Source organism: Glycine max, chromosome 12, assembly GCF_000004515.6.
Source record: "Glycine max cultivar Williams 82 chromosome 12, Glycine_max_v4.0, whole genome shotgun sequence".
NCBI lineage: Eukaryota > Viridiplantae > Streptophyta > Magnoliopsida > Fabales > Fabaceae > Glycine > Glycine max.
Genome location: NC_038248.2, coordinates 12,822,556 through 12,966,734, shown reverse-complemented (window position 1 = coordinate 12,966,734; position 144,179 = coordinate 12,822,556). Strand labels below are relative to the sequence as shown.

General features: G+C 32.7%; 7 protein-coding genes and 2 non-coding genes across 13 annotated transcripts; 5 read left to right on the top strand and 4 right to left on the bottom strand.

Moving 5' to 3' along the window:
• The first annotated feature begins 25,058 nt into the window (after positions 1-25,058).
• LOC112998643 (small nucleolar RNA R71) lies at positions 25,059-25,165 on the top strand. Its single transcript, XR_003263737.1, has one exon. It is a non-coding gene; the product is annotated as a small nucleolar RNA R71 (small nucleolar RNA).
• Positions 25,166-38,586: 13,421 nt separating this feature from the next.
• On the bottom strand, positions 38,587-40,224 carry LOC100810241 (PLASMODESMATA CALLOSE-BINDING PROTEIN 5). The gene is made up of 3 exons (XM_003540906.4): positions 39,613-40,224; positions 39,463-39,490; positions 38,587-38,917 (listed from the first exon to the last, which is right to left on the bottom strand). Exons 1-3 carry the CDS (start codon positions 39,935-39,937, stop codon positions 38,749-38,751), a joined length of 522 nt encoding a protein of 173 aa, XP_003540954.2. The 5' UTR covers positions 39,938-40,224; the 3' UTR covers positions 38,587-38,748.
• Positions 40,225-87,272: 47,048 nt separating this feature from the next.
• BZIP48 (bZIP transcription factor 48) lies at positions 87,273-91,083 on the bottom strand. 2 transcript variants are annotated; one of them, XM_041007045.1, is made up of 5 exons: positions 89,997-91,083; positions 89,600-89,690; positions 89,356-89,482; positions 88,333-88,502; positions 87,273-87,723 (listed from the first exon to the last, which is right to left on the bottom strand). In XM_041007045.1, the coding sequence occupies exons 1-5, from the start codon at positions 90,593-90,595 to the stop codon at positions 87,457-87,459; spliced, it is 1,254 nt and encodes a 417-aa protein (XP_040862979.1). In that variant the 5' UTR covers positions 90,596-91,083; the 3' UTR covers positions 87,273-87,456. The 2 variants fall into 2 exon arrangements, with proteins under 2 accessions (XP_040862979.1, NP_001345648.1); NM_001358719.1 differs by lacking the exon at positions 87,273-87,723 and having other exon boundaries at positions 88,092-88,502; positions 89,997-90,880.
• Positions 91,084-97,013: 5,930 nt separating this feature from the next.
• On the top strand, positions 97,014-98,613 carry LOC121173133 (ervatamin-B). Its single transcript, XM_041007185.1, is given in 6 exon segments — positions 97,014-97,284; positions 97,287-97,365; positions 97,367-97,563; positions 97,897-98,060; positions 98,062-98,228; positions 98,230-98,613. Coding segments are annotated over 6 exon segments (1,032 nt in total). The 5' UTR covers positions 97,014-97,124; the 3' UTR covers positions 98,495-98,613.
• An 802-nt stretch (positions 98,614-99,415) lies between these two features.
• Positions 99,416-103,695, bottom strand: LOC100783506 (glucosidase 2 subunit beta). Of its 4 annotated transcripts, none has more exons than XM_041007184.1 (6): positions 103,503-103,695; positions 103,225-103,338; positions 102,634-102,729; positions 101,913-102,059; positions 101,692-101,835; positions 99,416-99,962 (listed from the first exon to the last, which is right to left on the bottom strand). In XM_041007184.1, exons 1-5 carry the CDS (start codon positions 103,606-103,608, stop codon positions 101,732-101,734), a joined length of 567 nt encoding a protein of 188 aa, XP_040863118.1. In that variant the 5' UTR covers positions 103,609-103,695; the 3' UTR covers positions 99,416-99,962; positions 101,692-101,731. The 4 variants fall into 4 exon arrangements, with proteins under 4 accessions (XP_040863118.1, XP_003539955.1, XP_040863116.1 ...); XM_003539907.5 differs by having other exon boundaries at positions 99,416-100,313; positions 103,503-103,690; XM_041007182.1 differs by having other exon boundaries at positions 99,416-100,313; positions 101,695-101,835; positions 103,503-103,684.
• Positions 103,696-109,098: 5,403 nt separating this feature from the next.
• LOC100809173 (LOB domain-containing protein 2) lies at positions 109,099-109,671 on the bottom strand. The gene has a single exon (XM_026124776.2). It carries the CDS (start codon positions 109,669-109,671, stop codon positions 109,099-109,101), a length of 573 nt encoding a protein of 190 aa, XP_025980561.2.
• A 4,925-nt stretch (positions 109,672-114,596) lies between these two features.
• LOC100782967 (rac-like GTP-binding protein RAC2) lies at positions 114,597-116,852 on the top strand. Its single transcript, XM_003539906.5, has 7 exons — positions 114,597-115,164; positions 115,269-115,356; positions 115,548-115,657; positions 115,756-115,819; positions 115,918-115,982; positions 116,082-116,147; positions 116,511-116,852. Exons 1-7 carry the CDS (start codon positions 115,066-115,068, stop codon positions 116,610-116,612), a joined length of 594 nt encoding a protein of 197 aa, XP_003539954.1. The 5' UTR covers positions 114,597-115,065; the 3' UTR covers positions 116,613-116,852.
• A 1,391-nt stretch (positions 116,853-118,243) lies between these two features.
• Positions 118,244-118,316, top strand: TRNAR-CCU (transfer RNA arginine (anticodon CCU)). The gene has a single exon. It is a non-coding gene; the product is annotated as a tRNA-Arg (tRNA).
• Positions 118,317-130,376: 12,060 nt separating this feature from the next.
• Positions 130,377-140,359, top strand: LOC100782425 (50S ribosomal subunit assembly factor BipA). Its single transcript, XM_003539905.5, has 19 exons — positions 130,377-130,829; positions 130,931-131,005; positions 131,477-131,627; positions 132,140-132,208; positions 132,311-132,483; positions 132,895-133,032; positions 134,474-134,599; positions 134,888-134,986; positions 135,207-135,327; positions 135,446-135,509; positions 136,372-136,426; positions 136,501-136,625; positions 137,181-137,254; positions 137,521-137,570; positions 137,733-137,819; positions 138,491-138,541; positions 138,617-138,700; positions 139,622-139,672; positions 140,065-140,359. The coding sequence occupies exons 1-19, from the start codon at positions 130,494-130,496 to the stop codon at positions 140,146-140,148; spliced, it is 2,013 nt and encodes a 670-aa protein (XP_003539953.1). The 5' UTR covers positions 130,377-130,493; the 3' UTR covers positions 140,149-140,359.
• Positions 140,360-144,179: the final 3,820 nt, after the last annotated feature.

Sequence of the window (144,179 nt, the reverse complement as noted above, 5' to 3'; positions counted from 1 at the left end):
GGGCACACCGGAGACCGGCTTACAAATCCCAGGTTTATATATATATATATATATATATATATATGCAACACAAGAACATTGAATCAAAGAGTTAAAGTGTTTTTTTTTCTGCATTGGTTGTTTAAGAAGAAAAGTAAAGCAATATATAGGGTGGGAAATGCATGAATATGCATGACATAACAAAGGGTGGGAAATGCATCGAAACTGCATTGGTTGTTTAAGAACATTGAAGCAGAAGAGTTAAGTACAAACAAATGGGTTATACAAGTAAAATCAAAAGTCCAAAACATTTCAAGAATGCCTATTTTTAAATGCTTAATTGACTAATATAGAAGAAACTTCATATCTTTCCATAACTTGGTCGCCTAGCAATCATCAAAGGTCATTGAAATTTAGAATCAAATGTTGGGAAATGCATGAATATGCATAACATAGCAAAGTACCAAAAGCACTATCAATGTGGAATCCACTAAACAAAAAGTAAAAAAGAGAAGGTTTAAAATTCCATTTAGTTATAGGAAGAGAGATAAGTTGTTAGGAGTTGGTAATTTTCAGTTAGTGGCCTGCTCTACTTTTCCAACTAGACAGTGTCTTAGTGCTTAACTCACATTCTTTAAATATTGGCAACTAGGAAAAGAAAGTGTTGTAGTTTTGTGGTTTAGTTCATATTACTACACAACCATATTGATTGGCTTCTAAGATCCTTTTTATTTCTGTCAAGGACATTATGTAACATATTTGTCTAATAATAGGAGAAAAAAAAGATTGAATCACTTGTCTCTGCAAACATTGTTAACATGTTTGTCCCTTTGTCTTTATATCATGGTAATGCTACATTTTTATGTAAAAACATGAATTCTCAGTTTTGAAGCATCAAGGATATTCTTTGGTTTTGGCTAGAAAAGTAACATATGCATGATAAGAATACGAATATGCAGGAGAATAAACTTGAGATATCCTTGCTCAATGGCTAGAAATTGCTATATATAACTCTCAGCTTTATTATGCAACACAAGAAGACTAAACTGATAATGCCTAGAAGGTTATCTTGGTCTGAAGTATTACACAACGAGTTTAGAAGTTCACAGAAGCTTCTTGGTACAATTGTATCTATTATGTATAATTTTGTAGAAGTAGAAGTAGATAATGCAATTAGATGTAAATTTTACCATTTTGGTATAGACACTTATACATATAATGGAATTCTCAAATTTAGTATTTAAATCAACCAAATGTGCCAATAACAACATTCAAAGGATACAAAAAATTAATAACCTCCAAAACAACCACAGAAATTGAAAGCATCTCAAGCATGCAGTTTGGTCAGTTATTAAAGTACTAAATTTGCAGGGAATAATATGGAAAGAAGTAAATGAAAGCCAAATGTAATAACATTGGAATATATAACATGTTTGTTATAAAAAAGATGTTCTGATAGTTAATAACTTTACAAAATTATAGCAGTGTAATCTATAGCATTATGTGTGCTAACATAAACCACAAAGAGTTATAAACAATAGTAATAAAGATTGGTAGAGTGTAATAAAAAAAAATTTAAATACTAATCTAGAATAGAGAAAAGTTTTCTTCTGGATTCAAGAACTCAAAAATAACTTCTTGGCCAGCTTCCAAATTTTTTTCAGCTGCAAAATACCTCCATCTAGAGCTAATTTTTGCAGTCTTCCACCAATGATTGTAGACAATCTTGCATTTTCTAGTCCCTTCCAAATTGACAAGGGTGAAATTTGTATTTTTCATGAATGAGTACATAGAACTTGGCATATCTTGAAATTAAGATTGAGTTCATGTGAGATATATTAAATATATATAGTCTTGAAGGCAAGATTGTTTAAAAATTTCAAAATTTCAAGCATTATTATATACAGTCACATTACTTAAAAAGTTCACAACCACAACTACTTATTGTATACAGTCTTGAATTACTTATCAAACTACTGCAAGTTACTTTGTACTGATTCAATAGGACTATGAAGGTGACTAAGTTAGGATTTTTCTTATACAAGGAATGCCACTTTGGATAAGCTCGTGGTTGAGAGTTGCTTTTGTAGACAGTTAGCAGGAAAACTGATGATTCATAATGGTTATGGTTAGTTGATGATTGTCCGTCAATCCATAAAAATCTCTAAGCTATGTCCAGTCAGCCATTATAGTTAGGCTCTGAAGATCTTGGTTGTATTTAATACAATGTACGTTGTCATTTTTGTCTACCAGATGCCAAGTATCATCTAATACATCTTTCCATCTGACAGCAAAACTCCTACTAACCTCACCATAGGACTACATATAAAACAAACTAATATAAGCAATACTAATAAGTTATATAAGTCATGAATATTTGAGAATTGTGTTTAAATTGTAATCGAATCTTTAATGTGAATTGTGTTGAACATGCTCGTTTCTTTTTTGTTAATCTTCATCATTACTTTAGCCATATCTTTCCAACTCTTATGATCCTCATCCATCATTCCTAAATTCCAGCATAAATAAAGGATATACACACAAAATGACCAAGCATAAATAAAGATGAAAATGGTCAAGCAATGCATAATATAAAGTGTCAATCTGTTATACACACAAAATATGTTGATGTATCTGACAGCAATGCATAATATAAAGTAATACTTTTTTTGTTTTATAAAAACTAAAAGAAGATGTTATGTTTGTTATTACACCATTTTCTTCACATTGCTTTTAGATACACACACTACATCCACCTATTGTTCTTAGAGACAAAATTAAAATTTGTAGGTTGAAAGTTTCAGCTTTTTGTTTTACATTCACTAAATTCCTGAACTAATGTATTGATGTTGGTATTTTTTTTAACGATGTAATGAACACAAAAATCTAGCCTTGATTGAATAATCTCTTAAATACGAAAAATTTGCCAATATCGTTTGCATGTAGTGATCCTGTAGTAAAGTTTGAATTTTTTATGGTATAATAATACACACTCTGCTTATACCCATTTTTTTTATCGAAAAATGATATTTCTAGGTTGAAACTATCAGTTTTGCATTTCAAGTTAAAAGCCTTAACATAATATTGGCTCTGTGACATTATAAAAGGCACAAAGTAATTTTTAAATAGTGCTCACCACATTCCACATGTTTGATTACCTACATTTAGCTTTTGTCATAGTGGATAAAAAAATTTAACCTACTGTAAAGTAGTATGAAGATGCTTACCGGGTGAAATAGAGTGTGGTGGAGCGCTATTGGGGTTGGGCGTCAAATGGCTTGAGCATGCTCTATCAATGTGCTTTCTTTGAATGTCAGGTAGAGTCTATTCCTCTACGAGCATTGCCTCTGTTTTCATATTTTCACAAAGCAATGCGAGTGAACCAAGTGAAACGATGTGACTACTGGTGACGATTGATCACCTGAATTGAATGAGTTATAATGGTGCACAGACTGAATACATGCGAGTACTGGTTAATGGTGTAGGCAATTGAATGACCAGTTATAATGGTCGACCGAATGAACGAACTAAAATTCCACAATGAGTAAGGCTCATGTGTTAAATATTAACACACCTATTAACATGAGTAAGGCCCATGTGTTACATGCCTCAACTGATTTAGCATGTTTTCTTCTTGCACTACACCCAAATTTTTCTTTCTGCACTACAACTAATTTTTTTCATTTACTAATAAACTCATTTAGGATTGCATAATGTCTCAATTTTAAATGAATTATTCTTTCTTCAATGGTGTAGGAAGAAAATGTCCGGTTTAAGATACATCATTACTAGACCATTTTATAGAATTAGAGAAAAATGATAGTGCCACAATCGAAAAATATTAAATTAACAAATATTAATTTTATTTACCACATTTTGTGCAAGTTTAAATAAATGAGTTAAAATTGATGATATGTTGATCTAAAGTGTAATTGAATGATAATTGTATAGTAGCATTTTTTTTACCTAGTCTAATTTTTTATCCTCAAAACTTTAAAATATTAACTTAACAAACATTAAATCTTGTATACCACGTATAGGGTGTATTCAAATAAATGAGTTAAAATAGATGATATGTTGTATTAACATGTAATTGAATGAAAATTGTATAGTAAATTAAGTTATTTTTAACATGCCTTGGTTATAGACTGAAAACCATAATAGTTGATATATGGCACACACTTGCAGTACATGAAATAAATGGTGTTGCCTCTCATCTATAATCTTTCTATATAACTAACTCTCCCTTGCAACCTTAGGTTTCCAAGAATAAAAATATTTGGTACTGATCACACCATACCAGAGGCAGTGTTTTAATCTACAGAAATGGGCCATTCATAGTTTCTATTTGCATCCAAAAAGTGTTTTAATCTTCAGCTTTATCAATAAAATTTGGTTAGAATTAGCATACTTCAAAATTTACCATTTACCATCAATGGTTTGTCATTAAGGAAAACAGTTATAACAATGTTGTTAGATTTTCAAGTAACAGTAATAACAATTCATACTTCAATAACATGATTAGTCATTCTAGACCAATTAGCCTTGTATCGTTGCATAGCCCTTCTGCTTGATCCAAATTTTGAATCAACATAATAGGTGTGCCTGCTTTCAGCCTAATTTTATGATTAGGTAATCTAGATGTTTTTAATGAATGTAGAAACTCTGGTGTAATAGCCTAGCAACCTTTACTTACTGCAGAATCTGTCATGCCAATGGAATCACAACTCAAATATTATTTTTTTCTCACCTGACATAATATTTAACACATACTCATTAATTTGGTCTACAATATCAATGTTTCAAGCTAGTATAGCTCTAGACTTCATAAATTTTTCATTGTTATAATTGTGCTGGATATTTGGATAGGTATGAGTGACAATGGATTCAATAGGATCGGTGAAATTTCTAATTAGAAAATCAGATGGAATTTCTATCTCAAAAAATCCATCATTACCTTCTCCTAGTTTTCCATCACCAACATCTATGAGCCACTAAGAAAAATTCTTTATTTCTTGTGCATTTGACATTGTTGAGTTGTGATGCAAGCGCATATTTTTTGTCAGCTTTAAAATTGTGTAGTAATCCCACACATTTATAGTAGCATTACACTATGTCTGATATATTGCCTCTAGGAATCACAGGTAAGATTTGCCAAGAGTCACCTCCAAATACAACCACTTTTCTACCGATGGAACACTATCCACATGAGACATACACATAATGTCCTTCAGTGTTTTATCCAATGCTTCAAAATAGTACTTATGTGTCATAGGACCCTCATCCCATATAATCTACTTTGTTGCTTTTAACAGCTCAGTTAGTTTAGTACTTTGGTGGATATTACATGTGGAATTCTCTAATGTAGGCACAAGAATAACAAATTTGGAATGTGCAGTTTTGTCATTTGGTAATAACAATGAGGATATACCACTGGAAGCAATAGTCAAAACAATATCACCTTTTGAACACAATGCACAGGCTAATGTCTTCCATATAAAAGTCTTCTCAGTACCTCCATAGCCATACAGGAAAAAAATTCCACCAACTTGTCTATTCACAACATTCATGGTTGAATTGAAGATTTTCGTTTGCTCTTTTGTATTGGCAGTGCAACAACATTCCTATCTGAATCTTAATAGTTTCTATTGTATTAATATTACATATTTATTACTAACTTGTTAGAGAAGCAAAGTATGTTTGGAAATTACGTTTTAGTTGAACCTTGTCAAAATTCTTTTCAACATACATGTATCTATTACCGTAATGTGATGGCATTCCATCTCTTAGAAAAGGCATGCTTTGATAATCCTTTAATTATTTTTTGTTGGACTATAATATCTCCTCAATTCGAATCAGTGCCAAATTCTATAATTCTTTAATTGGCAGCTCTAAATCTATGAACGAAAATGCTAAATTTAATTTTTTAGTTCTTAACAGAAGTTGGAACTCATACAAGAAGTGTAGAAATTCACATCGAATATCTATGTTAGGAAATTCAGATGAAATTAATATCGAATATATATACATTACTTGGTATGTTTGTAATCCTTCTCTAATCATGTAGAATACCCTCAATTAGACACTCTCATGTTTTAGAGCACACATGCTTTGGTCTCTCAACGTTATTAGATATGAGTTTATAGCAAAGCTTGCTCAATGGTATGTTTGCTTAATGTTATTAGATATAATTAGACACTCCCATGTTACAAACAATCTTCTTAGAAATTGGCCAGAACCCCAATGGTATGCTTCTCTTAGAGCCTGAATGTATTCCTTATCATCAAGCAAGAAGCCTATAGCAAAGCAAGCTTCTCTAAATGTAGGATATAATTGACCATTGACTGTAAGGATTTCTTCATAATCGTTTGGTCCTTTAACAAAAACCAACATCATACTAAGATAATACAACTCTCCGATACTTAGGGGCACCCAGATAAGCCTTCCAAATGTATAGCCTCTTTTACGTGGCTTCCAATGTCTATCCTTTGCTACGTATGTAAATTTTTTTATGAATTGCACATATGTTAGATGCTTTCCTTCATTGAAAAGGCTATTAGCTTGTAGTCATGATGTAAACATCGAATCCTTAACAATTGGCTTTGAGAGTAAAGCCTCAATATCATCATCATCTTCAAATATTATTGAATTTTCACTAGGTAAATAAAAGTACAATCTTTTAACAGTAGGTGATCTCTCGTGTATCTGGAATGAAAATATTCTCCAACAAGCTTCACAAGAAGAAATATACCTCTCATCAACATAGTGCTTAACATCATCAAAACACTGTCCTGTTGTTCCATCATTATTTTGAACTGGTACAAGAGTCGCAATGATGCGATCATATCCTTTATTGATGTATTGAAATAAATATTTGATAAATGTTGATTGATTGCACCATTCTATGTTAAGGTGAGCCTGATATCTCAACAATAGGTTTGGATTGTATGGCACTACATATCTATTTTTCTCAATATATTTTCCATCATTACGCCTTCTATAAATAGGATATCCATCTTGATCAACTACAGTTTCACATTTCCATTTTTTTGGAAAAAATCTAGAACATTTCCCATCTTCCATGCAAGGTGACTTTCTGTTTGCATGACCACATGGACCATGCATCATATGATTCTTGGCACGCTCATAGAGTTATGGTTGTTCAATAGCGTATGGTATCCCAACTGATATGATTGTGTCAATGCCTAGAAGAGATGGATACTTGTTGGTAGGATGCAAAAAAAGCAAGATATAAGCATGTGGCAATCCTCTGTTTTGGAATTCAATTGTGTAAATATATGCAATTGCCAAATGGTAAGTTAAGCACTAGCATAAATACAATAATTATTTAACTACTACATGCATTAACAGTGGATCACTTACATCCAAGTACATTCCCTAAAAGTTTTTAATCTACTAAGTCAAACATTAGTTGTTCTAGCTTGAGTTTAAAAATTCTTGTCACAATATCTAGCCGATCTTGTGCAGTTAAATTAAGAGCTAAAATTGACCTTTGAATCCCAGGACAATATGGATAACAAGTGAAACTCAAGAACAAATTTAGAAAATCAATACTGCTACATATGGTCATTCCACCAAAGTACAACTGATCCATATACCTGCGGCTACCAACAAAAGATGAAGGTAGAATAATACGCTTTCCACAATTCACATGTTGACTTTCATCTGCTTGTTGTGAGTTTTTTAAAGTGTTGTATTTATCATAATGCAACTTCTTTTTATGATTTCTTATAAACATTAGTTGTTCTGCTTCAATCATTGTGTAACCATCAACAATAAATTATTGAAACAAATTTCTAGATAAAGTTTGACCTTCACCCACTCTAGATTGAAGCCTAAAACATAAGAACTCTCTGATTGTTAGTTTGTTTCTCTTTCTTTGATCTGAATCATCCATGTCTCTATGTTTGATGTCATTGTGGTACCCATCTTCACCATAAGGAAATAGGAGAGGATATTGCAATCCAAGATAACTTGCATCAAGCTCATTTATTCTTTGTAATCGTCCACTATGTTTTTCAAGTATTATGTCTCAATTTATAGGTTGACCTGCATCACCAAAAATAACTACAGCCACCTCTAAAATTGTGGGCAGATTATAAATTCTTCCATCTTTTGTCCTGTATGCTATCAATTGTAAGTTAAGATTCTTTGTGTGGAAGTTATCATATCTTTCTTTGGCCATCCTAAAGGACTTAGCAAACACATTGTACTCATCAAACATTTCTTTTAACTTCAACACAAGCTGTGGAGGAAGAATATTTTTCCATCCATAAATTACAAGAAAATGTCATCAATCATATGGAATGAATAATTCTATACATCAGTTAACAGTATTAAGGGCGTGTGAAAAACATATTATACATTATGTAGTTCAAAAATGCTAAATATCAAACCAAGGTCTTAGATGAACCTTTCAGACTATGCACTCAGATTATGAACATCTAAACATATAATTGAAATAAACAATTCATATCAAAATATTCCATTGAAAAAGCTATTCAACATTCCATGATAAATCATATAGTTATTATTTTAAGTTTAACTCTTAAGTTTCTAACACTACACACTTAAAGAGAACAATAATCTGAAGTCAGTAATAAGTTTAGCATTCAAATTCACATTACAGGTGTTGTCATACAAGCAACAATCAACCAATACCACAATTAACAGTTGTACACTGATACAAAAATATAATAACATAAAAAGCTTTAAATCTCAAACTCTGACAAAAACTCTAAAAACACATTTTACCTTGTTCCACCAATTCTATTTTCAATTTCATTTTTTGTGTTGTAGATATACAGCTGAGCAAATTTTGGAGGTTTCCCCGCCATTGGTAATAGGCTTCCAAGCGAGCTGAAAGCAAACATCACATTATAAGCTCTGATATTTTATTGGTAATTTCTGCTTCGGCATGATTCTCGATCACATAGTAGTTGTTGCAACAATATTGGAGGATTCTTAAGACGACGAAGTTGTATCCTTCCAATGTTGCAACAAAGATTATATTTGGCATTAACATCATTTCTATTTTTTCTCGTCCTTTCCTGATACCATATAGTAGCTTGGCAATATGGACACGTTTTAATAAGGTCTCCTAGATCAACATATCCTAATAAAACAAAGCTTATTAGTTTCACATTAGTAAAATTATGCATAAACTAAAACTTTGTCGATAGACACTAAAACCTGTGCTAATGTGGTGAGCAGAATCATCAATCCCATCTTATAGCTCATCATCATCATCTAGTAAATTATGATTGGTTTCTGCATAAAACCCAACATTAATAATGCAATATTATTTTTTATATAGTCTGATTATTATTGTTACCTGCATTTCGAGTAGTTTCATTTGGATAGCCTTCATATGTCTGATCAAGAGGATCATTTGTGTGTTCAGGTACAATGCTATGATCATGGCTTTCATTATCTGTGTGTGTAGCACACGATGAAGATGTAGCAACAAATTCATTCAGTAAATTATTTCAAATTCTACAGATATTATTAATAGTTTTGCTTCGTCTGTTTAGGAGGTCATTGCTCTTTGGCTGAGTATTTGTGATATCTACTAATGGATTTTGAAAAGTTTGATGGTTGCCTTTAAAATTCACAACACAAGCTTAGTGGTTCAGTTATAACAACAATACACCTTATATAAATACACCAAATACAATGTAAGGATATTAGCGTCCTGTTACCACTGTTATGTTTAGTTCTTGGTAAAGATTTTCCTTGCAATATGAGTTTTCGTTTTAATCTTGTGGCTTTAGCATCAAATATTATGTTACAAATTTTTTCTTCCATGTTTCATTACCTGCAAAATAAAAGTGGATTAATAATAATTATAACATAGTTAAAGCATTATTGTAGAAGATTCATAGTTGTTGTTTTAACAATCTGGAACAAATATATCTTAGTACAAATATAGTTGAGTTCAAGAATTATTGGAGAACAGTTGATCCACTTTTTAGTTTGATATATTGTTTTTTGGATGTTATATCACTGCAACATCAAGTCTAAGTGACCTACCATGAAACGTCACTTAGTGGGCCAAGCAGTAAAAGAATAGCTTTAGTCCAATTTTTTTGCTAGCTTTTGTTAGTCAAACCAACTTGTTGACAACTTTTAGTCTATGTTAGACTTAGTACACTTTTAGCAATCTTTTAGTCTCCATCTTAGTAGACTTAGTAGATCTTAGAAGATTTTGTAGATATTTTTTTGTTGCTACTATATACTCTATTAAGTCACCATCTTTCATTTTTGTAATTTTATTCAATGCAGTGTAAGTCGATTAAGGTGAAACTGATGTGGCGTAGAAAACTTTGTTACTCCATAAACTAAGTTTGGAAAGGTAAGCTACTACAAATAGGTTAACCTCATACAAAGCTTAATATGTTGTCACTTGGAAATATATTCTTGTATTAGTTTAAAAACAATTACTGACTTACATTACTTTAAATTAAGATGATTTGAAAAAAGTAGATACAAGAATTGGAAAAAATCTATTAATTACAATACAAAAAAAACACCTTTGTTGGCTATGAAAATACTATTAGTGTGATCACATTTGGTCATAATAGGTTATCATGATTTCAAATTTCATTGTTCATATTTGATAGGAACACTAAATTAGTCTTGATGTCAACAACAAACATCATTAACATGCCAAAATGCACAAAAAAGATCATTCAATTTGATTACACTAATTGGTTACAATGTCAAAGCAATTTTCAATCCTTAACTACATGTTGATTCATGAGAATCAGCAACAGCACCCTGGTCTGCATGATTTCTGCTTCCACCAAAACCTTGAGATCTCGGGTCCTCCTGTTACTTTTTAATCCATTCAATTATCATTGCCTATGGTGCAGGTTGTGTAATAATCATCTTAGCATTTTCAATTACTGATAATTTTGAAACAGTCTTTCCACACCTAACTGATAATATCAAAGGCTTTAACTATTAGTAATAAGTGTAAGGTTTCAAACAAACATAGAATTATAACAAATAATACTTAACAGAACTCTTATGCGGCAGTTAAGTACTATTTGGTATGAAACATTCTGAGCACTTGCTTATCATGATAGATTTGATGTACCACATATCCATCATGATAGTTACTAACATTTTCAAGTTGTCTTCCTTCACCACCAGCTCTTTCAATTAAAAAAAGTAGTTGTTTGCCAGTGAGCGCCATTACCTCTGTCGGATAAACTTTTGTATCATAATTTTGAAGTCAGAAGATCAATGTTATCCAAATTTGCTCATACTTTGAAAACCATGTGACCTAGATCACAAATTTGTAAGTACCCATGTGAACAAAATGAGATTCTGGCATTCCACATCGAGCAACTTCTCAACATCAGCTATTGGTAATTTTAACCATGTAGTCCCAGATTCATCATATACTTAAACTATTAATGAATAGTTGTAATTTAACGGTGTGTTAGTATTGGCAGGTTCATTATGCAACCAAAAAAACCCAAATCAATGTATTTTATTTGATTTACATACTTGGGAATGATTGGAACACTCATTTCACTTACATAGTGGCTAGTATCATTATACTCTACCAATCATTTGGCATCTTCTAATTTCCACCAAGGTTTATTATCCATGAATCCAATGATTTTGGCCCAAAGTACACACAAACCATCCTTCGAAATAAAAGCAACATATGTGTCATTGGTAAAGTACACATTAACCATATTTAATAATCCAAATATTAATAACTAAATTAAGATACAATAAAAAAACTAACACGTCCAATTAAATGCAAATATGCAATTCTTTTGTGAGGATGAATGATTAGAAATTTGAAATAGATGTCTTTTGCCATTGGTCCAATGTGAATGTCATAGACATTATCATGCCTCACTCTGATAAAACAAATATAATGTTAGGGTTCAACCAATACATACACTGCTCAAAGGCAACATACATTTTCCTAAAGTCATATATAAGGTATTTACACTGATAACGAATCTATACCTCATTCTAGAGTTAAGCATGGTTGGTAGGTTTGGATCCAATATAATCTTGCTCACATTAGACAAAGTTTCAATATATATTTCACTTGTTTTATTGTCATGTATTTTGTAAATTGCCAAGAAGATTTTAATGTTGTGTAATTCCATCTAAATCCACTTCAAACCTTAATATTAAATCATACCATGAGTGATGGCACCACATGGTCTGAGTTTGCTATATTGAACTGCCAAAAAAGGAGGTGCAACATTACAATCGCTTATTAAATCTATGATAGCTTCAACATAGTCACCATAGAAAATGCAGTCAATAGCATTCATGTATAAAAAATACATAAGATGTTCTATCATTCACTAGACAATATATAATAATGTAAATTTAAGTTAAACAAATCATATTGTCCATCACTGGGTTGAGTAAAAATTCTTTGAATGTTGTTGCCATCTTTGACATTGTTCAACTGAGGATATTGCTGAAATCCACCCAACAATGTCTTCAACAGATAACATATAAAACAAATAGATTAAAAAATTTGATGATAACATATGGACTAAAGTCTACAATACAACTATGATACCTATGTTGTGACACCCTCTACCCCTCACATATATACTAATAAAGGAATAAAAATTTAAATATTAATTAAAAGTATTTGTAAAACATTTTTAAATACAAGCCTTTCAAAGGGGTAAAAGGCTCACATTCACTTTCTTCTACATCATATTCAAACTTGTCCAAATAAATAATAAAGTCATCTCAGCTCAAACAATGTTGTCTAAGCTTCATACAATTAACATAGAACCTATATCCTAATGTCACATCCTATCAGAGCGTTGTGTTCCCATGTCCTCTAGCATGAGGTTCTTCATAGTCATCCACCTATTCATCTGCTTCCCCGAACACAAAGTTCAAGATCATCACAGGATCCAAACACAAACAGCAAACCGGGAGTGAGTTATCACATTCCTAACTACTAGAGAGAAACAAGACAACATATAGTAGCCAAATACAATTTACTTAGCATATCTCACATTATTTCATCACTTTGTCATTCAAAATTCACTTTTCAATCATCAATCACAATACACAAGAATCACACACTCCGATCAAGACATAATAACACATCAATTTCATAATAAAAAATTAGCAAACGTATGCAACAGTTATGCTAAGACTCAAGCCTATATGCAATGTGGTACCATGTCAGTGAAAAACCTCGCCGGGCGCCTAGGAGTACATGACAAGACAAACCACACATTAGCAAGTCAAGTCACTCTCACTAGGTAATATCATAGGGAGACCAGTCAGGGTCATAGTGTTTTGTGAGAATGCTCCAACCATATGGGATCAACATAGGCTTAAAGGAGCACTCAAACCGTGTGACCCCCAAGGCCTACACTCCGAAGAGTCCGTCAGGGCCTCTCCCTCCTGATTCAGGCCCAACCTAGAAAATATTTCAGCACATAGACTCTATCTATGAACTGTACAAAACACACGACTCCTCAATTGTTCTCAAAATAGTTTTAACTCGTCGCCCTAAAAGGGACTTAACATTAACTCGTCGCCCTTAAAGGGACTTAACATTAACTCGTCGCCCAAAAAAGGGACTTAACATTAACTCGTCGCCCAAAAAGGGACTTAACATTAACTCGTCGCCCTTAAAGGGACTTAGCATTAACTTGTCACCCTTAAAGGGACTTATAGTCGTGTAATTGTAGAATTCATAGTTAATACTCAATGCACACAACATCTCAATCACATACATACACAATTTATCACATACACTCGATCTCAATCACAATGGTATAATCTCAAAATAGCATGTTATCACTTCTCATGAATCATATTCACTTTACCTATGAACTATGCAATATACACAACTACTCAATTGTTTTCAAAATCATTTTAACTCGTCGGGTTCCCACAATGGATCCCATCACAATACTCGTCGCCCTTAAAGGGTGTTACAATTGTGTGATTGCACAGTTCATAGTTCACAACTCAATACACACATCTCATCTCAATACACATGTATTTCATCATCTGTCACATGTTCAATTTATCACATAATCACAGTTTGAATCATCATTTCATAACCACAACATAACAATTTATACAAAAGATTTCATCACAACATGGGGTGTAAAATCCCTGAAATAGTTTCTCACAATTATATCAAAAATTAATTAATCAAATTCATGGGTTAAACACAAAGACATCAAGAGCACTCAAGTTTATCAATCAATTCTCATCAGGACATCAATTGGTACATAGAACACAATAATATTGTATTTATAATCATAAAGAGAAAATTATAATTCAATAAACATCCCAAAATAAACCCAAATTTAGTTCTCTAAGGATCCCTACACATGTTCATTCTAACCCCCAATTGCGATAAACTCATCCCTTACCTCTGAGGAGCGAACTCACGTGTCTTTCGACAGTGATAGCGGCATCTCTAGCGGTTCCCTGAGATTCCTCCAGTTATTCCTCCGACTGCTCTGATAGAATTCCCAAACATCAGAGAGACAAAGAAGAGATTGAAGCCTCCACTTGTACTGTCTTCATGCGATTCCTTTTTCTCCCTCCACAAATATTATCTTACAAATCCCAAGAATGAAAGTGTGCGCAATTTAATTTAGAACAACATATCCAAATTTCATGAAAATCCAACGGTTAACAAAACTGGGATCGTAGTTTTACTGAGACCGTTTGGGTTTCTGCGGGAAAAGAGAAAGCTACGGTTAGAAGGGCATTTCTCTTAGCTCTAACATGTTTTTGCAATTCCCAACGGTGAGCATGCTCTAAATTTTGTTGCGAACGTGGTACTCAAATTTCACGATGATCCAACAGTGAATGAGTCTGAGATCATCGCTTTTTTGAGACAGGTTTTGTGGGCTACGGGAAAAAAGAAAGGGTTTTGGAGAGAAGAGAGAAAACGGAAATGAGGGAAAGGAAAGACATCGTCAGTCTAAAAATGACCTAACATCGCTATTTATACCTAGGGTACACACAACCTATTATTACTCTATTTATTTATTTTTAATATTTTATAAAAAAAAGAAACTCTATTTTATTCCCTATCAAATGAATAAATCAAATATTTTTTTTTCTTCAAATCATTATTTCTCATTATTTATTTCTTTATTAAAACATGATCATTTTTTAAAACTCTATTTATTTATAAATAACAATTCTTTTTAAATTAGTTTATGAAAAATGGGATGTTACATATGCAGTATGCAGGAATTTCAATAGAATCAGTAAAGGCTTCAAATGGAACTAATTTTAGGTAAGATAGTTAACTCAATGATTCAGATAGCATTGAGGTAACCACAAAGAATCTTGTTAGTTCAGGCTTATATTCATGATTTGCTAATCGTAATTCAATACCATTCTTCATAATGCTAACATTTTGCAAAATATACAACTTTCCTTCTTCCATATTTAAACAAAGCATATTCCAAATATCTTGTCCAACACATGTTTGTATTTGATCACCCTTATTCCAAATAAATATAAAGGTTCCAGTTAGACACAAAATAAATATCAACTTCTCAACTTAAATAGATTACATATAAACATAATAATTTCCTACCTCATTGTCAAGCAAAATCATTTCAAACTTGCCAATTGCCCTTCCATTAACGTGGTCAACAGTTTTCCATAGCTTACTGACTTGAGCCTTTACAGCCCAACAGGTTATAGAAGGACTTATAGATTTGACTAGGATTAATATGAATTCTAAAAGTGTCATTTTGCATACAAATATGAAATGAGATGCTGAAATACAACAATGAGGATGGCAAACACTCATATAAATCCATGGACATTGTATTGGATGGGTCAAAGCAGAACAAGTTTATACATGTTTACTGTTCCAATTACCACTGTTATTACTCGAATTTTATCAGCACTTGCTCGAACGTGTGCTTGCTAGATTTCAATTTCCTTCAGCATATTAACCTTTGGTAAGAATGATAGTGTGGATTGTCATTTCCTAACACGTGCTCGAGAGTGTGGCCTATCATTTCCTAATGACAAAAGTTAGTAGGCTCTATTAAATGACATTGTTTGAATATATAGGCATCCAAAACATAAGATTTTAAGAATGACATGTGTACTTTGTCAATCAATAGTTGTTACTGCCAAATATCAACACCATTGAGCCATGTGAAATTGACAATCACGATATGTCATTCATTACCCAATGTTATTACCACCGAAATAAATAAAGTATTGGTTCATTATGCTACTTACTTTTCATTATTGTATCTAAATAGGTTAGCAATGGAAATTGTAACAGGCTTCACGTCACATTTGTTGAACCATATCTTTATTATATTTGATTCTAAATAAGATATCAATGGAAATTGTTAGTACCTCACTTTAAATTGCTAAGTTATTCACTTTAAAAATTGTATCTAAATAAAGTTTGTGAACAACATTTATTATATGTTTGAATCTAACTTGAACAGTCTATTAACATTATATTGTTATCTAGATAGTTTACCTTTTACCTAAATGACAGACAATAGTTAGTTTTTCAAATTTTGATCTAATTGTTGATTAACTAATGATTTTTAAAAGAAAATAATGAAATTAAGTACATAGTATTTAACATAGCACATCATTTAACACAAATTTAGATTGAGTTTAAATTAACAACACATGTACTTAACTCATTAATATTAAACATTGCATGAAGTTATCAACACAATCCACAAATGTTTTGTTTGTCATTTTATTAGATTATCACAAGACATGTGTGATAAAATGTTCAGATTAACCAAAGTACTTAATACATTCATCCAAATACTAGTTTGCCACATAACAAACAAAAAAAGCTCTTCAACAGTGCTTCATCATCATCACTCAGTCTTGATATGTTTGATCACCCTGGTTGAGGATAGTTGTATCGATGATAAATCTTCAAATGGTATATCATCCCATTGAGTAACAGATAGGATGAAATTGGGCTTAGCTCGTGTAATGGATCCTGGTAAAAGTGGATCAGACTTAGCAATGACAGAGAAGCATTGTTGCATCAAAATATGAATTGGAATCAATTAATCATACACCATTCCTGGTTGATTAAATAACAATCAACCCAAATGAGTAACAAAAAATAACTTACACTGTCAAAAACATTATTATTCTCATGCACCGACGACATAGATGACTCATCTTCATCTTTAGAAATATATTAATCAACCCAATTAGTAACTAGTGCACTAAATCTTAAATAGCCAATAACTCATTGAACCTTACCTGAAGGACAAAGGTAGGAAGCTTAGCAACAATAGAACTGATTAATGCCTCGTCTTAAGATAATTGAGAAACAGAATGGCGTGTATTGCCAGGGACTACCTTGAACCTGAAGGCCAACCTTTTTCCCAATACATGATCAAGAGCTTCCGGTATATCTCTTGGATCAAAAACCCCTTCCTATGTAATTATAAATATGACACCATTAACGTAGCTCTACAATATTATGTGTACAAAAGGAATATTCACACATCATGGTAGATATAATATGCTTCACCTCATCAATAATTCTCTACTTAATATCAGCTATAGTCTCATTTATCAAAGCATAACATTCCCAATCCTAGAGTGTAAAAATGACAGATTCACAAGGCTAAGCCACTCTAACATCTACATGAAACTATGGCAAAACTTGATGAATTAAAAACTATACACAATGATAATAACACTGATTCTATGAAATTTACTATTTAGACATCCTACATGTTCAACTTACTTTGGTATCGTACTTGCACTTTCATTTCCACAACCAACACATAAAATAGGCAAAGCCTCTCCATCAACCTTCTCATTACATTTGGGACAAACATCATAAATTCAACCATGGCTACCAACAATTTTGGTATAGTAGTCACAGTCACACACACACACTCCTACAACATAGTAATGACATGAAATCGTAAGTGAATACAACATTTGTGTTAACATTCAATTGTTGATATGATGCTAAGTCGAAACCAAATAATGTATCAAAATTAATTCAAAACTTTTTTACTTAGCTAACTCCATCAAAATATATCATTTTTGCATTATGCAGAAAGTGATCTCCAACAAAATACAGTGAATAACCCAAAATTTGGCTTCCTCTTTGAGTACAACGAATCATTGTTAGTTGACTTGGATCCATACTAAAATAAAGAAACAAATGTAATTATAAGTAAACTGTAAGTATGCATAACTACATCATAACATATTCATTCGCATGAAGTAGATAACCGATCCTTGAAGTCCACAATCTCCTTGATGTCACTATTCACAAAAATCTGGGAACCATACATTGAACACAATCTCCTTGATGTTGCTATTCACAAATATCTAGGAACCATAAATTGAATTATGTATTGATATAGGATAAGTGTCTGTATTAAATGAAACAATCATTACATTAATCATTGGCTAATCAAACATTTAAATTGAATGTTCAAAACGAATAACCTCTAGGTTCTTTGATTTTAGCCATATACAGCAACAACACCACAAGCCTAGTAACATGGTTATCCAAACATTCCTTAAGCTTCATAGCAAATGCCTCCCATAAAGTACAACTGATAATACTTCCACTATGTCACATTAAATACATATAACATTGAAAAACTTCTGAAACTAATAAATGTTACTAACAACTTATTATTCTTATAATAATAAACTAATGAATGTTACTGTCAGTTACAAATGCAGGTAACATTAACAAATCAAATTTTTGGTTCTTAGCATAAAACTAATGAATATCATTCATTTTTCATTGTGAAAACCACTTTCTTTGGCTTGCCATGCAGATTTCATTGACCAATTTCAACAACTTCACCAATAACATCTTCAAGAAAAACCCAAAATTAAAAACATAACATTAACATGTTAATCAAATCAATTCTTCAATTTTAAAAAAATTGTACCACTACTACAAAGTTGGTATTCTACGACAGTCAAAAACAACATACAACGACGGTGCATGACCGTCTTTGAAAGTTAAACACTTTCGACGACGGTTCTGGAAACACCGTCTTAGAAAAACCATACCTTCTAAGGTGGTGCTTACGTAAGCACCATCTTCGAAAGGTTGCTTTCAAGGACGGTACTTGATCGAGGCCGTACCCGAATCAAATAAACATTAAAAATGTAGTATCTAGGAAATGATCCTAGGTCGTCTCCCAACGAGCAATGGTCAACCAAACGTTCATAACAGATAGTAGGAAAATAGTAACGAATTCCGGGGGGGGGGGGGGGGGGGGGTTGTTTGCTTTTGTAAATTAAACAGCGAATAGATGTGAATTAAAAAATATCAGAATTAAAACATGTTGCTTCCCCTTGATTCACAAGCAAGTCTCTCATCCTAGGTTACAAGAGTTTATCCTTTATCAGTTCAACCACTTAATCCAACCCTAAATTAAATTACTAAGCGAAATTTAACATAAGGCATTCATTATGTGATTAAGCAACACATACACCAATTAATCATAAATGATCATTAAGCATGAACGTGAATTAAGCGCAAAGACAATTAATCAAGCACTAAGCATGCATGAATTAATAGCAACAAAATCAGAGTAATTAGTGAAGAGGAAAAACTGAACAGAATTTAACAGTAATAATAGAACCTCAAAGAGAACTGTGCTTGATCCTCAAGAGAAAACAACGTTGGGGACTTAGCCTTCCATTAATCAATAGAGAATGAAATTTTATTGAAGAACAAAATTTTATTGCTAAAACTAAAAGTCAAAATTGGAATTGCAAAAACGAAAAATAAAGCAGAAAGAGAAGAGAAGGGCCTAAACTAGAACCTTGGTGCTGTTATATAGTTTTCCAGCCCCAAAGCTTACAAATCTATTTTAAATCCAAGCTCATAAATAAAATAAAATCAAATCTAGATAAGATAAGATAAGATCTAGATGAAATAATATCTAGATGAGATCAAATCTAAATAATATCTAGATAAGATAAAGTCTAGATAAGATAAAATTTTGTAGAATAAAATAGTCTGTCCTCTTCAAGTCCAAGCCCAATTCTGGATTCAAGCCCAATACTTCATTAATTCCTGAAATTAGATTAAAAACATCAAATTAGCTTAATGGGCCCAAATAATAAAACTGCCTAATTAATTTGACAATTAAGATTAATCAGTACTAAAAATGGTGCAAAAAGGGTTAAGAAATAGGAGAAAATAATGGCACATCAAAAAACCCCCATACTTAGCCTTTTGCACTCCTGGGCAAAATGAAAGAAAGAACAAAATCCAAGGATATCAAAGAGAGACAAACAAAAACATTTACATATTTCTCAATGAACATCAAGGAATGAAAGGAATAGGTAACATCTAACATGAAGAGATCCAAAGAGTCAAGACATTCATGAAAATCATCCAAGCAACCCAATCATGGCAAAATAGTTAATCAGCTCAAGAATGAAAAGTGATAGAGCCTCACAAGATATACACTCTAGCTCTCAAGTGTCTAGGCTACTGTTTACTCTCGAAGCACCCATGAAAACAAACACCACATAGACTTGGCAAAATTCTAAAATTGACAAACAACTTGACAAACACATGCACATGAGGATCAAAAGGTCTTTAAAGGTTGTAATGGGACCAAGGACAGGGTAGGGGAAAAAATATGGAATAAGTAGCTAAATCCCAAAGGAATAGAGGAGTAATGGGGAATAAGTGGAAATTAAGCACAAGTAGTAAACTCAAACCCTCTAATATCAACAAAATCAACCAAGGCTCCCAAATCAAGTCCTCATAACAAGACCTCATTTATTCAACTTCACTTCTTTTCTTCTTCTCTTTTTTTTTTTTTTTTTGAACAGTACGAATTTGCAGAATTTGCAGCAATTGAATTTTTTTTTTCATTTTTTTTAAACAGTATGAATTTGAAGATTAAAGCAAGAACTAGGCAATATATATATATACATCAAGCATGGCCAAAATAAAACATTAAGCATGGCCAAAAATCATATCTTCCAATGAAACATACCCCCCCCCCCCCCCCCCACACACACACACTTATTCCCAAAACAATTCCAAAGCTCCAAAATTCCTTAAGGGTAAGGTGATATCATGGTTTTTCACTTAAGGCTTGTAATGAGCTTCAAAACAAAGAAAGGGGAACATAGGCTCAAAGGGGCTATCAAAGGAATTAATTCAAGGTAAGTCTATTTGGCTAGAAGCTTATAAGAACAAAATTGCCTAAATCATTTCCAAATATGCATGTGAATTAGGAAGCATCAACAAGAATCAAGCCAAGGCTATTGTGCAAGAAATCAATGGGGCAAAACACACCAAAAGATTATGATGATGGATGGCTCAAATTCTCACAAAGGTAAACTTATCACTTTCAAATTGAGCTTTCAAAAATATCATGACATGTAGAGGAAAAACAAGGATTTCAAATCACAAAATGTCAAGAGACTTTTATTTTCAGAACAATTACCCATTTCTTGAACATATCCTATAATTCAAAGAAAAATATGCAAAGTTGTACATGCAAACAAAATTGACCTAAAATATTCAACTAGAAACCCAACAAAACTAACAAATTTAACACAAACTAACTAAAAAAATTACTAAACCAAAACCAAAGAACACTCCCCCCCCCATACTTAAACAACACATTGTCCTCAATGTAGCACAATTAAAAGATTAAAAGCAATTAAACCATCAAATAGAATCGGACAAATGTAATAAAAGTAAAGGAGGAGATAGGAAAAGAAAAACTCCCTAAGTCATGGTGGAAAAGAAGTAAGCTGAAGTAAGGAGATCTTTTGAGCAAGGACAACCCCAATGTGTAATTGGATGCATCGCACATTAGCTCAAATGGGGTTGTCCAATCAGGTGCCTGAATGATAGGGGTGGTAGTCAGTGCTCTTTTGAGGCAATGAAAGACCTTTTTGCATGTATCATTAAAGTCAAACTCCACCTCCTTTTGCAAAGAGTTGGATAGTGGAAGGGCTACTTTGCTAAAATCTCTTATAAAGCGCCTGTAGAATCCTGCATGACCAAGAAAAGATCGCACCTCTCGCACGCAAGAGGGGTAAGGCAATTGTGAAATAACAGAAATTTTTGCAGGATCTACTTCAATGCCCTTTTTGGAAATAATGTGGCCTAAAACTATACCTTGCTCAATCATAAAATGACATTTTTCAAAATTTAGAACAAGGTTAGTTTTAGTGCATCTATTCAAAACCTTTTCCAGACTATCCAAACAAATATCAAAAGAGGATCCATATACAGTGAAATCATCCATAAACACCTCTACGCAATTTTCTAAAAAATCACTAAAAATACTAATCATGCACCGCTGGAATGTACCAGGGGCATTGCACAGGCTGAAAGGCATCCTCCTATAGGCAAAAGTGTCGAAGGGGTAGGTGAATGTGGTCTTTTCCTGATCCTCAAGAGCAATAGTGATTTGCATATAACCAGAAAAACCATCAAGGAAATAGTAGTGAGATTTACCTGCCAGGCGTTCAAGCATCTGGTCAATGAATGGCAGGGGAAAATGGTCCTTTTTGGTAACCTGGTTCAGCCTCCTATAGTCAATGCAGACTCTCCAACTGTTCTGCACCCGAGTAGGAATCAACTCTTCTCATTTTTTATCACGATGAGGCCGGTTTTCTTCGGAACTACCTGGACGAGACTCACTCATTGACTTTGGGAGATAGGATAAATGATTCCAGCTTGCAAAAGCTTGGTTACCTCCTTCTTCACTACATCAAGAATTACCGGGTTGAGTCTTCTCTATGGTTGTCTTACTGGTTTAGCCCCATCCTCTAAATTTATTCGATGCATACATGTGGATGGGCTAATACCAGGAATGTCCGCCAAGGTCCAGCCTATAGCCTTCTTATGCTTCTTGAGAACTGATAATAGCTTCTCCTCTTGCTCATCAGCAAGGGAGGCAGATATAATTACTGGAAACCTTTTGCTATCATCCAAGTAAGCATATTTTAAATTTGATGGTAGAGGCTTCAATTATGGTATGACCGGCTGGATAGTGGTAGAAAGAAATGGTTTCTCAGCCTGTACCTCATAAAGAAAGTCATAAGTATGTGTACTTCCTGAAACATGGTTATTTCAATCTGATCTTATAAAATCAATCTCAAGAGGTAAAACATCAGACATGTAATCAATATCAAATTCAGATTCACTCTCAGCATCAAATTCAGACATATGATCAAGTACAAATTCATATTCAATGCATGAAGAGTGACAGGCATGCAGATTAGAACGAAGATCAGTCATGTATTCATCAACAATATGGTCAATTATTTCAACACAAAATACAGAAAGATCTTCAGATGGGTGTTTCATAGCATCAAGAATGTTAAAATGAATAGTTATATCACCAAACTCCATAGATAATGTTCCTGCATATACATCTCTCTTAGTTCTAGTAGTTTTCATAAAAGGTCTGCCTAGAATGATGGGAACTGATCCTTTAGAATATCCCTCCTCCATATTCAAAATATAAAAATCAACAGGGAAAATCAGTTCACCAACTCTAACTAGGACATCCTCTATGAAACCAGCAGGATAGGCAACACTTCTATTAGCTAAATGAATTACCACATCAGTTGACTGCAAGGGACCAAGAGATAGAGAATTAAAAATAGACAGAGGCATCACACCAACAGAAGCTCCTAAATCTAGCATGGCATTGTCAAACTTACTATTCCCTATAATACAAGGTATGTTGAATGTACTTGGATCTTTACATTTTTCAGGGATTTGGGGAACAGATTTACCAATCAATGCGGAGACATTTCTGCCCATACTAATTCTTTCACTTCCTTTAAGCTTCCGCTTATTAGTGCACAGCTCCTTCAAGAATTTAGCATATCTTGGAATTTGCTATATTGCATCCAGCAAAGGTATGTTTACCTCTACTTTTCTAAATGTTTCCGAGATCTCCTTCTCTGCCTCTTCCATTTTTTTGTTGAAAATTGCTCTTGGAGGGAATGGAAGAGGGATATGCTGCTTCTGTAAATAAGAATTATCAGTGGAAGATTCACCTGCATAGAAATTGTTAGGTAACTTACTCTTTAAATTTTTGTCATCATCTTTTTCTGGAGTAGAGTGAAGTTGGGCAGGTTCATTTGCGGATGAGGAAGATGCTACAGGTTGAGGTCCTTGACACTGCTTTCCCGACCTCAATGCAATGACACTCACATTTTTTGGATTTTGGACAGATTGAGAAGGTAATCGGTCAGAATTCTGGGACTGTTGTTGATTTAACTGTGTAGCCAATTGTCCCATCTGCTTAGTTAAGCTCTGAAGGGAGGCTCTGGTCTCTTGTTGAAACTGCACGTTTTGCATAGTCATTTGCCTCACAAGTTCTTCAAGTGAAGGTTGCGGAGGGGCCTCAACTGTTTGTTGTTTCTGGGGCTGTTGCTGTTGTTGCTGCTGGATTGGTGGAGGAACGTATGGTCTGCTTGGGCCAGCAACATTTTGAAAATAAGGTTGTTGTTGTTGTTCTTGTTGTTGTGAAGGATTCGACCATCTAAGGTTGGGATGATTCCTTCACCCGGGATTGTACCTGTTGCTGGAGAGGTCATAATTGTTCTGTTGTGGCTGATTTTGCTGCTAAGGTTGAGGAGGTCTGTTGTAGATGTTTGCAGCATAAGCTTCAGGCTATTCAATTGCTTCAAATTGTTGCACATAAGGGCAAAGGTCTATGTGGTGGTCGGCAGAGGAGCATAAACCACAGAGTCTGGCGACAGGTACAGATTTTTTATTCATGGCCAGTTGGGTTACTAGGTTAACCAAGGCATCTAGTTTACCTTCAAGCTTCTTAGTCTCACCTGATGAAGATAAATTCGTGGCTACTTCATGCACTCCTCTAATGACAATAGCATCATTTCTGGCACTAAATTGTTGGGAGTTGGAAGCCATCTTCTCAATTAAATTTCTGGCTTCAGTAGGGGTCATGTCTCCAAGGGCTCCACCACTGGCAGCATCTATCATACTTCTCTCCATGTTACTGAGTCCTTCATAAAAATATTGGAGAAGAAGCTGCTCTGAAATCTGGTGGTGAGGGCAACTGGCACATAATTTTTTAAATCTCTCCCAGTATTCATATAGGCTCTCTCCACTGAGTTGTCTAATACCTTAAATATCCTTTCTGATGGTCGTGGTCCTGGAAGCAGGGAAAAATTTTTCTAAGAATACTCCCTTGAGGTCATCCAACCTCGTGATGGACCTTGGAGCAAAGTAATATAGCCAGTCCTTTGCCACTCCCTCTAAAGAATGAGGAAAGGCCTTCAGAAATATGTGATCCTCCTGGACATCTGGTGGTTTCATGGTGGAGCAGACAATATGGAATTCTTTCAGATGCTTGTGTGGGTCTTCACCTGCAAGGCCATGAAACTTTGGAAGCAAATGGAGCAGTCTAGTTTTAAGAACATATGGGACATCCTCATCAGGGTATTAGATGCACAAGCTTTCGTAGGTGAAATCAGGTGTAGCCATTTCCCTTAGAGTCCTCTCACGGGGTGGAGGTTGTGCCATGTTCTCAGAATGTTCAAAATCAGAATGTTCAAAACTATAATGCTCAAAATCACCAATAACAGAATGCTCAGGATGCTCAAAAGGTACTAAATGATGTCGAACTAATCTATGAAATGTCCTATCTATCTCAGGATCAAAGGGTTGTAAGTCAGATGGATTGCCTCTAGTCATACACTATATTCAACATGCACAACTAGTTGTCTTCTTATGCAAGTAACAGTATATGTTTGAACTACAGCTACCCTCAAATGATATCCAAATGACTTGAAATTTTGTGAGCAACCTTATAAAATGATGAGAAGATAGCACAAAAAATTTCAAACAGAAATTCAAAGTCTAACTATAGAAGCTAAAAATGACAAGTTAAGAAAAATAAGAGAATAATACTTAGAAAATAAAAAACTTTTGACAGAATCGCAATTTTTTGGAAAAAGGAGAACTCAGCCGGCCTATGCCAGCCATAGGTCGGCTGCCACAGCTTGGGAAATTTTTTTTCTACCCCAAATACATATATAATAATTGCGATTTTGATAACCGGAGCAAAAGTTATGGCCGTTTGAAGTTTTGACAAAAATCAAATTTGCTACTTTTTTGGAACTTTAAAATCTTACCAAACTAAGGGCTCCAGCTATTTTTCCCACAAAATATGGATCAAAAGAAGTGACCACAAAAAAATTCAACCAAAAATAACAACTATAGCTACCAAAACAAAAAATCCCAATTAATTCAGCAAGGGTGGTCTCTAAAATCCGTCGCTAAGGGATTTCCACTACTACCCTGTTTTCCAGCAAGTGATCTATTCAGCAAAAGTGGTCGCTAAATCCGTCGCAAAACACTATTCACAGCAAAACACCAAAACTGAAACAGGGGAAGCGCTGAACAGAAAAACTAAAACAGAACACACAATAAACAAAATAACAAAGTACTAAACAATACTAACATAATACTAACACAACACTAACACAACACACGAAAGCATAAAACAACTAAACATAAAACACGAATTACTAGCTATTATGAACCTTTGGACACTGCTCCCCGGCAACAATGCCAAATTTGATCGAGGCCGTACTCGAATCAAATAAACATTAAAAATGCAGTATCTAGGAAGTGATCATAGGTCATCTCCCAACGAGCAATGGTCAACCAAACGTTCATAACAGATAGTAGGAAAATAGTAACGAATTGAGGGGGAGGGTTGTTTGCTTTTGTAAATTAAATAGCAAATAGATGTGAATTAGAAAATATCAGAATTAAAACATGTTGTTTCCCCTTGATTCACAAGCAAGTCTCTTATCCTAGGTTACAAGAGTTTATCCTTTATCAGTTCAACCACTTAATCAAACCCTAAATTAAATTACTAAGCGAAATTTAACATAAGGCATTCATTATGTGATTAAGCAACACATACACCAATTAATCATAAACGATCATTAAGCATGAACGTGAATTAAGTGCAAAGACAATTAATCAAGCACTAAGCATGCCTGAATTAATAGCAACAAAATAAGAGTAATTAGTGAAGAGGAAAAACTGAACAAAATTTAACAGTAATAATAGAACCTCACAGAGAACTGTGCTTGATCCTCAAGAGAAAACAACGCTGAGGACTTAGCCTTCCATTAATCAATAGAGAATGAAATTTTATGGAAGAACAAAATTTTATTGCTAAAACTAAAAGTCAAAACTGGAATTGCAAAAACGAAAAATAAAGCAGAAAGAGAAGAGAAGGGCCTAAACTAGAACCTTGGTGCTATTATATAGTTTTCCAGCTCCAAAGCTTACAAATCTGTTTTAAATCTCAGCCCATAAATAAAATAAAATCAAATCTAGATAAGATAAGATCTAGATGAAATAATATCTAGATGAGATCAAATCTAAATAATATCTAGATAAGATAAAGTCTAGATAAGATAAAATTTTGTAGAATAAAATAGTCTGCCCTCTTCAAGTCCAAGCTCAATTCTGGATTCAAGCCCAATGCTTCATTAATTCCTGAAATTAGATTAAAAACATCAAATTAGCTTAATGGGCCCAAATAATAAAACTGCCTAATTAATTTGACAATTAAGATTAATCAGTACTTAAAATGGTGCAAAAAGGGTTAAGAAATAGGAGAAAATAATGGCACATCAGTACTTACGTTATATCTAGTTTTAATATTTTGAGGGTTATCATGGCATGGATGGCAATTTTGAGGGTTTAAGCTATGATGAACCTGAAGAGGATGCAGATGCAGAACTAATGAGAAGATCAAATGAGGCTGAGGAGAGGGTTATTCTTCTCTCAAAGAAACTGGAACGAGATAGCTTTTTTCTTGATGGTGGTTATGATGTGATGAGGACATGGCAAGGACTAAGGGAAGGAACCTTTAAAAGGACTTGGAGGACTTATGACAAGGGCTAGAACAAAAAAGGCCAAGGAAGCTCTTCAACAAGTGTTAACCATGCTATTTGAATTTAGGCCCAAGTTACAAGTGGAAAAGCTTCGGATTGTCAATTGCACCATGTTCCAAGAAGAGTAAAGGGTGTCACCTTTGTTAAGTGGTTTTATTAGCATTTTGTTAGTTGAAATAAAGGCCCAAACTTGTGTTAAAGTGGTTGTCAATTCTCTTTGGATTTGCACCACCTATGAGCTTGTTTTAATTTAACGAAATTAAGGTTTAATAAGGTGGAAACTCTAGGCTTGTGGCTGCCTCTTGGCTGACCAGGAGTTGTGCATTTTTCCACATGTTTTGTATCTTAAGTCTAGTTTTAATTAGGTATAATGACACCATCAATTGTTGTTATTGGTGCTCATTTCATCTTCTCACTTTTGTAACCAACTTGATGTCATTCCTATTTATGGGCTGCGCATTTTCTAATAAAAAAAAACTTACCTTGAATTGAGTTTTAATCACCTTCTGAAGTGTGAGAGTGAATTTCCTTAGTTACTTGAGTGATTCAAGAAATTGGTTTATCAAGGAACACCACCTTGTGTGTGACACCAATTTTGGAGGAGTGATTCTTCCAACCTCCTTCTTCATTCTCCTTCTTCATCCTTCTAAACCTTCATTCGACCTAAAAAAACCCAGAAATTGTTTTTCCCCAACCAACCACCATAATTTTACCTCAAACTCAAATTTACGGTTTCTTTTTTTTTTTCTAAAAAAATTGTCAAACTTAAACCAACCTTTAATCCCACTTGAACACCACCGTTATCATCATAAATCTCCATCCAAATACATTCAGACTTTGAACCAAATCCCTTCCATTCAGCCCTCCATAAACTCGCCACTTTCTCTCTCCTTATCCATTCCATTTTCTGAATTTCATAGAAGTTTTTTTTTAAAAAAAAAAAAAAAACCTTTGAAGATTCATCCTCAACCCTTGTGCAAATGTGTTTACATCATTTTGGTATTAGAGCTCTGGTTCAAGGGTTTTTCAAGACTGCTTGGGCTGAAATTTCTTGGTAACATCCTTCTAATTTCTTCTTTGCCATTTTATATTACCTTGTTCATGCTATTTTTTTATTGAGGATGAACCATTGCAAAAATTAGGCCTTTAATTTCTTGTTAAAAAAAAAGGCAGAAACTTGTTTTAAAAAAAAATTGGGCTGAATGGTTCATGCTATAATAGCTTTCAAAAATTCTTGAAGGTAATATAATTGGTTGTTAGAAGGTTTGAATTACCAAATTCTGAAGTTTAATTCCTTCAAAAAAAAAATCCCATTGTGTAGTTGCTGGAACTTTTGTCCTTGTTCTAAGCCTTGGTTAGCCTAACCCTAAGCCTCTTCCTTGTCACAAATTGGTGGTTGAACTTTGTGTAAACTTTCTCTTGAATTGCTTTAGAACTCAAGGAGAATTCTAGAATGGAAAAAGGCAAAAATGCACAAAATTGAAAAAAAAAGGCATATTTGAGAGATACACTTGAGTGTGATGAGGTTATATTTTCTTTATAACTATTATTATTTTTATTTTGAATATGTCAGGTGGTGGAGAACATCAATTGGATGGGGCACAAAGATTCTTGTTGGATGCTCTCAATGCTCAAATGCAAAGACTATTGAGAGAGAACAACGAGGAGTTGTATGAAAGAATTGAGCGATTAGAGAATCGTGAATGTCATGAGGAAGAAAGGAGAGGAGGAAATGGTGGTGGTCCAAGGCCAAACCGAATTGAAGGAGTCAAGCTCAACATTCCTCCATTTAAAGGAAAAAGTGATCCGGAAGCATAATTGGAGTGGGAGCTCAAGATAGAGCATATCTTCTCATGTAACACCTATGAGGAGGCCCAAAAATTGAAGCTAGCAGCCGCGGAATTCTCGGATTATGCTCTTGTGTGGTGGAACAAATTACAAAGGGAGAGAGCTACAAATAAGGAGCCTTTGGTGGAAACTTGGGTTGAGATGAAAAAGGATCATGAGGAAGCGGTATGTGCCGGCAAGCTATACTAGGGACTTAAAATTCAAACTTCAAAAGTTGTCCCAAGGTAGCAAAGGCGTTGAGGAATACTATAAAGAAAGGGAGGTGCTAATGATTCAAGCCAAGATAGAAGAGGATGAAGAGGTAACTATGGCTAGATTTCTTAGTGGTTTAAATAGTGATATCTGTGATGTTGTTGAGTTGCAGGAATTTGTTGAAATGGAGGATTTGCTTCACAAAACAATCCGAGTAGAGCAACAGTTGAAGAGGAAAGATGTGGCCAAAAGGAGTTCCACTAATTATGGTTCTTCTAGTTGGAAGGACAAGAGTAAAAGGGCTACCACCTCTAATGCAGCACCTATACAATCAAAAACTCCTTCAAAATTCCAAGAACAATCCTAAAAAAAGAGCCGAGATGTGAAGTGTTTTTGGTGCCAAGGCTTGGGACATTATGCATATGAGTGCCCTAACAAGAAAATCATGATTCTTAGAGATGGAGAATACATTAGTGAGTCTGAAGTTGAAGAGGGAGAAGAGAGTGAGGATGATGAGGAGGAAGTGGAGAAAACACCGGAGGGAGAATTATTGATAATTAGGCGGTTACTTGGCCATCAATTGAAGTCTATGGAGGAAAGTCAAAGAGAAAACATTTTCCACAGTATATGTTTGATCAATGGAAAAGTTTGCATGATGATCATTGATGGAGGGAGTTGTACCAATGTGGCAAGTGCAAGACTTGTGTCTAAATTGAATTTAGTCACAAAACCACATCATAGGCCGTATAAGCTTCAATGGCTTAGTGAGGATGGAGAGGTGCAAGTAAGGAAGCAAGTGGAGTTTGATATTTCCATTGGAAAGTACAATGATAAGGTGCTTTGTGATGTTGCTCCTATGGATGTCAGCCACTTACTCTTGGGGAGACCATGGCAATTTGATAAGAGGGCTAATCATGATGGTTTCACCAACAAGATCTCTTTCACGCATCAAGGCAAAAAGATAGTGCTCAAACCATTGAGTCCACAAGAAGTGTGTGAGGATCAAAGAAAAATGAGAGAGAAAATTCTTCAAGGAAAGAGAGAAAAAGAAAAAGAGAACCAAACACTTGAGAGTTCAAAAAGTGAGGACAAAAAGAGGGAAACACAATAGAGGAAAAAGATGAGTGAAACACTTGAAGTGAGGGAGAATTTTCTAGCTACAAAAGAAGAGGTCAAAGGGTTGTTTCATTCAAAACAACCCCTATACTTGTTGATTTGCAAAAAATATGTTTTGACCACTAACACTTTTGACAACTTTGAATTGCCTTCTAGTATGAAAACTCTTTTGCAGGAATTTGAGGATGTGTTCCCATCAAGTGTTCCAAGTAGGTTGCCACCATTGAGGGGAATTGAGCATCAAATTGATCTCATGTCGGGAGTTTCTTTGCCTAATAGGCCAGCTTATAGGAGCAACCCTCAAGAGACCAAGGAGATCTAAAGACAAGTGGAAGAACTCATTGGTAAGGGATGGGTAAGAGATAGCATGAGTCCATGTGCTGTTCCAGTAATTTTGGTTCCAAAAAAGATGGTTCTTGGAGGATGTGCTCCGATTGTATAGCTTTAAACAATATTACCATTAAATATAGGTATCCAATACCTAGACTTAATTATTTGCTTGATGAATTACATGGTGCTTGTTTCTTTTCCAAAATTGATTTGAAAAGTGGTTACAATCAAATAAGGATTAAAGAAAGAGATGAATGGAAAACTGCTTTCAAAACTAAATATGGATTATATGAATGGTTAGTTATGCCTTTCAGTTTGACTAATGCACCAAGTACTTTTATGAGATTAATGAACCATGTTTTGATAGAATTCATTGGTAAATTTGTGGTGGTGTACTTTGATGATATCCTTATTTATAGCACAACCCTTGATTTGCATGTTGCACACTTAAAATCGGTGTTATGTGTGCTTAGGAAGGAACAATTGTATGCTAACCTTGAAAAATTCATTTTTTGCAAAGACCATATTGTGTTTCTTGGTTTTGTAGTGAGTTCCAAAAGGATTCAAGTTGATGAAGAAAAGGTCAAGGCTATCCAAGAGTGGCCTACACCTAAAAGTGTGACCGAGGTGAGAAGTTTTCATGGCCTAGCAAGTTTTTATAGGCGATTTGTGAAGGATTTTAGTACCTTGGCAGCACCTTTGAATGAGGTAATTAAAAAAATTTTGTTTTCAAATGGGGGGAGAAATAAGAAAAAGCTTTCAATGCTCTTAAGCAAAAGTTAACCAATGCCCCCACACTTGCTTTGCCAAATTTTTCAAAATCTTTTGAAATTGAATGTGATTCTTCAAATGTTGGGATTGGGGCTGTATTGTTACAAGAAGGTCATCCAATTGCTTATTTCAGTGAAAAATTAAGTGGTCCTACCCTTAACTATTCTACTTATGATAAAGAGTTGTATGCCTTAGTGAGAGCGTTGAAAACATGGCAACACTATCTTTATCCCAAGGATTTTGTGATCCATAGTGACCATGAGTCCCTAAAATACTTAAAGGGACAAGGCAAGCTAAACAAAAAGCATGCCAAATGGGTGGAATTTCTTGAGCAATTCCCTTATGTTATTAAACATAAAAAGGGAAAAGGAAATATTGTTGCGGATGCCTTGTCAAGGAGGCACTATTTGCTTTCTATGCTTGAAACAAAAATGATTGGATTTGATTGCTTGAAAGAAATGTATGAAGGAGATGACACCTTTGGTGAAATCTTCAAAAATTGTGAAAAGTTTTCTAAAGATGGTTTTTATAGATATGAGGGCTACCTTTTCAAAGAAAATAAATTATGTGTGCCCAAGTGTTCTACTAGAAACTTGCTTGTGTGTGAAGCCCATGAAGGTGGGTTGATGGGGCATTTTGGGGTCCAAAAGACCTTAGATACATTGAAAAAGCATTTTTATTGGCCTAACATGAAGAAAGATGTGCAGAAATTTTGTGAGCATTGTATTGTTTGCAAAAAGGCCAAGTCAAAGGTAATGCCTCATGGTTTGTATACCCCTTTACCAATTCTAGATTCTCCATGGATTGATTTATCAATGGACTTTGTTTTAAGGCTGCCTTGAACAAGTAATGGTAAGGATTCCATATTTATTGATGTTGATAGGTTTTCTAAAATGGCTCATTTTATTCCTTGTAGGAAATTTGATGATACTAATCATGTGGCGGATTTTTTCTTCAAAGAAATGGTGAAACTCCATGGATTACAAAGAAGCATTGGTAGTGATAGGGACTCCAAGTTCCTAAGCCATTTTTGGAGGACCTTATGCGGAAAGTTGGGTACTAAGTTACTATTTTCTACTACTTGTCACCGTCAAACGGATGGACAAATGGAGGTCGTGAATAGGACTTTGGGTACCTTGCTAAGGACCGTTTTGAAAAAGAATCTTAAAAATTGGGAAGTTTGCTTACCTCACATTGAATTTGCTTATAATAGGGTTGTGCATAGCACCACTAGTTGTTCTCCTTTTGAGGTTGTTTATGGTTTCAATCCACTAACTCCTCTTGATTTATTGTCAATGCCTAATATTTCAGTTTTTAAGCATAAGGAAGGATAAGCCAAAGCAGACTATATGAAAAAGCTCCATGAAAGAGTCAAGGCCCAAATTGAAAAGAGGAACGAGAGCTATGCTAGACAAGCAAACAAGTGGCGCAAAAAGGTTGTTTTCCAACCCGGAGATTGGGTTTGGGTTCACATGAGAAACGAGAGGTTTCCCGAGAAAAGGAAATCCAAGCTTCAACCAAGAGGGGATGGTCCATTTCAAGTACTTGAAAGGATAAATGACAATGCATACAAGATTGAATTGCTCGGTGAGTATAATGTGAGTACTACATTTAATGTGTCTGACTTAACTTTTTTTGATGCAGATGGAGAAGCCGATTTGAGGACAAATCCTTTTGAAGAGGCAGAGAGTGATGAGGACATGGCAAGGACTAAGGGCAAGGAACCTTTAGAAGGACTTGGAGGACCTATGACAAGGGCTAGAACAAAGAAGGCCAAGGAAGCTCTTCAACAAGTATTAACCATGCTATTTAAATTTAGGCCCAAGTTACAAGTGGAGAAGCTTCGGATTGTCAATTGCACCATATTACAAGAAGAGTACAGGGTACCACCTTTGTTGAGTGGTTTTATTAGCATTTTGTTAGTTGAAATAAAGACCCAAACTTGTGTTAAAGTGACTGTCAATTCTCTTTGGATTTGCACCACCTATGGGCTTGTTTCAATCTGAAGAAATTAAGGTTTAATAAGGTGAAAACTCTAGGCTTGTGGTTGCCTCTTGGCTGACCAGGAGTTGCACATTTTTCCACATGTTTGGTGTCTTAATTCTAGTTTTAATTAGGTATAATGACACCATCAATTGTTGTTATTGGTGATCATTTCATCTTCTCGCTTCTGTAACCAACTAGATGTCATTCCTATTTATGGGTTGTGCATTTTCTAATAAAAAATAGACCTTGAATTGAGTTTTAATCACCTTCTAAAGTGTGAGAGTGAATCTCCTTAGTTACTTGAGTGATTCAAGAAATTGGTTTATCAAGGAACACCACCTTGTGTGTGACACCAATTCCGGAGGAGTGATTCTTCTAACCACCTTCTTCATTCTCCTTCTTCATCCTTATAAACCTTCATTCAACCTAAACAAACCCAGAAATTATTTTTCCCCAACCAGCCACCATAATTTTAGCTTAAACTCAAATTTACGGTTTCTTTTTTTTCCTAAAAAAATTGCCAAACTTAAACCAGCCTTTAATCCCAATTGAACACCATCGTTATCATCATCAATCTCCATCCAAATACATTCAGACTTTGAACCAAATCCCTTCCATTCAGCCCTCCATAAACTCACCACTTTCTCTCTCCTTATCTATTCCATTTTCTGAATTTCATACAAGTTTTTTTTTAAAAAAAACCTTTGAAGATCTATCCTCAATCCTTGTGCAAATGGGTTTACATCATGATGTGTCAGCATTGATTCAAACAATCATACATCTACTAGAGGAGAAATAAGCTTGGCTCTGGAACAATCTCTGCCAGGGAAGAACTTAGACGTGTAAAGATAGAATTGGAGTTTCGTACTCATAGACTAGAAAAAGAAAAGAATGAGATGCAATCAGCATTGGAGAAGGAATTGGACAAGAGGTCAAGTGACTGGTCATTTAAGCTTGAGAAGTACCAATTAGAAGAGCAAAGGCTTTGTGAACGAGTTAGAGAGCTTGTAGAGCATAATGTATCACTTCAAAGGGAAGTCTCTTCTTTTAGTAAGAGGGAAATAGAAAGCAAAAGTGTGATGGCATTTATTGACCAACAACTCAAGGGATTGACCGATAAGACAGAGACAATGAAAAATGAGATTATTGATTTCCAGCAAAATCTCTTGGAACTACAAGAGAAATAAAAGATAGCAGAAGCAAATAGGGACTATATCCTTAGAAATATTGAAGAGAAGGAGAAGGAATGCAAGGAGTTACACAAGTCCCTAACCAGATTATTAAGAACTTGCAGTACTACAAACTTATAAATATAGAGAAATATATTAAATAATAAATTGACATAATCATAAAAAAAAAAAGTAAACAAACATATAAATTAACATAGAAAACATGCATGTCTTACAAAATAAATGATGCTCCCCCGGATGATGACCGTAGGTTACACAAACAATCAAGCAAATAGTTGATAATTGGGTGTACACCTTTGAATCCTTGTCATAATAACGCCCAAACAATGCTCCTATGAAATTAAGCAAAGATTCACAAATCACAACCATTGTCATTTCAGATAAATACACTTGCCTAAGATATCTCAAGTATAAATCAATATAAATTGCACATTTTCAAGTTTAATTAGTTATCAGCAACTTAAATTCACAAGTCTATAACACAAATAGGAATTTATTTTATTGTTTCTACCATACTCCTATTCTTCTACTTTCTATATACCTAATTTGAAATAAAAATAAATAAATAAAGGCAAACTGGTAAATGCATCAGCCAAGAGTAAAATAAAGACTCCACTAAGAAATTAGGTGCACATCATGCCATCACATGGTTTAGCAGAAATTCATGACCAAAATAAATCGAGCCCCTAAAATAAGCAAATCTAAACATGTAATAGTCAAATCCAAACAAAGGCCAGACATATGAATTGAATAACCAGAACTCCATCATGGGAATAAAAAATAGCAATAATCAAAGAAAAAGCATATAGAAATTAATGGACAATTGAACATATCAAAATGGCATGGCTAACATGTTCTCCAGATTCAGTAAAAAAAGTTAAATGGACTATCATGGATATAAAAAATTATTTAGAAAAAACACTTTACTACATAAGACAGTGTAAATGAAGCATTCAAATGACAACAAACCACTTCCTACACAATTTAAATTCAAGCATTCAAATTCCTGTTAGATGTTTAAGAGATCATCAGTGCTACTATCAAACTAACTGATATACAATCACAAGCTCTAACACAAGGTATTATATTGAGCTCGACCCTCTATGTACGTCTTTGAAAAACCTTTTGAATCAGAAAAAATTAAACATGGACGAAACCAGCAACAAAGGTTATGGTATGTTACTGGAAAATGAAACACAAATGGACCCATGCCCGACACTAATCGAAAATGACCTTTCACAATGACTGTGAAGGACTACGACGACCTGACCTGTATAATCGTCGACAAGAACCACGACAGTGGTGGAAAGCCTTCACGAAGAGAACCAGCTTAGAGAGACAAAGGGCGCAAAATGAGTATAGTACGACTACACGAGGGAAAAAGATGAAAATTAATCCAGTTCAAAGACGGTGTTTATAAAACCTGTCTTTGAATAATCCAGTTCAACGACGGTGTCTACTAAACCCATCTATGTAATGCGAATTCGACGTTGTTTTCAACAAAAACGTCGTTGAAATATATCTGGTATTTACTAAAGTGCCATCGCTTCTAAAACGACGTCGGTTTTTGGAAGCACCGTCGTTGAAAGCGCATCGTAGAATACCAACTTTGTAGTAGTGTACCTATTAAATAATCAGGTCTGGCAGAGCCATTTACAATGGCATCAAACATTGTGAAATTGTACATAGTCTCGAGTATTTCAGGTATTTCTTGGGTCGTAATTTTGGTTGTTTTCACAAAGTTAATTTTAAAAGCATGTTGTGTAGTCTTATGCTAACCACTATTGTTCTTTACTTCAAAGTTCTGAATCACATAAGTTTTTCCAACTTCAAAATTTACATTCACCATTTGAACATCAACATTCTTCATTTGAGCTAGAACTTTATCACCTTGGACGATGAATATTTGACAGTGATTCATTTGAGCTAGTTTTTGTAAACATGTCGTTTGGAAAAAAACTTACAACAACCAATGGATACACCATACTGAGTGATTCATTTAAGCTAGTTTTTGTAAACATGTCGTTTGAAAAAAAAAAACTTACAACAACCAATGGATACACCATACTGAATAAATCAGGTAACCTAACCTCCTTGTCAATAAAAATTAGCTCGATATTAAACCTAGGTAATCTTGGTATAGTCCACATGTTTATCAGTCAAACAACAACCTTCCAAGTTTCCTTGTCATCATTTATTTCCGCTATGGAATTCAATCTACGAAATAGTGCCAAACAAACACAAAAACTATAGTTATATCAAAATTTCAAAATGATTTCTATTATCAGTAAACTCAAAGGAATACTGCTATTAGATCATTAAATCCTTACCAGCAACCATTAAACTTTGCTCCACAACTGCATAGTAATATGTTTTAAAAAAAAACTTCAAGAGTTTTAAATACTTAACAAACACCATTTAAACTTACTTGAAATGAAAAAGTATGAGAAAGGAGAAAAATGCTTGAACTTTAAAGCAGAGTATGACAAAAATCCTTGTGTCTTTTTATAGATTCATTGAAGCATAGGCTGATAAAAGATGAAAATGATGAAAGCATGAGTCATGCATGAAACGATACACAAAAAAATAGCTTGACTCACCCACAAATCTCTCCGACAATGAGCTTGTGAGCTTGCTGAAGATGCACAGCGGAGCTTTCCTAGAGGAGAAGATGAATACACAAGATGGAAACAGAGAAATGAGTAGCTTTTGAGTATGCGTTGGTTTATTCATTTGTTGCTGAACATCAAAAGGTCAAGAAGCTTCCTAACTCAGCGACGTGACCTCATATCCTTGGTAGCTCAGCCGTGTAGAGCTATTGTAGGTAGGTAGCACGGGAAGAAGGAGAAAGCGTGAATTCATGATTTTGAAAAATTTGTTCAACAGAAATGGATGGAAGCGCGAACTGAAGAAACAAAAGGAAGTAAACCAAAATGCAGCGTAAGAAAAAACATTCGGAACGAACTAAATGCGATTTCAACGAGAGAGAAAAATTAAACCGGCCGAAAATCGTGGAGCTGACACGTATGCGCTTTGGCAGTTCTTTTAGTATAAGGTAGTAGACTAACAAATCATATCATATAAAGGTCATAATTACCAATCTCAATTTCCCCCTTTTATTTATTTATCAACACTTTAAATACCGTAGTTTGAACAACCATGACTCATAAAATCTTGAAGCATTGACCAAAATTCAAATGAGGCACAAAAGTCCTTCAGAACAGATCATTCACCATTTCAGATCTAGGTTGCCAACAACACAAAATTTGATATATTCCTACACTGTATAACCTGTGCAACGTGAACAAGGAAAACTTATCTCTTGCAATTCAATTCCCTCATCAAATCAAGTGCTACTTTTCAGTTTCACTTCCTATCATCCAAAAACAGAAACCATAAACATCAAATGCCCAATAAAACTCAAAGGCCAAAACCACCACCACCCCCAAGAAACTCTCGTGCACCCACTGAAATCTTCACTGGGTCCCAATCCAACAGATGAAGTGGGTGTTGATCCAGAAAAACTCCCGTTGCTCCCCGTCTTGCTGCATCAACAAAAACATGTCTCAACTCAAGATCCTCTCCATTAAAGTGAAAAACCCACTTTAAAAGTAAAGTAACAGTGTGAAATTTCATTGATTGAAAAGAAATTTAGCAGTGGTCAATACTTCACGCACGTGTATAACAAGTCATGAATGTGTTGCAATATCAATGAGACTCTCAGCATTCAGGAACTTCCTATATTCACACATTCATCTAATGAGATCCATTAGATGAAGATCGCCCGGCTTATATTTTATATCTAAATAAATCCAACTTAAAAATCCTTTTTTATAAGAAACAAGTTTTAGTTATAAAAAAAAGGGCACGAGCCAGTATATTCAAAATGTGACCTATACGATTTTCATCCAACTATTCCGATTTATGAATTAAATGCACAAGTTACATCACCAATATCAACTAATTGATTTTCTCATCAACAACTGAGATTACTTACTTTTTCCTCACATTCAAACCTTCATAATCAACAAAAATTCATAATTGACAAATTCCAAAAAAAAAAAAAGAGTAAAATCCAAGCTCAATTTACCCGGAGGGGAACTTGCAATTATCATGACCTGAAAACAGAAGCCCCAAAACAAAAAAGAATGAGGCATTAGCTTCATGAAACAAATTAACATCTTAAGACATGATTTTTTTTATCCACATTGAGAAAGTGGGGTTTGAGTGTTTGACTGACTAGGGTTCAAGGAAGTGACGGCAGCGTTGTTGTTGAAGTTGCAGCTATCGTCGGTCATGCCATGTTTCAGAAAATAGTCGTTGAAGGAAAACGACGCCGTATTCTGCACGCTGGTGGGGTCGTAGCAGGGCCCACCGCGCTGGATTGGGCCGCAGTCGGCGCCGCCAGCCCCGCAGGCCCAGTCCAGCGCAGCCTGCAGCGCCGCGTCCTCCGCGTTGTTCTTCGCCACGCACCACAGCTCCTGCGGCGGAGCGGCGCCGGCGCAGAGCGGGGAGAGGCCCAGAAGGAGGAGGAGCGAAAGAACGAGGCTTTTTCGGGTGGTCATTGTGGGAGAGTTATCGGTGAGTGAAGGAAGGGAAGAAAGAGAAATGGGTGACGTTGGGTTGGGATTTGTGCTGTGGGATTTAAATGTGTTTGTGAAGATGAAGATGAAGATGGTTGAGTTATTGGAGGTGTTGGAAATGTGACCGTTACTGGTGTTTAAGGAGAAAAATCGAAGAGACGGAGAGAGAATGTGTGTGAGGTGAGTGTGCGTGTTGGAAGAAGAGAGTGAATGAAATTGAAAGCTAGTGTTTTCGTAATCGTAACAGTGACTGGTACATCTGAAACTTTGTCTGCTTGCATTCTTTTTTTATGCTACTTTTCTTGGATTTTTTTTTTTTTAATCAGTAACACATTCGTTCACATGTTTTTTTAATGATTTTATTTCTGAAAAAAGGCTAAATTATATGTAATGATCTTTTATATCTTTTAGTTTTTGTTTAGAATGATATTTTATATTTCAGAAACTCCAATTATTTTTTAATTGAGTTAAAATGATTATTTAAAAAAAATTAATATCTAATTTGATTACTTAGTTTATTAAAAACATTCAATTAAGTTACTTAGTTTTTCTATTAGCGTTTGAATCTCTTTAATTTTTTAATGCAATCAGTCATTTTCCTCACCTACATATAGTAGTGGTTTTGAGCCACCACTATATTTATTATTATTTAGAGGGAAAAAAAATTCCCATCAAACAAAATTTTTGAACCGTCAACACGAATTGGATCTTGAAGCCAAATCCACCCGAGCCTCCTCGGATTCCTTATATCCTAACCATGAAAAACACTTAAGAAGAAGTGTTTTAAGGAACCAAATCATGGAAGAAGATGACATTGTTCAGGAATTAAATAGCGGAATTCTACAATCTGTAGCATCCAAGTTGCAGGAGCAACGTTTCAAGGTGGAAACCCTATTGCTGCATCTCGATGACATCGTCTCGGGTTCAATTTTTGCTCCCACTCAGATCTGATGCCCAATCCTTCTTGCCCACAATTGTCGCATCACACCTGAAACTCTTCTCAGATCTGACGATGAGGATGATAAGAGTTTAAAGACAAAGCCACTTTGTATTTCTTGTTAGATATTGGACAATCCATCATTGGACGATCCATACATCTCTTATAGTTTTAATGAAAATAAAGATAAAAATTTATGTTAACCTCTTTGTTGTGTGTAAGTCAACAAATTTGATGACGGGAAACAACACCAGAAGAAACCTATCCACAAATAGATAACTTGTTTACTAGAAGCATGAAGCATTTGTCCGATGCATCAAAACAGCAAGAGAAATAAGCATTTATTTGAATTATCTATTTATTCCATCTTATATGACTCTATTTTAAAAAAAACATATTTGCAAAATTATTCTTTATTTCCTTTTATATGATTAACAGTCATATTGAATTATGAATAACAAAAATGGAAAGTTTTGATCCTATTGGACAAAGTATCTGCTTAATTCAAAAAATAAGGATTAATCTGCACAATGGTCATAATATTCATTATCCAAGATACTCTCTAGAATTACAAGCATCTCTTTACCTATAAATACAACATCAAAGATTGAAGAATTTTGATGAACGTACATAGAAAGACAAAGAACCGGGACTTAAGAAACGAGACAAAAGAAGAGCAACTGCTGAGAAACACACTGAGCCTAAGAGAGTTCATCCTTTGTGTATACAAAGTATCAGTGAGAGATAAAAGCCTTATTGTAAATCCACTCTTTGAGTGTTATAAAGAATCTTTGATTCTATATCAAACATTTGCTTGTGAAAGCCAAGAGTGGCTTAGTGACAAAATAATACTTGGATATTTTTAGATTCAGGAGCAATCTAAGAGGTGTGTTACAAGTGGCCTTGAAAATACTTGTAAGTCAGAAGTGGCTGGGAAGAATACTTGTTGTAATCAAAGTTGATTCGTGGAACCCTTTACTATTGGTAAAGAAGAACTAGATGTAGCTCAGGTTGAATGAATCAGTATAAAACGAAGTATTTTTACTGTTCTTCATTAGCTAATTACAGTATTACATTTATGGTAATGATCTTTTATATCTTTCAGTTTTGGTTTAGTCTGGTATTTTATGTTTTAGAAACTCTAATTATTTTTAAATTAAATTAAAATGATTATTTAAAAAAAATCTTAATTGATTACTTAGTTTATTAAAAATGTTCAATTAAGTTCCTTAGTTTTTCTATTATGCAGTTGAATTCCTTTAATTGGTTTAATGCAATTAGTCATTTTCGTCACAACCCTTAAATATATTGACGAAATTGTAATACAGGGCAACTAGGAGTAATTTTTTTGTTGTTTTTAATGATGTGTACATATAGTGGTGGTTTTGAGCCACCGCTATATTTATTATTATTTAGAAAGAAAAAAAGATAAAATTCCCAACGAACAAAATTTTTGAATGGTCAGCACGAATTGAATCTTGAAGCCAAATCCCCCGAACCTCCCCTTACATCATAACAATGAAAAACACTTAAGAGGAAGCATTTCAAGGAACCAAATCATGGAAGAAGATGACGTTGTTCAAGGATCGAATCATAGAATTCCTCAATTTGCAACATCCAAGTTGCAAGAACAACATATCAAGGAGGAAACCCTATTGCAGCGTCTTGATGACATTGTCTACAGTTCAATTTTCGATCCCACTCAAATATGAAGCCTAATCCATCTTGCTCACAACCGTTGTAATGCCCTAAAATTTTGATAATTCAAAATAGATGTTTGATGTTTTTCTTGTGTTATTTGATTACTTGATTAATTTGGATGAGTTAAGGTATTGTGTGAATTAACCATGTGCGGTATGCTTGATGTGAATGTTGAGTTATGTGGACTTTTATTAACTTAGGTTGAAATTATGAGATTTCAAGTTTTACTTAAACCTATTCCACTAAACTCATAATCTTGGATTCGTTAACCGTTGATCGCTTTCACATTTGGACTGTAGGCTTGCAACCCAATTTTTCACATTCTGATCATTGGGATTTGCAATATAACATCTTGCATATGAGATATGATATTTTTAACTGAAGTAGTAAAATTTGAGTTGGATCAGCTCGCCCAGGCAAGCCAAATTTCGCCTGGGCGAGTCTTGCAAGCTACAAATACGTCCAACAATGAAAAAGAGCCATTTCTTTCTCCTTATCTTCCCCTAAACCCTCCCCCAACACCCCCCAACCTCTTCCTCGACCACCACTGACCATCGGTGACCGCCACAAGCCACCTTTGCTTGTCATCGGACCACCGCACGGAGAAGAACAATTTAATCGGAGCAGAATCTTCAAAACTGAACTCAAGGATTCGGTAGAGAATGAAGCCTCTAATCCATACTTTGTTGTTTCTTCAAGGTAACCGTGATTTCTAAGCTTTCTCCTTGTTAGTTTGAGTCTATCTTTGCATCTCTTTTAACTTGGGTACCATTATTGGATTTTTTACACTTCCTTTGAAAAACCGTTGAAAAAGAGACATTGTAAAAGTTGCCTTTTTATAAAATAGACTTTGTTTTTGTAACATTTTTTGAACCTTGGTCACAGTGGCGTGATCAGAATTTCAAAATGACCTCTCTTTGATATGAATCTCAAAACACCCCTTTAGCCCCCTTTTAAATTGAATGGGTATTTGATCCCAAAAGTTAATATTAACCTTGTCTTTAAAATTTATGCTGAATTATCTTTGATTTGGTATATAGAGCTTTGCGTTTGGACGAATGGACGTGAACCTAAGAGATCTTAGAACAACGCCTCAAGGAACTAACAGAGAGATATAGATAGGTGAGGGGAGTCTATTGTTTGTTTACAGCTTTTTATACCATAGTTGGGGTTAGGGAACCCAATTATGGGGATGTAGGTATGTCCCTGTGCATGTTGGTTTTCAAGAAAAATTTTGTTTTTAACTAATGGGATGTGATATATTTGTTATTTATGTGCATGTTGGTTTTCAAGAAAAACTGTGTCTTTAACTAATGGGATGTTATATGTTTGTTATTGATGATTGAAATTGTCAATGATGTTGTTGTTGTATTGATTGGAATTTTTGGGAAAAGTCTTAATTATAGAGGAGACTCTGCCCAAAACTTTATATTTATTCTTCTATTTACTTCTTTATTAAATTTTAAATGGGCATAAGAGTTTGTTTTGAATACCATAGTTTTCCTCTTTAATTTAGAATTTTCCTTAAAAATATGAGTCTCATGATATTATAGATTGTTGTAGTATGAGGTTTATGTTGCTTGAAGACCTGGGGAATGTGAATCCCGGGCATGAATTTATATGTATGTATGTGGAATGTGATTGCTTGTGATGTTGATGATGTTATTGTGATGATGTATGTTGTGTATGTACATGGAAGGTGTGGTGACCATGTTGGATATCCCTAGAGGGGGAAATAGAGTGTTTTAAAGAGTTTTAAGCATTCCTAGAAAGAGAAGGAGATGACTTAGAATCTTTAATTATCCATGGTCAGTGCATTGATGATGCTCATGTTTCATACTTTATATTGCATGGAAATAGTACAAACTTTGTCAGTAAGTACTCATAGTTTTTCATGAGAAAAAATACTTGTACTTGGGGGCATCTCACTTGATTTGGAACTTCCTTGAGACTCAGGTATCGTAGGGGGGAGTTGCCTGTGCACGACAGGGTGACCTCGACACTTGCTGCCTAGTTTTCCTAAGTGAGAGTGTCATGTGGACACACTTAGGCTATTTCCTGATAAATGGTACCATGTTGCATTTTAGAGTTGAGTTAGCTACATGCATCGTTATGAGCATATATAATTTGAATTATGGAAAAATTGATGACTAGTTTGTTAAGTGTACGTTGAACCGATGGGTTATTAAGAATGATTGTGGTCATTGTTATTGTTTTCTTGTTAATCATTGTCTTTTGGTGTTTGTTGATCTTTTATAATAAATTCACCTTTGCAATTTTTGTACCGTGTGATTGGTGCTTGTGATGATCTCGAACTTTTGTTTGTGGAAGCGGATGAGCAGTAGTAGGTGACTTGGAGGGAAGTCTTTTGTTGGAACTGCCAAGCCGACATGATAACGTTGAAATTTATTTTGGGGGAGAGTTGTGTTTTGTTATGAACTCTTCCTTAGCTGGTTCCTTGAATCTTTTTGATTGAGCATGTAAGTCCCAAGTTTAGATATATGTAAAAAAAATCTGAATTATGTTATGACATTTGAAAGATGCGTAGTGGTGTATTATATATATATATATATATATATATATATATATATATATATATATATATATATATATATATATATATATATATATATATATATATATATATATATATATATATATATATATATAAGTATGTATTTGTTCACATGTTTATGAGTTGTTTGATGAATGTACATCACAAAAAATTTACCATCGTTTTCACAATCAAATTAATGGAGCTTTCACTTCTTAATTGAAATGTCACATTTTATAGTAAGTGATATCGTAGCGACGAGGCGGGTCATTACAACCGCCGCATCACGTGTGAAACCCATCTCAAATCTGGCAGTGAAGATGATAAGAGTTTAAAGATGTAGAGTTTCAAGCCAAAAGATAAAGTGCATGCATATTGGGAATTGAATTTTTATCACTAAGGTTTAGGTGACTTAAATGCAAAGTAGAAGATTGCATTTTACTAGATGAAGATTATTTGAATGGATGCATTGGAAGTTGTTTTTGTTTCAACTTCCAAGAGAACTTATTTAGTATAGTTGGTGACAATCTTCACTATAAATAAAGAAGAGAATTAGTGGAGAAACAACACATGAAGAGAGAGTGTGTGAGAAGAGAGATTGTGAAATAAAGTCACTTTGTTGAGAGAAAAGTGTTTTTGTGCGAGTGTTATCATTTCTTGTAACCATTGGATGAGGTACTTGGGTTTGTAGAGTGATACATTATTTGGGGTGGGTTATAATCTTAAAATCATTTTTGTGATAGTGAAATACTTTTTGAGAAGATTCCGTGGACGTATGCAAGAGGTGTCAAACCACGTTAAATTCTTGTATTTATTATTATTTTTCCTACGATGTAATCTTTGTGGTGTTCTCATGATCCTTTGTGGGTATGGGTAATTTTGTTTGTGGGAGCGTTGATTACCCAACAAAAGACAAAGCCACTTCGTCCTTCTGTTGTGTCATTGGAATCAAGACACCACTTGGCAAGCATGCTTCCAAAGTGAAGAAGAAATAATTTGCCTCTTAGTGACCCAGGAAACGAAAAAGTGTGGCACAAATTATGGAAAGGCCTTATCAAATGAGTTGGGAAAGAAACAGTTAAAGCTTTATTTATTTTACATAATTTTTTTTTCAAAATAATATTAGTAATAAATATAGTGGAAGTTATAAATCATTGGATATAAAAAAATACTCATTAGGGTTATGTATGATATTTCCATCAGTTTAATTAATGGATCTAACAGAAAGAACTCAATTGGGTAAAATTAGAAAACTAAGGATCCCAATTGCATAGTCGAAAAATTGAGTGCTTATAATGAACTTAGGAAAAATTGGATATTAAGCCTTGAAAAATGATCATTTTTATTTTGGCAAGCAATTTTGAATTATTGTTTACTAATTCAAGACTTACAAATTATTCTATTAGATTCATTTACATCATAATTATAGAATCCAACTGAAAGATTATTTCTCAAGCTTCCAATGACACATGTCATCATTTGACACCTCATAGTTGTTTGGTTTGGTTACAAACTATATTTATGTTAAAAAAATATTTTAATTCAAATTCAAATTAATATACTTTGAAAATCAAACATAATAAATACATTTGTGCCTCATTTATATATTTGAAAACAATATTCCATTATGTGATAAAAATAATAGAATCTTTCATTTTTTGTGATACCTATATTTGTGACACACCAAAAAATAGATGTAAGAGATGACTTTATTTTCAAAATTATAATTAATTTAAACAACAAAACATACTCTAACATCCTCTCTCACACAAAAATCATCAATTTTAGTATGTTTTGATTCTCATTAAATATAAAATAGGAGAGAGAATCATTAAATGAGAAGCAAATTCAACTAAAAATGATGATTTTCACTAGCATTTCTCTTTGTGACAAACATATGAAAGGTGATTTTTGCCTATTTATCTTTTATATTTTTCTAATTACTTTAATCAACATTTATTTTGAAAAATATTACACTGTAGATTTGATGTTTCATGTGCCTATTCTTTTGTACTGAATAACACCATTCTTTTTTATATTAAAAATATATTAGATTTATTTAAAAAAATATACAAAAGTGAACTGCTAAATTTAGGTCATTTTTTAGAATGTTTTAAATTAAGATTATTTTTTGAAGAGTTTGATTTCTATAATTTATAGTCAATTTAAAACATAATTTGTCAAATCCTATGAAGAATAAATGCAATCAAGACCTGATATGCCATCAAAAGAAGAATTCCGCTATGCCCGTTATGAAACAACACATTCTTGAAGACGAGACCTATATAAACCAAAAAAAGTTTTTGAAGGCTATAGAGTTGATGTTTTGAAAATATTTCTTACTCTTCTTCTTCAACTTGTCTTTCTAACTATTCTAAAATTAGAAAAAACTCTCAAAACATGTTGAACATTATGTGCCTGTAAGACAATTTTGTTTTAGTCTGAGCAATCCTCAATTACAAATCTTGTTTGATTTGTTTAGAGCCAAATTGGCTTGATAGACCAAAGAATATGGCCATTGATGAAATTTGGGGTAGAGTTTGATTTGTTGTAACTTGTGAAAAGTTAGTGAAACTTGTGGTTTACCAAGAACTAAACGTAGTCTCAATAGTAGAGACAAACCAGTATAATTCTCTATGTTTGTTTATCTTTTGCTTTCTCTTTGTTTTTTACTAACTTTGCGTCTGAATTGTGTTTCAACTGTTTTAAAATAAACAATGTTTATTTTGCTAATTCATTTTTCTCATCGTCTGAAGAGTTCTTACAATAGAGGTTGTCACACTTTCTTACAAAGTTGTCTTCACAAACGAAAAACCTTGTTGTTTTGAAAGAGTATTGAACAATTACGTTAAATCACAATTCAAACTTTCCCCTTATATTTGCCTTTACACCTTCCTTATAAGGAAGGTTAATGTAAATATTAAAAAAATAGAAGCGTTTATGTAATTTCACGAAACCTCAAGAGTAGTTAGCATAATTTACTTTCATTTTTACTTTCTACATGAATGAGAATAAGGAAAATTACATTTTACCACATTTTTCTTCACAAACGAAAAACCTTGTTGTTTTGAAAGAGTATTGAACAATTACGTTAAATCACAATTCAAACTTTCCCCTTATATTTGCCTTTACACCTTCCTTATAAGGAAGGTTAATGTAAATATTAAAAAAATAGAAGTGTTTATGTAATTTCATGAAACCTCAAGAGTAGTTAGCGTAATTTACTTTCATTTTTACTTTCTACATGAATGAGAATAAGGAAAATTACATTTTACCACATTATGATTTGGTTTAAAAAAATAACTTTGCTTTCTTAATTATGAAATTTGACATTTTTTTCTTATATTTTGCACTTATTTTAGATTGATTCGTAAGTCATAACCCAACAAAATAATTTGAGTCTACCTCGTACAACCTTGGGGAACATACTATTCTATGGCGAGAGTCTAGAATATCCCATTATGCAAATCCACTGGAAAGGCTTATATTTAACTAGGCGTGGAGCCTGTGGTAAAATAAATAAAAGAGAGGAAGAGAGAAGTGACAAAAAATACAATAGTCCTAGGGGTCTGTTTGATTTGCAAAAAAAAAAAAATGAAGCTAGTATTGGACAGCTAAAATGTAATTGTTCAGCATTTGATGTAAAAAAAAATCGTCGGACATCACAAATGAAAAATAGATGGACTGCACAAAAACAGTTTATCATGAAATACCATTTTGTCCCAAGTACAAATTACACAAAAGATAAAAATACCTTTTTTTCCTCCCATGTCACTTTTCTCTCTCCTCACTCCCACTTTCTTGCTCCTATTCTCTTGTTTTTTAGGCTAAAATATGTTTTTTGTCCTGGTAAAATTACCAAAGTATGAATTTTGTCCTTACAAAATTGAAATATATTATTTTTTGGCTCGAAGTTAAGCTTGGTTGATTTTCATGCCTATGTGTCACTCCCTGTGTGGCCCAATTTGTTGGATCGAGTGGCCTCAAAATAATTAAGAAGGGGGGGATGAATTAATTATTCCTAAACCTTTACTAATTAAAAATTACTCTTCTAAGATTTTTACTAAATTGTTAAGAGAATGAGGAGTAGAAGAGAAACTTAATAGAAAGTAAAAGCGGAAATTAAATGCACAGCGAAAAGTAAAAGAGTAGGGAAGAAGAAAACAAACACACTAGAGTTTTTATACTTGTTCGGCAACAACCCGTGCCTACATCCAGTCCCCAAGCGACCTGCGGTCCTTGAGATTTCTTTCAACCTTGTAAAAATCCTTTTACAAGCAAAGATCCACAAGGGATGTACCCTCCCTTGTTCTCTTTGAACCTAGTGGATGTACCCTCCACTAGAACTGATCCAGAAGATATGTACCCTCTACTTGTACCACAAAGGATGTACCCTCCAATGTGTTAAGACAAAGATCTCAGGTTGTTAAACCTTTGATACTTTGTGAATGGGGATACAAAAGAATTCTCAGGCGGTTAGTCCTTTGAACACTTTTGTATAAGGGAATGGGAAGAATCAAAAGAATTCTCAGACTGTGTCGTTTTGAATTCTTTGACAAGGGAGAAGGGAGACACAAAAGAGTTTAGGCGGTTAGTCCTTTGTTCTTTTGGAAAAGGGAGAAGAGAGACACAAAAAGAATTCAGGCGGTTAGTCCTTGGCGAATTCTTTTTGGCAAAGGGAGAAGAGAATGAAAAGATGAATAACACAAGTTTTCAAGGTTTAGAAAACCAGAAAACTTTGGAAAGCTTTTGGCACAAAGAAGAAGAAGAAGAAACCTGGGCAAGGTTTGAAGATCTAGGAAGCAAGATGCGAACAATAAGATAATGGAGGATGCGGCTTTCAAAAGCCAATGAACCGGCAAGAAGCCTTCCGGTCATATCCGTTTGATTGGTACAAACCAATCGGCGGGCATCATGTACAGAGAAATCAAACTTCCAATCGTCAATCAATGCACCTTCAAATGGTACACCTTCGCTTGGCAATTGGGTTAAATCAGAATAGGGACTAGTCAATGACCATCTTAGTCCTATAAACCTCAGACATTAGGTTACCTTCATGGATTTCTAGATTAGAATAAAAGGCTTTGACTAGTTTAGAATAAACACGTAATTTCAGAGACATGAATGGAATAAGATTGGAGTTTTCAAATGCTTGAAGGCATTTAAAACTTTCATTTGAGAAGAAATCCATATCTATGAATTTTGGGTCTATAATGGAACGAGAGGAAAAGAGGTTTGTGTACCGTATACGTTGTTCCTCTGATGAGAACAATGATCCAGAGGGAATGGTGGAAGGAATTGGGGTTTCATGTGCCTTGAAGTGTCGTTGACTTCGACTCGAAGTGCCTTTCCGCTTCTTCGATGGTTCCGCCATTTGAAGAGTTTTTTTGGGATTTCAATCGGTTCAAATGAAAGAGATTGAAAAAAGATGAAGTTTGGGCTTTGTGGGGAGTGATTTGGACAAGAATTGAGTGAGATATGGCTGGAAGAAAAATTTGGGGCGAGGGTTTTTCGAGAGAGAGGCTTGTTGTAGGTTTCAGAATTTGAAATTTGAATATATAGGTGCAGGGACGCATTGTAATCGATTACACAAATATGGTAATCGATTACCAGAAAGCAACATAGCCAGAAATAACTGCTTGTAATCGATTACACTATTATGGTAATCGATTACCAGAGGTTATTTTAGCCAGAAAATAAAAAAACAAAAGGCTTTCTAGGGGAGAAGAAGTTTTGAGTTACTATCAACATACTTTTTCATAAGAAATATATTTAAAAAATACTTTATGAATAGTTCTTAATCATGTAATTCTCATATCATATTATGCTTGAACATTAAAACATGTAAATAATCAATATTATCAAAACAATCAACACAAGTATGAAGAGTATTGATTTTATTGAAATGAATGAATGAATATTTCATGCAAATAAGATGAAATCAATCAAGAACATATACTCATGATTTCAAACAATAAAAAAAACAAACAAATACAGAATTGTTAGTCATCATAATCAAATTGTTTGAATAAAAATTTCAACTTTAAGAGAAATTTAATAAGATAATGGTTTTGATATTACCTTTTTCAGGATTGAAGTGTCTAGATCTTCAAAGATGAGGATCATGCTTTTTCTCCTTGTTTTTCATCCTTGAGAGATGTTCTCATCACTTTCATAATCTTTGGTTAGAAGATTAATCTCCTTTTCTCAACCATCGGATGAATCATTATCATCCCATGCAATGTATGCTTTCTTAGTTCTTCTTTCATCAAATCTTCTCTTTTCACTTTTCTCCGACCATTCTTCATTTGAAGGACAGTTGGCCTTGATGTGACCAATTTGGTTGCATTTGTAACACCTAAGGACTTGAGAATCATCTTGTGATTTTCTTCCATTATTGAAATTCTGACGCCTGTCAATTCTTCTTTTCTTGATGAATTTCTGAAATTTCTTAACAAAGAAGGAAAAGTCTTCTTCATCATCTCAATCTTCTTCTTCATTTTCTTCTTGTATTGAAGATGAGGCTTTAAGGGCTATGCTTCTCTTATTTTTATCATTTTCTTCATTCTGATTGAGGCATTGAAGTTCCATCTCGTGTTCCTGCAATTTACCAAATAAAGTGGCAAGAGACATGGAAGAAAGGTCTTTATTTTCAGAAATAGCAGTTACCTTGGGCTTCCATTCCCTACTTAAACATCTTAAGACTTTATTAATTAAATCCTAATTAGGAAAGATTTTTCCTAAAGATGCAAGATGGTTTACTATATGTGTAAATCCTTTTTGCAAACTATGGATATTTTCATTTGGGTTCATCCTAAATAATTCATATTCATGGGTAAGGGTATTTATTCTAGACCTTTTTACATCTGTGGTTCCTTCATGGGTTAACTGGAGAGTATCCCACATATCCTTGGCATTAGTACAATTTGACACTCTAAAGTACTCATCTATTCCTAGGGCTGAAGTGATGATGTTTTTGGCTTTGAGATCGTACTGGATTTTTCTCCTATCTTCTTCTGTCCACTTATCTCTAGGTTTTTGAGTTGTAGTGCTTGTGCTTACATCTACTATAGTGGGTATGTGTGGTCCTAATTCTATTGCTTCCCAAATATTTAGATCTATGGCTTCAAAGAATATCTGCATGCAGATTTTCCAATAATGGTAACCCTCACCATTGAAAATGGGTGGTCTGTGAATGGAATTTCCTTCAGGAAACAAGGGATTTGAGGAGGCCATTTATCTTGAAGTGGTTAGACTTTCTACAAGATACCTGCTCTGATACCACTTGTTGGATCGAGTGGCCTCAGAATAATTAAGAAGGGAGGAGGTTGAATTAATTATTCCTAAACCTTTACTAATTAAAAATTACTCTTCTAAGGCTTTTACTAAATTGTTAAGAGAATGAGGAGTAGAAGAGAAAATTAACAGAAAGTAAAAGCAGAAATTAAATGCACAGCGGAAAGTAAAAGAGTAGGGAAGAAGAAAACAAACACACTAGAGTTTTTATACTTGTTCGGCAACAACCCGTGCCTACGTCCAGTCCCCAAGCGACCTGCGGTCCTTGGGATTTCTTTCAACCTTGTAAAAATCCTTTTACAAGCAAAGATCCACAAGGGATGTACCCTCCCTTGTTCTCTTTGAACCTAGTGGATGTACCCTCCACTAGAACTGATCCACAAGAGATGTACCCTCTCTTGTTCTCAGTCAAACCCACGTAGATGTACCCTCTACTTGTACCACAAAGGATGTACCCTCCAATGTGTTAAGACAAAGATCTCAGGTTGTTAAACCTTTGATACTTTGTGAATGGGGATACAAAAGAATTCTCAGGTGGTTAGTCCTTTGAACACTTTTGTATTAGGGAATGGGAAGAATTAAAAGAATTCTTAGACTGTGTCGTTTTGAATTCTTTGACAAGGGAGAAGGGAGACACAAAAGAATTCAGGCGGTTAGTCCTTTGTTCTTTTGGAAAAGGGAGAAGAGAGACACAAAAAGAATTCAGGCGGTTAGTCCTTCACGAATTCTTTTTGGCAAAGGGAGAAGAGAATGAAAAGATGAATAACACAAGTTTTCAAGGTTTAGAAAACCAGAAAACTTTGGAAAGCTTTTGGCACAAAGAAGAAGAAGTTCAAAGAGATTCAAGGCTTGTAAAGAAATGTAATAGATTGATTGGAAAAGTATATTGAAAAGCAAATCAAAGCCTTGCTTTTATAGACTCTTCATGTTTGGCCAAGAGGACCATTTAGAAGAGTTATAACTTTTAGAAAAACTTAAAACTAATTTGAAAAAGTCAAAAACCTTTTGAAGAGTTACATCTTTTGATTTATTCAGAAACAATCACTGGTAATCGATTACCAAAATAGTGTAATCGATTACACAAAGCTTTTATGTGAAAGGATGTGACTCTTCACATTTGAATTTGAATTTCAACGTTCAAAGGTACTGGTAATCGATTACCAAAACATTGTAATCGATTACAGCTTTTTGAAATTAATTGGAACGCTGTAAATTCAATTTGAAAACTTTTTCAAAACAATTTTGTTACTGGTAATCGATTACAGCAATCTGGTAATCGATTATCAGAGAGTAAAAACTCTTTGGTAAACATGTTTTGTGAAAAATTCATGTGCTACTCAGTTTTTGAAAAATCCTTTTCATACTTATCTTGATTAAGTCTTCTCTTTATTCTTGAGTCTTGAATCTTGATCTTCTTGATTATGTCTTCTCTTGATTCTTGAGTCTTGAATCTTGAATCTTGATCTTGATTCTTGAAGCTTGATCCTTGAATCTTGATTCTTGAATTCATCCTTCTTCTTGAATCTTGAAGTGTTCTTCAACTTTTCCTCTTGAGTCTTGAATTGTTCTTGATTCCTTCTTGAACATCTTGAACTCATCCTTTGATTGAACTTTTCAGTTTTTTGCATCACCTTTGTCATCATCTTTTGTTATCATCTTTGTTATCATCAAAACATCTTTGAATCATTCTTGATTCACCATGAAGCTTTGCTTCTACACAATTGGCGGCTAATATCTTCTTATGATTTTTGGGGGCTTAAAAACCCCCCCACAAATTGCAAAACGCCATCACAAATTTGGAGGGCTGGGGTAATGCATTGTTGGAGCAGAAGAAATCACCCATGGAACATTTGCATCTGCAGACCTTGATCTTCTTTGTCTTCATCATCCAAGGGACCTGTACATTCATTCACATGCTCCAATACCTTCAAAACCAAATGATCATAATTCAGAACCCCATGATTATGAGGAAGATAGTAAGAGTTAATAGAATCAGAAGGCTAAATACACCCCCCAAATAACCTTCATATTCATTGAATGGTTCAGAGGATGGATAACAAAGGTAACCTTATCCTTCATATGGCCATAAATCAACATTGAATTTTTTACTAAACCCACCCCATCAAGGCCTTCATAAATGGAATCAGGACAGACCCCTTGAGCAACTTCATAACTATTTCTCATACACTCACTATACTTGTAGGTTTCGTTCAATTCCTCATTTTTAACAACGAATCCAGCGATGAGGTTATTAAAATTAGAAGCCTATGCACTCCATGAAACATTGCTCAATAAATGCACATCAAATTTGAAGGAAGAAGGATTTGAAAAAATTTGGCAGTCTTTTGCAATTTGTAGGCGTTTTAACCCCCTAAAATCATAAGATAGTAGCAAATAATTGGGTCAATGGGGGAGTGACATGTAACAAGGAGGGTGACATATAGGTATGCAAATCAATTTAGCCTAATTCCAGGCAAAAAAACAATATATTTCAATTTTGCGAGAACAAAAAATAGAAGAAAATTTTTGCAAGGACGAAATCCATACTTTGATAATTTTGCAAATGTTAAATAAAATATAACTCATAGCAAAAAAGTAGAGAGAAAAGTAAAAAATAAGATGATACAAGAGTTTAGAGAGATTGAGAATTGTGTATATTATTTTCAATATGAGTAACCTATTTATAGGCACAAAAGATAATTGGAAAAATTATAAAAGATAAATTTAAATAAGGATAGATAATCAAAGATATGGATATCGACAAATATATTATTCATAACATTCCCCCTTGGATGTCCATTATCTAACAAGGTGCCTCATTAAAACCTTACTAGGAAAAACCTTCTAGGATAAAAACCTAGTAAAGGAATAAGAGTACATCATTCTTCAATACATAATCATCTGCCTCATTAAAAACCTTGTCAGGAAAACCCAATGAGACAAAACCATGGAGAAGGAAAAAAAGTCCAGAACATATTTATTTCTCCCCCTCATGTAGACAATCATCTTTAAGACGATGAAATTCAATCTTGTGAGTTAGTTTCTCAAAAGTCTTTCTTGGTGTAAAGAAATCTTATAAATTCTCACGCGAATGAACTTGTTGAAAAATTATATCATCATTCTTTTAGAGATCATAGGTGAAAAAAACTTTGGTAAAATATGATTTGTTTTATCTCATTTAATGTATTATTCTTTAAACTGAGAAATACATGTAACATTGTCTTCATATGTGATCGTCGATGCCATTTTTCCTCATGTTGAGCTAAAATTTTGACATGATTAGTTGATGTGCCTATTTTGGCTTATTTCACATATTATCAAGGAATATTTGTATCACCTCATGTAAACTTATGATATATCATTGTGAGGATATAACAAATAACCTCTAAAATAACAAAGTACATGCTTAAATGTCTTTATATTGGTAAGGAATTATACCTTGCTAGTGAATTAGTGGAAAATGATATATCACGCCGTGTATGCACAATAAGATACATTAGTGTTTCAATAACACTAAGACATGGTACTTCATAACCAAGTATTTCTTCATCCTTTTCTCAAGATCTAAAAGGATCTTTAGTTCACATCTAGAGATCTTTAATCATTGGAATGCAAAATGAATATGATTTCATATATAAAACCTTCTAAGAACCTTTGTTGTATAAGCTTCTTGAGGCACAAGAAATTCAATTTTTTAAATATTCAATTTCACAAATAGAACTTTGTGCTTTTTAGGTTCTTCATCTCAAATTATTTCTTTAATCCATCTATAGCTTTTGGAAGCTCTTCAAGATCGAGTTCCAATAATATTTACATCATCCACACAAACAACAATTATGAAAAATCTTAAAAATACATGGACAAATAGGATCATTTTTATATCCTTCCTTTAGCAAGTACTCATTAAGTTAATTATACCACATGCGACATGATTGCTTTAGTCCATAGAGAGTATTCTTTTCGAGAATATGCATTATTGGACAAATTATATCCTTCAGAGAGTTTCATGCAAATGTCAATATCAAGATAGTCGAACAAGTAAGTTGTAACAACATCCATTGGATGTAAACTAATCCCTTCATGTGCTACTAGAGTCATTAAGTATCAAAAGTGCTCACATCCACTACAGGTGAATACATGCCTTCAAAATTAATGTCAAGTAATGTTTTCGATCTCTCAATTTCACTATTCTCATTTTGTTTTTGCACAAAAATCTATTTGAATCCAATTTGTTTAACATCTTCAAGTGTATAAGAAAAGAGTAAAAAAATGTAATAGATTTTACATCTTCAAGTATAAGGACTGCAAGTCCAAAAACCTAACTAGTTTTACGTCTTCAAGTATATGAATTACATGATCAAAAACCTAACTAGTTTTCCATTTTCAGGTGAATGGTCTACATGTCCAAAAACATAACTATGTTTTACATCTTCATGTGTATAGTCTACAGATCCAAAAATTATTTTCTTTGGGAAACGAGTCTAATTTTGACTCAATTATGTCTTTCTATTTTTGTCAATAATTTCTTTGTCTATAATTCTTTATAGACTTACTCTTGATTGTCATTCTCATTATCATTTATTACATTTAGCGCTACATTATATGTAAATATATTTTCAACATTGACTTTATTTGGGTTCTGTCATATTCCATCTATGACATAATATGATATCTCTTTATTTTCATTAATTTCAGGTACCTAAGTTCTTCTGGAACTAAAATAGATAATTATGCCAAAGAAATCTTTCAGCTTTCTCATAACCTCAATTAGGCTGTCATAACTTTCTCATTTTCTTAAATTGATTATTTTTATCTTTGTAACCAACATATCTAGCACGCTTCATGCATTTACGAGACCCATTTTGCAATATTCTCGAATAGGGACATCAAATTTTATTGGAGCATTAGCAATTGATACATATGATATAACCACTTCTTTTTACTAAATTGTGTAAATGAATCATCTTTTGAACTTCCAGTTCAAATTGTTTTGTACGAGGGTCAAGATAATGATCATTCATTTCAACTAATCTTTTTTTTCCAATTGCTTACCATCTCCCCCTCATGTTGGAAAAACTAGTTCAAAATAACAACCCACAAATTGAGTCGTAAATAAATATATTATTGATGATTAAACATATGGAGATTCAAACCCAACATATATTTCCAACCTCCTTTGAGTACTCATCTTAGTGTGTTGTGATCAAACAATTGGATACATATTTATAACATATACAACACATATGAAGAAAACAAAATATTAAATTAAAAATATAAGGTTGCTAACTGAAAATCAATTTCATGAAGGGAGAATTAACTATAACTTGTTGGCTTGGTGGATCAATATTGCAACATGCAAGATTGCATATCCCAAATAAGACGTTAAAAGTTTTGATCTCATGAATATATGAACATGTTCTACATGATATTCAACATAAATTCCAATAGTCATACAATATCCATTAAAAGCATGAGATGTAAGCTCATCACTATTATCAAGATAGATTCTCTTAATTGAATAATTTGAAAATGAGCTCTAATTCAGATTAATTGAGCCAACAATATCATATACGTCTCATTATGAATTAACAACAAGGAAACATGTAGTCATCTAGTTGATACATCAATTAAAATCATAAAATATTAAAATGATTCACATGGTGGGTGTATTGGTCCACAAATATCACCCTATATCCATTCTAAAAATGAAATGGATTCATTCCCATTTTTTCTTAGTGATGGTTTAATTAATAACTTCCTTTGGAAACATATAGTACATGTAAAATCATTAGACTAAAGATTCTTTTGACTCTTCAATTGGTATCTACATGAAATTTTAAATACTTTTCGCATCATAATAGACACAAGATGACCCACCGGTCATATCAAACAATAAACTCATTTTTATTTTCGTAAACTTATGGTTTACAACTGTATGTTTGTAAATTGTACAAATAAACATGTAGTGCAAATTTAACATTGACATTTTATCTTGTGAGTCATTATACTATTTACGAGACATACAAAATATATCTCGAATTATTTCTTAAAATTATTTTTCTTGATATTGCTTACCATAAAAGACATACCACATACAATCTATAAGTGTTTATAAACCAATAAAATCATTCAAGGGAAAAAATTACAACGCTAATACATATAAAAACTATTATAATTAGTCTATATGAAATCAATTATGCACAATATACAACTTTAAAGCAATTTCATATTTCTTTTAATATATAATTAATCATGTTCATGATAAACAAAATGAACAATGATAACTCACCGAATACACTTATAAATATAAAGATGAAAACATATATATAAAGTTCAAAGTAATTTGAATCTCAATTACAGTAAAAAAAAACACCACATTTTATATGTTGGTCTATATACAAAATTAATAAAACATTTTCAAAATATGTATATAAAATCCATATATACATACATATGTTATTGATTTCCTGAATTTACAAATCTTTTAAGCCAAATAATATGTCTTCAAAAAAAAAGCATGAATCAAATCATAATGTGAGAATAAGTGTGATTACAAAATAATCCAAAAGTTATCCATATAAAACAATTAAATTATAAGGAATCAATGTTAATTACATCTATAACAATAATGAATAAAAGTTAGGCTTGATTGCAAAATCTGTCCCCTTATTTTGCCTATTTCACCAAATTGGTCCCTCTATTTTTTCATTCACTATCTTATAAATATACATATTCTAAGATAGTGAATTTTAAAATATAGAGGGACTCATATAATGAATTAAAAAATAGGGGTGCCAATTTGATGAAATAGGGGGACTGTTTACACTGAGAAAAACTTGTTCACTAATAGTCAGCGATGCTAATCAGCAAGTGCACCGAGTTGCACAAGTAATATAAAACGATAAGAACCGATTATCGAATTCACATGGAACTTGTTTCATTTAGAAAATATGTGTTCAATAAGCAAACATGTGTACATCATTTAAAGCAAAGTAAATGTCGAGTTGGAATTTTTGTGTGAAATTCTAATTAAATACAAACTAAAATATCTAGAGATTGAGAAGTAAAAACAGTCAAGTAAAAAACGCGTTGGGTCGTTCTACTGAATTTCCTTTGATGTTGTTAAATATTTTTCTCTATTTAATGTTATCCTAGTGTTCTTATGCTCAGAAATTACCCAAACCAAGATCCCTCGAGTGAATGGGCCTAACTCTATTTAAACCTCGTCCTTGATCCCTCAACAAACTTAATCTAAAAGAGTTACATTACGATTACAACATAAATAGGACTAGATCATTGTACTCCATTCCTAGACATACAGTTTTCTAACTTGCTCTATCAAGTTCTAAAGTTTTAAAGCACTTCCTAGTACTAAAAATCCTAACTACACATACAAATGGGTGATCAAGCCACAATCATGCAAAAATAAGCATAGATAGAAGCAATGAATACATAAAAACAACATTAAATAGATAATAAGAGAGTTTTACATCAAAGGTTCAACAGAACTCCCCAACAAGAGGCTTCTTTTTGCTCTGTTCCCGGGACATGCTCTTAAAGATAGGTGTCAGGCTAGCTGTCATAAGCCAATGTCTGGAAATTCATATATACAAATTTTCACACGTAGTGGCACCCCATTTCATTGGTCTTGTTCTTGCACCAGGAGCCCTTAAAACTCTATTAAAAAAAGAACCTCGGCCCTTCTTCAAGGCTGGTGTCCCGTGTTCGAATAAATCGCTAAATGCGCTTAACACACATTCTTTGGACTCACCCCCTATAGTTGGCCCTCTAAACACCATGTGTTAAGCATACGACGACAGAGACGAGGAATTGTCTTTTGAGGATAGAAAATGACTTTTCAACGAACTCGTGTATTAGCCTTCCATTACAAGTAATGAGCTTTCAGCACAAAGAATAGATTTTGAGGGAAGAAAATGGTTAAAAATGGTTGAGGATGTCTCCTCCAACCTTTAGAACCCAAATCTCACTCCTCTAACCTAAACTCTCTTTGGAGGCTTGTTTTTGTCGCTCTAGCTTCTCCCTTGGCTCTGTTTTTCGACTCCTCTCTCTATTTTACACCAACTTCAGTGTTTTAAAGGCTCCTTGATGTTTCAGATTCTGAAGGCTCGCTTAGCGAGATTGGCTCGCTAAGTGTGAGTTAGTGAATTTTGACTTAGCGAGCTGGGCGTGCTGAGCACGAGAAGGGACAAATGACTCGCTGAGCGAGCTTGGGCGCTCTGGGCAAGCACATCTTTGGCTGATCCTCTTCTAGAGTTTCTCATCACACTAAGCGAGCTGAATGCCTCGCTTAGCAGATATCACTCACTAAGCGCATATGTCTCGCTTAGTGAGACACCAGCTACTTGACCTTCTCTTCTTTTTGGCCTGAAACTGAAGTGATTTCAACATTAATTCACAAAATGAGAGTATCTACTATATAAAATTAAACTAAACATGAAAATATGTATAATTCCTACAAAAAGAACCATAAATTAGGGGAAAAAGGCTAATTTCATGTAACTATTCAATACAAAAGTTAGTCGTAATTGATGACTAACAGGGATGTATTTTGCAATTAAGCCTAAAAGTTATATAATAGAAATAAATTATTCAAACAAATATTTTATAAAATACATATGTACAACATTATCTTTAGGGAATGGAGTAATGTCAGTCATATGATTTTTCATATGAATTTCATACATTATTTTTCTACTGGTATACAATAAACAAACTCCATATATTTCTTAAGTTATTATTCTTTGATATTGCTACTACATGAGCACATGAAATGCATGAAAATATATATATAAAAAAATGAACATATCAACATTGATAATTTTCTCCATGCAATATCGATTAGTAACAAATACATAATATATAACGTGTGAATATATTTACACCTACAGATAACACCAATCGATATAAATATGGAATAAATATCATAAATAATTACTAATATCTTTTGTTCTTACTTTAAAATTATTAATTAATATGTATCTAATTATTTAGATTGCATATACCCAACAATCATATGTAATATTCCAATAATATTTATCAAATGTAAAGAACATATATTAACAAAAAAAAAATATTAATATAACATATTAGGTTATATTACATGATTCATATGCACATATAAAAATACCATAGGCTAGACTAATCAATCATGTTAGGATATCACGTAAAAATTAAGATAAATTAATATATAGAAATAAAGATTTTCATAAAATGGTAAAATGTCACATTCTTAAAGAATGAAAATTCTTTTTTTTTTCAAATATCTTTCCACTTTTAGTGAGAAAGAATCAATCTTTTATATTTTCATTCTTTAAGAATGAAATTTCTTTATTTTTCATATTTTTTGCACTATTTTCTCACTTCAAATCAATCTTTTTTTTATTCTCATTCTTCAAGAATGAAAAATTCTCTATTTTTCACTTTTTGTATTATTTTCCCACTTCCGATGAGTAAAAAGAAAAATATTCAAATTTCTTTCTTTGATAAGGTCTTTAGGACCTTTTGCAAAAATATTATTAGAATTTCTTTATTTCAAAGTGTCTTCAAGATACATTATGTCTAAATAAATTTTACATTTATGTAAATAATATAACTATACACATCATAATTATAAATAATATGAGTAGGAAGACGAGAATAGTCTTACCTTGAAATGTGAACTCAAAAAAATATGACTTTCAAATGCGCAAGATCAAATTATAACAAAATTCACAAACTTCAACCATTACAACATTATTTTCTCTCTTTGAATGAGAAAAACTATTCTCTTATTTTCACTTTTGCATTATTTTCTCACTTTGGGTAAGAAAAATATTCTAAAAATTTCCTTCTAAAATAGAGTCTTCAAGACTCTCAAATCATAAAATTCACAATTAGGTAAATAAAATACAAATATTCTACCAAATTCATAATATGAATAATGAAATTAGAGAGAAAAAATCAGAACTTGAAATATGAATTTAAAAAAATAATTTTCTCGAATCAATTTTTTTACATAACTTCTCCTTGTAAGTTTTAATACCAATTGTCAACAACTCGTGGAAGAAAGACAATTGTACTAATAACGTGTTAAATAAAATATAAATTAGAACAAAAAAATAGAGAGAAAAGTAAAGAAGAAGAGACTACAAAAGTTTATAGAAAATGAGAATTGTGTATATTTTTCCCAATAAGAGTAATCTATTTATAGGTGCAAAATATAGTTGGAAAAATTACAAAAGATTAATACAAATAAAGAAAGATAATGAAAAATATGAATAACCACAAATATATTATTCATAATAACAAGAACAAAAAATATATTTTTTAACTTTTATTTTTTTACGAAAATTGTCTCTCATCTAATAACCATCCAACATCTAATTGTAATTTGTTTTTCTATTTACATATTGATGTTTTGATTTCAAGTTTTATTTGTTCTAGCCAATTGATTTCCTAACAATATAATAACACTATATTCATGATATATGTTTATAATATAATATATATTTATAGTATATATATATATATATATATATATATATATATATATATATATATATATATAATATAATATTTATGATATATATTTATAATAATTATAATATATATTAAATTATATAACAATATATATTATTTTGTAATATATAATGATAATATAAATTATATTAAGATAATTAATATTAAAAGATATCATGGTAAATTTCAATTTATTTCATTTGGGTTGTTCATTGTCCACTAAACTATGTATAGGATAAGTTATTTTATATTGTCTTGACAACACATGATAAGGCCGAATAGTTCTTATATAATTATAGACGAGTGTGGTTAATTAAGGAATGAATGCAATTAAGACACTGTAAGCATCCCAACAATAGCAACCATGTTTGTAACATAAGTTTTGTTTGAAAAATATAAAAATACAACATAGACAAAATAATATAGAATATATAATAAATTTAGTCACATCATACAAATAGTTGAGTAATTTTTTGTATTGTTTGTTATTTAACTATTTGAACACGACACAAGAAATTTTGTGTTGTATATCATTTGATATACTTAGATATTTTTTTACAAATTTTGATATGCTTAGATATCGAACACAATAACGTAAAATGTATTAACATATCATTTGTATTATATAATGTTTGGTTTACACTTGAAAAACAAACAAAAAAATATTTTGATATTTTAAAATCATTTTATTACTTACCATTTAATTGTTATCATGATATACTTTTATTTACAATCAATGTGAATATAATTTTTAAAAATATTATTTTATCTTTTCTAAACTATATTTGAAATATATTTTTATATATTAGTTAACCGCATATAAATTATTATAAATCTTTATATTAAAATATATAGATTAAACTTAAAGTTGACTATGTACAAACAATTTTATCAAAAAAAATAAAATTCTGGAGTTTCCACTAGGAAAGGTGTTCACATTCAGTGCCTGACCGTGTCTTGAACAGGATCACCTCCATGGAAAAAAAAAATTCTCAAGGATTATTTTTGCTTTCAATTATTTTCTATGTGCTTTCTTCCACCATAATTACATAGGACTTGTTTGAATAAATTTCTTTATAGGCTACACTCAATTTTATAAAAACTCTACGCTATTTTTGCTTTACCAAATCATCCAAATCCATCATGTGTTTTACTCTTCCATCTTTTCTCCATCCTTTCCATGTCATTTCATCGATATCACATTGAGCATTAGTCTTATTACTTCTTCTTCTTCTATTTTGAGACTCTCCTTTTGGATAGTTACTTCTTATTTTAATGAATTTTAATTTATTCTTGGTTTAGGGGGTTATTCCCCTTACATTCATCCATGAAAAAACATACACACTAGGACAAGGTTTTCCTAGTCAATTTTAATTGATTATTGGTTTAGAGGATTGTTTTCCTCTACATTTATCCACGAAAAAAGGTAAACTATCACTTTGTTCCTCAAAAATATAATTTACTGGCATTTAGGCCTCTAAAAGTATCAAAATGTCATTTAGGTACACTGAAAGTGTAATTTATTTGTCACTTTAGTCCATTGTTTAAAAAATTCTTTAAATTTAATGCTCGTGCCTACACAACGTGACACACTATTTGCCTACATACATAGCAGTCAGTAGATGACACATGACAATTGACAGTGTACACGTGAAAGACAAGTGATGATTCAATTACTATCATTTTGGTCCCTGACTAGATTGCCACGTGTATACTAACAACTACCATGTATGCATCAATTTTTCACATTTCATCCACGTGTCCATCGTCAATTGTCACGTAGGCAAATATTGTGTCACATAGTCACGAACATTAAATTTAACAAAAGACTTTTTAACAACTGGAATAAAGTGACTAACAAATTACACTTTTAGAGACCTAAATGATATTTTTTATGCTTTTAGAGTGTGTTTAGTTGAGACGATGGAAACAGAGGAGATGAAAATAGAAAAAAAATACTTAAATTAAAAATAGTGTAGAAGGTAAGAGACCTATCCCTTATTTCTTCTTTATTTGTCTTCTCCCTTTCTTTAAACACACTCTTTGGTATGAAAAGGGATGAAAGTGTGAGGAATGAAAAAGAATGAAAAGAGGTGAAAGAGAGTGAAAAGTGAAGTTATTTGATTGAGATGAAAGATAATGTAAAAGACATGAAAGATTTAAATTAAAGTTGTAGGTAAATAATAAATGAAAAAAGTAAATAAAATAATAATGAAGCACTTATAAAAAAGAATAAAAAGAAATGGAGCAAATGCCCTCCCGAGTAGTGTCTTTCATCCCATTTCATCTCAATTTAGGGTAAAAGTTTAAAGGCATGGGTCCCACCAATTTTTAAAAACTTTCATCTCCCTTTCACACCCACCAAATATCCTCACCCCACCCTTTTGACCCCAATTCAAGTGAATTCACTTTCAGCACAAATTCATCCATTTAAACCAAATGCTAAGTGAATGTGAAATACACTTTTGAGTGCCGAAGTGATAGTTAAAAAAAAGGCTTAATGTCACTTTTGGTCTATTAAGTTTCACACTTGTTTCGTTTTTATACATTAAGTTTTAAACATTCAACTTTGGTCCTTTATGTTTTCAAATGTTTTGTATTGGTCCTTTTTCCAATTTTTTGTTAACAACGTTATTGTTCATTAGTGTTTTAAATTTAAAATAATCAATTTAACATTGTGGTGGCTAAAAGTTGCCACTATCTTAATTTTATTTCAAGATCAAATAAAGAAATCTTCTTCTTTGAACACCACCATCATTCAAACCCAGATCCCAAACACAAACCTAGATTTGCGTGCCCTCTCAGATCCACTTTCACGCACACCCCTGACAACCTGAATGTAGCGCACATGACACCACAACACCATCACTAGTGAATGCACTGCTCCTACACCAACACGTCCACCATTAACAACCAATCATCACTCGAGACCAGATTTGTGCCTCCTCGCACCACTATAATCATCTTCCACTGTCACCATCACCAAATCTTCCATTAATGAAATAAGGCTTGGGGTTGTGTGTGATATTGAGGATCTGCAACCCACCGTCGTTGGCATGCACCACCGCCACCTTCATCCATTCCCCCCTACAACCATATCCACACACGGGACCTTCCAAGCTACCAACACTGCCTCGTGTAACTTTAAGATCGCAAATCTAATTAAGATTATTATTGTTTTGTTGTAAGTGTGCGTGACACAAGTCATCTCCTTATGATGCAAATTAAGACCTTTGTTGATGATGGTGGCATTTGGTAAGATGCAGTTGCTATTGTTTCTTAGTGATGGGTTCAAAGACCTGAGGGGTGTTGTTGGGCAAGCAACGAATTGGGAGGGTTTGAAGATTAAGGGTTTATGGTTTGTTGATTGAACAATGTATTCAATGTGATTTTGGAGGGTTTTGATTGATTATAAAATTTTGATTTTTTTACTGAGATATGGTTTAGGATTTTGGTTTGCATTTGGAATTGTAAAATGGAATCTGATTTTTTTTCTTTTGATATGGGCATCTTAATCATCAGTGAGATTGTTCTGTGTTGGTTTATATATATATTTTTTAAAATATTATGATACATAGTGGTGGTTTTTAGCCATCACTATTTTAAATTAATGATTTCAAAATTTAAATGTTAATGAGACTCAAATGTTTTTGACGGAAAGCGCAAGAATGTACAAAAGTGATACATTTAAAAAAAGATAAAGGACCAAAATTAAATGTTTAACACTTAATTAATGTACCAAAGCGAAATAAGTATGAAACTTAATGGACCAAAAATGACATTAAGCCTTAAAAAAAAACTAAAACTCGAGGTTTGTAATTTTGCACAGCATAACATAGTGTGAGTAGGGGTGTTCAAATCCAAATCAATCCAAAATAAAAATCGAAAAAGCCGCTCACAAAAATCGAAAACCAAACCAAATTGATTCTTTTTGGATAATTTTTTTTCTCAAATTGATTGGTTCAGTTCAATTTGCGGTTTATGTTTTTGAAACCAAATCAAATTGCAACACTTATATTACTTTAGTGTTATGTATTTTATGTTTATATCACTTGAGTTTTACATTATTTTATAGTGTCATGTATATAAAACATATACAATATATATCGCTTTCTTTTTCATACAACTTTTTAAATATATGTTTAGTTTAAAATAAATAAAAATTTGACAAATTTATCTTGTACAAGATTTAACATAATAATAAGTTTCATAGATTATTATTATTAATTTTTTTAACGTAATTCAATTTAAAAGATGAAAAAAAAAATATAAATTTTAATAAAATAATATTTTAATAAAAATTAAAACGGAATCAAACTATAAAATATTAATTTAAATTTTATTTTAAATAAAACTTAGTGAAACCAAACTACTTATATTTTATAAATTTAGTTCTGATGTATTCTTGATAAAAAAAAAAATCAAATTAAACCAAATAACAAACACCCTTTGAGTATGAGTGAGGGAGCAAGAAACAAAATACTTCAAGAGAGACCAGACTAAACATCCCAGGCCCAATGGGTCAAACTATTCCCAATCAAAGAGCATAAAATTGACTATCCACTCCAATCCCCCCTCTCTTCCAAATATCAAACCCGTGCCTTCGTTCTCCCTGTCACCTCACTCCCACCCTCTTCCCTCTCATTTCTCACCATGACCAACCCAATCTCTGAGACTGAAATCCCCGACGAAACCCAAAGCCCCAACGCCATCCCCGAACAATGCCCACAAGAACCACCACTACACCCCGACCCCCAATTCTCCGAAACCCTAACCCTCCCCGATCCTAATTCCCCCAATCCTAACCAAGACCAAGATTCTACCATGCAAGGCCCGATCCCCACCACCCTCACCGTCGTCGACGACGACGACCCCGAGCCCGACGCCTCCACCGGCGCTGCGACTGGAGGCGGCGGCGGCACCACCACCAGACGCACGACGAAGCGGAAGAAAGGCCCGAAGAGAACCGCGCTAGAGAGAAGGTCTCGCGAGAAGCTCCAGGTAATCGTCGCAACCCTAAAGCCCATTCCTTTCACTCCAGCAAAAACCCTCGATTTCGAGAGGCACCAGAGCCTCTTGCAGCGGCTGGGGCTCTGGGACTTCGTCCACGTCGAGCTCGATTCGGGGCTCCGCGGCGATCTCCTCGCCCAGCTCATCGCGAGCTACGTCCCCACCAGTCGGTGCAGCTACGTCAACGGGGTTAGGATCAATGTGAACCGCGCCGATCTAGGCCGCGCCTTGAAGCTTCCGGTGAAGAAGACTGGTTGCGGTGGTGGTGCCACCGCAGATTCGATAGACTCCGCGGAATCTATAGCGTTTGTTGAGGAGGTGGTGTATAGTTGGATGCTTCTGCATGATGATGAAGCTTACATCATGCCTAATGATGAAACAAAATTTTAAATTAAAACATATTAACAAAGGAAAATATATAAAAATAAATAAATTTTTGAGTTAATATTTGCTTAAATATTTTAAAACCTATTATTTATTAGAAATTACATATTTAAATAATTATTTAAAAAATCAAATCTACTTTAATACACTCTTGGACTAGTCCCTGCCTTTACCCAATCACCCAACACCAATGATGACGACCATGATGCAGGGAAGAAGGCTCGATGGAGTCAAGATGACAAAGGAGATGGGAAATGTGACTCCATTTCCAAAAGACTTTTTTTTTATTTTTTTTATTTCCAGAATAACATTTCTGGAAGCATGCTAACATATTTCTATAATACTCTTTTCAAAATTGTTAGCATGCTTTTGAAAAGACTATTATTCATGTTTTACATCAAATTTCCTAAAGAAGATAGAAACTATTATTAGACCAAATACGCAATTTATTCCTTTAAAATGTTATAATGCAAAATGTAACATAGTAACCATAATTTATGACATTTTAACAATATTATATATGTGGACCTCATTTTTGGAGCCAAATAAAAACAGGTACGTAAATCTAGGACTATAAGTATCTTATGATAGATTTTTATTTTTTGTTTAATTATTATCATGTTTTTAAAAATATTTTAAAATAAACTCTTATGAGCTGAGTTAATGAATAATTCATGATTTTACTTACATTCTATAGTTTGATAACATTAATATCTTTACAATGGAATTTTTTTGAAGCTGTACATGTCAGTCACGTTATCTTTGAACTGGACTGCAAGAACTGTAGTTGATAGTGTATCTTCAAGGTTATTAGGAAATTCAGAGTTTCATTTAACTATCTCCAAATGTAAGATTCCTTAGAATAGTTTTCCAAATTCAATGATGAGTTTTGTGAGGAGAGAAATAAATTAAGTGGCTCACTCTCTAGCTAAGATCTCTAGGGTTCATGCTTGCTTCCATGACTTTTTAGCGTATTCTAAATTGGGCTTTTTTTTCCCTCAAACTGCATGTTCTTTTTTTTTTCTTCTAATATACACCAGTTTGAAACTTAAATCCTTAAATGCACCAGTTCTGTGTTCACAGTGAGAAATCAGGATTGGGGAACCCAACTTCTTTAGGGTTTTTTTTTTAATTTAATTTTTTAAAATTTTTAATTCTTTTAGATAACATTTTAATTTTTTTAAAAAAATTATTGATAGAACACATTACATCATAAATAAAATATATAAATTATAATATTTGTCTAAGGAAAAGCAGAAGATGAAGGTATGTTGGAACAATTATTTCTGTTATGGTCTTGTTGCTGGCATATTTCATATTTTTTCTAGTTTTCCGTTCATTTTCTTCTTCGCCCATCTAAGTAGTAATGCGAGTTGAAACTAGACGACCCTTTACACTCCTCTTTCTCCTTGGATTAGGATCTTATTGATGTCTTTCATATTCTTGCCACATTAATTTGTGTGGTAGTAAACCAAAGGATTTGTATAGACGTGCAAGATGTTCATTGAAGTGAATACCGGCGGCATATAGTTCATGGGATCAACATTGACAAATTTACAGGTAGCATTACGTGAGAATATGGTAAGTGTGTGTTTAGCCTGATATTCACCACAATCACAATTTTGGGATTGTAACGTGACACTAAATTTACAGGTAGCATTACGTAAGTGTTTGAAGTGGGGCTTGAGTCTCTATTACAATAAATGTGTGGTTGTGTTGGTCAAATTTGTTAACAACGTACTTGCTTACCGCTTTTCAGTGCCTTGGAGACGACTTCGGAATATTGCGAGCCAGAGTTGATCATTGCCTAGTTTGTCGGCCTCTAATAGAAAAACATTTTGCGCTCTTGTGCTGTAGCTATCAATAATATGCTCGTATACTTTTTCGTAAAGTCATGTACCTTCTATTTATACTATGAGTTTGCAATATGCAAACCCATTAATACATGGACAAAATGACCAAAACACACGCTTAAGCATTTTTTGGCCAAGTACCATTTCTCTCTCACACGGATTCTGTTTGAGATGTGACCACCGTCCCGGTGACACAAGATTGCAAAGCTCCCAAAACTTTTGGCAACTTGGCATATGATTCTTCCCTGTTTTCATGAATCATCTCTAATGCTCTTTGCTTTGCTAACCATGCCTTTTTGTAGGATGTAATATAATTCATGAACATTTTGATCTCTGCAATCAATGTTTTGATGGAGACGATTGTGTTTGGTTTGACAATGGGTTGGGTGATCTGCGCTATGACCGTGTTTGTTGAGTTGCCTATGATCTCGTGTGAGCATTGGCGTGAGACAACTGTGATGACCTCTGATACTTTTGATAATTCATTTCTTATGCCTCTTTGAATTGCATGTGCGTAAGCTCCATGTATAGCCATTTTCATGTGATTTACACATGAAGTTTAGCCTTCTTTGATCAAAATATATTGTTTTGCATTCAAAATGATTTCTAATGTTGTATTTTGTACTGTTCGAATACATTGTGTTTTTTCATCGAAATTCATGCCAACCTCAAGTGCATCAATTAGTGGTTGCATATGGTCTTGTTGCTAAAGGAAATGGTGTTGATCAATATATTTTGTATTGTGGTAGGTGGTCAAGGTTAAACTCCACTAGACACCTAGGTTGGTGATATTGCAACGGAGGTGACGTTAGTACGACAACACCCTCGTCATCGCTTTGGTCATTGTTGTGATGAAACAACTCTTGATCCTCATGTTCACTAAAATAATCCATGTTTTTTTTTTGTGAAATTGTATAATGGGATCTTCATTAATGATGGGATGTTCATTTCGGTTGATGGTTGTGTATGTGGTTGTTGTGATGAGGGTGACATGAAATATTGTGATGGATGACAGTTTTGTTGGTCATATGAGATTTGTTGGGCATCAGAAAAAGAATCATTTTTGGATAATAGTTGTGTACATGAAGTATAAATATTAAGCGCGTCTTGTGTTTCAAGGTTGTTGTATGAAAATAGTATATCATTAATGTTTGTAACATCCTATTTTTTCATAAAGTAGATTAAAAATGATTTTATTTAAAAATAAATAGAATCTTAGGAAAATAATGAGGGTTTGTAATTAAATAAATAAGAAGAAACAATTTTATTAATTAAAATAATTATTTCAAGGTAAATAAAATAAATATATGTTCTTAAAAAATAACGAGGTTTTATTTATTTATTTGATAGGGAGTAAAATAAAGTTTCTTCCTATAAAATAATAAAATTAAAAAAAGAGTAAATAATAGGTGAGGAGTACTCTAACCATAGATAGTTAGTTTTATATTTACATTTACATTTACGATAGGTCTCTCTTTCCTTTCAAATTTGTTTTCGCTTCTTCCTTTCCCAAAACAATCTCTTTTTTTGGCATAAAATCAAACTTATCTCAGTAAAACTAAGATATCAGACTCCTTAACCGTTGGATCATCGTGAAACTTGAAGAGTGAGTTTGAAACTTCATTTTTACACATTCCAACCGTTGGGATTTGTTAAATATTGCATGTGCTGAGAGAAATTTCCGGGACACGAAACTCTTTTTTCCACATACATCCAAACCTATCTCAGTAAAACTATGTTCTTAGACTCGTTAACCGGTGGATCATTGTGAAATTTGAACTCCAGGTGTAGAACTTATTTTCACACATCTGTACCGTTGAGATTTATGAAATAATGTCTATTGTAAGAGAAAGGTCCCTCGCACAGATATAGTGAAGAGGCTCCAATTCGAATGGAGACAGTGAAGAGGCTCCAAACCCTTCTCCTTCTCTCTAACACTTGGAAATCCTAGCAGAGTAACCAAAGGAAAAACTCGAGGAACTTAGGAAACTGTTAGAGACACCGCTATTGTTGCCAGACTACACACGGGAGCTAACTTAGATGTAATTGGGGTTAAAATGAACATGTGTAGAGATCTTTAGAGGATCAAATTGGAATTTATTTTGGAATATTTACTGTAGTGTAATTCTTCCTTTACGATTATAATTATGAGATTATTATGTTTAACGGACCAATTGATGCTCTTATGCAAATTGGTTGATAAAATTGAGTGCTCTTGGTATTTTTGTATTTTTGACCTATGATTTTGATTCATTTGATTTTGATATGATCATGTGAAATTTTTTGAGAGGTTTAATTATATGAACATAACATATTAATATTATTACTGTGTGACATGTATATGATACATGAGGCGTGATAATGTGTTGTCTTAGGATTATGGGAGTGTGATGAATTATATGTAAGTCAAGTTGAGTATGTGTTAAATTGTGAGATCACACATGTATTGAGATATTGTGTGCATTAAGTTGTAAGTTATGAATCATAAAATTACATGACTGTAAAACCCTTTAAGGCAACGAGTTAAAATTATTTTGAGAACAATGGAGGAGTCATGTGTTTTGTACAGTTCGTAGATAGAGTCTGTGTGCTAAAATGCTTTTTGGGTTGGACTTGAATTAGGAGGGAGAGGCCCTGACGGACTCTTCGAAGTCTAGGCCTTGGGGGTAAACACACCCAGTTTAAGTGTTCCTTTAAGCTTGTGTTGACCCCATATGGTTGGAGCATTCTCGCAAAACAACGTGAACCTAACTGGTCTCCATATGATTTTACCTAGTGAGAGTGACCTGACTTACCAGTGTATGGTCTGTCTTGTCATGTACTCCTAGGCACTCGATGAGGTTTTTTACTGACCTGGTACCACATTGCATATAGGATTGAGTCTTAGTATTTGTTGCATAACGCTTGTGTATTGATCGATATTGATTGGTTGAGTGCTATTGTTTTTTATCCTTGAGTACGTGAATGATGTGAAAATGTGAGATGTGTAGTGTTGAGATGTGATGTCACACGATAAGAGGTGGAATGACGTGAAATTTGTTTAAGTAAGTTGTATTTCATTTATGTTATATGTATATCTATGTTGTTTTGTTTCTCTCTATTAGTTAGGAATGTGATAACTCACTCTCTATGTGATGTTTGTGTTTGAATCATGTGATAATCTCAAAATTTGTGTTCGTGGGAGCAGATGATTAGGTGGATGACTATGGAGAACCTTATGCTAGAGGACGATGAAGTACAATGCTCTAATAGGATCTGAGATTGGGACATGAGTTTTTGTATTATTTGCATAATGTTTTGAACATGCTACTTTATGTTATTCCACTGCTTAACTTGTTTCCTTTTGTAGAAAAAATAGATGACCTTGTTTTGGGCTAGAGATGTTTTCATACCCTTATTTGATAAGTTTTTAATTTGATAATTAACGCGAATGTGGATCTTTTACTCATATGAGCTCTTTTATGTTTATTGAATAAAATCATTTTAATTAATTTCGCATTTTCATGTATGATATTATATAAATATGCATGTCAGAGTAGAGGATGTACCACCCTGAAATATTACTAGTTATAAATCGATGTTTAATTGTATTTATTATGTTATTTGACTATATGATTGACTTGAATGAGTGGAGGTATGACTTGAATTAGTCATGTGTGAATTTCTTGATGTGGATGCTGAATTATGTGAACTTTTATTGAACTAAGTTGGAATTATGAGATTTCAGATTTTACCTAAACCTAGTTTAGTAAAATTATGATCACAGATTCAATAACCGTTGGATCGTCTTCACATTTTATTCGGGAGTTTCCTAAGACACAGTTCCACAGTCTGACCGTTGGGATTTTGAAAATAAAAAATTTTGGGGTCTCGATAAGTGAGGATGGCGCGCTAAGTGTAATTCCAACCCGCGAGGGAATTACGCTGAGCGAGAATTAGCCCGCTGAGCGAGCCATAGTGCAGAGGAAGTTGCGCTGAGCGAGAATTTGCATGCTGAGCAAGAAAAGTGGACTCCCACTTAGCGAGACGAGCTCGCTAAGTGAGATTTGCAGATTATAAATACGTTCCTCAGAGTGAAAAACATGATTTTTCACTCCCCTCTTCTCCAAAATGCCACCCAAACCCTAACACCTCCTTTTCCACCTCCCACGACCACTGGTGGCCGCCACGAGCCGCCATTGCTTGTCGTCGAACCCCCACACCAAGAGAAACACTTTAATCGGAGCGGAATCCTCAGAATCCTCCTCAAGGATTCAGTGGAGAAAATCCCTCAATCCTCTATTTCATAGCTTCTCTGAGGTAATCTTGATTTCTAAGCCCTTCTCCTAGTTAGTTTGAGTTCCTCTTAATGTCTCTTGTGTGTTGGGTACTGTAATAGGGTATTTTTACACTTTCTTTGAAAAACCCTAAAGAATAGGACATCGTAAAAGTTATCTTTTTATAACATTAATGTTATTTTCGTGACCTTCACTGAACCCTAGTCACATTGGCGTGATCGGAATTTTAAAATGATGTTTCCTTCTAGTAGAATCCGAAACACCCCTCAACCCTTTATGTTTTGACAAGGGTATTTGGCTCCGAATATGATTATTAACCTTGTTTTTGAAACCTATACTAAATTCCCTTCAATTTGGCATATAGAATCTTGAGTTTGGACGACGAGCGTGAACGAGGGAGACCTTTGAGCGATGCAAAGAGGAACTGAAGGAGAGCTCGCGATAGGTGAGGGGAGTTTATTATAGTTTATAGCTTTTAATGCCATAGTTAGGGTCAGGGAACCTAACTGTGGAGATGTATGCCTGTCCCTGTTACATGCTGGTTTTCAAGAAAACAATATTTTTGACTAATTGGATGCAATATATCTATTATTGATTAATAACATTACTATTAGACTTGTGTGGTCTGAAGACCTGGGAAGTATGAATCTTAGGCATGAACTATAGATGTATGTATATGTGGAATGTGACTTACTATTGATGTTGTTATTGATGACATTAATTGATATGAGGTGAGGTTGATGTTTATGATGATATTGACATGAAATGATGTTGTCATTAGTGATTATGTTAATATGAGTTGATGTTGTTATTGATGATTATGTTAATATGAGATGATGTTGTTTTTGTTGATAATATCATTGAGATAAGATGATGTTGATGTTGAGAGTGATATTGAGATGAAATGTTGATGATGCTGAAAATACACTGTGATGATGTTGTGTATGTACATGGGGGTGCATTGACCTTGTTGGATGTCCCTGGTGAGGGAAATAGAGTGATTAAAGAGTTTTAAGCATCTTTGGAGAGGGATGGCTTAGAATCTTTAATTATCCACGGTCAGTGCATTGATGATGCTTATGTTTCATATGTTGTGTGATGTGTATGTTCATGGGGGGGTGCAGTGACCTTGTTGGATGTCCATGGTGGGGGAAATAGAGTGGTTAACAAGTTTTAAGCATCTCTAGAGGGGGATGACTTAGAATCTTTAATTATCCATGGTCAGTGCATTTGATGGTGCCCATGTTTCATATGTTGTGTGATGTGTATGTTCATGGGGGGATGCAGTGACCTTGTTGGATGTCCCTGGTGGGGGAAAGGGAGTGGTTAAAGAGTTTTAAGCATCTCTGGAGGGGGATGGCTTAGAATCTTTAATCATCCACGGTCAGTGCATTTGATGGTGCCCATGTTTCATACGTTGTATGATGTGTATGTTCATGGGGGGGGGGGGGTGCAGTGACCTTAATAAAATGGCTAAAGAGTTTTAAGCATCTCTGGAGGGGGGGATGACCTTAGAATCTTTAATTATCCACAGTCAAATGCATTTTTGATTAGTGCCCATGTTTCATACTTCATATGACATGGAAATAGTATAAACTTTGTCAGTAAGTACTTGTAGTTTCTCGTGAGGAGGAATACTTGTACTAGGGGGCATGTCACTCAGTTTGGAACTCCCTTAAGACTCAGGCCGATCACCGTGGGGAGGGGAGTTGCTTGTGCACGATAGGGTGACCTCGACACTTACTGCCTAGTTTTCCTAAGTGAAAGTGTCGTGTGGACACGCTTAGGCTATTTTCTTGAGGATGGTACCACATTGCATATGAGAGTTGAGGTTAGGTACATGCATCATATTGAGCATGAATGATTGGAATTATGGATGGATGTTGACTATTTGTTGAGTGTGTATTGGACTAATGAATGTTGGTGCAAGCTTATGATATTTTTTAATGTTTTCTTACTAATTGTGGTTATTTGATTTTTGTATTAATTTCTTTTATAATAAACTCACCCCTCTCAATTTTTTGTACCGTGTGGTTGGTACTTGTGATGATCGTGAACCATTGTTCGTGGGAGCAGAATGACAGCAGTAGTGGACGAGAAGTGAGATTCTTTCGTGATGACGTTGGGATTATTTGGGGAGAGACTTGTGTTTTGTTAATCAACTCCTCCATAGTTAGTTCCATAATTCTTTTTGTTGATTTGAAGATGTAAATCACAAATTTAATTATATGTATGAACAAATTTACTTTCCATTATGTGTATGATGAGTACTGAGTTACTATTCTTATATATATATATATATATATATTCACTTAAGTAATGGTTCGTTGTTTGGTGAATGTATGTTGAGAAAAAAAATTACTTTCATTTTTCATAAGCAAATTAATGAAGTTTTTCATCTAAAAATTGAAATTTTTTCGCGTTTTAGAGTGGTGATATCATAACGACGAGGCGGGTCGTTACAGAGGGTGTCACAAGGTCTAGGTTGTTGTACAATAATTGTTGTGGAGACGGTAGTTGTAGTTGTGGAGACGGTAGTTGTAGTTGTAGAGACGGTGGTTGTGGTGATGAATAAGTTTAGTAACAACATATAATTCAATATAATTCAATTCTAGATTTTGGACAATTGTTTCCAGCATGCCTCTGAGATCGTCATTGTCGTGTAGTTGTGCTGAAATAAATGTGTCTATCCATGATGAAATGAAATAGGGAAACGATATAACAACTAAACAATTGTTTCAGTTGCTCGAGTAGGGAGGCAGTTGTTAATTTTCCGAATCAATTGTGTTAATGTAATAGACCAACTCACGTATAAAAATATTGGGTTCACACATGAGTACATCAGTCCCGGAATCGGATTGTCTGCAATTTGACCATGGTGACGAATGACAATCGATATTTCTTTAGGTGGAGTCATGGGTGGTGTTTGTGGGATGTGAGTGAGAAGATTGTGAGAGTTAGGAACAGAGGCTTGTTTTGTGAGAATGTTGTTGTATGTGATGTATTGTGAAATGGTGGGATTATATATAGGATGAGAAAGTTTGGTAAGAGAGTTAGGTGTGAGGGTTATGTGACAAAGTTAGGTAAGAGAGTTAGGTGGGAGGCATAGGTAGAAGAGTTGGTACAGTGTACAATTGTGTACATTAAAGACGACATTCTATTTGTTACATCATGACTATTGACCACACCATTCTGCATCGTGCACCAAGCCTATGCGGATTATTGAGAGTCGCCTTAATGCGGTTGTCGATGCATATGAGTGAACAGTGTACATCTATGCACATTATAGACGATAGTCTGTTCGTTGCATGATGACTGTTGATCGCACTGTTCTGCATCACGCATCGAGCCCACGTGGATTATTGAGAACCAAATTAATGCAGTTCTCGGTGCACGTGAGTGAAGAGTGCGCAACTGCGTACATTACAGACAACAATCCGCCCACTGCATCATGACTGTTGATCGCACTGTTCTGCATCACACATTGAGCCCATGCGAATTATTGAGATCCACATTAATGCGGTTATTAGTGCATGTGAGTAAATAGTGTACAGTTGTGCACATTATTGATGATAACCTTTTTGTTGGCATTGTGACTGTTCATGACATTGTTCCGCATTGTGCACCGAGCCGACGCAAATTATTGAGATCTGCATGAATGCAATTGTTGGTGCATGTTAGTGAACAGTGTGCACCTGCGCACATTATAAACGACAACCTTTTTTTGCATCCTGACTGTTCACAACACTGTTCCGCATCGTGCATTGAGCCCACTCGAATTATTGAGAACCACATTGATGCGATTGTCGATTGTCATATTTGCAAATGTATCGAACATGCACCAAACACCTTATTTGTCAATAATTTGAATTTCCTTATACTCACTATTTTGCATCTCTGCAATCAAACATTTAGGATCATATTATTAAATTAAATTGAAATAACAAAAACTTAAACGCAATACAACTACAAATGCATAATAAAGACTAACAAAAACTTAAACGCAATACAACAAAATATGTTAAATTATTCATTCTAATTTCAGGGAATTGTGTAGGTTCTGCTCTATCTCGGCCCAGCTTAGGTCATTAACTTGAGAGGGTGATAATGAATTATGAACATCAACTTTAAGTTCCATACATATTGCACTTGTCATATTTGCAAATGTATCGAACATGCACCAAACACCTTATTCGTCAATAATTTGAATTTCCTTATACTCAACATGACCATTGAATTGGTATGCAAGACAACGATACCAAAGTGCAGTAATTATAGGTGTAACATCATTATCTCTAATTGATGAATGTATTATGGTGATTATGTTTGACAACGTCATTATTGGATTCAACAGTAACAATTTTGTCTTGTTAGTACTGAAAACTGCCTTTGCACTTGAACTGTGAATAATCTCACCATTGATATAAATGTACACACAAATAGGTTTTGAACTCATTTTGCTTGTTCTCTTTGTTTTCGCGCAATTTGATCTGATGCAACTATGCAAAGTCTATGGTGATATGGTGTCTTTATATATACAATCAATCACTGGTCCATGGTTCACGCGAATTGGAATCTTGATGCGTGACAGTAACACAATTGTATTAATGTGCTTTTGAATCTTGAGGCCTTACAATGAGACAAAGTGTAAATGTGATTTGGAATAGATGGGTGTTTCGCTCTTTTACAACTGTGAAATTTATCAGCAAGTGTACTGAGTCACACAAGTAGTATAAAGCGGTAAGAATCGAGTACCGAATCACAAGGAGTTTGTTTCATTCGGGAAAACGTTTATTCAATAAGTAGACATTTGTATAAAATCATGAAATGAAAATAAACACAAGATATAATTGCAATTCTAAAGATAACTACAAAATTAACTAAGTAAATGCGAAAGATAAACAGATGATTAAAACGTTGGGTCCTTCTACTGAGTAACTTGATGCAATTAAGGGTCTTTCTCTATTTAAGGTTGTTTCTGTGTTCTATGCTGAGGACAATTATCCCAAACACCGATGTCTCGCATGAATGGGCTAATTCTAATTACACTTCATTCTCGGATCCCTCATCAAACTTAGCCTAACCGAACAACATTAAGATCACAACATATTAAAAACTAGAGTCCCTGTACTCCGTGTCCAAACAATACAATTATCTACTCCTGCTTTATCCAGTTCAAAGGATTCAAAACATTTTCCAATGCTAAAAATCCTAACTTTACACACAAATGGGTGATCAGACCAAAAACATGCAAGAATTAAATGTCGATAGAAGCAACGAACACATCAAAACAACATTAAATAGATAGTAAAGAATATTTACATCAAGGCTCAGCAGAAATTCCCAACAAAAGCTTTAGCCTTCCATGGCAAGTTATCACCTTTTAGTTACAATAGGAGGTTTTGGAAGCAAAATTCAGATTACACAGTGGCGGGAATGTCTCCTTCACCCCTAGCAACCAGTTAGTGAAATTCCGCTGAGCGAGCTGGGTGCGCTTAGCGCGAGAGAAGACAAACGACTTACTGAGCGAGCTGATGACGCGCTGAGCGCGCAGATGCTTGGCAGATTCTCCTCTAGATTCTCCCAACTTGCTAAGCGGGTTGAATGCCTCGCTTAGCGGATGATTCTCACTAAGCGCACAAGCCTCGCTTAGCGAGACACCAGCCACAACAACCTTCTTATTCTTCATCTTTTCACCTGAAATTAAAGTTGAAAACAAATTAATTCACAATGAAGGGAATATCTACTGCATAAAAATTAAACCAAACATAAAAATATGTACAAACCTACAAAAAGAACTATAAATTGGGGAAAAGACATAAATTTCATAATGTTTTTCAATACAAAAGTTAGTCGTAAATAACGACTAACAACTCCTCCAAATTTACAGTTTTGCTTGTCCTCAAGCAAAGAAAGAAAAGTTCACTTGTCCTCAAGTGACAAGCTCACAGTGGTTATTCAAAATTGTGTTTGTTTCAAAGAATTCAATCACATGAACACAAGTGGCAAGCAATGCTTTCAACCAACAACTTCTCATAGAGATATGCAGAATTTCAAAGATTGGAGCATGATTATTAAGCAACACAAGTGAAATAAGCTAGCAAGCAAGATAGATATCAAGGAAGGTTCATCAAGCCAATTCCTCACAGTCACTGTTTCACTCAAGCACAAGTGTTTAGGCAATTTATCAATCAACAACCAACATAAGTCCCAACTTTTGAATTTCATCTCATACCATACAATTACAAACACACAAATTGAATCTGAAGGACTTTTCTTGGCTTGTAATGAGGCTGGGCTACAAACAATTCATGGTTTTTCTAGGATGCAAAAGCTTAAGTTCTAGGAGAGCATTCATCCTTAGATCAACCTTTTTCTCTTTTATTCCAGCTCTATTACTTGCCTTTCAATATCTACAGCACTTTGCTTCACTTAGCTTCAATAACAGCACACACTTAACTTTTATTCTTGAATTTTCTCTTTTTTTTTTATTTTATTTTAGTAGCTTTTACTTGCTATTTTTTTAAAAAAATATTATTGTGTGTGTTGTTATTTGTCTTACCACACTTGTTGTCACCCAATAATCTGCCCCAAATTTGGGACAAATCTGCCTTGAACTGTGATGCTCTCCTACAACCTAAGAAAAGGTAGATGGAGATTGCAATTTACAAGCTCAAGGTTCAAGTCAATCAATCAATTTTCAACTCAACATGGGTGTAAGGGATAAATCATTCATGAATAGGGTAAGCTCTTTGGCTAAGTGGCTATTTCAATCAATCATAGCCTTCATCATCTTCAAACTCATGCATTCATTCAGTAATAAGAGATTCATGCAAAAATCGATACCCAATGCTAGTGGTTCTCTCACAATTAGGATCACACACTCACCAGATTGTGTCTAATGATTACCTTCACAATTTATCTGTCAAACCAACTAACATTTTCAGTCATGCCCCTAATTCATGTTCTTTCTCTTCTAATTACTTCATACTTATTCAAAGCAAGTGATCTAGGCATCACAATTCACTCAATCCATGCAATCAATCAATTCAAATCATTCATAAACACAAGATTTTCATATCAAATCAAACCACTGCATAATCAATCAAAACTGTAAATCGTGTCAGGAATCATTAGAGATTGGTAAAGTTATGGGTGGTTGTGCCATACTATTGCAGTCATGGGCTTGGTACCGCATGCCTTTTATTGCACCAAGAGTCCCACGGTCCGAAACAACTTATTCTCTCGCTAAAAGGTTATTTACAAATAGTGAAATCAAAATTTTTAATTCCAATGACGCGCATTATAACATTACAATGAATAGTGGTTTTGTTTCGTTTACATTTTAGATGGAGTAGTGGTATATTAGAACATAGGGCACACTTCATGGTGACTTGGCCGGGTATAGATCTCGTATAGATCATATGGAAAACCATCAGGTATAATACTATCATTAACCACAACATCAATATGTACATATTAACATTTACTAATGTTGCATTGTTAGTATATATTTTAGTTTTCTTGGGTCCCATATAGAGGATTCGAAGAGCACTTACCAAGACATGCATGCAGAGACAGGGAGATTTGGTTTGCATATACTGCAATTATTTGTGCCATTGTGGAATGGCATCAAACAAACCGAGTCAAGCTACAATTTGGACTACATCAAGATATCCTTGTTGATCCTATGAATCTTGATCGACTTTACCAAATTGACATGCGAGGTAATCATTACAATGACTAGATGGAATGTCATGCGGGGTGGATTAATATATGGAAAAACAAATACAATGATATTTTAACTGGACAATGCGTTCAAGGACTAGTGACAGATACACTTGAGTATATGGAATGGTATAGGCAAAACACTATTTTGTTCTTGTCTATTGCACAACAATTAAATGATTCACGCACAACAATTACCCATAATGTTCCAAGGATAGTTGTTAAAAAAACACATTTCTCAGTTTTACATCCTCGTTCAATGTTTTGTACTCCTTCACATGTTCATCAAAATTTTGGCCAGACTCGTAAGTCAGTCGACGCAACTAGCCATGAATGGATGACCAATTTATTTGGTGTCGATGTGAATACACCAAATTCTACAACATCATATTTAGCTTTTTTACAACAGTTCGATGCACCATATTCATTTGGAGAGCAATGACAAAGTTTTTCAATTGTTGCAACCCACACTGAGACAGAACAACAACATCATCATCATGAGGGAGAACTAGTGATACAAGAGAGAGAAAATTCGCGACGTATTTGAGGTCCACCGCCCTGTGGGACTGTTCATCATCTTGGTCATTGAACTATAAAATATTGTGATAATGGGATCAATTATGTTTAACTACCCTTTTAATGTAGATTTCAAAATTATGTTAAAGTGGACATGCTATGTTATGCTATGTTTAAGTAGCCATCTTATGCAATTTACAAAATTTATCTCCAATAGATTAAAAATATTCATGACAAATTTATTTCATATTTTTCACATCAAAGAATCCAAAAAAAAATTATATCGTGTAACAGTTTCATCAAGAACGACCTCAAATTAAGAATAAAAAATTTTAAAAAAGGGTATGTTTTTCACCCTTAAAATAATGTTTAAGTGGTCATCTTATGCAATTTATAAAATTTATTTCCAATACATTAAAAATATCCGTCACAAATTTATTTCATAGTTTTCATGTTAAAGAATCCAAAAAGAAATATATCGTATAACAATTTCATCAAGAAGGACCTCAAATTAATAGTAAAAAAACAAAAAAAAATATGTTTTCCACCCTTAAAACAATGTTTAAGTGGTCATCTTATGTAATTCATAAAATTTATCTCCACTAACCTTTATCGCATCTCGAGGTCATGTTCTAGATAGACTCACATGCCATTTACCAGTGCATGTAACTAAATAGTGAACACCTGCTTGCAACCGACAAATTCTATAAATACCACTACTAGTTGAAGACATTCGTAGAACTTTTAAATATTCATCTCAACCCCTACTACAATGTGTCACCTAACTGCATAGGTTTATGTTTATTATAATGGCCAAATCTGCAACACTAATAAGGGCACCACCTTCATTAGTAACCACAAAAACTTTCATGGTCAACAAGGTCATAACCCTTACACAGTTGCTTGAACTTGTTCACCAAAAAATAAACATTGAATCACACCAACATATCCAACATTTTCGCTTTTGATTCCTCATATTTGAGCCAGGACAACCATATATGTACACATATTTTATTCTGGGAGATGATCCTGACATTCAACAAATGTTCAACAGTTTTTACAACAACCCAACACTACCATTCAGAAGTTATTTGCCACAATTTGCAACAACAATAACCCACCAAACAACCAACATGACTCAACCTCCAATGTTGAGGACCTATTATATGAATACGAGAGTTGTTGGGTCAAAGACCATGGTAGTGATAGTGACTCCTCTTCCAGGCCGGAAGGATGAAACACGTCTCCTTTCTACGAACCAATATTCAAACGAAGTTGGTAATTTGGGGATAATCCATGTGTTAATTCTTTCTGTTTTGACATTTTCCCGTGGTGTGGTATGTCGGTGTTTAATACTTTAACATTAAGTAATTGTGAGTTTTCATTGCCTATTTCGTTCTATAGTTGTTGTTTGTAGTACTTAATTTAGGTAATGAAATAAATCATTTGTTTCCGTTTATGTTGACAGTTTGGTCCAAAAAATGACAACTAACTAAAACGCAGACACTTGTTTTTTATAAGTTTGCGCAAATTAATTAAGTCTTTATTATTTACAAAAAAATGACATTGAATTGACAACTCAAAATTTAAATTGAAGTTTGAAAGTAATAATGAACGCCTGCAACACTGGGTAGCAGGGTAAAATCACAGTCAAAATTGACAACATTTACAATTTACCCAAGTCTCTGAAAAAATAATAGATGTTTCTCCAGCAAAACTGACATTGAATTGACAACTCACAATTTAAATTTAAGTCTAAAAATAATAATGGACGTCTGGTGCACAACGTAGCAGAGTAAACTCAAATTCGAAATTGACAACACTTTGCAATTTACTCACGTCTCTAGAAAAACAATAGATGTTTCACCAGTAAAACTGACATTGAATTGCCAACTCACAATTTAAATTTAAGTATGAAAGTAATAATAATGGACGTCTGGTGCACTAGGTAGCAGTGTAAAATCACAGTCGAAATTGACAACACTTTGCAATTTACTCACGTCTCTAAAAAAATAATAGACGTTTCACAAGCAAAACTAATATTGAATTGTCAACTCAGTTTACATCTAAGTCTGAAAGTAATAATGGACGTTTGGTGTACCAGGTAGTAGGATAAAATCACAGTCGAAATTCACAACAATTTGCAATTTTTCCAAGTCTCTAAAAAAATAATACATGTTTTATCAACAAAATTGACATTGATTTGACAACTCACAATTTACATTCAAGTCTGAAAGTAATAATGAATCGTCTGGTGCACTAAGTAGAAGGGTAAAATTACAATCAAAATTGACAACAATTTGTAATTTACCCATGTCTCTGAAAAAAATAATAGATGTTTCACCAATAAAACTGACATTAAATTGATAACTCACAATTTGAATTTAAGTCTAAAAGTAATATTGGATGTCTGGTGCACTAGGTAGCAGGGTAAAATTACAGTTGAAATTTACAACACTTTGCAATTTACCTAAGTCTCTAAAAAAATAATACATGTTTCACCAACAAAACTGACATTAATTTGACAACTCGCAATTTACATTCAAGTCTGAAAGTAATAATGGATTGTCTGGTGCACCAAGTAGTAGGATAAAATCACAGTCAAAATTGAAAATACTTTGCAATTTATCCACGTCTATGAAAAAACAATAGATGTTTCACTAACAAAATTGACATTGAATTGATAACTCAATTTAAATTCAAGTCTGAAAGTAATAATAGACGTTTGGTACACCAGGTAGCAGGGTAAAATCACAGTCCAAATTCAAAACATTATGCACTATATCGATAAAAGTGAAATTACAATAATGACATGTCTCAATAAACATCAACGGGGCAAATATTCAAACAACTATAAATAACACCAAACACTCTCAATACAATCACACAATTCCACACAACATACCTTCACAAACCATATTTAATCTCAATACTATGACATTCTTGGGAGAAACAAACACTTAGACCATTTCTAACTCGAGATTAGCATTCATTTTTCCAAACGGATAAATCATTCACAACCAAACTGGTGTTTATTTTCAATGTCCTACTCCAATACCAATGCAAGTTCCTAATGAGTGTTCTTTTGAGACACTCAAGAATAGAATGTACAACACCCTTCGGCTAACCATGATCAATTTGTGGATGAAATATACTACTGACAGCCATCCATAGATGCAGGTCAGCAATCTTTTTTTCATTCTTTGCAAATGAAAAATGATGATGATGTTTCCACAATGTTAACGTGCAATGAGCAATATTCATGTGTTGGTCCTATAGAATTATTATGTAGCATTAACAAAACATTTGATGGTATACTCAACCTACTTCAATCTACCATCACTCATATTCATGATGCAATATGTTGTATTACAATGGCAAGTGAAAGATACCAGGACAAGGTGATTTTTTGGGTCACTCCTTCACTGATACAAACCCAATAAGATTTGAAATTCCTTAGGAACGTAGTATCGAAAAATTCAAGGATGTCATCAAGCAAGTTGCGTCTATAGGGGTTCCCCCTTATGGAATTCACGAATCATAATTGACCAAACAATTGTTCTTTTGACAGTCAGATCATACAAAGTATTCAGAAAAATTAATCAAATATGAAATAATAGAGTTGACAACCAATGAAGATGTGTTAAAGGTGTTAACAAAATCTAACTATTGGAAGCATTTTTGTCCAATATAAATTTTAACTATTTTTAACAAACCAATAATTTAACTATTGAAAGAAGACATGTCCACTACATAACACATTTCAAGCTATGATTAGTTTTTTCATTTTCATGTTTGAATTGTTATTGCTAGTACATTATGTTATTTTCGATTTATGTTTCAATTTTGTTTTATTATTTTCAATTGTTATTGATAGTATTTTCTGTTATTTGAGTGCTTTAATTTTTTTATATAATATAACTCACATGTGATAATTATATATTTATTGTGTTCTTTATAAAAAAATATTTAAATAAATAAAAAATTCAAAAGTCTTATATAAATTAATTATTATTAAACCAAAAATATTATCAACTTTTAAAAATTAAATAATATAAGGAAAAAAGTATATTTAATAGCATCATTTTCTTAAAAAAAATATTATTTAAAAAAAATAAAAAAAAATATTTTTTTAAAAAAATTAAATCAATAAAAAATATTTTTCATAAAATATAAATTTAAAAATTAAATTTAAAAAAATACAGCCCTTGAGAAGTCGTGTTCCATCAAGACAAAACTGGTTCATTTGAGGATTTAAGTTTGAAACGAATGCTTATTGGAAATAAAGAAGAGAGAGAAGATGCAGTTTAAGAAAAAAAAAACCTATTGTTGCTCTTGTTAACAATGAAATAAAATAAGTTTGATTTTGCTATTAAAAAAACCTTAATATCAAGTGTTTACCAAATTTCACTTTTTCAATATTACCATTGTGAAAGTTTAACCTCCCTAGTGTCCTAGTTATGACATGGTTATAGAACGGTTAACTTGTATATATCGATGCATAGATGAAATTCACTTTTTCACCCTCAAATAAAATTAAAACTGCCACTATTTTTCATCTTAATTTGTTTATTGGAAAGTACGAGAATTGAGTCAAAGTCAACTGAATATTTACACTTTGATTTTTCTTTCCTCTCAAATTAACACGTCAAATAAAGATAATTACACTACATCCCTTAAAAGCAGTAACACAAAGTACAACAAAACCCAGAGAGGAGCCAAGACTTTCACTGACAATGACATACCTTCCTTTCATCCATCCCAACACACACGCCCACCAGTCTTTGTTTTCCAACTTGAATATTGAAACCCCCAAAAAAAAAGTAAATTGAAAAAAAAATCAAGAAGACAACAAATAATAAAAAAAATAACTGAAAGAATCTCCGACAGGTACCTCTCTCTCTCTCTCTCTCTCTCTCCCATCTAGTTAAAGCAGACACAACTGTTTTTTTCTTCCACCCTCTCTTTGATGTCACTGGTGCACATGTGTTTCCCTGCATTCCCAATCGTGCAACTTGAGTGGTCCCCTTTTCTTTAAAGTAAACAAATCACGTGACTGCCTCAGTTTGATAGCAAAAGCTTACCACCAATGTGGCCTCACCACACCCCATTATGTAATGTGACCCTCACTTCTCGGTTAACAACATTTCCCTTCATCAATCATCAATTGCCTAATAAAAATTCTCACCCTCTCTCTACCCAACAGTACGTGATGCCATTTATTACAGCTACAAGCAGTCACAAAATATTTTTTTTTTATCTTTTGACAAAACTTAATTGCAATAAGTGTTTTTGGTGTTGTTTTCCAATCGGTTTCATTTCTGTAATGTGTGTTGACATTTAATGAATTAAACATATTATCGAGAGAAAACTCTAATTTTGATTGGAGGATAATATCAAAAACATCTATAAATGCATTTAAGTTGTTTACATTTTCTTTTTGCCTTTTCTCCCATTTTCAACATTCTGCAATTTCTTTTGAAAAATTGAAAAGAATCACAGATCATCTAAACTAGCTTACACTGGGTGGTTGATATGTTTGATCATAGTCTATAAAGGGTGAGTGAGTCTTCAAAGGGAGGGTTCAAAATCAAACTTCAAACATTGATAAGCTGTTCCTTTTCAGTGTGAGTTTCACATCGTGGTTTTGGTGATGGAGATGGGGACTGGGATGGTGGTGACGCTGCAGCATTATTGTCCATCTTCTTTATGTTTTGTTGGTGATAAACTTGCCTCAGTCTCTCTATCTCCCTCTTCAGTGCTTCTTGATGTGCTGCATAAGTACGTGATTGCATTATTATTTGATGCTTTGTTAGCGGTCTAATATAACTACTTAATGACAAGGCACATGCATGATTAGCACACAAATCAAAATATGCTTGCATGCAAATCCTTTTCACTAAAATCAGTATAAGTCTGTACAGCTTAATAATTAATTGGTCTTGTTTCTTCTGCCTTATAAGTTATAAAGTAATGAAATTAAGTACTATACTAGTATGCTAACTTGCACCAAAAAAAAGCCAAACAGTGCAATCTATTTAATATCTTATATATGATCCAGAATATATACTTGACCAACTTCGAGGAGTGGCATGCTTAATGGTGCAATTGAAAAGTACAGATTAGATACATTAAATTTTGCTTTATTTATTATCTATTTTTTCTCGTGAACTTAACACTAAAAGCATAAAGCTACAAATTAACTCTTTATCATGCACTGGTGTAGTCCATGAAAGTGACACTAATTAAGATAAAGAAGATTTCAGAGATAGTAATACATATATATCTAACTTTCAGTTTGATACCCTTCAAATTGGATATGTATGTAAAATAACTCAGATTAATTTCATATTTTAAGGGAAAAAACAAACTAATCCCGTACTATACATAAGAAGATACAAAACTAACTGATAATAATAATTTTAGAAAATTTACATCTTAATCACCAAGTTCTTAGCCTTAGTTTGACTTTGAGACATTTAATTAACTCTTAATTGATACTTACTCAACCGTTACTTTCAACATTAACAAAATCAATAAATAAGTAATGCAATTAGCTTCTTAAACAAGAAAATTTGGGCAGATGATGTAGTTTAATAGTAAAAGATAACACGTAAAGCAAGTACCATCTTTGAAAATCTTGTCTTGGGCCAGCGCGGCGATTCTTTGCTTCAAAGCACTGTTGTCGACATTCAGAAGCAAACGTTGATGATCCAAAAATGCAACCCGTGGAGACAACACTGAAACTTCGGCCTTCATTGGCCAAGTTAATAAATGGGTTATTAAAAAAAAAAAGAAAAAACCACATTGATTACTACTACACATCCAATTATAAGCCTTGTATAAAACTTTATATATAAGAAAATTCACCTGTAATGAAGTCACACTTCGCTCAAGCTCAGATATGTATTGCAGCTTCCTCACTCTTGATCTTTGCGCAGATTGCCTATTTGCCAAGATTCTGATTATGCAAAATGAGATCGTGAATTAATCACATGAAATTAAAGGACAAAAAAAAAGATTACACATCAATATTATGAAGAACATGCTTGTAAACACTAAATAGTCACAATTTTAATATTGTTGAAAAAGGAGGACATGAAATACATATACCGGCATACATTATTTGTTTATTTTAATGCTTTAATTAACACATTATCCATTTTCTTTTAGAAACTGTTATTATAAAAAATTAAAGTCATATATGGACCAATGCAATGCAAGTTTACGAGGAAAAGTATAGAATTGGACATGAATGTTTAATTACCTTTTGACCCTCTTGGGGTCTGTGATTTTTTCACTGGAACATGTTGCATTTGCATTACTAGTATTATTACTGTCATCATTGTTGGGAAGTTGTGTGATTTCTTGTTTGCATTGGCTTTTATCCTCATCCTCCGATTCATTCTTCAATTGCTTCTTCTCTTCCTCTTCCTTATTTTCCATTTCCTTCTCATCATTGATGCTGTTGTGATCAGAGGGTGTAGAAGGGTTGGAGGAGGACAACGTGTGTGCCATCATGGTATTATTATTGTTATTGTTCCCTGAAGCTTCATCACTAAACATGGACATGAATTGTTCATCATCGAACCTCTCGAACTCGTTGTTGCCGCCGCCACCACCAACAACACTGCCACCTTTGCAATGATGGTGGTCCAGCAATGGTGCCTCCAGGAAAGTGACGGAGTCGCTCACCGACCGCCGGGGGGCCCCGCGCCTCGCCACTGAGAACTCAAGAATCTCATCCACCCATGAAGGGTTTTGGTTTGATGACGTGGTTTGGAGGGAAGGCATCTTTTGGTGAAGAGAAGAAAAGTCTGGCCAATTGGGTGTCATGTTTGGAATTTTTGGTGGCAATTGAGCCATTTTTTGAGTCACACCAATTAATCAACACACTCTAACAAGAAGATGAAAAGATGAAGATGAAGAAGAAGAATAAGAATGAAAGAGAGAGAAAGAGAGAACTATATATATAAACCAAACACAAAACTTGGTATATATTTTTTGATTATCTAAGCATATATATACCTGTAATGTGTGTGTATATATATGCACATCAAATCAAATACTCCAAAAATGAGAGAGGAAATGAAAAAAGGAGTACATATGATATGACATAGGCAAATTAAACCAAATGAGCCTCTAAGGCTATAGCACAACCTTTATATAAATATGTTCAGAGAAACCACAGGGAATGTTAGAGGGAAGAAGGCCACAAGGAGAAGAAGAACAAGATAAAATCACACAATAATGATGTCTAACTTTTTATTTTCTTCTTATTTTTTAATATGTGGAAAATAATAATAATAACAACAATTTGTTTTAGGGTTTAAAATCCCAATAAATCTCTGGGGTATCTGCATCTATGTGTTTGTGCAGTGGGGTCACATGGAGGAGAGAGAGAGAGAGATTGGACAGCTATAGAACAGCTGGGAGGAGAGAAAGGGGTTGGGTCTCCTCAACTCAACGGCATTACTGGAAAGTCGCCAGTGGTTTAATTATAAAATAACTAGTGGGAATCAGCCACCACGTGCCCTTGTGACCGTCCCTTTTAGTAGGATGCCCCTTATAATAATAGTCTCATCATTTATATACTTTACCTTTGTCCTCTTCCTTGTTACTATTACCATATTATATATCTACCTCTACCCTAATTCCTTCACCATATGTCTAATAATTAGTATCAAAATTATTAGTTCGAGTGATATTATAAGAATGTGATTGAGACTTATGATGATGAATCGTATTTTTTTAACGAAGATGGATCATTTTATTTAATTAATATATAATTTGTATTGAGACTTATGATGATGAATCCAATTTGGTGCCTTGCATTTTAAGATTAACAAGTTTCGTTAATTATTATGCTAACTTCTAGAGAGGATCGATTTTATTCTTCATCATCTTGTATATCACCTTGAACTATCTTTAAATCTATGCAATCTTTAACTATTTGTGAAAATATAGTGTCTTTGACATTTTTCATTGTTTTTGAAAAAATAAAAAACTTTGCAGCTTTTTATAAAAATATGTCACTGTTTTGTGAGCAATCTACATTGGAACAAATTCACCCGTGCAAGTGTTATGTACTTTGGGCTAAATATTGGAAATGTTATTGTTAGTTGGATTCTGTGATTAATATATACTTCGAAATGGTAAATAGATCGTGCATGTGGAAGCTGAAGTTATGAAACTCGAGAATAACACTCTTAATAATGATTAAGGGTATTCTTAGAGAAATGTATTTAATGTTTCCTTGATTTTCTAAAATGACTTATATTTTGAAACAAATTTTTATTTTTAAAATGACTTATATTTCAGAATGGAGGGAGTAAATTGTTTGGTCAATTTTTTCTCTTGAAATAATTAGGCACGGTAATTAAAAATGATGGGAGTTAGAGTCAAACTCGTAACTAACCAGGTTCAAATAAGCTTGAAGTGAAAATAATGCAGCTAAAGATGAGAACGAAATTAGGTAATTGGTTTGAATGAATGGTGAGGACGTACTGTGCCAAAATAATAATGTCTCTAGGATAACTCGGGGTGGTTACTGATGAACAGAAAAAGAAAAAAAAAATAAGTTTCATGTCTGTTAAAAATAATATCAAGATATAATATATAAATGAAGATGTCATCATCTTATAAATAGATTAGATTTTGTAAGATTAAAATAAACACATACGTTATATTATAAAGTAATAATGGACTATATTCTATATTATCCACACATATCGAGCTCAAAAGTGCATGTTATGCGTGTGAGGAAATGTATCGGAAAAAACTAATTAACTCTCAGGTCGAGAGTTTCAAAACTAAAATTTTAAGAACAGTTGAAATCATATGGGTTGGAATTTTTATCTAAGAACCAATAACACTTACGATCTTAATTTAAAAAAAAAAAAAAGAAGAAGAAAAGATCACGTGCTTAAGAATACATTTATTAAGGATGGAATTATGCATGGGGTGCGAGGGGTCACTATTAATCATTTAATTAATTGTGATTATTGTTTGGTAAAAAAATAAAATAAAAAATATCTAGGTGCAGTAATTGAGATAGTTAGAAATTGTGTGGACTGGTGGAATTTGGGACCTTATATAGCTGTGAAGAGGAAGAAAGAGGTGTTATATTGTAAAGGATCATTTTATATATGCGCCCATGTGAATTGTTTGCACTATATATGGTTTCTTTGCTTTGTCCACAAACCATTCCCACATGTAGGGTATATGCTTCTCTCTCTCTGGGTATGCTTATCTCTGCGTGCCTATGTGCTTCTAGGTTCCTTCTTTCTTCCATGATCTTATCTTAAGTGGAACTCATGATTTTATTTTCTAATGGAGAAAAATATGTGACAAAGCTTCAAATCATCATTAGGGGAGGTGCCTATTGGGATATAAAATTTCCACATTCTAAATCAAGCAAGTGCTTGCCAATGGAGCATCTTCACGGATGGATTCTATACTGATTAATAGAATCCATGTGTGTGGGGTCTTGTCTTCTCCTCCGACATATAAAATAATATTGTTGGAATAGAGATATGAATTGCAAGTTGGCTAGCTCAGTAAGATCAAACTGTACCCATATATATAAATCTATATAGATTTTCATTTATATCATTATATATAGTACCTCTCGTTGAGGCAAACTAATGCCATTATATTTCCGACTAACAATTAATATATTATATTAATAGAAAAATTTAAACACATCAAATATATAATTATATATTTTAATTAATATTTTGTAACAGATTGTTTTAATTTAATTAATAATTTTGAGTTCAAATATAAAATATATAATTATATTAGTACTAGTTTGAAAGGAAAATTTTATTATTATAATAACCTTATTTCACTCAAATAAAATTATCTGATGATAAGTTATTCATTCTGAATATATATATATGTTTCTGGTTATAAAAGATGTCATAATATATATTCGTGTGTGCCTGGCTTGCTGGGAAAACATTTCAATTGAATTGTTAGTTATGAAAACTATTAAGTACAGAATTTATTCGAGATAGGCTGATTAGACAGGTCGTTGAAATTTACAACATATAACAAAACAGGACCATTATATACGTACACACATAAACTCAATTAAAAAATTACCTAAAATAAAATAAAATCAACTTATTTAAATCTAAAGTGAGAGACATACTTAAAAAGACAAAGCATATAATTTTATATATAATCTTTTGTTCTTTTTTCTTTTATGAGAAACTCATAATCAAAAATCATGAGATTTAATCCTTGATGTATAAAGATCACAAAAGTAATTTTTATCTTTTTTTAATAATTTTTTTATTTATACAATAAAAGAAATTGAAGTCTTATTAGCATACTTAAAGAATTTACCTATCTATCAATTGTGTGGACCTTATTGATTATACTTCCCTTTGTTATTTACAACATAATTGTGTTCAACAGTATTTTTAAACATGAGTTCATTAATCTGTAAAAAAAGAAAAAAAAAACATGAGTTCATTAAAACAAAATACAAGTGCTGCATAAACTTAATGCTCCCATGTGTCCACTTGTACATATTTGAGAGAGGGAGAGAGATATATTATGATTATTATTTATTAGAAATGAACTAGTCGGTATTTTGGTGTATTCCACAAGTATAGAATAATATTTTAGTTGCTAGTAGAATATTTTAACCACTAAATTCAATTTAACGATTATTTAAGCCTAAAACAAATTTTAGGAAAATAACTTTTAAAAGTAATAAAAATATTTGATTAAAATTGTTACAATTTTATTTACATTCTATCTTTCAGATATTTTAAAATTTATAAAAAATGAAAAAAAAAGTCATAGCCTCATAGTTAGTAATTTGCCTTTTTTTTTAACCTCAAAACTTTAAAGTTAAATTTAAAATATTTTTCAGAACTAAATTTAAATTGATTTGTTAATTTTATATTTTTTATACTAAAGTTGTTTTTAATTTTGGGTATAGTGGGTATTCTTGTTTTTAATTTGGAATAAAGAAGGAGAAGGATGACTAAAAGAACTTAAAAGGTAATTTAGAAAGTTTTTTATTTTATGTTTTCATTGATTTTTTTTTAAAAGCTCCCTTTATTTTTAGAGCTTTTATTAAAATGTATTTCATACAATTTTTCTCCTTTCAAAGAGAATAGAAGCACAGAATAAGACCAGTCAAACATTATTATAATATGGAGAAGGATTTGAAACACACTATTATCTCTAATTATTTAAAATTATTCCTTTGGACAAAAATATAAGTATAAAAAATCAATGTGTTAACCAGATTTTAACTAATTATTTTCTATTTAATGATAATATCTTCAAAATATTCTTAATTTAATTGATTTTACTTTAAACAAAATTCCCTTTTTTTTTTGCCTTCCATGCAATTAATGTAGAAGATGTATGCTTAAGAAATGAATTAACTTTTTATTGAGACTATAAAAATAAATGATGTTAATTAATCTTTTTAAAAGGTAATTTAGAAAAAAATATTTTGTGTTTTCATTGATCTATTTTTAAAAGCTCCCTTTATTTTTAGAACTTTTATGAAAATGTATTTCATACATTTTTCACCCTTCAAAGAGAATAGAAACACGGAATAAGACGAGTCAAACATTATTATAATATGAAGAAGGATTAGAAGCACACTATCATCTCTAATTAGTCCAAATTATTCCTTTGGACGGAAATATAAAAAAAAATAAAAATCAACGTGTTAGATTAAAACATTGACAGATTTTAACTAATTCTTTCCTATTTAATGATAATATCTTCAAAATACCTTAATTTAATTGAAGTTTTACTTTAAACAAATTTCTCTTTTTTTATGTAATTAATGTAGAAGATGTATGCTTAAGAAATGAATTAACTTCTTTTATTGAGACTATAAAAAATAAATTATGTTAACTAATGTTTTTAAAAGGTAATTTACAAAGTTTTTTTATTTTCTGTTTTCATATATATATTTTTTAAAAGCTCCCTTTGTTTTTAGAGCTTTTATGAAAATGTATTTCATACATTTTCTCCCTTTTTCTCCCTTCAAATAAAATAGAAGCACAAAACAAGATGAGTCAAACATTATTATAATATGGAGAAAGATTAGAAACACACTATTATCTCTAATTATTTCAAATTATTCCCCTGGATGGAAATATAAGCAAAAAAAAATTGATGTGTTAGACTAAAACATAAGCAGACTTTAACTATCTTTTTCCTATTTAATAATAATATTTTCAAAATATCTTCAGTTTAATTGGAGTCTTATTTTAAACAATTTTTTTTTCGTTCTATGTAATTAATGTAGAAGATGTATGCTTAAGAAATGAATTAACTTCTTTTATTGAGATTATAAAAAATAAATGATGTTAACTATTTTTATTATAGGAGTGATTTAGTTTTTTTTTTTGTTTATATTTTAGTCAGAAAGGAGTATAAAATTAAGAGAGAGAATCGTTAAATATAACATGAGATTTATGAAATTTTGTTATTTTCTATGAATTTCAACTGTTAAGATAGAATGTGTTAAAAAAAAGTACCTAAGATACTGTTTCATTGAAAAAAATTAATAAATATTATATGAAATGTATAAATTAAAAATTAGACTAGATTAATCGATTCAACCAATTGGGAAACTAGTAAACTCAGTGGTCCAAACATCCCAGAAATTGCATTGTCTGACTCATGTTAGCAGCTGATGCCCTTTGATAAACTGCATTGTCTGACTCATGTTAGCAATCACTTAAAAAGGGTATAGCCAGAGGAGCTGGCAAATTAGAAAGCAGAGGCTTGGCCAAGTCTTTTGGAGGTGCATCTTGAGAAATTATTGTATGGTCTAGGTTATATTAACCATTAGGTGTTTATAGTCTTAGCCTATGAAGTCGAGTTTTTCAATTTATTGAAAAGAGTTACTAAAATTCAGTTACGTGTCATTTACGAATTAACCAGAACCATATACAAATAGTAGTTCCGAACCATTCAATAATTTCTATTGAGTCCTCAAGTTAAGAAAGTCGCTTCTTATATAGGAGGAATGCTATTGAAACTTTCGTTTGCATACACAATTTGAAAGACTAAACTTCTCATACCAATTGAAACTTCCTGATTGATGACAAGACCTATCTAACATTCAAATGTATCACATAATTATCAACTATATAGTATATTTTGCCTTGTAAAACCTTAAGCAGTCCATGGCATTCACGTAACACATCTTAATTTAAGGTCATGCAGAGAAAATGAAGTGTAAAATAAAAAGCTTTGCCTTGTTAAAACTCTCAAGCATGAAAGACATGAACATAAGAAGGCACTTATGTGGCTGAAACGCCTCTAAAAGAACAGAAAGTATGTTTGTTTATGATAAATAGGAATGCAAGCTCCCATTCTCCATTTGCATTGAGAAAAAGCCATGAAGACAATTACCACATTAACCTACACTATCTTCAATCTTCTTATCTTTTGTAATGCATGGATAAGTGCAAGTGAATGTCCTCCAATGCACTGGTATAATTCATCCAACCTAGAAGCCATGAGGGTGAGGTTTGAAAGATGGCTTAAACAAAATGATCGAATTACAAAGATAAAGAAGAATGGGAGGTCCGTTTTGGCATTTACCAAGCAAATCTTGAGTATATAGAGTGCAAAAACTCTCAAGAACTCCTACAATCTCACTGACAACAAATTTGCAGATCTTACTAATGAAGAGTTTGTTAGTCCTTATCTGGGTTTTGGAACTAGGTTCCTTCCACATACAGGATTCATGTATCATGAACATGAGGATCTTCCAGAGAGCAAGGATTGGAGGAAGGAAGGAGCAGTATCTGACATCAAGGATCAAGGCAATTGTGGTAAAGTTTCTTGAAATAAAAAGTGCATGTTTTAGGGGTGCCAAAGTATGTTTTCTCAATTTCACAAATTATGCAGTTCAGCTATGTTACTAAGCATTTTTTTCCCTTTAATAAATTCTCATTTGAATCTTCAACATGGTCACTATTGATTTTGGAGCCTGAACAAGTAAATTATACACTTTAAAAAGGCAATGAAAGTTAAAAAAGTGTCATTTCTGATTAACTCAGTTTTTTTAACTAGAATAGCACATGGTTTTCTCCTGAAATTTCACACAACTTAAGGAACATCCTTACAAATTACAATAACTTGTTTCAAGTTATGTCTTCATGCAGGAAGTTGTTGGGCATTTTCTGCAGTGGCTGCTGTGGAAGGAATCAACAAAATAAAATCAGGGAAGCTGGTTTCTCTCTCTGAACAAGAATTCAGAGACTGTGATGTTGAAGATGGAAACCAAGGCTGTGAAGGTGGCTTAATGGACACAGCATTTGCATTCATATAAAAAGAATGGTGGTTTAACCACTTCCAAAGACTACCCTTATGAAGGGGTAGATGGCACATGCAACAAGGAAAAAGCTTTACATCATGCAGCCAATATAAGTGGGCATGTAAAAGTACCTGCTAATGATGAGGCTATGCTCAAAGCTAAAGCTGCTGCTGCTAATCAACGAGTCAGTGGCAATTGATGCTGGAGGCCATGCATTTCAGCTTTATTTAAAAGGTGTTTTCTCTGGCATTTGTGGAAAGCAACTCAATCATGGTGTGACTATAGTAGGGTACGGCAAAGGAACTTCTGATAAGTATTGGATTGTGAAGAACTCATGGGGTGCTGACTGGGGTGAATCTGGTTATATTAGGATGAAACGTGATGCTTTTGATAAAGCTGGTACTTGTGGCATTGCCATGCAAGCTAGTTACCCTCTCAAGGATTAAGTAGTCCAGTGCTGTGGTTGTAGAATTAAAATTGTCACCTCAACAAACTTGTGTACACTGATAATTTCATGAGAAGTTCAAGCATATAGACAAAAGGAAAAAAAGTTTAGTGCTACGAAAGGGAGACAAAATAGATGAGTTATTTAATTTTATATGAAGTAAATATGTACTAAGAATAGTTAGTAAAACAGAATCAGTGGACTGATTTTTTTCCCCCTATTTTCTTAGATTTGGGAGATGAGCATGCTTTGTTCCAAGTATGCCGATGAATAAAATTCTTTGCATTTTAAAAAATAATGCTATGTTTCTAATTTTTCATGATTATATTTTTGGTGACTATGATATGATATTAATGAAAAATACCCATTAGTTTTGATGATAATTAATCTATCAGAGAAATCACCTTTACTTAAAAGACCAAAATCATTTGTTAGGTTATTATATTTGAAAGATCTTTGAATAGTTGATTAATTAATTTATATTTGTATTTTAATTAATTTTTATTGATTGATTTTTTAATTAAAGTGAAAATAATTACTATGGGTACAGGTACTTAGATACTCAACAATTCACATACCTATAGATTTGGAAACGGATTTTTTTTTAAAATGTGGGTACAGGAACACCAAATATAATATTTTACTCAAACTTTGTCCATTGCATTCTTAAAATTTTCAATTATTATTATTATTTTCAAACAGCAATCTATTTTATCTTACTTATTCTCTTTGCCTTGGTACAAAATTAATTCAATAGTAAAATGCTCTATCCACTTCCGATATATATGCTCTCACTCTTGTTTTTAATGGCTTCATGTATCATACTCCCAATTATTTGGCAAATAGACACATTTCTCTGCGCAAGATCATCCTACAGTAGTGTAATTCATTATGATTGAGAAAAATAATCACGACACCAAAATTCAGATGCCACGGACCTATTGCAAATTGCAATACATGCCAGCCAGTTTAGCATTAAGAACTATACTTGGTCCACTCAATAATTTAACAGCTATGATTTAAGAGCTATAATGAAAATCTGTCATCTCCCACTCACCAATACTGGCCAAACCTATCTTCAAATTTGATTAACTTTCCATTTCAATTAATTTCTTAAATTGTTTCCCGGTGGGTGTGTGTATCAATAGTGCACCACAGTTATTGTACTATCGTTGTAATTTGATGTACTTGCCAAATACAACTAAATTCAGTCACTGCTAAATATAATCTTCAAATCTAGTAGGGCATAACTGTCTCCAGGAAATCAATAATCTCAACAGCTTTATATATTTCCCTGTTTGACCGTAGTGCTGCCAACAATTTCACCAATGTTCCTTGTGCCGGATGATCCATATTTCACTATTCATTAAATTCAGTGCCTTGGAAACTCTTGAACTCGCAAACTGCACTCATAACAATGTTGTGACTCTAAATCCATAACCTTCAGGACTTCAACTCCAACTGATCAACTGTACGAAGATATGATAGTAGATATATTACAAGTCCCACAGTCAAGATGTTATCCAATTGATTGCACCTCAAGTAAAATATTAGATACAAAATGACTGTGTGACAGACATTGAATTCGTGGTGCAGATGAGAGAAACTAGGATTTGAGGAACTGGAATGCAACCAGAACATTGAGTCCGTTGTGCTCCAGTAACCTGCTCTAGGTTTTATAATGATGACCATGGACTAATTGAAGTGCATTGGTTCATAAAAGGGCATAAATGAAGAAGAAATTGGTGCATTGTTGATCTAATCATAGCTGTTGATAAATTAATTCAGTACTGGACTTGTACCATAACAAACATGAAACCCTGCAGAGGTTTGTCAGAAAGATACTTAGATCTGATCAATATGGCACCTAGAGACTAAAGAGACAGTATAAATATGTGAAAAGATAAGGCCAGGGATTGAGAAAATGTAATGGAAGATTGCAGTGTAAACAGAAAACAACAGTAGAGTATCAGAATGGAGTAATGTATTATTTGATTCACACTATAACCAGTTTACCAGTACTATAGAGATAAACATCAACAATAGTATATGAGTTAGAAGATGAAAGTTAAAAAGGGAAAGAGACAGAAGGTAGAAAATGAGATTACAACAATTCTCAGTGCCCCCAATTCTCATCCATTCCCTAGCTTATATTCTCATTTCCGTACTAATGAACATAGTCCTACAAGAGTTGTTTAGGCTTCCTCAGTTGGTTACTCCTAGTCTCCTACGCCTAGCAAGACCTATTATGCCTTTTGTTCCCATTCTGAACTCAGCAGTGCCAATAACTAACTCACCCATGTCAGCCACCCTCTCATTTATCACATAAAATATCAATTTTTTCTCCATCATGTTATAAAGAATGGAACATTACCACTGGTGAAAAATTATCACATAATTATAAAATCACAATAAAGTAACAACTCATTTGGTACATCAATAACAAAAGTCGTGATATGATATGTACACAAAAATGTACAGCCACTTATGTCTAATTTAACAATAACAAACATATAACTATTTAAATATTACAATGTAAAATATATGAACAGAACCAATATACTGAACATTGAAATACACCACTCTAAATTAAATTAGTCAAGTTCATATTAAATAGCAACAAGTAATAGATAAGCATGTTTGCTAAGCTTGCCTTATAGCATAATGATCTTTTAAGCCAAATCTACCATAACAAAAAAAAAAAAAAACTAATATCCATGGCATGAATAGCATACTAAAGAACCATTAATTATATGTTGAAAGTTTAAGAGAATAAGACATCAATGTGTAAAAAAACAAAAGGTGTTAAGCTACCACAAATAGTTGCCATGGTCAAAGGGAAGCATCATATTGTAGAATAAACTTATTATATCTATATTCTTCAACTTAATCCTGATGCCTCAATGATACAGCAACAACCAGTCAATTTAAAAATATATTTGGAAAAAGGTTTTATATCTTAAGTTGTACTGCATGCAATATATGGTTTCTTAAGTATCTTTCCTGAATGAAAACAAATTAAAAAGATGATAAATTCCAAGATGCTTTCTCCTAATTCTCACTGTTTCTGTTGTTCATCAAATACTATGGAAAGTTCTTATGAAATGAACCCTGACATCAACTAATTCAAAAGTATATTAAATTACGATCACAAAGAACTCAGAAAGGGAAAATGAAGAAAATATTTTAAAATATTACCACCATTCAATGTCAGGTAAAAAGCAAAGTCTCTTTCAATTCAACGGTAATGTCTCCTTCTAGATCTGGTGCGGCAACGAAAACTCCAGAGAAATACCAGAAAAATAACCAGAACCACTTGTAGAATAATCACCAACTTCAAACCTAAACCAGGAAGTTTACATTTATATTTACCTATGAGGTTCTAAACACATGGAAGAAGTTCTTGGATAATAGCTTACCAGTATGAACTGATTCCTCTGACTTCACTCCATTTTGACTTGCTTCTGACTTGCAATTGCTAAACGTGGACTCAGCATTCCCACCCATGACACATGTGTTTGGGCAACAAATGATTCCATCATATTCATCACTCCCATCACAACAATCTGCAGCAATATTGAATGAAAATTAGAAGTGGAACTCAGAGTTGAAGGCAGAAAGAGCCTAAATATGTTGACCCAAGGAAAAGTAATCTCCATTGCCAATTTATGCGAAGGCAGATTGCTCATTCAAAATGTTAAACCAGCTCAGTTGCAACATAAATTCAGATATTAATGAATTTAAATCTATATATCATTTAATCTCAAATAGGTAATGAGTTTAAATCAGGTCAAGAACAGAATGAGACATCATACCAAAAGTCAATCAAAATTTTATTCATTTATAAAGGCCATTCAAATCCATTCGTAGTAGAAAATATGGAGATTGAGAAATGTTTATGCATTTCACTGTCTAGATAACTTCAAAGGAAAACGTTGACTCTCCATCTTTTTCAGAACACAAAGCCTTTAGGCTTTAGGTAGTAACTAGTAACTACTTAGATATCTAGTCCATTATTTTGCCTTGGCAAACCTCCAAAGACATGTGCAAAGTGCTATTCCAAACAGACCTGATCAAAACTCAGAAAGGGAAACAGGAAAAAGGGGTACAAGGTATAAAAACACAGGAAAAAATGCTTACCACAAAAATGATCATTAACATGAGAAGAAACTATAAACTGCGGCTTGCTACCTAGGTTTCTGCAATAAAATTTTCCGTTGGGGCAAGCTGAAGTTCCTGTAGTAAAATGAACAACAACACCCTAACAAGTTATAAATGGTATGAAAATCCACCTCATTATTTTGCTACAGTGATGTACATGAAAAAGTAAGAAAAAATATTGAAAGCTAGAAAAACAATCAAAGTATCAACATTCAGCATATGATCAAAGAATAAAAGTCAATGATATTAAAAACTACGGCTTAAGATAAACAAATATTTGTCTTGTCTGATATCCAATTTGAACAAAACTAAAAAGCAGTTTAATAGGTGCTTTTGGTGTTGCTCTCCAATCGGAATTGGTGTTTCACCTCAACAATCTATGTTGACCTTTAATGAAACCTTTATTACTCAAATTATCGCACTAAAACTCCAATTCTAATTAGAAAACAGCACCAAGAATACCTATAGGATTGCATCAAAGTTTCATCCTTTTCAAATCTCTCTGAATCATAAAATCATCTGCAAATAGGAAATAACACAACCATAAAATTCATCATCTGGCATACATACCAGGCTCATCAGTGCCATCAGGACAATCACAGAAATTGTCATTGAGACGGTCTCTGGAGAAGGATTTTGATCCATCCCTGCACTTGATCACCTCAGAGTTGTAATATTTCTCATCTGCACCCAAAACCCAATTCGAGACTCATCAAAATAATCAAAATATACATACAAATAAGAGCAAAATGATTTTGTGGGAGCTGCAACGTGTGACTTGGGTTGAACACCCACTTGGGAAAAGATTCAAGCTTAGGTGTTTTGAAGCGGGGTACAAGGGGACCTACCTAGAGGGTGTATACCGAGGAGAGAAGGGTGTGAAAAGCAACATGCGACGGAAGCGAAGAGAACAAAACATGCGAAGCGGAAACGTAAGAGGCAATGCGAGTCCATGTCTTTGTGGGAGAATGAATGAGATGAGAGGGTGTTCACTTTCGATTTTCGAGGCTCGGGATTTTGTTGACTTGACTTGACTTTATCTAGGGCGGGTTTGATACTAGCAATCATTTTTACATTCATGGACGTGTGGAAAATATAAATTTAATTTTAAAACAGGTAAAAGGTGTGATAAATTAAAACAGTTAAGTTTGAGATATTATTTTATTATTAAAGTGTAATGTTTAATGATTAATTTAATAATAATTATATTTTTTATGATCAATTTATCGTTAAGTTATAAAATTTAAGACTAAATTATATACGAGATTAATTTGTCATATTCAGCTATCAAATTAAAAATTTTCATCTTTCATAAATTAACTATCCTTTTAGAAATGACTTTAACTATTTATCTTAATTTTTCTTTTTTGGCAGAATGACATAAATACGAAGTAATCCCTCAATTTTCATTTATAAACTAAAATAGCAATTGATTTTATAGTTATTAAGAAAATTAGTTAACTTGGTTACTAGTAAATTGTATCAATTTCAATTTAAAAGTAAATATTTTTTCTAAATTATCTTTCATTGCAATTTAATATCAAATACAAATCCCTCTTAAATTAAGAATATTTTAAAGAATCTTATTAAATAAAACAAAAATAGTTAAAATTTATTTATATTTAAAAAAAAATTGTTTATAAAAAAAAACAAAGGGAATATTTACCACTACTGTCAATGACCAATCTTTACAACCAAATTTTTTTATCCACACCACATAACTCAAATTTGCTTAAAGGGGAGGGAGTTCAATTTTATTGTTGGTACATTTCTAGCAATATTATAACTAGAAATGTTATTTTAGAGTATATTTACAAACATATTTGGTTAACTTTTTTAGAAATATTTTTTAAAATTTAAAATAATTTAAATAAAAAATAAGTAAAAAATGGAAATTGTACTTGTTAGAAAATAACTTTTCATGGTTAGCATACTTGGTAGATAGTTAGATTTCTTAAGTGTGTTAATTGGGATATGATTTCCAGTCATGTCCATGACGAAAATTTTGTTGAGAGAGATAAAATCTATTTCAGTGATTTCTACTCTTTAAAACGAATTAGTTTATGTCTCAAAATAAATTAATGTAAGAAAAAAAAAACAACTTTCATGATTTATTATAGGAATTTTTTAGAGTAAATTACATTAATCACCCCTTAGGTTTTGCGAAATCACACAAACACCTCCTTTTTTAACCATTACAATAGCATCCCTTATAGGGGGTATTAATGTAATACATAAGAGAATGTAAGTGTAATGTTTTCAAACATTAAAGGAATGTTGGTGTAACATATGAGGGGTATCAATGTAATGTTTTCAAACATAAAGATGAGTTAGTGTAGAAATATAAAAAAATATTGTCAACTCAATTTAGAACATAATGTGAGCGTAATTTCACCTTGACCTTGCCTAAAGTATCTTCAACTTGGCTTCAACTAGAATAATTTCACCTTAGTCTCATCACAGTACCTTTAGCTCAACCTCAGTCGGAGTATCATCAACTTAGTCTGGGTAAAAGCAATTTCATTTCAACCTCAGCTAGAGTGTCTTTAACTTGATTTAGGCCAAAGTAATTTTGCCTTGGCTTCGGCAAAAGTATCTTTTGCTCTATTTCGTCCAAAATATCTTCAACTCAACCTTGACTAAAGCATCTCCAACTCGCCCTAGTTTGAAGCATCTTCAAGTCAAGTTTAGCTAGAGTATCTTCAACTCAACCTCAATCAATGTGTCTTCAATTTGACTTGAACGATTTTACCTCAACCCCTACTGTAGTATCTTACCCTCAACCTTAGCCAAAGTAACTTCACCCCAACATCAACAAAAGTATCTTTAACTTATACTCAAATAGAGTATCTTCATCTCAATCTCAACCAAAATAATTTCAACCTGACCTTGACCAGAGTACCTTCAACTATGTCTGAACTAGAGTATCTTCATCTCACCCTTAACCAAAGTAACTTGAGCTCAACCTTGACCAAAGCATCTTCAGCTCAGCCTTAGCTAGAGTATCTTCACCTCGGCCTCAACTAAAGGAATTTCAACTCAACATCAAGCAGAACATCTCTAGCTCAGCCTTGGCAATAGTATATCCAAGTTGGCCTGAGCCATAGTATCTTTGGCTCGTCTTAAACCAAAGTATCTTTAACTTAGTCTTATTTAGTATATCTTCAACTTGGTCTTGACAAGAGTAATTTCACCTTGGCTTCTTGACAAGAGTAATTTCACCTCGACTTCAATCAAAGTATTTTCACCATAATTTTAGGTAGATCATTTTTGTCTTGACGACATCTAAAGCATCTTTATCATGGTCTCAACCAAGACATATTCAACACTATCTCAATTAGTGTATATTTAGCTCAACCTCAATTAGAGTCTCTTCAACTTAGTCATGGATCATAGTTTTAAGTTTAAGGCCCATGGGTTGCCCTAATCCACAAGGCCTTGTAGTCTTTTTAGCCTTATGGGGCATTTTTGGCCCTCGTTCACGTGGCCTAGGGTCAAGTGGGGCAATTTGGCCCATTTTGTTAACAAATCCAAAGTTGTCCCATAGTTTTAATAATAGTAGTTTGGCTAGACAAAGAATCATTATTGACAAAATAATTCTTTTTTATAGGTGTTAAAATTCATCTTAACTTTCTATCTTGATAAAGTTATTTCTTTGCATAGTATAAGTGAGTTAAATGTTTAAGTCAAAGGCAAACTTGTGACTTAGTATTTTGTCCAAGAGAAGATTGTAATTTAGATGAGCCAAATGCAATGTTTAACTCATATATCTCGTTTCAACAATGAAACAAAAAAAAGATAAACTTGAATAGTAATAACAAAGATAAGAAGATTATCATTTTTTTATACTATTTTTAACAATTTATTTCAAATAAATTAGTAATGTAAATTTACGTTAAACTTTCATCTAATTATAAAATAGTGTTTTTTTTATAATAAGTATTGTAAAGGCATACTTAGAATGATTTTAATTAATTAATAATGTAAAATTACACTAACAATACATAAAAATTAAACTCTTCTTTCAAATCTCTCAATAAAAATTAAACTCTTCTTTCAAATCTCTCAATTTTGAAATTCATATTCTAAATGCATCCTTGTGACAATGTTGATCATCTGTATCAAATATACAGAACTATGCACGGCAGTCACCCCATATGACATCTTCCTTGTCCTGGCGTTCATTGATTGAATTGATCGCCTAAAAAATTTGAAACATAACAAAAACTCAATTAATTGTTTTTATGATTAAAAAATTCAAAAATTATTAAAGACTACATTTCCTAGCTATGATGTTATTTGTTTTTGGTTTGAGTTATAGACTGAAGTGGTGTATATATAAAACATTTGTTTTGTGTGTCAAGTACCAGATGGAATTGTAATTACCAAGAGCTAAATTATTTCTTATACACCCGAAGACTAAACTAAAAGCACCCGTCACATGCAGGGTTTCTAGTTGCTATGGTAGTCCCCAATCATGTTCTCATTAGTTGCCTTGTAATGTTGAACGTGTTTTGCATCAAAAGATGAGTTGGTTGCTATAAAAGAAAAAATTCACATGTCACATGCTGGGAAGAGATACACACATATGGGAGTAAATGTGTAACACAAATAAGGGAAAGGATGGTGTAAATGTGTAACACGATGGATTCAAATCAAATACTATTTTAAAAAATTGTTGTTAATACGGGAGTAAAATAAGTTTTTTTTTTATGTAGAAGTACCAAATTGTATCATTAAAAAAAATCAAATTAATTAACATATCTCAGAGGTATTATCACACACACATTAGATTAGAGGTAATATCTCTCTCTCACATGCACATAAACTCACTCTTAAAAAAAAACATGTTACATATATGCTACCATATACTCTAATTTAAAAAAATGATAAATTCATCCTTAGAACATTGCTATTTGAAGAATCAAGACTATAATTTTTTAAAAAGAAAATGAAAGTATTTATTATATTTAATAATATAAAAATAATTTAATATATACTTTTTCGTAATTGTTCATTTCATTCTAAAATAAATATAGTATTATTTATGTTATAATAATGTCAACAAGATTTGAACCTTGTACAAACTACCTGTATCTCCTACCTCTAGATTAATTCTAGTAGATTAAAATAATTATCATCTCAATATTACACTAGGATTAAGGAAATCCTAAAATCTAAAAAAGGATTGTTGAAATCATGATTCTAAATTGCTTTAGCTTTAAAGTTTAGGAATTAGGGTTGGTTTAATGGTTTCACAAGATAAGATAATTTATCCTATTTTATTTTAAACCATTTGGTGAACCAATTAATATATTATTAATGGTTATTAGTTACAATGTTACATCGTAGGGGAGTTCAAATAAAAAGAATGATAGGATAAACATTATTCTTTTTTACCTCCATGCACTTGTCATTGTTAGATATGACAATAGGGTGGGGCGGGGATGGGTATTTCCTCCTCAGTCCTCGACTCCAACTTTTCAACATATACTCTTATTTGTCCCCAATATTTGATGGGTTAAAATTTGTTATCTCATCCCCGTATCTGTTAGGTATCGGGTATCCCCGTCCCCGCTCCGTCCCTGGTTCACATTTGTAAAAAAAAAAATTTTTTTTGTAAAAAAATTATATTAAAAATCTGATTTTTTTAAAAAAAATAAATTGATTGTTACACATTTATTTTTAACTACTTATATATCAATAAATTCTTTGCAATGCATTTGTCTACAAAAATCATCAAGAAAAATAATCTTAAATTATGTAAAAATTATAAAAAAAAATTAACAAGCAATTAATAAAATTTTAATAATTTCATCATCGGGACGGGTATGGAAATGGGTAGGGACAGGTAGTGACATCCCCGACCCCAACCCCGACCCCGATTAAAAAAGTCGGGTAATTCCTAAACCCGAACCCATAGCCGGTCAACTCGAGTATTTCCCGTCAAAATTGAAACGGATTTGAACGGATACTCATAGGTACGAGTTTCATTAAGCCAAAATTATTTATATTTATTATTGTTGCTATCATCTACCATCAATCATATCACTATTGTTACCATTAACTTTACCACCATCACTGACACTACTGCCACCTCATCATTGTCATTATCCACTACTTAATCACTATTATTATTACATCTATCAGTGTTATGTCTATTATCACTTTCATTACTACTATTACCCATATCTCCATCTTTACCACCATAATCACTATTATTTGTGATGTTCCTACAATTATCACCATCGTATTCTCTTACTTTGATCTTGTTTTATTATTTCATCTATTGCTATATATTGTATCTTAACCTCCAAACATACCTTTTAGTAAAACTAATCACAAGATAAAATAACAAACTTGAAACCACATTATGTAGTTGTGTCATCCCAAACCTCATAAAGGAAAAAGAGAATTGAACTCATCAATTTAATGTAATAAAAATCAAAGATTGATACCTGTAATGTAGTATGGTTGAGAGTGTTGCTGAAACGGTATGACAACTTCTGGCCTTATATTCTGAAACTCTAGCAAATAATTCGAACAATAAGTATTATAAATATTAGTATCAATAATACCATTCTTTTTCCCATGAAGATAATTTGATGCATTATTAACTGACGCTTTGTGTTCCCCTTTGGTTCCATTGCAAGCAATCAAATCTTGTACAGACTTAAACCCTAGAGAGGGAATTTGCAAAAGTTGGTTTTGGCTTCTGAATCTCTTAATTTCATCCAACACTTTCTTATACTCATTGTAAACTTTTGTGTACTCTCCATAAGGACCTTGTATAGGGTCCCTTTGCCTACAACATGCTTCCCATATCAATGAGTCCACAACTTTTCTTCTATCTTCCTCTTTAGCATTCTTTACCAACTTGGTTATGTTGCTAACACCAAAAACCTTGTGCACAGCATAGAACTCACGACTTCTATTCGATGGAAAGTAAGGTTCCAATATACAGTTTTCACTGCATTTCTTCCTTTGATGCTTGCATGCTGCACATGCCGGATGCATTCCACTATTATTTCTTTGCATATATCCTGTGAAGATATTTTAAGTAAATATGATATAATCAATCATACTTATAATAATTATTTTTATATAGTGTAAAAAAACTATACAATTACTTAATTAGAATTTGTAATAAATTTGACTTTCAAAATAATTATTATAAAAATCAATAAATTTATTATACATAACACTCGTAATGGGATGGGATGATAGTGTAAAATTTCTTTTCAGTTTCATCACATAAATTATTTTCTCATCATAGGAGGAATTTTTAAGTTCAAAATACGTAATAATTTCATATATTTAATATTCTTTTATGAAGAAAAAGTTTGGTAGCAAAAGGTTGAAACACCAAAATGATTGATAACATATGCAAAACTTAATTCTTCATCCAATAAAATGTTATACAATTCAATTTATATCCTACTCTCCCCATTTCCATTACTAAATCTTTAAAAGATAAATAAAATGAAAAATAAACAATAAAAGATGCTTTTGAAGAATGCAATTATCTAATTTTGCTGCAACAATTTATGTATCATCTAAAACTATATGTATAATGTATAATTATCTTTTTTTTGAGTTGTTAATTGTTTTACTATGTACTAATGATTTAAAAGAACCAATAGAAAAACTTGAATGAGAGGAAGAGTATGATAATGCTTGCATGCAGCGCATTCTAGGGGGCCATGCACATATTTCAAGGGAATTCATATGATAATGCAAACATATCTTAAATGTAGATCATTTGCTGCATTTGCAACATGATTTTCTATGCAACAAAAAATTTGGTTATTGGTTACACTCTCCTTTATTAACTACTACTTCAACAATTAATAAATGATCCAAATTTTGCAAATTGTAGCTTTACAGAAATTTGGTTGCAAAAAATCCAAACATATTTCTTCTTTTTAGAAGAAAAACATCGAGACAGAAAAGAAAATATAGTAAAATGTAAGATACAAACCTTGACCATAAAGTTGTAATTGTCTTCAAGTGAATGAAAAATCAATATCATATCCATATATGTACCCAGTTATGCAAGGGAAAAATATTGTTTTTTTAGGTAGAGCATGAAAAGATGGTTAAGTTTCATGTCTCTTGGAGTGATAATTATTTATGCATCTTGTAGGAAGAAGTCTAAGTAAACTCTAGATGAAGGGTTCCACTCAATTTGTTAGGAGATATTCACGTACGTGTTTGTCTTAATGGGGGAGAGAGAGAAAGAGTTATGAAGTAATTATTTACACAGTAACAACAATAATATTCGGTGATCACCTTACTTTTTGGATTATTTTTTTTCTTAGATTAACACTTTTTAAAAAAAATATTTATTTATTGAGTTTAATTTTTAAGAATTTAATTAGAATGGATTGGTAGGCGTAAAAGTTTTTTAATTGTCATTCAATCATATATAATCATTTTTATCCAGAATCATCAAATTTGTTTTTCAGAATAAAGTATGATGTATGTATAATAAATTTGTTAATTTTAATAATAACAGTAATAATTTTAAAAGTAATACAAATGATGCTTTTCATTTATTGATAGGCTAAATTTTATCCTACACAATAATTAAACTCAAATTTTAGACTCATATATTAGTAATATTTTATTACAATAGGCAATATATAGGTTAATTTTAACACTTGATGCGTCAAAGTTATGAAACAATGAGACAATACATAATACGTTAAACTCAATTTTTCATGCCAATGTTATATATATTCACTTCATTTTCTTAACCGAATCTCCTTAGTATGTTGTATGTTGTTGACTGATTAAGCTTTTAGGGGTTGCCCATGCAACTTTTGCGAAGAAAATCTTGAAAATAATCATTTGGCATGTTCTTGACGTGAGGCAATTTGGTAAGTCTAATATTTTTATATATATTATCATAATCTCTTTGAGAAGAGTTGTAAACTATAAATGTCATATGTACAAAATATCTATTTCTCTAGTGTTTGGAAAATAATTTTCAAAATTACGAAAGTAAACCTAAATTATATAATTTTATTAATTATTTTACTTAAATTCTCTCAAAAAATATTATATATATATATATATATATATATATATATATATACACACACACAAAATAATTAAATTAATGTGTAGATCTCCTTTTATTTTTTTATTTAAATTTATTATTTTAAAACTTATGTGTTTGGGACAATGGAAAAAATTAGATTACTTAAATAATTGATTATATTATTTGTATAATCGAATATTTTTACAATCGATTATAATTATAATCAAATTTTGTTTGCTAAAAAGTGGTTTGAAAATAATTATTTTCATTTTGGTGCCACAAAAATGAGCTTTTACATAGTAAAAGAGTATTTAAAAAAATTGAGAAAAACAAGTTATTGGAAAATAATCCTAAGTTACAAATTTTCATATTATAAAAACAAATTATTTCTTAGAAAGAAAAAAAAACTTTATACAAATTTCAACTTATGTCCAAAACAGCTTATCTTATAAACAACTTTTCCCCCATGAAAACAACTAAAATTTGGAATTATAATTTTCAAAATTAGTCTTCATCTTAAATTGTAGCTTACAAGTCACAATGATTATTCTCCTTTTGCATTTTTTTAATTATTTTTAAGCTCTTTAATTATTAAAAATTAAACAAATTAGTTGTTATGTGAGTAAACTCTCAAGTAGGTTGATGGAGAGCTTATTTGGCTTTGCTCCTAGTCGATGCAGTTTATTGTCTGATGCGTGACTTATATAGGTTGTCAAATTGTATTTTATATATATATATATATATATATATATATATATATATATATATATATATATATATATATATATATATATATATATATATAATAATTCTGTTTATATTTTGATTTTTTTTTATAATAGTTCCCTCAAACAAAGAAAACAAGGGAGTCTTCCAAACCAAAGAAAAAAAATATGGTTTTAGAGAAACAACTTTAATTGATTTGATGATTTTATATAATTTTCTACACACATTATAATTTTATATTATAAAACTTTTTATACATTTCTAGGGATGCATTATTTATCCATCGATTCTTATAATCTAATAAAAAATCAAATCTATTTAAATATTCTTATTACTCTATATTTTCTTGGTGGTGGAGGAAGGAATATACGAAAGGTCAGAACATGAAAAGAGAATTCTGATGGTCAACATTATTAAAAAAAATTGACGGAAATATATGATTATTGTGATTCAAACAATTAAGGAACCGATTAAATATTTTAACAATCAAGGAACTTAATTGAACTTTAGATAATAATTAAGAGGGCTAAATATATAATTAAGCTTATAAAAAACATAATTAATATACTAAACGATTAGAAGAGAATCTTATAAAAAAAAATAAACAACAAAACATAATGGAAAAATAGACTTAGGGAGGTAGTATTTTTCTCTCATACCCTGTATTTGCAAGAAAATGAAATCTCTCTCCATTTAACTAGGAATTGCATATTAAAAATAGTCAATTTGGCTCACCATATCATTTACTTAAATAAAATTGATAGAACAAAAAAGAAAAAAAAAACTAAAAAATTACTTCTGCCTACAATTTCTATTTAGATGTAATGTCCATAAATAATAAAACATTATTAACCTTTATGGATTTTTTTGGGTGAATTTTTTAACCTTAATAGATAATATATATATATATATATATATATATATAATTATGTAATATAGAATAACTTAAATATTATATTATTTAAAACTAATATTTAAATTTTATATTAGTATTACATATATTATTTACAAATAATTATTAAAATAAAATTTTATTAATTAAATTAATTTATAACATTTTAAAAAAAAATATCTATATATTATTATCTTTATTATCATTAAAATAACTTTATGTAAATTAAATTAATAATACACCTTATATTTTTTTTATAAATATGTATTTTTATCTGACAAGATAACTAGTTTTAGTTAAAAGTTAAAACTAAAACTTTTGAAATTTTTTACCAAACAACTTTTAGCTTAAAAACATCTTATAAGTTAAAAAATAAAATTGACAAACAAGTTGGCACTTCTTTTTTAAAGCTCTTGTTTTCAACCTTAACTTAAAAGTAAGTTATAAGTTCAAAAAAAGCTTAATTCATTTTATTATATATATATATATATATATATATATATATATATATATATATATATATATATTATTTATTGGTTTTGTTGATGATTAATTTTTGTTGAAAAATCTAACTGGTTTAATTTAACCAATAATCTTGAGTTTGAGTCTAATATACAATTATCTTAAATATTTAGAATGAAAACTTTGTCACCCGTAATAATCATATACAACTTGAGCATGATTGCCTCCTCTGGTAGATGATAGTTTTTTTCCAAAACAGTTTGTGACCCATAATTATTTATTTATTCAGATTATTCTTTCACAACTAAATTAGATTTTTTTTCTTTTAAAAAATTTCTTATCATAATTACAAGTCACAAGTTTTGAAATATGTGTAAAACAATTTTTTTTTATAATAAATGTACAAATGAGTATATTATTTTTGAGCAAGGAATTCTCGTATGCATGATTAACAAAACATACTAGATAATTCCTATTACTGAAACTTACACAGCTCGAGCATGCTTACGCTAAGAAGCAAGGTAAAAGAGAGATAAAATGATAAATATTACAAATGATATAACGAAAAAGTAAATAGAAAAATTAAAAAGATTTGGGTAAAAAAGAAACAAAATGGTAGTGAAATAGAAGAGAAAATGTGTGCATGTTAGTATTTTCTCGTTGAATAAAAGTAGTGGCTTTTCACAAATTTTGCCTCTTAATTTACAAAAAGTCACGATACCACATGTAATTCGGTGTGACCAATAGATCATTTATTCTTCAAATATTGCACATTTGACACCACTAAACTCACAAAGCAATATTTTAACCATCAGCTTTTCTTGTTGGCCTTGCGTAAACTGATCCTCTTGGTCTTGGTTATCATTTATGGCATTAGTTCTTAATTGGGTTGCCAATTTAGCCAAGCAAAGTTCACTAAATACTCATTATTATTCACCCTGATCTCCCTTGTGCAATACTTAAACTACTAGCACGGTTCGAGCACCAAACGCATCATCCTTTGATCAATGATCCTAATGCTTTTTGGCCTTCCCCTTAAAGAAACAGAAAGCCAAATGCAATAATGGTAAAGATAAAAGGGACACACTAAAGTTGGTGCAAAAGGGCTTGCCTTATTAAATGCTCCTCTCTCCCCCTCCATTTCTATTCAAAATTCGAATTGTCCCCACTGATCCTCACTTAGTTACCCTTTAGTTTTGGTTCCAAATTTTCAAGTAAAAAAAATATAGGATAGGAGCTTGCAGTGATGGAAGGAAGAAAGTGGTAGATGCAGCATTAGTGAAAGATGAGCACAACACGGTTTATTAAGTGTGTCACAGTTGGTGATGGGGCTGTGGGAAAGACTTGCATGCTTATCTCTTACACTAGCAACACTTTCCCCACGGTATGACTTGGCATGATCATGATGTTTTAGTGCTTTCAACATGCAAATTTTGTTTGTTTTATCAACAAGAAACTCACTTGTTTTTGTGGGGAAAAAAAAACAAGGATTATGTTCCTACAGTTTTCGACAATTTCAGTGCAAATGTTGTGGTTGATGGCAGCACAGTTAACCTGGGATTGTGGGACACTGCTGGTAAGCATTACATATGATAAAAAAATTGTTGCCTTGTAAGGTACCTTCAAGGCAATTACCAGATGCATATAAGTGAACATTATTATGATTTCTACCACTGCATATTTGTGAACTGTGAAATCATACTTCTTAATTCTTCATGTAGAGTATGTGATACTCTTTACTCTTTCATTTTTGCTTCACGATTTCAGGACAGGAAGATTACAACAGGCTTAGGCCATTGAGTTACAGAGGAGCAGATGTGTTCTTGCTGGCCTTTTCCCTCATCAGCAAAGCCAGCTATGAAAATATATCTAAAAAGGTTCTAATCACCAATCTCTGTCTCTTAAGGCACAAAGAATCTGTTGTTTAGTACAAATATCAGGCCACAGAATCTGACATTAGGCCAATTTTATACAGTGGATTCCTGAATTGAGACATTATGCCCCAACTGTGCCTATTGTACTGGTTGGAACTAAACTTGGTATCATCTAAAACTACATAATTACTGAATGATTTGGCATCACTTGCTTAAGCTAGTAGTTTACCATGTAATTGTCATTTCATTTTGGTTGATTACAGATTTGAGGGAAGACAGGCAATATTTGATTGATCATCCTGGAACCACAGCTATAGCTACTGCCCAGGCAAGTCATTTCTAATTGACACATTTTCTTGTTGGAGTCATGGAAGAATAGGGTATATATTTTTGGTTCCAAACCTAAATCCCACAAAATGTTGGGCAGGGAGAAGAACTGAAGAAGGCAATTGGTGCTGCTGTGTACATAGAGTGCAGCTCAAAGACTCAGCAGGTTCTGATTTCTTTGTTAAGATGCATGTAGCCAAACTAGCTAGTTTTTAACGTGTTAGGCCACTAAAGAAATCATTATAGAAGAATATGTCAAATTACCTGTCAAAGGCTCAAAGCCAGGACCTGAAGATTATGCTTTAGTTACATATAATTATCAGTTTGAAGATTATAATCATAATCATAATTATATATTTAAAATTAGAAGCATATATATATAAAATAAGACAGTGGAGTATGAATCTTTCAACAGAAGTTTTGCAACTGTTTGAAAATCAACACTATAGAAAAGCTCCCCAAAGTACAAACTTGGCACTTGGCAGTAAGGATCTTGGACTAATTTTATGTCTTTGATGAAATGTTTCAGAATGTGAAGGCCGTGTTTGATGCTGCAATCAAGGTTGTTTTGCAACCACCTAAGTCCAAGAAAAAAGGAAAGAAGAAGAACACGCCTTGTGTTTTCCTCTGATTCAAGTTGTTGAATTGCAATTGCAGTTGCAGTGGTATTGTTCAAGTTAAATTCCCATCCTGTAACATTCAGATCCTTCTTCCCGGGATTCTCTTTTTCTTTTCATTTTGATTCATGAATCCATTAGAACATATAAGTACTGTAAACTATACTATATTGTTCTCTAATATGTCTATTTGATGAAAGTAGACTCAACTCAAGATTATATGATATACATCACATAACATGCTTCAAATCTGAGTTCTTGTGTTTTCAATGAACCTACCTAAATTGAAATGATAAGTTCTTAATGTCATAAATGCCAACCTAATCTAGTAGCCTATTATTGGTACTTATGAGTGATTAGATACAGCTGCAAATTAAACAAGCCATTCTGGAATTTGAATTCGGATTTAATAATGCCCGTAGAATTGTTGTCTCATTATTGTTTTGATTTACTTTATGAGATGAAAAGGTGAATATAAAATAACCGTGTGATGCAAGGATTTGTGCAATTATTTAATATAAAATGATGATGGGTTGGTTAATCATAGTTTGAGCATCGTAAGTTTAGTTCACATAACTTGAATAAAAGAAGGTATGCTCTTGGAGAACCGCAACTAAAATACTAAGCATGTGTCTGGGGCGTATGTAAGATTCATCTACAATAAAATTAATTTAGGATATAATTGATTTTTTAAAACATGATTTATGTTTTGATATTTTTTATTTTAAAAGTAAGTTAGTATTAAAACATAATATAAAATATTTTATTTAATATAAAATTTACCTAAAATTATTATTTTACTCAATTTATTCTGAACTAAAAATTAATTCCTCAAAGTATAAGTAAACCTAAAACATTTATATATACCGATACGATAATGATTAATCTATTTGATAAAATAAATTTATATTCCACAAAAACATGAATTCGATTTCTACTATCGATGTGGAGATATCATTGGTGACTAATCTATAAATACTTTTATAAGTACTTATTAAATGTTGAGATATATTTTTATCCTCATGAATCTTTGGAACTCAAGTAACTCACCTAAACTTTTTTATGTTGAAAAAAACATATTTATATTTATTTAAAATCAATGCTAACTTATTTCAAAGTAATTGTAGTTTCAAAAAATTCATTGTGAATATAAATCTAAATGTATATACAATATAATAACCATAATGTATTGAAGAAAAAAAATACAATAATCACCAAATGTGTGAATTAATTGATAGGTAGTTATTTTATCTTAGAGATGTTAAATTTGAATCTTGTTTAGACAACTTTATTAAATACTTAAAAGGAATATAACTTTGTCCCTCATAATAATTATATGGGATTGAAATAAGATTGCATCCTACAATGAATAATATATCTGGTTTAAAAGAAAAAAAAAAAAATATATATATATATATATATATGTGTGTGTGTGTACACACGGTACAGTAACCATTTTTAGGGTAGAATGATGGTACAGTCGTAGGTTCGACTCTACCTGGCGCGCTTCGAGTTTTTTAGGCATTCTCCTTTTATCAAAGCTTAGGCTTACCAGCCAATGGTAGCAGCAGAGACCATGGATTTCGACTGAACATGACAAACTTAATATGCTATATAATAAACCTGTGAAAACGCTATTAAAACAGCGCTTGTAGCTCAGTGGATAGAGCGTCTGTTTCCTAAGCAGAAGGTCGTAGGTTCGACCCCTACCTGGCGCGATGTTTTGATAGTTAATATGTTTTGATTTGTTAGTTAAAAGGGAGGATTGAAGAGTTATCCTTCATTTGATAAGACTAAAAGAATAGATAAAAAAATATTACCTATAAAAATAGGTGAGAAATGTTTGATTCAAGAAAAATATAAAAAAATGATAATTTTGAATAATGAGATAATTAATGAATTTGATTACCATGTCTTTTGGATGAGCAATTTAAAGATTTCTAGAAAATTTAATTTTAATGAAATTCAAATTTTTATTTTTAAATATTTATTTAAAAATTAAAATTTTAATATTGAATGAAAATAAACATGAGTCATTTTTTAAATAGTTAAATATTTAAAATAAATTTAATGTTATAAAATATATAATAATAAATTTTTTAAATGTTTAATAATTAAATCATCAAAATAATTTTAAAGCTAAATAATTTTGAATCTTATACAATATTTTTGTAGTAACACAAAAAAACTTGGATTAAACAATACTACAAAATTAAAAGATGAATGATATGTAATTCTTTATTCTTGTTTAAAAAATTAATTACCTAATCTTGCAATAATTTTAAAAAATATATTAAAATTAAATAATTATGTAATTTAAAGACAATTATCTCGTACAAAATTCAAATGATATTAATTTCATTGTTCGTACGGGAAGAAAATTCAAATTATTAATAACACATCAAATTGTTAATAACGCACCAACGCATAAACACGAATCAACAGAAGCATTACAAGATCCTAATTAATCAAGTTCCAAACAAAGATCTTAAACAAGAATTACAAGGTCCAAATTTAAAAAAAAAAAAAAACAATGTTCTTCATTCCATAATCTTCATTCATCATCAAGTGTAAAAGGTCGAGGAACCTGAATAATTAACATCCAATGCTGCCATTTAGGGGAGAAGAAACAAGATAATATAAGTCACAAGAGGAAAGAAAAATAACTATAGTGAAAATATGAGCTCAACTAGGCATAAAAAAGACACAAATTTATAATTTGAAAATTGAAAATCATAAATGAACATTTTTCCCCTAATGCAAAAGTAACAAAAATCATAAAAAAGACACAAAATCATAAATGAACATTTTTCCCCTAATGCAAAAGTAACAAAAATGTTGCTTCAGCATTTAAGGAGTCAAAACTACATTTGAGAACAAACTTAATTTTGCCTGAAACTGTGCCAAACAGGATTCCACCGTGTTTGAGGTTTCTTTTCATACACAAGCAAGGTTTAGGGTGGTTTCTACATGAAACCAAACATGCTTTTAATCATTTGGAGATATTTGCATGGGGAAGGGAGAGAAGACATTAGAGATACATATGCATACAAATATGTGAAAGAGAGTAGGGTCAGAACTCAGAAGTCACAACTCTGTGAGGTTCTTTTCTTTTTTTAAGTTAAATTTAATAGTAGTTCTCATTATCATAAACTACAAGTAGCATGTCAAGGAAGACTTGACTGGGAAGAGTAGCTATTGACAGGCATAGCAGGAGACCAAAACCTAGAGTTGATGTAAGATGTGTGTGATTAGAATAAGTCTTCCCCTCGACCTTCCAAAAAGAAAAAGTGTACTACACTATTACATCTAGCCAGACTTTCTTTTTTTACTTCCAGAATATACATTAATACAACCACCATTGCCACTTCCGCATCATTAAAAAAAATCCATCAATTTCTCATATATTATTCATCAGGTTTCACCATTTTCCATTCAATACTTTCTAGGCCTACAAAATGATCCCCATCTGGACAATTTAATTTTCTTGAGGAAACAAATAACTAGTTTACATATGCTTATTTGATATCTACAATACCAATCCATTGACACTGCCCAAAAATTCATGAAAGATGAAGGTTATAAGCTTGGTGAGTTGAAATGCCATCAAAAGGCATGCATGAAAACTGAATCATAGATAACGACCATTCAAATTTGACCAAAGAGGAGAAACACCATGAACAATTATTTCAGGAGGGAAGGAAATCAACCTAAAGAGTATCCTGTAAACACTAAATACTTGGCACTCATGGTCTCCTTAACAGTAATAAATTACCAACTTCCCCAAATAAGTCCACTCACTTGAAGCCATTTACCCATATGCCTCTATCCACTGATACAGAAAGAGCACCTTCTAGTTTGAGGCAAGAAAACAAAGAGGATGGAAAAAAAATAAGCACAAGAAAAAGAATGGCATTGCTGAGATATAAATTAGATGATGAATCCACACTCTAGCTTCTCATGAATGGCAACAAGAGTTAGGATTAACTTAATAAAAACAGGAAGGATTGGAGAATAGGATGACTAACGTATCAGATATTACCTGGTAAGGTTTAGCAAGTATTAGAAGGTGTTAACATTTTCTAATCTTTTCCTGCACTTGAAAATAATAATCAACTATGCACAGGCATTGAGCACATGGGGGGGGGGGGGGAATACTCCTATATGTTACTCCAGTTTGGAGAATTAGCAGAGATATAATGAATGTTTGGATTGAAGTTGGGAGAGTTAAAAAGTATTTTTACTCTTAAAACAACAAACCTTTTCTTCTTAATAATGGTCTTAATCCTAAAAAAAATTAATATTATTGAAACTTGCAGTTTTATATTGGAATTTGTAGAAGTACTTTCATAATTTTAAATCAAACAAAGGCATAGTCTGTCTAGGAGCCATTGACTCTGGCTGTGAATTTCTTAAAACTGAATAAAAAGACAGTATTCTTTTCATTCCGTTGGGTTTATTTTTCTATTTTAGTTACCTTCTTGGGTTCTTAACAGTGGTCTGATTAGTCAGATACCCCTGGTCATTAGCTTGGAGTTTCTTAAAAAAGTGCACACCAACACAGGGATACATACCATTTTCAAATCAGGTGCCTTAAACTCATGAATGAGTTCACAAAAGGGTCAATGATCTTCTAAGGTTTGAACTCTGGACACATACTTGCTAAAAAATATATATGTACACAACAAAGGTATAACATTTTCAAAATCATGTGCCTTAAGAAGAGGGTAAACTTGTTCATACTTGCTTCAAGGAGGTGTTGTTAACTACCCAACCAGCCACTACTCTGATCAGTGACCAAGTTTTACCAAGTGGGCGACTCCTAATGAATTGAAGGCATGACATGGAAAGCCTTGGTTCACAAAAGGTTGCAGTAGAACCTAGTCACCATGCACTCATGAAGTTACTCAAAAGAGTAAGTGTGCTTGTTATAAATTGCAACCTAATCACTTGTAACTCTCCAAGGTCCACTATCTAGTGCTCTATCTTTGTGTATATTCCCTGTGGTCCCCTTTTACTCTCCAAGTTTTCTATACCTCTCTTTCACTTCGCCATTGTCATTTGGCAAGTTTGCATGTTGCAAACGTTTCACAAGGAGAAACTCAATTTTAAGGACCAAAACGTCAAAGATTGGATTGAGCTCAATTAATTTATGTTGACTTGGAACAATTCAGTTGGACTACAACAATTTCAAAAAATTAAAAGGACTAAATGCTTAGTAAAAACATAAACTAAAAGGAGATCCAAAACCAAAAAATGGAAAGCAAAGTTGGACAAATTTTAAAGGAAGCAATAGGACATGTCTGCAATCCATTGTAGCAACAAGGTCTGTTCTGCCCATAACGCAAATAATTATAATGATGGGCAGCATAAAGTGGAAGTTGCAATCATGAAATCGTTGTTTAGATAAGAAGAGATGCTTCATAAAACAAACAGATCTAGAGTTGGTGGCAGTGGTTTGTGCTTCATAAAACATACAGTTCAAGAAATTCAAATAGATTTGTTTCTCTATTTCTCTTTGACGCATATTCACAAACATATGGTGCTCACAATCTATCTCAACTCCAAATCCATTCAATTCACACCCACCAACATATCAAAATCACGGAAACAAAATAAATAAAATAGAAAACGAAACATAAATCAAAAAAATCAAGCAACCCTTATAACTACAAAAATGGAATCAAAATCAAACAAACATAAACTTGAAAAAAGAAAAAAAAACAGAGATGAGTGAGGGAGAGGGGAACTTACCAGTGAGAAGAAGAAAAGCCACGGAGAGGGAGTGGTAGCTCGTGACGCTGCTGAAAGGGAAAGAGAGAGAGAACTTGTGATGGTGTGCTGAGAGGGAGAGAGAGCTCGTGGTGTGCATGTGATGAGAGAGAGAGCGCTCGTGGTGTGCTGAGAGAGGGTTATGAGGAATTTTAATTTCTTTGCTTTTTAATGAGAATTTCAAATTCTCTCAAATTAGTATATTAAAATACTTTGTAAAAATGACAACATTTTAATTACTTTTAAAATACCCTATCCAAACATATTAGATTATTGAAAGGCAATTTAATATCTCTGTTGAAATACTTTACCTAGTTAAATTTCCCCATCCAACCACAGGGTTAGTGAATTTTCATGGAATGATACAAATTAAGCCAAAACAAGAGACACACGGGCTGGTACCAAGTAATTATATAGGTAGAGTCTTTACACATTTCTTTGTCATTTCTTAGTACTTTTGTATCAAAATAGATTCTAGTGGACCTATCATAAATACCAAATAGACTCAGTTTGTTTGGTCTCTCTTATTTCCACGCCTTTCCTTTTTGTTATCTTTTCGCCACCAAGTACAACGTTAGTGTGAGGTCCACGAAAACTAAAAGGCTAATGAGTCTCATTCTCTTACAAATATTTTGTTTATTATAATCAATTTTCTTTTCTTTTTTTTGTAGTTGATTTGTAAGCTTGGGTTTGATCCAAAGTGGAATAGTTATACTATGTTATGTGTGACCTCTATATCCTACTTAATTACGGTGAATGAAGATTTGGTGGGTCTGATCATTTTCGGAAGGGGATTGCATTAAGGTGATCTCGTATCTCTTTACTTGTTCATAATTTCTACAGAATAACTCTCTTCATTGATAAGAAAGCTAAGAGTATGGGAGATAGCAGTGTGTAAAAACTAGTTTGATAAAAAAATTGAATTGAATTGATTTTGAATTATTTTAATCAGTTCGGTTTTATATCCAAATAGATAAATTAATTTAAAAACTGGTTCAAAATCGAACTGATTTTAAAAAACTGATTTTGAACTGAATTAGTTTTTAACTGGTTATAAGAGTCGAATAAGTTTTGAACTGATTTTCGAAGTATTTTTTTTTAAGTAAATAATTTAAATGAAAATCAGTTCAGTTAACCAAACTTGTTTTGAAGAAACAATTCGATTAATCAAATTGGTTTTATAAAATAGTACACTTAGTTCAGGAAAAAAACTAATTCGATTTAAGTTCATTTATAATCCGATTCAATCCAAACCGATTTTTTTCACACCCCTAATGAGAGATATGTTTGGTGTAAGAATTTGTAGAGGTGCTCCTTGTGTCTCATCTTTTTTATGGAAGACGTCTGGCCAAGCGGTAAATTTGCACAAATCAAATGTTACTTTTAGTGGTAATGTGAAATCACAAGGACGTTATTGTTGGACTGGGAGAGGGAAAGTGCGGGTGATGGCAAGTATCTTGGTATGCATGGCTTATTGGGTAGAAACAAAAAAGCCACATTTAATTTTGGGGATATTCTTCTTGCACCGTTAAAAGTTTTTTTACACCTAGTATAATAGTGAAATTTCAAAAGCACCCTTAAGTTAAAAATCAAATACACCTAACCCTTCCACACACCATTCATGGGACACAAGTCCTCCTTTGCTTTCCTGCTACGTCGCGACACAACTCTTCCTTTCCTTCCTTGCTGCGTTGCGAGCATGTCCCCTCCCCTCCATTGAGTTTCACCATTCATCTCACCTCCCCGCCATGAGTATTTGTTTGTGTTTTTTTTAATTGTTTGACTGCGTAAAACCCATACAGATCCATATGGGACATGTGAAATGGAATCCGCATGAGAATACAGATTAGCGTATGGATCATACGAATTAACAATCCGTATGGATCATATGATTTGTCAATCCGTATGATCCATACGGATTACAATTATGTATAATTTATACCGATTGTCAATCCGTATGGATTATACGAATTCTCAATCCGTGTTTTTGTTAGTTTTATATATTTTTTATTTAATAAATAATTCATTTAATAATTTTGTTTATTTAAAAAATATTGTATAAATTTTGTTGTTTTTTAATTTATTAAAAACTATTTTAATACTTTAATATATTTTAAATAGTTATTTATAAAATAGTTAAATAACAAAAATTTCCAATTTTTATAATGTATATTTTTTAAAATTTATTTAAACAAAAATAGGTAATATTGTATAATAAAAATGTTTCTTATTAATATATTTATATAAATATTATTACATTAATATTATTAAATATCTATATAAATAGTGATTTGAAGTATAATAAATATATAAACCAATTTCTTCATTCATTTATAAATATATAAAAGTATTAAAATAGTCATCTATTAATGATTAAAAATAAAATTATACTTTGATTTTGATCATATATTTTATTTTGCACAAAATAGTGATTTGAAATATAAAATTTTAAAAATGAATTTGTACATTGATTTATCAAATAATTAAATACTTATTTATGAATTTTTAAATAGTAATTTATAAAATACTAAAAATAAATTTGTAGTTTTATTTTGATGATATATTTTAGTTTGCTAGATTAATCATTTAAGGTTAATTTAAATGTTTTTATTATATTTTTTAAAATATACTATATTTAATAATACAATAGGATTTTAGAAGATTTATTAGTAAATTTGTTAGTTAGTTTTTGAGTAATAGAATGAAAAAAAATTGTTATGAAATATGAAACTCGAATGTTATTTGAACGATGACATTAATTGATATTAATGTGAAAATTTGTAGATTATGGTTAGAACCAGAAGTCCTTCCTAATCCATAAAATATATCAACCATAAATCATAAACCGTGAAACATATCAACCCTAAAACCTAATTCATAAACCCTAAAATAAGTCAATCCTAAATCCTAAACCTCGTAAATCACAAACCCCTTAAACCCTAAACCCTAAACCTTGTAAACCATAAACCCCATAAATAATTCTTCCTTTTATGTTTGGTAAACCTGCCTTTTTTCTAATCTAAATATTTCAACAACTCATGAATACATAACAAAAATAATTATATGAACGTCCATTCAAAGACATGTTAATTGCTGCATTACATGCATTATTCATGTTGTCACAACTATGTAAGTTACAAACATTGTCCAAACAATAACAAAAGGTTCAATCTTATCTTAAATCAACATATTATGTGGTCAACCTCATGAAATTGGTATACTGGTGCATTCTACTAATATAAGGAGTAGGTCACTGTTTTTCTTGATAATGACAATGTGTTGACCATAACAAAGTTGTTCACAGCAAGGGAACCATCTCTTAAAAATACATGTTATATAGACAAATACACATTCAAACATTCATAACACATGCTATAATAAAAAATTAACAAACAGGATGGTCATTGTTATACCTTAACAAAACGATTGGCATACACATGACCAATACATATAATGTGATGTACATAACTATCTCTCGGTGGTTGATTTCTAAGAGGAAAAAATGTCATGCTTTGTTGGAGAGAAAGAGAAGCAAGGATGACGTTATACCTTGATGCAATCACATAACCTATATCAGTTATATTCATCTTCTTATTCATGGTAACTTGCACGTAACAATTTTAATTAGGATTATTTACAAAAAAATTTATCCATGAATACATAACAAAAAAACTAATATACAATAGATAATCCATCAACAAGTAGAGACCGCTTTAACTCCTCATATTTGTCTATGTCACCAAGCAAATGTATATACTCATCAAACCATTATGCAAGTTCTTTCAGCAAATGGTTACGAACCAAAGACCATGAATCTTCACCCATACCTAATAAGCCAGCAATTGCACGATATCCAAAATTACCATCAACTTAGACATCGACAATGTTTTCAATGAAATCATGAATGCATGAATGAAATTGATCCAACATTGGCATATTCCTCTTTGGTTTTGGTTGTTCAGATGATGATGCACAACATTTCATTAAAGAATTGTTATTTTGCACATAATGTAATGCATCCACATAATCCCAGTAAGATGAATCAGGCTTCATTGATCTTTGTTGTTTGATCATCTGTTTCTTTTGAGCACCTTTTGTTTTGACCTTTTCAGGAAGAGCACACATAGAATTTTGATCATGGTAGACAATTTTCTGAAGTTTACTCTTTAGAGTCACTTTTCCACATACATCAAGCTCTTCAAACTGTTTGGATATGGCATCCATCTCTTCGGTTATGCTGACTTCGGGCTTAGATAAACCTTAGTCTGAAAAACATAGCCTCTGCCAAAACATATGGATTGTGTCAACTGATATGCTACCAAGAAAATATCTAACTAGCTCACATGTACATGGAAGATCATGAGTAGTTCTCATTATACATCCACAATGATAACTATCAATGCCAACATAATTTACACACTCAAACTCAACAATAATCTAGTTTAACGCATACCTTGATACCATGCTAATTAGTCTCTTGTATAAGGTAACTTTAAAAACATATTTGACCATATGTGTGCTTGTCTCAAAAGATGCCTTAATTTTAGTGTGTTGTAGAGTGATCATGTTGTTCATGACCTCCTAAACACTACATAGGTCTCCAAGACTATTTTACAGTAGTTTTTTTAAGGCCCAATGTGCAGACTCAATTCTACATTTGAAAAACAAAAACAAGTAAACACAAACAATTATTTTTATCCATTGATGTGTTGTTATTAAAACCAATATACATTTACAATGTTCTGTTTTCTAGATGCATCACCTTATTCTTCCAGGCTTTAACAAATCTTTGCTTGTGGGGAATCAACCATGTTTGTTTGACATAGTCAACAAACATTGACCATGGTGAGCAAGCAATTTCAAACTTCATAAGGCAGTCATCGAACTCTTGCTCAGAAGGACTATCCACCAAACTCTCATATGCTTCCATGACATAATTTTATGCATTTTTTTTTATCTACAATGGTTTTACATTTCGCCTTCACATTCTTATCAATTTGAAACCGACACAACAAGTTAGTTGTCTCAGGGAAAAAAAATTTCACTGCATTCATCAATGTTGAATCTCTACCAGTAACAATAACTCGAGGCATTGTATCACGTCTCAAAAAATATACCTCGAAACTGTTCTATAGCCCAAACAACATTGTTTATACGTTCTCCCTCTAAATAGGCAAATGTAGTTGAAAATGTCATTCCAGTAGGTGTCACACCACCAATGTCAAGTAAAGGCAGCTTGCATCTGTTTGTTTTGTAGGTATTATCTATGAGAAATATCAAATTACAGACATTGGTTAATTTCACTGCATTTGGATAACTCTCAAATACATCATGTACAACATCTTCATCTTTTAGTCTATGCCAATGATATACTGATCGCGTTCAAGAAGCTTCATTAGTTGTTGCATTTCACTATTACTGCCTCTTATAGAATAACAGTGTACATATCTTGCATTGCATTCTTGCTTCATTGTTAAACAACTATCGACATTGTGCTCCTTCAAAGTGAGAAGAATATTCCTTGGTTTGACCATTGACTTTGTCATATCATCAATAATAATCTTCTCATCCTCAGTCAATCGATCAACATATGAATATCCAACAAATGACTTAGCCAATGCATGATTATGACTCCCACATATTGACTTCACCATCCACCCTCACCTCCCAACACTGGTTTTGCTTGTAACTTAAAAAGACACCCACATTTTCTATTATCAGTCACTATTCGTACTAAATCTTTCTTGTATGTCCTATATTTTTCACTCTTCTCACAACCAATTAAAACATATGAGGTCCTTTCTCTCTTTCCAGTATATGTGTCTGACCTCATTATCATCGCTACAAAACTGATATCATACGCAACAGAGCAAGCCTAATGCAAAACGTCATCACGGGTAGCAAACACCTACAAAAAGGATAATACATATTTAGTCTTCAAGGGACATTCATTTACTTACTTTAACAAAATACAAAGTCAATATATGAGAAATATTGAAGGCATCAAAACAATCAATATTTTTAAACACACCAGGTTCCTCTCTATTGTCTTCACTTATATTAACTTCTTCAGAGATTATGTTATCATATCTCCAATGATCTTTGTCCATTTTAATAAAATATTAAAAAAATCAAATGACAAACTAACAACACCTAAAAAAAAACCATACATAATTGTAATTATTTACAAATAAGTTATTTATTTTAAAAAACTTCTATGTTGAAACTTATTTTAGAATCTTTTACACTAGATAGGTATGTCGATATATCAATTAATATGTTTTTTAATATATACTATCACATGATTTTATTATTATTTTTTATTGCATATACTAATATATTACATTGAGATTGATAAGCATATATATGAAATTTTATATCTAAAATTTCATATTTTATACACTTGCATAAACTACTTAATGTAATAATATTTACACATATATATTAAAAATATAACTAAATTTATAAAAAAAACATTCAAAATAATTTTTTTAGGTTATACGGATTGAGAATCCGTATAACTTATACGGATTGTCAATCTGTATGTTTATTATGGATTTTCACAAATCCAACTTCAAATCGTAAATGGAAAAAACTTACCTCCTTCGTTGTTGCACCGCGACATCCACCGCGACGATAATCATGAACTGCGAACTAACTGGGCATCTCCACCAAACCAACCACGAAGGAGGAGCTCACCCAAAACGGAGAATGATGTATGAAGAGAAAAAACACAATGAACCAAAGAAGAAGAAGAAGTAATAAACATGGATAAGGTTGGAATTTTAAAAATTATGTTGGGTGTAGGATAATTTTTGTTGAGTGTAGAAGAAAAACCTTTAGAGTGTGTTTGGATGAGGGAATTTAAAATTCTGAGAAATTTTAAATTCTAAGAATTTCAAATACTTCAATTGAAATTCTTTTATTTTCAAAATTTTGTGTTTAGATAAAAAAATTAAAATTGTGAGGGAGAAAGAAAATGAATGCAAAGAGAAGAGAATATATGGTTGGTATGCTTCCAAAGAGAATAATATTGATGCGGCATGAGAAGTTGCAAGGGAACCGGGACACGATAACATACACCACCACACCGATCACATCATTCAGTCAACAACAACACAAGACATGGCCTAGGCCCTCCGCGCCGGTGAGTACATCCGCTGCGTGATAGTCAGCGCTCCTTTGACTGACGAGTGCAGTTCTACATGTTCTCCTACGCTTGCACTCAATCGATGCTCTGTGAGCTCATACAATATTTCTTGAAGAAGAGGATCATCGGTGTGAGGAAAGAGTCGCAAGTTCGAGAATAGGATTTCAGGAGCTTTCAGGTGGAAGAAAGGATGAAGGTTATAAAAGAGATACACGAATGTTTTGGAAGGTTCTTTTATCAAGAAGAAAATTTTAATTTCTCACCTTTTAGAAGGAAATTAAAATTCCACATTTTTAGTTGTTTAAAATTCTGCTTTAAAATTATAAAAATTTAAATTCTTCATAAAAAAAAATACATTCAAATAATGAATTTTAGATTAAAACAATTTAAATTCTCTGATAAAACACACTCTTAATTTTGTTAAAGAGCACATTAGAAATTATTTTTTTAAAAAAGTAATAAAATGCTTTTTTTACAAGGAAAATAAAAGTGTAGGCAAATATATCAGAAAAACATAAATGACTTATTTTACTGAAAAGGGCACACTTTTTTTTTTAAAAAAAAAACTTTAAACAAACATGTCATTGTAGATGTTTTACAAAAAATTTAACTTCTAGAATTTCAAAATTATTTTAAATAGAAAATACCAATACTTTAAAGACTTTAAATAAAGAAATCAATGACAAAATTCAATTTATTTTATTTTAAAAACTGAGAAACACAATTAACTAAAAAACTGAGAATTTAAAATCACACTATTTAATTAAAAAGATTAAAAATATAACCAAACCATCCATTTTATATAAGAACTGATTTTTATTATATAGTAATACTAATATGATTAATGTAATAATATAATACATACTTGCTAAAACCCTCCGAGTATTGTTCCTGTGTTGAAGTGGGAAGAAGCTAAAACCCTTTCCATGGTGTTGCTGCATCTACATCATCGTAGCTAGCTGAGAGCCAAATCATGGCGGGTCCCATTCTTCGTTCTCTCTGGTCCTCCACCAGGAAATCCTTCTCCTCCTCCTTCTCTTCTTCTTCGTCTCCCTCTGCTCCGTTTTCCCACTCGCGCTTCTTCTCACGCACCTTCGCCGCCGCTCCCGCCGCCGCCACCACCGCCACCACCGCCTCCTCCCTCGACCCCAGCCACCTCCGAAATGTGGCGGTGATCGCCCATGTCGACCACGGCAAGACCACCCTCATGGACCGCCTCCTCCGCCAGTGCGGCGCCGACCTCCCCCACGAGCGCGCCATGGACTCCATCTCGCTCGAGCGCGAGCGCGGCATCACCATCTCTTCCAAGGTCCCTGCCCTAATTTCCAGTTTTTCACCGTCTCCGGTTCGTTTTCAATCGAATCGGATCTTCGAGAATGCAAAAGCGTTAACGGTGCTTGAATTTTTCAGGTCACGTCTGTTTCGTGGAAGGAGAATGAGCTGAACATGGTTGATACTCCCGGACACGCTGATTTTGGTGGTGAGGTGAGGTTTTTCATCAAATTTGTTCCAATTAGTCAGGAACTAATAAGAGAAGAAAAAAAAAATGTGTTTTTCCATAAGCTGAGCTAAAATTAGCTTATGCACAAGTTAAAAATCATCTTTTAGAGAAACTATATCAGAGAACTTTTACAAATTAGCTTCTGCATAAAGCTAATTTTAGCTTATGAAGAAGTTCATTTCATTTATTTATTCTTATTTTCTTGTCCTACAAGTGCTTTTTGAAAAGTACATCTAGAGAAGTTTATTAAACTGGCCCTATAACATGTTTGATTGCAAATTGGAAAGTTTTTCTTTTATTTGAAAAAATGTTAAAATTTGCCTTTTGTTTTTTGTGTTTTGTCGTTGTGGATTTTGAAGTAATTAAGTGATTATTAATTCATGGAAACTGTATACTAGTTGTAGTGATTGATTTCTGGCTACTCTTCTCATCTTTTGTGTTTGGCTGAAGAGTAGGTTGAGCGTGTTGTTGGTATGGTTGAGGGAGCGATTTTGGTTGTTGATGCTGGTGAAGGTCCACTTGCACAGACGAAATTTGTTCTTGCAAAGGCCTTGAAGTACGGGTTGCGGCCTATTCTTCTTTTAAACAAAGTAGACCGTCCTGCAGGTAGTCATCACATGATTCTCTGCCCATTACATGAAATAGAATTGGCTTAATTGTACTTTTGGTCTCTTTACTATTATCATTTCTTGAATTTAGTTCCCCCATTTTTTTTCCTGCGAATTTGGTTTCCCGGTATTTTAATCGTGCAATTTTGATTCATCCATTAATTTGACATTCAATTTAACGGAAATGATGGTGTGGCAGTAGAGTGCTGATGTGGATGTGCTTACGTGAATGTGCATTAGAGTGATAGTTACTAGTTAGCATTTCAGTTAAATATTGAATGTCAAGTTAATGGATGAATAAACATTGCACAATTAAATAATGGAGGATCAAATTCAGGAAAAAAATGAGGGAGGGGGACCAAATTTGAGAAATGACGATAATAGGAAGACCAATTAAGCCAATAAAATTTATGTTGATGGTTAGGTATTTCTTATTTCCATCTATTGATTGGGTACTTTTGTAGTTGTGAGTTAGGACCTAATTCATGTAATTTTTATTTCTTTATACAGTTAGTGAGGAGACATGTGATGAAGTTGAGAGCCTGGTGTTTGATCTATTTGCCAACCTTGGTGCTACTGGTACAGCAATTGAAATATCTGATAGTTATATTTATGCTTGATTATTTTGTAATGTAAACTCCATTATCTGAAATTTTTTTATTATTTTATTTGTGTGTATAGAGGAGCAACTAGACTTTCCTGTTCTTTATGCTTCTGCTAAAGAAGGATGGGCGTCTACCACATTTACCAAGGATCCTCCTGCTGATGCCAGAAATATGTCACAGTTGCTTGATGCCGTTGTAAGACATGTTCCACCACCAAATGCAAGCATTGATGCACCTTTCCAAATGCTGGTTGGTATTTAAAATTTCAATGAGTTTATTATTACATGTCTCTTGTCTGAGAAGTTTCCTTGTGGGCAAGTTCTGTTATTGATGCAGTGTTTCTTTTCTTTTGTTTCCAATGCACTTTTCCCTTTGATGAAATGCAAATTTTATTGAGGATTCAGATGACTCAATTCTATTTACTATTGTGTACATTATTAGTGGTCCCTGTTCATTACTTGGAAAATTTACTTCTTTATCCAAATAATACAAGTCACAATCAATTGTAGGAGCCCACGAGTTAAAATCATAATAGCTCTAGGAAGCTCTGGTTTCATTTTCTTTCTCTTGTATTCTCTTTGAATTATTGGTTTTTCCTTGTACTTCTTTTGCATGTATACTTGGGATTAGTGAAATACCATGCTTAATAGTGCTTATCAGGTTTCAATGATGGAAAAAGATTTCTATCTTGGGCGAATTTTGACCGGACGCATATACTCTGGGATTGTTCGTGTTGGTGACAGGGTTCATGGATTACGTAATAAAGATTCTGGGGCTGAAAAGATTGAAGATGGAAAGGTTTGTACTTTGTAGGTCTATGAACTTTATTGCAGATGGATAGACTGGTACTATGGTTGGTAAATGATAACAACTAAGGCTGTATTTTATTTGGCATTCCATCACGTTGAACGCCAATCCAATGTGAGAGGAGCATTGGGCTCAACATGCATTGGAAAGTGAGATTTTGCTGAACCAAACACTCACTAAATGGATTTGGTAATTTTTCAGCTAGGGGGTGTTTGGTTGACAGAAAGTTTTTACTTTTCCAAGAATCTTAAAGCAGGAAATGATTCTCATGTTTGGTATGCAATTAATTAAAAAAGATTGCCAGGAAATTATGCTTCCCGGGAATCAATTTTACCCCGAGTGGAGGGAAAATTTTAGTTACGTATTTTACATGAATCTTTAATTCTCAGGAAACATATTAAGACTAACCAAACGTATTTTACACATTCCCATGAATCAACTTTCCCCGGAATCATGTTTCCTGGGTATGAAAATAACTTCTCCCCTACCAAATGCCCCCATGATGTGTAATTTATTAATTTACCTTATAATCATCACTCTTACTTTTTCCCTTTCTTCGGTGTATTCCCTAGAACATGGTCTTGGTATATATTTTAAAAGTTTATGTCTATGTTATCCATGATTAGAATATTTGACATAATGAACTTATGAATATCAACAATATTTTAAGCATTAGTGAATAATTTTTTCATTTATTCTTAGTAGGGTGTCTTTTATTGCTACTTGTGTCATACTTAGTTCCTTATTACTGGTTTAGAGTAACTTGCATAAGCAAGTAGCCCTTTTATGTATAATATTTCATCCAAACATTATTAACATTGAATTGTACCAGAATAGCAGGGGAATCAACCATAAAGCCATCATTGATATCAGTGGTGGCGGATCTTGCCAATATATGTTGAGGGGGCCAAATATGTTAAATACATATACTTAAAATTATTTATAGTATCATACATAAAAAATTCATATACTTGTTAAAGGAAGAAAAAAAATTTAGGGGGACCATGGCTGCACCCCGCTCCAACCAAGCTCTGCCACTTATTTTGATATCAACATTTACAGTTACAGTGTCTGTGAAAAGGCTAATGATTTTCATGTCTAGATATCAATCATGTCCTTTATCAACTGTTTTTGGAAGAGGGTCTGTGAGTTTTAAACATGTGAAGCGGATATATATATTTTTTGTTCTTCTGCAGATTATGTATTCTATGCCCTAGGCAATGCTTAAAGATATACCCGCGTCAATCATTTAGTTATATTGTAGTGGAAATGATAAGTAGTTCCCGAAAATACTAATTATCTACAAATGCCTATCTGAACTGAAATGTTGAAGTGCTTAGTGTAGTTTGTTAATTAGTAATTGCCTTATGAGATTAAGATATTGTGGCCTTCTACTGGCAGCTCTAATTTTATATGGTTTTTCATTTTTTAGGTGGTGAAACTGATGAAAAAGAAGGGTACAAACATGGTTCTAACTGATTGTGCTGGAGCTGGTGATATAATATCAATTGCTGGCCTGTCAAGTCCAGCAATAGGCCATACAGTTGCAACTGTGGAGGTATTTAATTTATCTTTACATTTATATGGCTTGGCTCCTTATTTTTAGGGCCATTTAACTTGTAGAAAATTTCCATTTGGTCATTTGCTGTGGCCTTTACATCTTTTTAAAATATTTTTAAGCCAATAAATAGATAAACATAAATTGATTAGTATATTTATAAAATTTATTTATACTTAATTTGTATTAAAAGTACTCTTAGATAACCTAACCTAATTGTACAAATTCAAAGTTTTAATTATGCATTTACTTTGATATGTAACTGGGGTAAATGTTTTTATGTCCCAGGTTATGTCTGCTTTGCCCACAGTTGAATTGGACCCTCCTACAATTTCCATGACTTTTGGTGTAAACGACTCCCCATTGGCTGGTCGTGATGGCTCTCATGTAATTGGTGTTTGTTTTGTTTTACTTTTACTTTCTTTTGCCTCCTTCATTTGCTTGTGTAAAAAACATTGGGTTGGGTATGCTTCTCAAATCCCAGTTCAGAACTACCCTTTTGTTGTCTTTGAAGGTTCATTCTCTAGTTTTTGCATAAACAGTTTTTTATGTTTTTACTTATTGGTTATCTTATAGAGTAAATAGACTAATATTGAACTTTTTGTAGTTGACTGGGGGGAGAATTGGTGACCGATTGATGGCTGAAGCTGAAACCAACCTCGCCATAAATGTGCTTCCAGGCTTATCAGAATCATTTGAAGTTCAGGGAAGAGGAGAGCTACAGCTGGGTTTGTTCCTGTTTCTTTGAAATTGCATGATCTGATGATCCTCACTGTTATTATATGCATATAAAAACCCCATGATTTGCTGTGCTTACACAGCTGATTATGGCATCTTTATTAACAGGTATTTTAATTGAGAATATGAGACGTGAAGGGTTTGAGTTATCTGTCTCACCACCCAAAGTAATGTGAGTTTTCAAGGACTGAACAAGGCTCCAAATATTTTGTCTCATTATCAGTTTTTACACAATGTGGTTTTGCTTGCCTAGTGCTACATATGGATGTGGCATGCTATTTAAATATTGAGGAAATGTTTTAATGGAAACTTTGTATGCATTATTTCATGTTTTAATGGAAGCTTGAATTTTTAAACTCCCAAGAAAACTTAAGCTATTTGGTGGAGGCTTGGGTTATGTATCTCCAACATGCTCCCTCTAGCAAGAGCTCTTTGGGCTTGAATAATGAGTCATGACCAATACACGTGTCCATTTACCGTATACTGAACTCAGTTTATATGTAAAAAATATAGACTACAAGAATTTAATACTTGAGTGCTTGGTCATAGAAGTCTAGTATCACATTAGACTTCTTTGAAATCATAGAAGTCTAATGTGATAAAAAAACTAACCTAATACTCCTATTTACAAAAACACTAAACTATTATAGGTCTTGTATAAGTCTGCTACATAACAATGATAACATAACATATTAATAAGACTCCTGAAACTATATGATTCTAATAACAAATGCAGAAGTTCATGAATAACATCCAATAAGCAGTGTCTCTGAGCATAGGTTTCGAAGGCATGTCATTTATTTTTGCATTATGTGCATTCATTCTGTATGAAACTTTCTTGTCTAATTGATCTTGAAAGGTCTACCCATTTAAAATGTTTGATCTGGCAAATTTTTTTATAATGTTTGGTGGTTCAATATTTCTGATTTTGAAATGATATATTATGCATTTTTTGAGTTTGAGCTCACTTACCTTTTTCATTTTCTTTTTTTCTTTTTATACTGGTTTATTGAACGTTTCTATGGATTTATTAGGTATAAAACTGAAAACGGTCAGAAGCTTGAGCCCGTAGAAGAAGTTACAATTGAGGTAATTCCACTTGTCCTTCATAGTATGCTTGTTCAAGAGTTTGGACTTCTAACATCATAATGGATCTATTCCAGGTAAATGATGAGCATGTTGGCTTGATAATGGAGGCCTTGTCTCATAGACGAGCAGAGGTTACAGACATGGGTCCTGTCTCAGGAACTGTTGGTCGAACTAGATTGTGTTTGACTTGTCCATCAAGGTTAGCTTGGTTATCTTTCTCTTGTATTGAACTTATCTCTTTGATTTGTTTCCCTCCCAGCACTTAAATGTTATTAATGTTGATATTGTATTATCATAGGTAAATATATAACTATTTAATGGGAATACTATAGATGCATGTTTTTGAAGAAATCGCATTAAGTTATTTGTTTCTTATTATCCTTTGCCTGTTTTGGAGGGTGATGATAACCTCTTTCCATCCTAGTGGTAGTGGCTTTCTAAAATAACCTTTCTCCTAGACAATCAAGAAAGAGAAACAAGAGAATAATCTCTAAGTGCCCTTTCAATTTATTGACATCAGTTTAACACTCAATTATAATTTTTATATAGTTTTTATATCTCTCAAAAATAGCTTTTGGTAGCGTGATTGAATCCAGAAGGCATAACTCACTAATACATAATCCAGATTTCTGGTTGCTTCCGTACTGTGGTTGGATCCCAGAGATATAATTTCTTTGGCATTATGGTTCTAGTGAAATCTGATCTTATGAAGCATGCAAGGAATTTAGTAACTTCCTTAATGCTGTTTGTTCAGGGGGCTGGTTGGGTACAGGAGCGTGTTCAGCAGTGACACACGTGGAACTGGATTCATGCATCGTGCTTTCCATGGTATGTGTTCTCTGCTTAAAATTAATATCTTTTTCTTCCAACTGGCATGTAATGATATGCCAATTTTCAATTTGTTTGCTATATGTTCTGCAAATCATGTTTAATTGCCCCCATGAGATTTTATGTTAGCAGGGCTTTGTTGTTTCTTATTTTACCATCCACAGTTTGTTTGAGCCTTTCCCTCTTGCAATGCAGCATAGTTTATCGTCTGATGTCTTTTTTAAGTATTTTATTTTTTATAATTGCATTTTATTGTAATGTTGCAGCATATGAAAATTTTCGAGGCCCTCTTGGCAATGTCAGGAAAGGAGTACTGGTATGTTTGGTGGTTGTTATTCTTACTTAAAAGGGTTTAAAAATAATTAAATTACACTGAGTTACTACCTACTCACATGATATACTTCTGTGTTTCAAATTATTAAACTTGTATTGAGTGTGGTTCTATTTCTTGTGGAATGCTGTTTGCTTAATTGAACAGGTGTCAATGGGTTTTGGTACAATCACAGCTCATGCACTGATGAGCTTAGAAGCTCGAGGGACTCTTTTTGTAACTCCTGGAATGGAGGTTAGAACTTCACATCTATTTCTTTTTCATGTACTATACCTAATGACTCCCTTCTGGTTCTTCAACACTTTTAATCTGAAGTTCTTGTAAAGCAAATATAATATGCTGCTCATGTCTCCATTGCAATTTTCATTCTTTTAATGATCCTCAATACCTTATTCCCCTAAAAAAAGGTCTCTGTTACCTCTTTGCGTACTGTTTTGCACTTTTGCCTACTATGGGTTGATGATGAGTTCATTGTACACATTTATTCAAGATGAATTTCTGACAGCAAGCACTGTGTCCACATGTTTTTCTTGCTTATATTAGTTATAATTTATCTGAATGAGGAATTATATGATATTATAATATTTATTCACTACATTGCATTAATGGCTCGAGTCCATCTAGTTTGAAAGTTTTCCTTCATTGCCTTTTATTCGTCTAGGGAGTTTGGGACTCCTGAAGATAAATTGAGTATTTTACTGTAAGATAATTTTTTGCTATCAATCGAGTGATGATTATTCTTCCCAAAAACACGTGGGTATTTTATTCCTAAATTGTGGCGAAACACTTTGACAGGATTGAGGCTTAAATTTAATAACTTAACGATGTGCATCTAGTTTTTTTGCTTCTATTACATATATAAGCTTATGCTGTCTATAATACTTGTATTGATTTTTGGTTTCCAGGCGTATGATGGAATGATAGTTGGAGAACATTCACGGGATACAGATCTTGATGTAAGAAATATTCTTAGCTTGAATCAAATTGTTATATCAAAGTTGGTGACTCACTGACGAAGACTGATATTTCAGGTTAATCCTGTGAGGGCTAAAGAACTTACAAATATCCGTGCTGCTACCAAAGATGATAATGTGAAGCTGACTCCCCCGCGCCTTGTATGTATTTATCCGACAAAATTATGCTCTTACATTTTCCTCGTTTTAGAATGAGAATTCTTATAACTACATAACCAAGTAGGGTTCATGATTTTTATGCATTCATGCATATGATTATTCAGCAATTAGTTGTATGATTCATCATTTGATTAGACCTAGTTATGAGTTAACATGCCCTAATATTTTTAAGGTTAAATTATTCAATTGGTTCTAAAATATTTGGGAATATTCAAGTAGGTCTCTAAACTAAAATAGTAGGTCCCTGGGATTAGTTTTATTTTTTTGTTTTTTATGCATTTCACTGGGACTAGTTTATGACGACTAAAAACCATTAGAAAATGACAATTTATGGTGGTTTTAAAAATCAGACAGAATCAAAGAAAAAATTACATGATCAAGGATCCAATTAAAAAAAAGTTTAGGGACCCTACTTGAAAATTCTCAAATAGTTCATATGGACCAGCTGAGTAATTTAACCCATTTTTTTTAAATATCAGGTTTATTTCTGTATGAGTATATTACAACTGCTTTCTCACTTCAAAATTCAATTAAATATTTTACTGACTGAACACTGAAAATATTTTCTTAATTTTCTTTATCACATCGCATGGTTTTCAAATATGGAAACTAATGAAGCATGGAATAATTTTGAAGTGTGATATCAAATGGTGAAATATCAAACCATCAATATTCAATGCACTCTGTCCTTTGGTTTCTTGGATTCCACCGTGCATTTATGGCAAAATCTCTCAAGGAAACCTAGCTAATTGTATGTTTTAGACCTGGCATCACTGTGGCTGTATGAAATATTTAGTACGTAATTAAAAAACAGCTAGTGGAAAGCGGCAATATTGTGATAGTCCTTGGGCTTAACTTAACATGTATCATATTTACTTACAAATGATGGTGGTTTGGTTGCAGATGACACTTGAAGAAGCTATAGGGTATGTAGCTTCGGATGAGCTTATTGAGGTAAGTTTCTGCATGCAATTTATTATCATTGTACAAAATATTTCCGATACCTTTTGATGAAAAAGGACCTACGGGTGCTTCATTTCCCAGTGCTCGTCAATCCCATTCCTATTCCCAATCCTAGTGGTGGGGGATTGGAGTAATACACATGCGATTATAAGTTTGAATCTTAATGAGATCACTATACACTAAAAAAAGTCTCATTCCCAAAACACTATAAAAATTTATCTGTATTTTCTTGTTTTGATTCTTTTAAGTTTTAACATAGATATATGCTGCATTGATAGCACTTACAACTGACTTATATAGCTGATATTCGTTTGGCCACAATAATATTTCTTGATTGATCTCACTGTTGCATTTCTCGTACATTTTCTTTTGTTCTCATGAAGGTTACTCCAAAATCCATCCGTTTGAGGAAGAAATACCTTGATGTTAACAAGCGTAAAGCCATGAGTAAAAGGCCAAAGGAATGAAGAGGACAAAGCCAGGAGTTTATCCTCGATTAAATTTTGTAAAATTAATTTAATCAGTGTATGGTATATAGTCATTTCAAGCAATTTTTTTCTTACCAAATTCTGCCATAATTCAAGTAGCAGAAAGAAATATTCTTTGGTAGTGGTAAGGCAACTCAATTTTGTATTTTCTAAAGAGTGATTAATAATTAGCAATGGAACAAGTTGCTCATTTTGATGTAATATCAAAAAACGTTTGGTGAAAAGATTAAAACTATAACTACTCTGAAAGGGCATTTCATTTGAGCACGAGTTAATGGTTTACTTTGACATTTCCTAAAGCAATCTTTGCGTTGTCTCAAAAATAAAAAATTACTAGTCCTTGTGGTCGGCTTGATGCTATGGGTTTGATATATGTCAAAATCACCTTTCTCCAAGTCTAAAATGTCTCCTTGAGGGTGTGTTTGGTTGAGTGGAATGAGATGGAAAAAAAAAAAAAAAATAAATGACTTAAAGTAGAGAGATAAAGAGGTGGGACTTGCATAAATTTTTTAAAATTTTTATTCCTTTCTTTCCTATTTGAACACCATCAAATCAACCCTAAAACAAAAATGAATTTCTTTATTGATTTGTGTTTTTTTCTCGACTTTTGTATGAAAATCATTTGTGTCAATAGTTTGTGTTATGTATTCATTGGTCACATAAATCAACTTCCAAATTTCAATATTAACTATAGCAGCCAGGTTAGAAATTCAGAATCATGTTACTCTATACGCATCCTTTAGGGCATTTGGTTGAGAGAAGAAATAGATAGGAAAAGTAGGTAGATGCGAAAAGAAAAAAAAAAGAGAAATAGGAAAAAAAATAAAGGTTTTTTATAGAAAAAAATAAAGTGAAAATGAATGAAAAATATTTGAATTAAAATGGTTTGGTATGTAAAAAAAAAATAAAGAAAATTATGATGAAAATACTTTTAATCCCTTGCATCTGTGTGGATGATTTTTTGGGCTTTAATTTCAAGCGGAAGACAACACGGTAGCTTTGTGTCAACGATGCAAATTTTTATTGCTTTCTCATCGGTTAAAAGGTGATTCACTCTGGGGTGTTGTTAGGTGCACCCAACACTATTGCTGGTGCACCCAGCATTTTACTTGAATGGTCAAAAATGTCCTTGGGCTAATTTTAAAAAGAAAAAGCCCACCCAGCAACACCCTTTTCTTCTTTTTCCGCGAATGCTTTTTCTTCTTCTTCCGCGAATGCTTCTTCTTCTTCTGCGAACGCTTCTTCTTCTTCTCCGCTGGTGCTCTCCTCTAGGCTTCATCTTCTCGAGCTTTCGGTGCCATTGACGACCTGCATTGGTGCATTTTGTTGCTGCTCCGCCGTCGAGGTAAGTTTATTCCTTATTCCTCCATTTCCTTTGGTGGTTTTTGATGATTTACAGATGTAGGGTAGACGACGTAGGTAGTTGTTCATATGGATGTAATTCATCCGTATTTAGGATTGAATTGGTAACGTTCATACGGATGAACTTCTTTCATATGAAGAACACTTCATTCGTATGAAGAAAACTTCATCTGTATGAGTCATACGGATGAACTTCAATTGTATGAGTCATACGAAAGAAGTTCATCCGTATGATTCATCCAGATATTGTTTGTCATTTAGCTTAAGGGTATTGTATATTCTGGTTTTTAGCGTTGCAAAATCACAAGCGTTAGGTACTTGAATGGGTACTGGAGTGGAAGTTTGAAAGTAAACACCACTATCATTGTGAATAATCGATCCATTTGGAAAAATAAAACCCAATGTGGAGTTCACAATCGTCTGACTGCTAGTTTCTCCCAAAAATGTCATACTTTGTTCTAAAAATTGGGTTGAGAGAGAATGTGTGATTTTTTAGAGTGTTGTTGTGTCTCATATATATAGATGGTTTTCACTAATATTGCTTCACTTTTAGAAGAATAGAGACGCGTGCAGATGCTTTGTGTTTGTGTTTCCAACTAAACCAATGTGGTGTCAAGCTGTATCGTGCATCAGAATGTGTTGTCAAGTCTGTCAATGTCGTGTCACGCTCAAACTTTAATACGCATGCATTTGACAATGTGTTATCAATTATGACAACGATGTATCATACATACGTGATCGAAAGTCATATTTAACTAAATAGCAATCAATAACTTCAACGAATCAAACAAGACAACAATATAGAGGCAGAGGCAGAGGTTGGTGTTGTTCGCTGAGCCTGAGTGGATGAAGCCATTTCTTTGTTATCATACGAACCATGAACTATTTTATTAACAAATCACAAAAATGATTTTCAATGTCAATCAATTGTACAATATTAGGCCCTCCACAACAAATTTTATCACATAATTAATAAAATTAGATAAACACATGTCAAAGTCCATAACAACCATGCATGTTCAGTCTTCATTTATGTCGACATAGTCTCTTTTGAACATCATGAAGCTTATGTACTTCTGCATTCTACTAATATATGGAGCTGACCACTGCTTTGCCTGAGGATGAGAATTCCTAGACCATAACAATGCTAGAGGCGATAAAGGACAACGGTCTTTCAAATAAACCTGTTGTACGTGAACAAACATTATTAACTCAAATGAACACAAATGATTGCATAAATTTAAAAATAAGACTAACTATCTTCAATGTACCTAAACAAAATGATTTCCAAACACATGATCGACACATATAATGCGGTGCATAGAAGAATCTGTTGGTGGTTGACTTCTAAGAGGAAAAAATGTCATGCTTTGTTGTCGGGACAATGATACAAGGATTACATTATACCTTGATGCAATGACATATCCCATCTCCGTTATATCCATCCACGTATCCACACTAACCTGAATCAAACAAATATACACATCAAAGTTATTTAAAGTTAGTTCTTAAAAAAGAAAACCTAAACAAACATACCTTGGAAAACCCATCAACAAGTAGGGACCGCCTTAATTCATCAAATCTGTCTGTGCCACCGAAGAGGTTGATATAGTCATCCGACCATTTGCCAAGTTCTTTAACCAATTGGTTGCGCACCAACGACCAAGAATCTTCGCCCATACCTAATAAAGCGGCAATGGACCGATATCTTCAATTACCGTCCGCTTTCACATCCACAATGTTGTCAATGAAACCCTGTATAAATGGCTCAAATTGATCCAACATCGGGATGATCCTTGTTGGCTTTGGCTGGTTAGAAGATGATGTACTATGCTTCACTGAAGAGTTGCTACTTTGAACAGAATGAAAAACATCAACATACTTCTAGTAAGATGGGTCACGCTTTGTTGATCTTTGGTTTCTATTCATCGGTTTCTTTGGTGCACCTTTAGTGTTGACCTTTGACGGAGGAGGACACATAGAGTTTTGATCAGGGTATGCAATTTCTCGAAGTTTATTCTTGAGAGTAACTTTACCATAAACATCAAGTTCCTCAAATATTTTAGATATGGTCTCGATCTCTTCCTTGATGGTGACTTCGGCCTCACATAACCCTTGGTCTGAAAAACTAAGTCTCCTCCAAAACATATGTATTGAATCTAGAGGGATGCTGCCAACAACATACCTACATAGCTCACATGCACAAGGAAGACCGTGTGTGGTTCTCATAACACAATCACAAGAAGAAGGATTCTTGCCAGCATAATGCACATGCTCAAACTCAGCAACAATCTCATTTAAAGCATACCTTGAAACCATTCCAAGAAGCTTCTTGTATAAGGTTTTTTTAAATACATGTCCAACCACATGTGTACTTGTTTCAAATGATGCTTTAATTTGAGTGTTGTAGCGTGATCATGTTGTTCATGGCATCCCAAACACTATACAGGTCTCCAAGACTATTATGTAATACTCTTTTTAAAGCTCAATGAGCAGATTCAACCCTACATGTGAAACACACAAAAAACAATAAACAGATACAATAATTAAATTCCATGAATTCATAAACCTTACTAGAAAAACTTGAACATTTTAATACCTGTTTGTTGTTGTGTTGCCTAAGTGCATCACCTTATTCATCCAGGCTG

Bases quoted from the DNA above. Each gene is read 5' to 3' on its own strand.
- LOC100782967 (XM_003539906.5), top strand. From the start codon at position 115,066: ATGAGCACAACACGGTTTATTAAGTGTGTCACAGTTGGTGATGGGGCT. The intron at 115,165-115,268 runs GTATGACTTGGC...AAAAAAAACAAG, and splicing joins CTAGCAACACTTTCCCCACG to GATTATGTTCCTACAGTTTT. The intron at 115,983-116,081 runs GCAAGTCATTTC...AATGTTGGGCAG, and splicing joins CAGCTATAGCTACTGCCCAG to GGAGAAGAACTGAAGAAGGC.
- LOC100783506 (XM_041007184.1), bottom strand. From the start codon at position 103,608: ATGGACTCGCATTGCCTCTTACGTTTCCGCTTCGCATGTTTTGTTCTC. The intron at 102,060-102,633 runs GTAAGCATTTTT...ATATTGCTGCAG, and splicing joins TGTTAATGATCATTTTTGTG to ATTGTTGTGATGGGAGTGAT. The intron at 101,836-101,912 runs GTAAGCTATTAT...TTCCTGGTTTAG, and splicing joins AGAGGAATCAGTTCATACTG to GTTTGAAGTTGGTGATTATT.
- LOC100809173 (XM_026124776.2), bottom strand. From the start codon at position 109,671: ATGCATCCGGCATGTGCAGCATGCAAGCATCAAAGGAAGAAATGCAGT.
- BZIP48 (XM_041007045.1), bottom strand. From the start codon at position 90,595: ATGGCTCAATTGCCACCAAAAATTCCAAACATGACACCCAATTGGCCA. The intron at 89,483-89,599 runs GTGAATTTTCTT...TGGCCAATGAAG, and splicing joins GAAGTGTGACTTCATTACAG to GCCGAAGTTTCAGTGTTGTC. The intron at 87,724-88,332 runs GTTTGAAGTTTG...TTGGGAATGCAG, and splicing joins AAAAGGAACAGCTTATCAAT to GGAAACACATGTGCACCAGT.
- LOC100810241 (XM_003540906.4), bottom strand. From the start codon at position 39,937: ATGACCACCCGAAAAAGCCTCGTTCTTTCGCTCCTCCTCCTTCTGGGC. The intron at 39,491-39,612 runs GTCAGTCAAACA...TTCTGTTTTCAG, and splicing joins CGTCACTTCCTTGAACCCTA to GTCATGATAATTGCAAGTTC. The intron at 38,918-39,462 runs GTAAATTGAGCT...TTGTTGATGCAG, and splicing joins AATTGCAAGTTCCCCTCCGG to CAAGACGGGGAGCAACGGGA.
- LOC100782425 (XM_003539905.5), top strand. From the start codon at position 130,494: ATGGCGGGTCCCATTCTTCGTTCTCTCTGGTCCTCCACCAGGAAATCC. The intron at 133,033-134,473 runs GTTTGTACTTTG...TTCATTTTTTAG, and splicing joins AAAAGATTGAAGATGGAAAG to GTGGTGAAACTGATGAAAAA. The intron at 138,542-138,616 runs GTAAGAAATATT...CTGATATTTCAG, and splicing joins CACGGGATACAGATCTTGAT to GTTAATCCTGTGAGGGCTAA.